General features: G+C 64.9%; 1 protein-coding gene and 2 long non-coding RNA genes across 3 annotated transcripts in view; 1 reads left to right on the forward strand and 2 right to left on the reverse strand.

Moving 5' to 3' along the window:
• Positions 1-14,578, reverse strand: part of LOC123806188 — a 20,729-nt gene extending 6,151 nt beyond the window's left edge. Inside the window, exons 1-2 of the long non-coding RNA XR_006783439.1 lie at positions 14,457-14,578; positions 1,953-2,100 (exon numbers count right to left, since the gene is read on the reverse strand). This is a non-coding gene — a long non-coding RNA (uncharacterized LOC123806188). The remainder of the gene's footprint in view (positions 1-1,952; positions 2,101-14,456) is intronic.
• A 40,898-nt stretch (positions 14,579-55,476) lies between these two features.
• On the reverse strand, positions 55,477-105,646 carry TSHZ3 (teashirt zinc finger homeobox 3). Its single transcript, XM_045819231.1, has 2 exons — positions 105,460-105,646; positions 55,477-58,817 (listed from the first exon to the last, which is right to left on the reverse strand). The coding sequence occupies exons 1-2, from the start codon at positions 105,497-105,499 to the stop codon at positions 55,612-55,614; spliced, it is 3,246 nt and encodes a 1,081-aa protein (XP_045675187.1). The 5' UTR covers positions 105,500-105,646; the 3' UTR covers positions 55,477-55,611.
• Positions 105,647-107,591: 1,945 nt separating this feature from the next.
• LOC123805941 lies at positions 107,592-116,870 on the forward strand. The gene is made up of 4 exons (XR_006783397.1): positions 107,592-107,743; positions 114,030-114,175; positions 114,321-115,034; positions 115,259-116,870. It is a non-coding gene; the product is annotated as an uncharacterized LOC123805941 (long non-coding RNA).
• The last annotated feature ends 21,690 nt before the right edge of the window (positions 116,871-138,560 follow it).

Raw genomic sequence — 138,560 nt, forward strand, 5'->3', positions numbered from 1 at the left:
TAAAGGCTGCTTATGCACACTTTGCAAAACCATCAGTTTAGAAGTTGGAAAAAAAAATCTGCATATGGCTGCAGCTTGCTGGCTGGAACGCGCACACTAAATCTTCCGAGTTAAAGTTTTACTGGTGTGTTATGAGTAAAAGTGCCTGGTCAGCCGTCTGCCAGTTTCCCTGCGAACATCCATATTTCCAGCCTCGCTAAACACTGGGGGCAGCGGCCGCCAGAGGCCACCTCCGCAATTAAACAGCCGCGCGCGGCAGCACCAGCAAGGGCAGGTCACGGGGGGACCGTCTCGGATTAATTTGAAAAGTCCATAAAGACTGGACGTGCCCCGTCCGGGATGACAGACAGGCGGTTAAGTGTCTGAGAAACGGCTGAGCCCCGGGGACCGAGGCCGGGGAAGGGGGAGAGGAGACCAGAAGGAGAAGGGACAGAAGGACAGGGTGTCGGCGTCCGACGCCTCGGCACGTGCCGATCCTGGCGGGTGGGTCTGCCTCCCCTCTGCTGACCCGGCAGGCCCCCGGGTCAGTCCTGGGGGGTCGGCTCCTTGTCCAGGGTCCCCCAAGCCTGGGGCAGTGCACTGGCCTCTCTTGCCGATGCTTAGGAAGAGTCCGGTTCATTGGCCCTTGAGCGTGAAGTCAGAACGGGGGGGACGCTGCATCTTCTCGCTGAGAGTCGCACTTGGAACAAGCAGCTCTGCTTCCACGAACACCGAACACGTCCAGGTCAGACTGCACGGCGTCAACTACTGAAAACCTCCCATCTGGGCGGAGAAGGAAGGGGTGGGAGGACCCGCCTTCCCAGGCCCTGCGGTTCCCTGTGGGGTCCCTCCATTCTCCTCAGAAATGTGGCATCTTCGGGGCCGAAGTGCCGCTTCGCAGGGCAAAGGAGGGGCGAGGGAGCGGGTGCGAACTTGCCCAGAGTCGCATCTGCGGGGCCCAGCAGCCCCGGCACCCTGGGAGCCCCTGGGGGCAGGGAGAGACCCCACCGTGCACGCAGGAGCTGTCTGGGGACGCACCTGTGCCACCTGCCTCTGGAAACCTTGAGACCCACCCGAGAGGGGCAGGCACGGCGGTGCCATGGGGGGGGTGGTGCTGGCCGGGCCTCCCCGGGGAAGGCGGGACCCACGGGGCGCAGAGGGAGCGCCTCCCCGTGTCCACAGGCACGCTCGCCCGCGAGCTGCGGGGCGCACAGCGGAGACCCCGTCTCTGCGGCTCTCCGACATCGGGGCTGGACCGGCCGCAGGACCGGCCCCCAAACCCCTGGTCCCGGGACGGACGGGCGGGTCCACCGAAGGGGCGGGGTGTGAACGGAGCACAGAGTCAGCGCGGGAGGAAGCTGTCACAGGGGAACTCAGACCAGGACCCAGATCTCGCGAGCCAACTGCCGCCTGAGCACTGGGGGCCAGGGCCACCTTGGCCGGTCCCCACCCCCCCCACCCCCCCGCAGTCAGCGGAGCCCTGACTGGGAGCCGGGAGCCGCCTGCACTGTTGGTGCCAGCGTCCAAACACACCCATCCTGCTCCCCGGGGACACCCACTTTCCGGGGAAGCGACAGCAGCTCAAGTCAGCGCGAACGACCCCAGGGGGCGGCCCCCAAGTCCAGTCCCGCTGTGTGCCAGCCGCCTGGCGCGAGCGTCCAGGCGAGGCCTGGCGGCACTGCGGGCGGGGTTCCCCCAGGGACGGGGAGGCCGCCCCTGTCCCGTGGTGTTTTTACCTGCCCCCTTCCTGACGCACTCCGCGGCAGGGCAGCTGGGGAGGGCGGCAGCGCGTGCCTCCAGCAGGTGCGCCCGGCCGGGGGCCCTAGATCCAGCCCCAAGTCCCCGCAGCTCCCGCTTGAAGCAACACCCGGGGGCCCTGGCTGAACCTGCCGCCCAGGCACCTGCCCGGGGATGAACCCCAGCCTCCGGCGGAGGGGCCGTGCGCGGAGGCAGTGCCCTTGGGTCTCATGTACCTCTCTTCCTCGGGGCAGGCGCTCCTTCTGGGCGCAGGGAGGGCGCAGGGAGGGCACACGCGCCCTTGGAGGGAGACAGAACTCCGTGGACGGCAGGAGCTGCATTCTCTGACGTCTCCAGAGTGGCGACACCCGCCTGCACGGCAACCTGTGAGCGCACAGAAAAAGACAAAAGGAAAAAGGTGGAGATTACGAGATGTACTTCCCGCAATATTTAATAATCACATTGAAACACTGACATAAATTGCTCTGCATTTACAAATCTCGGTCTCCTTTGAAAATTACACCCTAGCATTTAATTCACCAAAATAACTCATGTTGTACAGCACAACAATGTAGTGAAATAACTCATCTCGAATATGTGGATGGGAATAGATTTAACACGTCTGCACGGAGCGAAATGAATTCATCTCGAAGCTGAGAAGCGGCTGCTCTCTTCCGAGAGCCGCCCATTACTTTGCTGTTCCCTTCAGGTTCCTCGTTTGGTTTTGTGGATTACTTCAGGAATTAGGGGGTGAGAACAGCAGCAATACTGGGTAGGTTTTTCTCTCCTCGAAGCAGGGGGGAGAGGCGTGAGTAATCGCGCGTGTGTATCAGACCGCGTCTCGCTGAGAATTAGGCCCACGACGGTGCGGAGGCCGTGGAGAGCCGCGTCCGCCGTAGGCGGGTTGGTTCGCTCGGGAAACGCTGTCTCCGTTGCGACGTCCCCCCCACAGAACTCCACAGGTTGGAATTATTTTGGAAGTTGCGTGTAAATCGCCGAGAAGAACCCAGCGTCCACGTGCACGCGGCCGCACCGCAGCCCCCGGAGGAATCCCTCCGCCGGCGGGGGCCTCCCCTGAGGACGCGGAGGACGCGTTCGCGGTGTCTCGTTTTCCCGAGAGGCTGCCCAGGGCTCCGGGGCCGGGCTGTGAGTCCGGGTCGGGTCCGGGCTGGGGGCACCGGCGCCCCCGGGGGCAGAGGTGGTGGGGACTGAGGACGGGGGCCGGCGTGGGGAGCTGAGACCACGGCTGGAGGGAGGGAGCACGCGCCCTGAGTTGGGGGGGGCGGCGGGAGGCAGCCCCCGGGGTCGGACTGCGTGGGACCCCGGAGTTGCCGGGGAAGGGTGGGGGAGGCCGAGACCCCACGCAGGCGCCCTGACGGGACCCCACCCCAGGAGCTCCCGGGGCGACGGGGAGCGAGCGGCGGCTGCTGCCGGAGGGAGAAGGGGGCCACCGTCGGCATCAGCCTCGGGGGATCCCCCTCGTCCTGGTGAGGGACGGTGACCGTGACCAGCTGGGTGGTCTCCCACTCCTCCTCCGTCCCTGAGGGGACTCTCTGTCCCCGGCTTCTGCGAGGTGTCTTTGTGACGCCCTCAGCCTCAGGACACGGCCCCGTGGTCGCTTTGTCCGATGACCACTGACCAGACGTGGTGTGACCGCAGGGGGCGTCGACGTGCAGGGTCTGACTGCCCTCGGCCACTCCCACGTCCACCGGGACCGAACACCCCCCCCCCGGGCAGCCCCGTCCCTGCGGCCCGGGCCCTGGAGTGAAGGACGGGGGGAGCCGACCCCAGTCCCACCTGCTGCCCGGAGCAGAGCCGCCCCGTCCACCCAGCGGGCCCGGCCGGAGAAACACCCGCCCCCGGGGCGGAGGGCTGTGTGCCCCGCGGCGTGGCTGCAACGGTGACGCTGCAGGGCGAGGTGGGAGTGGGGACGCGGGAGCCCCCGCTCCGCCTCACCTGGTGGGGGGGGGCCCTCGGCCATCCCCCCCTTCCTGGGCCCGTGTCCTCGTGGGCAAGGTGGGGCTTCCCAGTAGCCGGTCCAGAGCCCCGGAGCCCCCTGGGGAGGGGAGGGAGCAGAGGAGGAGGCACCTGTCACCTGTGGGAGGCTGGCGTCCCTACCTGCACCTGCACCGCACCCGGTGACGCGCTGGACCCACACGCCCTGCGCACCCCCCTGCCACCAGCCTGGAGCTGGGGTCCCAGCGCCCCCAGAGACAGTGCCAGGGTCTCCGGGCCGGGACGGCGCGCAGCGGCCTCAGGGTGGGGGGTCCTCCCGGGAGGGGGGCTCTGACAGAGTCCGTGAAGAGGAGGGACAGCTCCCGCGAGCGGAGGTGGGGGGCTGGGGGGGGGCAGGCAGCCCGCAGTCACTTCAAGGCAGTTGTCCTCCGCCACGCCAGGGCCGCTGTCAGAACGGCGACCGCGCCGAGCTAATTAGCAGGGCTCGCCACTTTACAAATCTGCGCGGCTCTCCTGGCACCGAGCAGCTGCTCCGGCGGAGAGCGGCGGGAACCCATTAAAGACCCCAGGCCTGCAGGGGGCGGGCAGGGGGGCCCACGGGGGGAGGGGACTGCTCTGCAGCCGTGGGCCGGCCAGGCAGTGGGGCGGGGGGCGCGGCCGGACTGCGCCCCCGGAGCCGGAGCAGGCTCACGGCTCGCCCCCTTCCCCTCTGGAGCCGCTCGCTCTGGGCGTTCGGCGGCTTTGGAGGGAGCCCCCCGAGCGCGGCAACCTGTCACGGCGCCCTGTCAGCCGCCGTAATCACAGTGTGACTGATTTACTGACTGGCACCGACCGTCCTGGCTCGGGGGTCCACCGCGCCCGTCTCCAAGGCTGCCTCCACGCGCGGGAGGAGGCTGCTGGCTCCCCGGCCCGGCTGTCACTCAGCGGCGGGGGAGCCACGGCGACAGCTCCCGCAGCCCTCGCCAGCCATCTCGCTGCATTTTGCTCCGATATTTACGGCCGCCGACAAACGGACAGAATGTGGGCAGTTGGAGGAGCCGCACAGACGGGGCCAGGGCCGGGGAGGGTGACCGGGGACGGGCGCCCAGCAGGGCTGTGGCCGGTGGGACGCTGAGGCGCCCAGCAGGGCTGTGGCCGGTGGGACGCTGAGGCGCCCAGTGGGGCTGTGCGGGGCAGGCTCGGGGCTCCTGCCCGGGGAGGACGGTGCAGGGCTGTTGGCTCTGGGCGCAGGGTCCGCGTTCCCTGGACCCCTGCAGCCTTGGGGGGTGCACCACCCCCTCCCCTCCCGACACCCAGCTGTCCTCTCCTCATCCTGGCTCTGCCGCCACAGCCCCGGGACACAGCCCCCCGGACCTTCCTGGAGAAGGGGTCACGGGGCGCCTCCCCCGAGGGCCTGGAGCCCACATCCCCGGGGCTGGCCCCTCGGCGGCCTCTGCTCCCCCAGCCACACGTTCTGGGGCATCTGCGTGGGTGCACAGGCAGGCAGGCCAGCGTGCAGGACAGGACAGGACAGGCCACACCAGCCTGGGCTGCCCGGGCCCAGGGCAGTGGGAAGCCACAAAGAAGCCACGTGGCTGCCTGGGTTGGTGCTACGAGGGGGTGGGGGCAGAGACCGGACCGGCTCTGAGGTTTGGCGTCACCAGGAGAGCCCGCCAGGCACCCGGGGCAGAGCCGGGAGCCCTGGCCCTCGGGGTCACGTAAGTGCCGGGTCACGACGGATGGTGGCCGAGCAGCCCTCTCCCGTCTCTCCCTGAGGCCCGTCCCACCTGGCACTGCCCCCGCGTCTTTGCTGTGGCGACAGCTGGAGTCCCCACTTCCCAGGTGCTGTGCCCCCAACCTTCAGAGCCACGAGCCCTCGTCACCCCTAAGCCCCAGGAAACAGAGACACGCCCCACGCAGCTCCCAGGCCGGCAGGGAGTAATGCTTGCAGCCAGAGATAATGTAACAGTTTATATATAGATACATTTTTAAACGGAAACCGTGTAACAATGCACACAGGCTTTTAAAACAAACACAGCGGCTGTCTCCTCAAGCAGCGACAGGGGAGTGCAGGGAGGGGCGGCAGACCCTCCACGACAGAAGGAGCTCGCTCTCCAGGTGTTTGTCCCTCTGCCCGTCTGCTGGGGGCGCCTGCCCTCATCCTCTGGGACAAGCGGTGTTTGGGGGCAGGACGCCTGGAGGACAAGCTGGCCAGAGCCTGGCTGCGGCCATGCGGTCTAAGCCACAGAGATGCCCGGGAGGCCGGGGACGGACAGGAGCTGGGCCCCCAGGCCTGTCCCCGAGCCCCCCGACCCCCACGGGTGAGGGTTCGGCCGTCTCCGTGGCCCCTGTGTCGGAGCGGGGACCCAGAACCCAGTGGCCCCTGCCCGTCAGGGCTCACAAACGAGAGACCGGCCAGGAGGACGCCTGAAAGATTCAGACGGAGGGACTCCCGCGGCCACAGACTCTCCCGTCTGTCACAGGCAGGCCCACCCCCCAACGCCTGCGCACCCAAGGCGTCCGCCCCCACCCGGCTCTGAGCACCTGCGGCCTCCTGCACGCCGAGTCTGCTCCCTGCAGCTCAGGAGCACGACGCACCTGCTGGGCAGAAGCCACGCTCTCAGGAGGAGGAGGGGCAGCCACACAGGCCCCGCCCACTGTTACCTCCCAGCCGGAGGCTGAGCACCCAGAGGGCACGGCCCCTGGGCAGCAAAGCACATGTTATGGGGTAGGGGGCCCGAGGGAGGAGGCGGGCCAGCGCCCACACCCACCTGCTCTGCTCCCGCAGACGCTGGGAAGGGAGGAGAGGGAGAGAAGTTCATGGTTTTTTGGGGTGAACCCCTGGGTCACCGGGTGGGGCTTTCCTGTGGGAACCGCAGGGGTGAGAGCGGAAGACCCCACGGTTCGAACCGTCCCCTTCACCGCGGCCCCGCCTGTGGGCAACACCCAGTGCCGTGTGCCGGCGCAGTGGGCCCCCACGAGCACGGCCAGGGCCAGGACCAGAACCAGAACCAGCGCGCTTCAGAGCAGATGAGCCTCCTTCATGCCCGGGGGTCTCTCTTTCCTCCCCGCAGGGGACCCCGCTGCACGGCAGAGCTCCTCCCCCTCCCTCCTCCTTCGCACCCGACCCCTGACGCTGGCTCGGTCCCGGGCCGTCCGGCCGCCCCAGGCTGGCCGCGCTCAGCTGGGCCCAGGCTGTAGGGGACTTCTGAGAGGCACCCCTCCCGCCCACGGGACGCTCCCCACCCCGGCCCCAGGCGGAGGTGAGGAGGTCGCCGGAGACGGTGGGAGTGAGAACGCTGCCGGGCGTCCTGGGGAAGGCGGGCGCCCGAGGACAAGGGCGGGCTGCGTTTGTGGCCACCTCGGCGGCCCACGCCGTGGGCGGGCTCCCAGCACGAGGCCCCTCCACTCAGGCTCGTGGCCACGAGGCTGAGATTGGCGCCCTGGCGTGGGTGCCTGCTGGCAGCCGAGGGCGGGGCCGCTGATGAGCTCGCCCGCCTGGGGGCTCGGCCACCGACCGACCACCTGCAGCCCAGGGGGGCGGAACAGGTGAGCCACCCCGCCCCCACGGAAACGGTGCTGTCTGGGCCACAGGCGAGAACTCGCTCCCTCGAAAACAGGCCACCAGCCACTCCCACGGAACAGGCTGCGGGCGGGCCCGCCCCGCCGTGCGGGGAGAAGGGTCGCCTGGCTTTAGCGCCCGGCCTCGCTGCGCCGTGACAGCCGTCTCGCCGCCTTGACGCGAGCCGCCGTGAGGAGCCTTGACAGGCGACCGGCTTCCCCTGCCGCCCTTCAGGCAGCTGACAGGTGCTGCCCCCCCAGCACGCACGCACCGCGTGGGGGACGGCTCCCCGGAAAGGCCCCTGGGAGGCCGGCGCCCGGACAGAAGCCAGTCCCCAGGGCCCTGGCGGCCGCGCGCCGGGACGGAAGCCAGTCCCCAGGGCCCTGGCGGCCGCGTGCTGGGACGCGAGGGGGCGGGGTGCTGGGCGGGGGCGCCCTGCGCCCGGGAGGCCGGGGTGGGCCATGTGCTCTGCGCCGCGCGCCTCTCTCTCTGTCTCTCGTCTCCCACGCGCAGCGCACGCCCGCCTCCTGTCACTGCCTCGTCAAGGCCGCTCCGGCCCCGACCCACAGACCTTGCCTGGTGACAGCCCGTGACAACTCGGTGCCCCTCCACTGCCTGCTCCGGGACACGGCGCCCCGGCGTGGCCTCCGGGCGGCCACAGGCTTCTGGCCGGACTCTGCCCCCCCGCCCGCCTCCCACTGCTGCCCCCCCCATGCCCCAGGACCGGCCACCCGTGCCCCTCCAGGCCCGCGAGGGCAGCAGGCCTGGCCACACACGCCCGTGGGCACCGTGATGGGCCGGCGGGGCCCGGGAGAGCTTCTCCCCCTTACTGACCTCGGTCTCCCTGCCCACGGAGTCAAGGTCAGGCTGGACCGGGAGGGGGCAACTGTGGCTAAAGGCTACCCTGCCCCGCCCGTGTTTGTCAATAAAGCTTTATTGATCCCAGCCCTGCACGTTCAGTGACGCGTCTTCCTCGGCAGACGGTGGTGGCGGCTCAGCCGCTGTGAGCGAGGGGACTCGGGGGCCAGGGTGCTCTCTCCCTCGCACGTGGCTCAGGAGCCGCTGCCACCGGAGGGTCCCCGGTCTCCTGCGATGTTGGGGAGACGGGCACATCCGAAAGTCAGAGGACCACTAGCTGCCAGCTGCCTGTCCCCTCTCACCCCAGCACCCAGCGCCTGCCCCGCACTCGGAAATCCCTGGGGGGCCACGTCCTCCAGGGGGAGGGGTCTCAGCGCCCCGTGACCAGGCAGGGGCTGACCCAGCGAGGAGGCAGCCTGGGCCGGGCCGGGTCAGGTCTCCCCGCCACCCTGTCCCCACCCGGACCCTGCTGCGGGCCGGCGGGCGCCTGCACTTCTCCAGCGTTCTGGCGGCAGGCAGCCCCCCAGGGCTGGCGCACCCGTGTGAGCGGCCCGGGGCCCATCGGAACGCGCCGGAAGAGAGAAACGTGCAGCCGACCTTCCCAGGCGAACGGGCTCCTTCCGTCCTGACCCGGAGCGGCCACCACATGGGGCCTCCGCTGGCACGTTACACGCGCGTACGTGATACGGCGCCCGCCCACGCCGCCTCGGCGTTCCCGCAGCAACGTGCCCGTGCGCAGGCGCAGTGACCAGGCGTCAGCCCCCGCCTGGCCCACCGCAGTCGGAACAGAGCCCGGTGGGAGCGTGCGCGCCCCGCCCCGGGCGTGGGGCGCCCACCCGGGATGGGAACGGCCGGGCGTCAGGCTGAGCCCTGGGCACGGAGGTCAGCGGTGTGACGCACAGGCGACCCCGTTTCATCACAGCTCCCGCCGAGACCCCGGGTGGCAGGCACCCCACTGGCGCTGGCTCTCTGATCGCAGACGCCGCCGGCGGGCGGGCCCCACGCGGCCACCTCCTCTCGCCCCCGGGAGCCCCTCTGCCCGGGCCCGGCTCCGCACGCCGGTCTAATCGCACATTGTTCTCCGAGCACCAGCCCTTTACAAATCATGTGACATAAAAAGAAAAATAAGTAACATTGTAAAGACAGTAATGAGAACTGTTGAGCTAAAGTGGCTCTTAAAGAAATCCTAATAAATTCCAGAATTTCTGGTCTCCTGGCAAGCTTTCTATTTAGGAGAAAATCCGTGATCAATGGCTGCGGCGCGCGGCATTAGGTCCGCCCGCCTCCGGAGCAGGGAGCGCCCGCGGAGGAAAGATGGCATTTCAGGGAAGAAAGCTGACATTGAGTCCATCACTGTCATCGCTTCTGCCATAAAGCAGCTTCAAATATTAAAACATTCTTCATCTGCGCTCCGTTATTGGCACCAGAAATTGTTTTCTCTCTGTCTGGTGCGCACTTGAACTGCCGCGCGCTCCCCCGAGACTCGGGCTGCTACCCAGGCCTCGCAGCGTGCTGGCAGCTGACGCGGCGCTGCTCCTGTGTGCTTGCCACTCACGCCCCCGCCCCCGCCCCGGCCGCGGCCGCAGGCGCGCTCCCGGACGGCTGTCAGCCTCGGCAGACGGACGCCCGCCCGCCCGCCCGCCCCCGCCCTCCTCGGGCCTCAGCCCTGCCCTGGTGGTCCCTAGCCGGTGCCCGGGCAGCCCGGTCCCGGCAGATGCCGCAGCCCCGTGCAGACGCCGGCCGGCTGCGGGAGGCACAGAGGCAGCCGGAGCTGCCTCCGCGTCCACCCCAGGGTCTCTGGGAGACGCAGGGAAACCCTCACTTTCACACGGCAACAGGTACGCCCACCTGCAGGCCACGCCCCCTCCTGTGGCTGGAGGGCCCCCTGGGGTCCAGACCTCGGCCACGCCCTGGCGTCTCTGGGCTGCACCCCTGGGCAAGGGTGGGGGCGCCCCGCCCGCGGTCAGGGCGGAGGGAGGCCCAGTCTCACCCGGACATCCGGGCCCACAGCTCTCTCAGGCATCCTTTGAAAAAGTTCTAATTCCAATTAAAATCAGAAAGAAACACAACCTTGCAGGGTCTGAGAGTCCCTGCATCAGCGCAGTGGAGTGCCCAGGGCCAGGCCCGCGGGGTGGGGGAGGGGACCCCAGCCCACAGGAGGCCGCAGGGCCGCTGACGGCAACGTGCCACCCACTCCGGTCTCCGAGTCCAGGCCATTCTGGGTCCTGAGCTGGGCCTCGGGTGGCTGGAGGGCCGGGCGCCCGCCTTCCCAGACCCTGTACTGCGGTGCCCACACCGCCAAGATGCAGGGAGAGCCGCCTGTCCCGGGGCCCAGGAAGGAGGGGGTGCAGCACAGCAGCTGGGCAGTGGGGCGCTGGCGGGGCCCTGGACGTGACCGGCAGGGACGGCCCCCGGGAGAGACCCTCCGACCCCTGACCGCAGGAGACGCCAGGCAACCGGGTGTCCCCGCCCCCCCCCCCCACGGCAGTCGCCAGCTGTGCCCTCCTTTTTGCCTCGCCCCTGCTCAGGGCACCCCGCGCCCTGGGCAGGATGAGTCCCGAGGACCCTGCCCCCGGCACGCCGGGCACCTCGGGCACCGTCGGCCCCACTGAGGCCCGCTGGCCCCTCGGCCCGGTGGGGCTCAGCGTCCCAAGTTGCTGGCACACGGTGGGCGCTTCACACGCAGCCTCACACAGATTCGAGGGCAGCGAGCAGCCTCCCCAGGGGGCCGCCCCTGCCTCGCTCTGCAGGCCCCATCCGGCCTCCGGCTCTGTGAAGAGGCGGGCCTCTCCGCCAGCCCGGGCCACCTGACACTTCATGCCCCCAGCGACCACACCTTCGGCGACCCCCCAGCCCCTGGTTCTCCCGGAGTGCAGCCCCCACCGACCACAGGAGCTGTCGGGGTGTCGGGACCGCTCCCTCCCCCAGGGGTGCTGCTGGCCTGGGCAGGGCTGGGAGCCGGGGAGAGGTCTGAGGCCCAGGAGCAGGGCAGAGCCCCAGTGGGTGTGGGGTTGAGATGGGGCAGCCGGCTGGGCTGGGCCGGGCCAGGGCAGGGCACAGCACGTGACAGACGCTGGCCTCTGGGCCCCAGCAGGCTGCCCTGCTGCCCGGCCGGGGTCACCACCCCCAGCAGACACGGCACGTGGCTTGGGCGGGCGGAGCGGAGGGTGGACCACGGGCCTCTGGGAGGGAGGGTGGGCAGGAGGAGAGCGGGGAGACGGGACCACACAGGGAGGCCGTGGGGGGAGCCTGCAGCCATCTGCCGCCGCTCGGAGCTGACAGACACTCCTTCCGCAAGGCCCGCGCCCGTCAGATGAGTCAATCAATCAAAAAATTCTTATGAAACTTAATCATGGAGGGTCGTGTTAGGGAGTGGGGAACAGATTAAATTACCACGGTATTAGATACGGGAAATGATTTCTGTCAAAACCATCTTTACTGCAATTATAATATGTTAATTATGTATTTCATTAAGTAAGTGGATCAGAGTCTGCACAGACGCAGTCACGTGCAGGCCGGGTCCTCCGCTGCGCGTGGCGGGAGGGCTCCCGCGAGCGCGCCCGCCTGTGACTGCCGCTCCCCGTGTGCGCCGCGGCCCGGGCGGTGGGGGAGGCGTCCCGGCCCCGGGCTGCCGGAAGGGCCCGGGCCACAGCCCGCCTTGCTTCTCCAGGCGTCCTCCAGCGGACAAGGCGCTGCCGAGGGGCGGACACCGCTGTGTCCCGCCCATCTGCCGGTAACGTCTACCCGAGACCCCACGAGGGTCACGGCCCACGGGCCCTCGGCGCAGAGAGGCCAGCCGTGGGAAAGCCACGCGTGGCACCTGGGTGCGGACGCTCCTGCCCCCCCCCCCGTGGGTGGCGGCTGCCCCTCCAGGGCGGAGCCTGCAGCAGCCTCGCGGCCACGGATAGGACCACCCTCGCGCCCGTGACCCGCTGCTCTGCACACCCAGCGGCCTGCCAAGCCCCGGCGCCAGGCCCCGCCGTCCGCAGGGCTGAAGTGGGAAGCGGGACGAGGGCGGACCTGCACCGCCAGAGCCGGCTCGGACCCCATGCCCTGTCTGCCCCCCGCAGGGGACCCTGCCCGAGCTCGACTCCGGCCCAGGGCACCGAGCCCACCGCGGGGCAAACCCTGCATTCCCCCGGCAGCGACCCCCGCCGTCCGCTGGCTCCGAGGCCCCTGCTGCAGGGTGCGAGGGGTGGGTGAGCCACGGAGCAAAGGAAAGAGGAGCGAATCAGTACTTTTCAGGAGGGGGAGGCTCCCGAGGCCCGTGCGGGCCCGGGGCCCGGTCCCGAGAACGTGGTTGTCAGTGGGAGGAGGCCCCACAAGGGGGGACGGCGGGCGAGGCGGCGGCCCGGAGCGCGGGCGTGCAAGAGCCGGGGAAGGGGGCTGGTCTGATGAAAGCCCCGCCAGCCTCCCCGGGGAGACGTTACTTTCCTCATTATCCCGCTGATGGGCCTTATTTCTCCTGCGCCGCGCCGCGCGCCCCTCCCAGCCCCGCGGGCCGCGGCGGCAGCGCCGGAAGAAACCCGTCACCTCCGTCCAAACGGCGAGGAAAGGAGCCGGGCGTCCTCCTCCTCCTTGGGGGCCGCCGAGAGCCCCCCCCCAGCCCACCCTCCTCTGGGCCCGCCGCCCACTCGTGAACCCCAGTCACCTTGGCGGCGGCGGCGGTTCCGTGCCGCTCCCGGGTCGCGCCGCACACCCGGCGAGGAGAGCAAAGGCCCAAGTGGGGGAGGGGCCCACGGGGGGCTGGCGCCCACCCTGCACCGCAGCGCGTCCTCCTGCGACCGGACCACGGGGGAGAGCGTGCGCACGCAGGGCGCCGTGACGTCACCAGGCCCCACGTGAGGACGCAGCGGGGTGGGGGGCGGGGAGTGCTCTGGAGGCGCAGGCTGCGACCACCTTACCAGCGGCTGGAGCTCGCAGCAACTGTTAATTAAGTGCATTTCTCATTACTCTTCAGTAAAGAGGTAGATTTCATGATGGAACCTAACAATGGATGGTAATTTAAAGTGGTGACAATAGTTTAATTACTCGCACACACACAAAAGTTAACTTCATAACTTATTTCTTTGTAAGAACAAGTTCATTTAAAATATTTTGAACTGTGCATACAATTATCACTTTGACTGTTTCCTTCGTGACTTCTTGGAGACAAAGAGTCAATTCTGCCCGTAAATTTCTCACTAGACAGTTCTTCAGACTGAGAATCCTGTCTCACAAAAATACAAAGAAAGGAAAAAAAGGGGGGGAAAGTCCCACCACGGGTTGGGACCTCCCGAGGGCTCGGGAGCCGGGTGGGCGGATCCACGTCCCTGCCTTCCTGCCCTCGGGCGCCCCTCCGGCGGGCACAGCACACAGGGGACGCCGGGGCGGCACCGTGGGGGCCAGGGGGTCGCCGGCCCATCTGCCCTGTGCCAGGCTGCCCGGACGGGTGGCCGCATGAGAGGGGCCCTCCCTCGGAGCCCGGCACGGCTGTGACTCGCGCTCGACGGCACGAGCCTCTGCGCCCCGGGCCTCACCCCTCTCTCCTCGCCCGAGGGACTTCTCCTGAGAGTCCACCGCGGGGACCTGCACTGGAGCCCGTGTGAGCAGAGGAGCGCCCTGTGTCTCAGCCAAACCCCCAGCCGTGGGCTGGGGCCTGGGGTTGGCCCCACGCCGACCTGGGCTTCGATTCCCGGAAACCTGCAGGCGGTCCTCCCGGGCATCTGCTCGACGGGCCGCCTCGCGTGTGGGGCCCGGAAGAAGGGGACACGCCGGTGGCCGCGCTCAGCCGTCCCAGAGCCCCTGACGCGGCTCACAGTGTCCCGTGTGGCCCGATGCTGTTCCGGGGCCGGCGAGCGCCTGGAGACAGCCCTTGACCCCTGCACCCACCGCTCCCAGCCCCACCCAGGCCTGGCACCCAGTAAGTACGCGCAGTAGGTACTCAGTGACGATGACGGAGACTAAACAGCATGTCAAAGACCCAATTACGGAGCTTTCTGTCAAGATGGCGGCACAGGCACACATGAGTCACCTCCTCACTCAACCACATCAGAATTACAGCTAAAGTGTAGAACCACCATCACTCGGAACCGAGAGAAATTGACTTGAATGGGAGTCTGACAACTACAGACTTAGTGAAACCACGTCCATCCAGACTTAGGCAGGAGGGGCGCAGACACGGAATGGGCTGGTCCCTCGCCCACGTGTAGTGGATAACAATTCAGGGGAGACATCTCAGGAGCGAGGAGTCCCAGCCCCACACCAGGCCCCCAGCCCAGGGCTCCAGTGCCAGGAAGACAGGTCCCCACAACGTCTGGCTGCAAAAACCTACAGGGACTGAGTCACTGGAAGAAACTTCTGGAGCCCAAACAGTTCCTCTTACAGAACCCACACAGGGACTCACCTACTCAGAATCACTCCTCCGAGCTCCAGCACCGGGGTGGCTGCTTGAAAGGCACCAGTGGCACACAGGGAGGAGCTGAAGTGTCTGGTGTCAGGGTGAGCAGACGCCATTGTCCCTTTTCTAATGTTCCCCCACGGAGCTGGCAGGCTGGTTCCATTTCTGAGACTCCATTGACCTGGTGAAAACTGTCTGAACTGCCTTGGAGATCCGCAGAGGCTCCGCCCCTCCCAAGCTGCTTTCCCATAGGATTGGCTGGTCTTGGTTCCTGCTTCACAGCTTCCGGAATCCTCTCCAACAAGCAACAGCTGGTCTCAGTGAGCCCTGGGCTGGGAACTAGCAGCCTAGACTCACAGCTTGGCTTTGCCTGGGAATCCCCAAGCCCAGCACAAGTAGCAGCCATCTCAGGTTGCTTTACGGCTCAGAAAGGGCTGCCCCAGCAAAACACAGGTGGGGGCTGACCTTGGCCTGCACCACCCAGGAAACCCCAGGCCCAGTGCACCCACTGGACAGCTACAGACCGCGTGGGAGCACCACCACCCTGCCCCTGCACAGCTGGTCCTCCATGGAGGGCGGAGGTTGGTGGTCCGTGGTCACAGCCAGTCCTTGCAGCTGACCGGTTCTGGGTAAATTCCTCCCATCGACCTGCCACAGCAACCAAGGCTCAACTACAAGAGGAGGGTGTGCCCAGCCCACATGAAGGGTGCACCCTGAGGACCCAGCTTGGGTGGTAGGGAGGCTGTGCCACTGGTCCCTACAGGACACCTACTGCATGAGGCCACACTACCAAGACAGGGGGTCACAGCAGCTCTACCTAAGACACAGAAACAAACACAGGGAGGCTGCCAAAGTGAGGAGACAAAGGAACACGGCCCAAATGAAGAGACAGATGAAAACTCCAGAAAAAGAGCTAAGCAAAATGGAGACAAGCGATCCATCAGATGCAGAGTTCAAGGCACTGGAGACCAGGGTGCTCAAGGAGCTCAGTGAGGACGTGAGCCGCACACAGAAGACCCGGTCGGAAACCAAGGACACACCAACTGAAATAGAGGACAGTTTACAGGGAAACACAGTAGAGTGGATGGAGCCGGGATTCTCATCAATGATTTGGAACATAAGGAAGAAAAAACAACCAATCAGAACAACAGCAAGAAAAAAGTTTCCAAAAAAAAATGAGCACAGTGTAAGCAGCCTCTGGACAACATCGAGAGGTCCAACATTCACCTCATTCACCCGGGGGTGCCGGGGAGAGAAGAGGAAGAGCAAGAAGTTGGAAATCTATTTGAAAAAATAATGAAAGAAAACTTCCCTAATTTGGTGAAGGAGATAGACATGAAAGTTCAGGAAACACAGAGAGTCCCAAACAAGTTGGATGCAAAGAGGCCCCCTCCAAGACACATAATTAAAATGCCAAAGGTTAAGGAGAAGGAGAGAGTCTTAAAAGCAGCAAGAGAGAAGGAGACAGTTACCTCCAAAGGAGTTCCCATCAGACTGTCAGCTGATTTCTCAAAAGAGACCTTGCAGGCAAGAAGGGGCTGGAAAGAAGTATTCCAAGTCATGAAAGACAAGGATCTACATCCAAGATGACTCTATCCAGCAAAGCTTTCATTTAGAATGGAAGGGCAGATAAAGTGCTTCCCAGATAAGGTCAAGTTAAAGGAGTTCATCATCACCAAGCCCTTATTATATGAAATGTTAAAGGGACTTATCTAAGAAAAAGAAGATCAAAACTATGAACATTAAAATGACAAACTCACGACTATCAACTGAATTGAAAAAATAAAAAAACCAACTAAGCAAACGACTAGAACAGGAGCAGAATCACAGAACCGGAGATCGCGTGGAGGGTTGTCAGCGGGGAGGGCAGGGGAAGGAGTGGGAAAAGGGCACAGGGAGTGGGCAGCGTGGCCGGCAGGTACAGACCAGCCGGGGAGGGGAGGGACAGTGTGGGGAAGGGGGAAGCCCTGAGAACGGACACGCACAACCCACGGACAGGACCTGCGGGGAGGGCTGGCGGAGGGAAAGGGGGGACTGGGCAGAGGGGGGCAGAGGGAAAAACTTGAAGAAATGTAATAGCATGATCAATAAAATATACTTGAAAAACAATTTTAAAGATGCTATTAAGATTGGATAGCACTGGGCGTTCTCAGGAAACGGTGACGTTTCTGGACGCGAGATGCGCGTCCGAGCTGGTGGCGGGCGAGGCCGACAGCCGCCCCTGGGCGGTGGGGTCAGCTGTCCGCCGAGGCCCAGCGCGCGAAGGCGGCGGAGGGAGGAAGCGGCCCCTTCCTGCCTCGTCTCCCCTCCTCCTGCGCTCCGGCCGGTTCAGGCCACGGGCCCCCGAGTCTCAGGCTGAAGGACGCCGCCGGCCCCCTCCCCGGGGGACCAGCTTGCGGGTGGCAGATCCCGGGACCCCACAGCCTCTGTCACCTCGTGAGCCTCTTCCCGACGACCAGCCGGTCGGCCAGCCAACCCCGCCGCCTCTCTGTGTCTCAGACAGACGCCGCCTTAGAGACGGGGATGGGGACGCGGCTGGGGTTCTGCCGTGTCCTGGGGACTGCACCCCCGCCCCTGCCCCCAGGGCCTGCTAGAGGGGCCGGGTGTGCGTCTGGGTGTCCCTTTCCGCAGTCATCAAGGTGGTGAGCAAGTGAGTGAGTTCAGGGATCCTCGGCCCCGCCGGCCTCTGGCTGCATCCCGCGGCCGGCTTCGGGCTTGCGGGTGGCCCTCTGCCCCCAAGCCCTCCTGTTCCCCCCCCCGCCCTGCACAGTAAGGCGCCCTCTGCCCAACAGGACACCACACCACCCGCCGGCTCCCACCAGCTGTGATCACGGAGCGGACGCCTGGGTCCCGACGCCCAGCACAGAGCGCGTCCCCCTCGCTGGGGTGACGGGGCTGGGGACCCAGAGAGCGGTCGCTCTGCGCTGGAAGGCGCCACAGCCGGGGCCTGCGCCTGGGTCTGGGCTGCGTGGGAGAGCCCGCCCTGACGGGCCCGTCCGTCCGTCCGTCCGGGACGTGCGGAGACAGAGGCGGCGGCTTTGTCGCCCAGCCCCGGGACCTCTGCGGGCACCCTCGGCCCGCCCTGCCCCGTCCCCACCTTTCCACGGCGGCCCACCTGTCAGGCCTCGGCCGCCGCTGCGCGCCGACACGTTCGCGGCCGGGGAGGAGGCGGCTCTGGGCAGGGCCGTGATTCATCCCGGCCTGAACTTCGGGTGACCTCTCCCGGGCGCCGAGGCGCGGCTGAGCGCGGGGCCTGGGAGCTTCTGGCCCGTTCTCCTCCAACAAACACACCTTCCTTCCTCTGGAAAGGTGTACCCCCCCCCCCCCGCGAGGTCCCCGGGCGGTGCGGAGCCGCGGCAGCAGGTTCTACAACGTGACAGTCACAGGCACAGGAGCACGGCGACAGCTCGGCGCGGGCCCCCCCCCCACGGCCTCCTTTCGCTGGGCCGCCCGCTCTGCCGCGGGGGCGGCGGCCGGGGGGGGGGCGCGGTGCGGGCCGCTGGGGGGCGCTCACGTGCGGCCCGAGCCCGGGCGCGGCGGGCCCCCGCGCGGTCGGGGCGAGGCGGGGGCTCCCCGTGTGAACGTAAAGCGACCCGAGGGACATAAATACATAAACCTCATCACAGGACAATATACTTTTTATTTGCCTGAATCGTGTTTGTATCGGCCGAACCGACCGCGGCCCGGCACACGTTTATTAGAAAAAGGGCTCCCCGAGAGCGGGGGGCTGCCCTCGCCCCGAAGATGGATGGGCCGCCTTCCAGTCCGATTAGGGGCCCGGGTAACTCACTCACGCCCGCGCGGAGCCGGGTAACGAGGGGCTCGCGGCGACCCCGAGGAGGGCGGGGGCGGCTGCCTGTCCATTAAGCGCTTTATTACAGCGCCGGCAGCCTCTCCCTAACTCGGTTAGTCCCGGCCGCGCTCCGCGCCCCGCCCGCCCAGCAGACAGCGCCCGGGGCTGCGCGCGGGCTGCGTGCGGGGTGGGCGGCCGTCCCAGGGGCCACCGAGAAGAGGGGGCGCCCGGGCCTGGCCAAGGGTGAGCTGCAGCGTGTGCGTGCGGTCAGGTCACACCACCGCTCAGGACTCTCACAGTCCGTGTCTGAGAACAGGAGACAGTTTCTTAAAGGGCCTCTTCCCAGGAGCTCAGCGGCCTGGCGGGGTGCGGTTCCAAGCCGTGTGGCCGAGAGCCCGGAGGGACGAGGCCTGTGGGGACGGACAGAGGGGGTGCGGCCCGCACGAGCCCACTCTGCCCCTCCGTTTGGGGTGGGAGCCAGGACCTGGGGCCCTTTGCAGAAGGAAGCAGAGGGAGAGGTGCCATCTGGGACCCACCTGCCCTGCCCCCCTGCTCCTGGCACCCTGGAGCTCAGCTCGCCCTGGGGGTGGTGAGGATGACACGCCCACCTCCAGCACGCTTCCCGCCCCTGCCCCCCCACCCCCACCATCACAGGCTCCTTCCCAGACCAGCACGACGTGCCCCCGTCCCGTGCCAGCGGCAGCGTGCCTGGCACATTGGGGGCCCGTCCCGCAGGGGCCCTCCGTCCGGCCGCTGAGCAGGCCACGCACTCCCCAGCACACTGTGTCCCCGACGGCCCACCTGGAACCCACAACGGGCCCCGCAAAGGTGAGCACTGTCGGGAGGAGGCTGGACACACTGGGGCGCTGGGGACGGGTCTGTTCCCGGGTGCAGATGGGGGCCGGGCGCCCAGAGAGAGGCGGGCTGCCCCCAGCGCCCCAGGGAGACGCCGGCAGGTGGGGCTGGGAGCAGATCCCCCCGCCCAACTCCCGGACCAACCCACTCCAGTGAGGCAGGGAGGGCCACGCAGCGGGGCCCCGGGCCCAGCTGGACCGGAGCTACGGCCTGTCCCTCGTACCCCTGCGTTTTGAGAAAAGCGAACCACGACCCCGTGCTTCTGCTGCTGAAGTAATTTAACATCTGCCTGCACCTGAGTCTAATTGAAACAATTCATTATCAAATTTACTGATCTGCTTAATGATTTTGTATTTCTCTTTCAGAATCACCTTCCATCTCAGCCGATCGGGGTAAAATACCTCCCCTCAAAGCCGAGAGCTGGAAGGGGCCTGGGAGGCGGCTAACTCCAGCCCCTCACTTCAGAGGTGGGGTGACGGGTGGGGCCTGGAGCTGGCTGGAGGTCAGGGTCGCGGCCTGGGCCCCCGCTGCTCCTCAGCTGCGTCTGTGTGGGAAGGGCGAGGGCTCCTGGAGGCAGGGAGTGGAGGGCGTGGCAGCCAGAGTGTCAGTCTGTTGAAGGGATACCTTGTTGTCACTGAGATGGAGATGTGCACCCTTTTACTGGACCGGGGCTCAGACAGCCACTCTGCTGGTGGCTCTCCGGGGCCGGGGCACTGCTGCTCCAAAGTGAGACCCTTCCGGTGTGGCCCCTCCCCCGGCTCAGAGGCGGCGCCCGGGCTGTCAGGGGAGTCGCACGTGCTCAGCGGCACGCTGCCATCCGCGGTGAGCTTCCAAGAGACCGCGTCTTCGTGCCACCGCGAGGGGCGAGGGCCCAAACGAGTGTGTGACGGATGAGAAGGGGGAGAGCCGCCGCCCCTGTCCGCCGGAGCTGCGGGGACAGGGCTGCGCCTAACTGACGTAACTGATCTAGCAGCTTCCCCTTTGCTGCAGTGATTTTTATCCGCGCCATTGCTGCCGCTATTATCCAGGACGCGCTCTCGGGAGGCGGGCGATCCCGGCCACGGAGCAGCGCGGCGCGCCAGCCAATCACGGAGCCACGGCGTCTATTTCTGCACCGCCAGGTGCTCTCTCCTGGGAAATATCCCCTTTTTGGCAGGCGCGCGGAGCTCCGCATCATCTGTCATCCTCATTAGAGCCGAGCCACAGCCAAGCCAAAACGCCCTCGTTCCAGCATATGTGCTCCGCGCGGCCGGGCTGCGCCGGTCCGAACCCGCCCCCTCGGGGTCTCACCGCCCACGGCGGGGCCGGGCCGGGCCCCGGGGTGAGCAGGGCCCCGGCCTCCACCGGGGGCCACCGGCGGGGTCAGCTCCCAACACCGGGCTCCCTGCCATGTTCCCCTCAGAGGCGCCAAGACTGCGGCCCCGCCAGCCCGCCGCCTCAGTGGTCTCCGGCCCACCCCGCGCGGGAAGGACAGCTCGGTCAGCCCGGGCTCCGAGGCTACCGCCGGCCTCCCCAGTGGCTCACCCCTCCGTGCTGCCCAGGGCGCCCGGGCCTTCGGGGACACTCTGGGCTCTGTCCCAGGCCTGGCCCCGGGCCAGCGACCCCGACCCCCCACGGATGCTGCCCGCTGACGGGTGTGTGGCTGCCCAGTCTGGGCGGCGGTGGCTGTCCCTGCGGGAACCCTGACGGGCGAGGTGACCCCACCACGGGGAAGCCCGGTTCTCACGTGCCTCCAGCCACTTCACGGATGCAGCCCGAGCTCTGCGCACGTGGGAAGAACGCACCGCCCCACTGAACCCAGCCCAAAAGGCTGCGGCGGGGGGGGGGGGGACACCACGGGCTGGGGGGGGCACCGCCCTGGCAGGCCCGCAGTGTCTTCAGCGGCCGCTGGGAGAGAGGGCCGGCGCCGTCGGAGCAGAGAGCCGCCTGGAAGCCCAGAGGCCAGCGGGGGTGAAATGGCGCAGAAAACCGTCCGCAGTCCCGCGACGCGCTAAACAGAATGACCCGCCGACCCAGCGATTCTAATGCTGGGTGGGGACCCGAGAGCACCCAGGGCAGGACCCCGAGGAGACAGCCTCGTGCCCACGGCAACGCGGGTGCCCACGGCAACGTGGCCCAGCACGGCCAGAGGCGGAGGCAGCTTCACAGAAGGACAGGCCCCATGACCCCGCCTGTTCGAGGTCCCTGGCACCCTCGGGGCCACGGAGACAGGCAGGGGGCCGGCGGTGCGGGGGGCGGGGCGTGGGGGCTGTGTAGGAGGGACCGGGCGGCAGCGTGGGGCGGAGAGGCTCCGGAGGGGGTGGGGCGGCCGCACAGCCACGGGACACACCTTCTGCCCCCCCCGCCCCGCGCCCTCGAGCGGTCAGGGCGGCAAACACCCCCCCCCACCCCGTGCGCTTCCCCACAGTGAAGACACGGAAAAATGCGTAGCATGGTGATTTTTGTTACGCATGTGGTGTCATTATTGGAAACATATATGGTTGTGTCCAGCTCCTAGAGCGCAGGCGGCAGACACGAGGCCCGTGGGCCGAACCCGGCCTCCACCTGTTCTGTCCGGCCCGCCCACACCTTGTCTCCACCCGGCGGCGGCGCCGAGCTCCTGGCCCTGGTTGAGCAGTAGTTACAGTCACACAGTCCTACAGTCACATTCGGCCCTTTGGAGGCCACCAGGAGGCTGGTGTGGCCCCCGGTGATGATGAGTGTGACCCCCCTGTCCTAGGTCATCCTCGCTGTCCAGCTGGCTTGCGGCCGAAGGTGCAGCTGGGTGTCGCCGCACCGGCAGGCGTGGCCTGGTCCCCTCTGGGCCCGGGTCTGGGTTCTCCCGCGCAGTCTGCTGTCTGGTGGCAGCCCGTGTTTCGACACAATGTGACTTTGCATGGGAAGACCTGGCCTCTCCCGTTTCCTGCCGGCCCCGCATGCTGCTGGGAGTGAGGTCGGCCGATCTGAAGTCGGCAGAGCGGGAGAAACCCACAAACTTCCAAACCGTCTCAGCAAGTGAGGCTCCCGTCATCGAACATGCAAATTGACTTATTAAAAGAAGAATGATGTCTTTTTCAGCAATAAGTTTAATTACACAGCAACCCTTCAACAGGGACATCAGCTCCTCAGGATGGAAACTCTCCGGAAGGGAGATGCAGGTAACGCAGACCGAAACGGGGAAGCTCGCACCGGACAGAGGCCGGCCGGAAAGAGCGCCCGGGAGAGACACAGGGGCCCCGGAGCCCAGCCGCCCGCCCGGGCCGGCCCAGCCTGTCGGCCCCCTCCTCCTCCGCAGGAGCCCGCGGAAGGCGCTCACACTCACGGTGTGGGGCCCGGGCACCCTGGGCGGGAGGCGCGGACGGGGCGCCCACTCTCGCCCCGGGACCAGACAAGAGACTTTCCAGGAGAACTCTGTCCCCGGCCAAGGCCCCCTCCGCCCCAGAGACCTCCACGCTGCCTGCCCCGTGGCCCCTGCCCCCAGAACCCACCCCAGATGCAGGGGCCGCTCCCACGGGGCCCCTGGGGGCTGTGGGCTGCCCACCAGAGAGCACCAGTGCAGCTCACAGACACCTCAGGGCGGTCTCTCCTCGGAGCGTCGGGACACGCCCGCACCCCACACGCCCGCACCCCACACGCTGCCCCTGCGTCTGGTTCCGGAACCGCACGGGCCAGGGCCTGGGGCGGGGGTTTGGAGCCAGGCCAGTTCGGGCGGAGCTGGGCTGCAGGACACATTAAGGCAGCGACTGCACACCCGACGCCTGTCCCCGGTCACCTCGTCTGCAAAATGGGACGTGACGCTGCGTCTCTCGGGGGGGGGGGGTTGAAGTTTAAGGAGGAAGACCAGGTGACAGCCTGCTGGGGCCCCGGCACCGGCGTGGGGCGGCTCAAGCCAGCCCTCAGCAGACTCCACACCCGACTCGGGTGTCCACGCTGACCGCCCCCCCCTGCTCAGCTCGCGCCCAAGGCCGGACCGCACGCCTGAGACCCACAGGAACGCCCAGACGACGGTCCCCCGGGAACTGCGCGGTCCGAGGCGCTGCCCGGACGCCGGCAGCGGACACCCGGGAGAGACCTCTGGCCTTTCACGCTCGAGGGAAGGACGGGACCCCGACGGGGCAGAACGGACGCGTCAATGACGCTGCTCCCGCAGCTCCTCCGCGGAGCCAGGGACAGAGCCCGGGAGCGCGGCCGGGGGGCCTGCGGGGAGGAGACCCCGGGCTGCAGCTCTCGGGCCAGGACGCGGGGCCCCCGGTTGGACGCTGAGGTGGAGACTGGCCGGGAGAGGGCGGGTCGAAGCCACGTCCGAGTTCTTGAAGATCCCGGCAGAGCAGCCGTGCCTCCCTCCCCGCGTCCTCGTGGGTCGCCCACGCGCAGGGGCCAGCTCTGAGGACGAGCGAGGTCGCGACGCGGAGGGGTGTCCCACACCGGACACCCGCCGGGCACTCTGCCCTCCCCGCGCGGGAGACAGCAGGTGGCCGTGGGTGTGGGGCCCCTCCCGGGGAAACAGGAGGCGGAGGGCCAGGCAGCCCTGGGCCCGGGGCCGCCGGGCCCATGCAACGTGCGCCCCGTCGTCTCCAGGACGCGGCCGAGGCGCCGTCGTGGGGGGCCGCCCAGGTGGGCACCTGCCACTGCAGGGAACCCCGCGGGTGTCCCGGCAGCCGGGCCACTGGCACCGCCAGCGCCCCACAACCCCGGCGCACCTTCAGGCCCGCCTGCGGGACCCGCGAGGGGACGGCCCTGGGCCAGGCGCCGGGCTCGCTGGGAACCAGCCCCGCACGCGGTGCGTGAACCCGTGACCGGGGAGCGGAGGCCGCCGCTGGAGAGCAGAGGCCAGCACGGGCCTCCGACCTGGCGGCAGAGTCACCTTTCAGAACCGGGCTTTAATTTCTTTGTGGAAGGGATTGCGGGAAAAGCTCTGTCCCTTGACTTCTGTGGTGTTCGTTCCGTCCACAGCCCGCGTCAGCTCTGCGGGACCCCCAGCGCTGCTGCGGACGCCGCAGCCGAAGGGGGGACTGCGTTCCTCCCGGCCAAACACCTTCCGGCCCAACACCCGTCCGCCCTCGCGTCCCGTGTGCAGCGTCGGTGCAGAGGGAGCGCACGGCCGGGGTGCGGGGCCCACACCCCAGCTGGCTCCTTCCCCGCCTCGCCCACCCCCCGCCCAGTCGGCTGAGTGGCCTCACGAGATCTATTTCCATCTCCAGCCAACGCGTGTATTTTTACTCGTGTGAACAATCGGAATGAGATTAAGTTTTCTTACTTTGCTAATGAAGCCGCCTCCCTCCCCAGTGGGCTGAGGCGGGGGGCGTGGGACTCGCAAGGGCTCTGGGGCGTCTGCTCTCCCTGGGGAGACGGGGCTGGACACTGACCCAGGCGACCGCCCCGCTGCCCGGCGGGGACGCACGCTGCCCCTGGTCCGTCACCGCGGGGGCGTCGGCGTCATGAGGCCGTCCTCCCCGCCGCCGTGGGCCCCGGCCCAGAGGCGCAGGGGCGTCGGCCTCACGCTGGGCAAGAGGTGAGCGGAGCCGAGGACGCCGGCCCTGCGCAGCTGAGACCGGAACCGGCGGCTGCCCCGACAGCCACGCCTCTGGGCCTCTGGAGTTTAAGGGCCAAAAATCTTAAATTAAAGAAAAACTGGGGAGACAGTGGCACCTCCCTCCCGCCCCCGCACCCTGCAGTCCTGGGGGCGCGGTCCAGCTCCCAGCTCGCGTCCAGGCGGCGGGGGCCAAACTCGGGAGCAGGCCGCAGCCGCTCCCACTCACCCCCCCCACCCCTAGGCCCTCGGAAGAGGCCACTGAGTGGGGGCGGGAGCCACGGAAACGGGGGTCAGGGCGGAGGGGCTTCCCCCCCCCCCAGGATGAGCGGGTGAGACCCCGCGGGGACCAGGATGGGAGCTGGGGGGAGGGGCGGCCGCGCTCGGGCCCAGACGAGGCCCCCACCCGGCCGGGGCCCGGCTCCCGTCCCTCCCGCAGGCCCGCGGGACCAGCTCCCCCGCGGCGTGCGGCCAGCCGAAGCGGGAGGCCCGCGCGCTCCGAGGGCTGAGCTCCGGACCGGCACCCCCGGCACCCGCGCCCCGCGGCTGCCCCAGCACCGCTGTCCCCGCGTCCCTCCCCGCGGGTCGGTGTCGCCTGTTCTAGACCCTCTGCGCGCAGGAACCTGCCTGACCGACGCCCCCGGGGTGGGCCGCGGTCACTCCGCACCACACCTCCGCCGCCTGCTCGCCCGGGCGTCCGCAGCTTTCCCGGGGCCCGCGCGGAGCTGCGCCCTGCGGCGGGGACCCGCCCCGGTCTCACTCGCCGCGCTCTGCGGGGGCGTCGGGGGGCTCCGGTCGGGGCCGCTGGGAGCGGGGCTGCCGGACCGAGTCCTCGGGAGGCGCGGGCTCTGAGTCCCCGGGAAGCGGGCGCCGAGGCTCGGAGGTGCTGCGCCACGTGGTGCGGGGGTGGGGGGTGCGGGCTAACGTGGGAGAAACCACCCGACCCTTTCCCAGGGCGGCCGCGCGCGCCGAGTCCGCGAGGCCGACAGAGAACCCGCCCGCTCGGCCGAAGCCACGCCCCCCCGCCCCCCCCGCCCCCCCCCGCCGGGCTGCGCGGCCTCGCCCCGGTTGTGCCTCTCGGGGGCTGGTCCGGGACTCGGTCCCGCTCTCCAGGGGGGCTTCCATCCGCATTTCCCTGAGAACGACGGAAGTCGGTCACTTTTCCGTGTGCTTCGTGGTCATTCTGCTATCTTCCTGCGCGAAGGATTTGTTCACAATTTTTGCCCATTTTGATCGAGTCCTGTAAGTTCCACATGTTCCCCGAACTCCAGGTGTGCGGGTTGCAAGACCTTCCTCCGCGGAGTCCGCGGTTTCCTGCAGAGACGGGCCCGCAGCGGCCCGGCCACTGACCTCGGGAAGCCAGGACTCGAGGGTGGCAACTACACACACATTTAAGGACGTACAAGGGATTTTGTAAGCCGGAAATGTCCACGTGGGAAAAGGCAGAAAAATAAAACCCGCCGGGAGCGAACCAAGCGGGACCCTCGGGAGACAAGAGGGCGTGTCCCGCGTGCAGTCAAGGTCTGCCGGGACCGGGGCGACCGCGCGCCGAGCGGCGCGGAGGACACGCCCGCGAGGCTGAAGGCGGTCCGCGGAGACTCGCCGCTGGGGCGAGGAGGGCGGGGCGACCGGGACCTTCGCGGGGACGCGGAGACCTCGGCGGGGTCGCCGGGCGGCCGACCGTGCATGCGGGCAGCGGGGGAGACGAAGGCGAGCGAGATGGGGACGGAAAACACGAAAACAGCGCGACTGAAACGTCGCCCAGTTCGACGAGCAGCGCCGGCACAGAGGGCCCCAGAGCCTGCACACGCCGCAACCCGGACGGCACCCAGGGGACCGCGCACCCAGGGGACCGCGCACCCAGGGGGCCGCCCCGGCACGACGCGGACCTCGAACGGGCTTACAGAGGAAGGGGGCTCCGGAGACAGCCGAAGGTCAAGGACCCCTTGACACGCGAGAACAAAGAGAAGAGAAACTCCACCACGCGTGTTTACAATATTTTATTCAGGAAAAATTAGCGCGTTTTGCTCTTTAAGTTGTGCTAGTGTGCTACCGTATTTTCGAAATAAAATGTATTTCCAGATACGCGATATGTTATCGTCATAAACAGATGACGTAGATACGTTGTATGAACATGCACCTTCATCGGAATTGCCACGCGAGCACACTGTATACATGCACAACTGAAAACGCGCAGAACCGCACACACGCGCGTGAGCCGCTTCCGGTTTCCGCCGTGCAGCCGGTTCTGCCCGCTCCCTCCCCCTCCCCCTGCGCCGCGGTGTCCGCCGCCCACGGCACCCACGGCCGCCGGCCCTCGCACGGCGGCGGCCGCCAGCGACACTGCAGTGCAACCCCGTGGCCTCCGTCCGCGGGCCGTGCCGTCCCCGACGGCGGCACCCAGTAGGGCGACGTGGCGGCTTCAGGAGCCGGATGGGAAGGCAGCGGTGGACGCCACGCACAGCGAAGCCCCCCAGCCCTGCACGGGAGGGGGGAGGGGCTGCTCGTCCGCCCACAAGACCGCCCCCCTCCCGGGCCGTGGCGGGCGCCCCCCGCGTGGGCCCCTCGCACAGGGCCCGGCGGCCTCGGGGCCGGTGACACGCCCTTCCCCCCCTCACGGCCCGGCCTGCCTGCCGGCCGGCCTTCCCAGGGTTCACGCGGAGACTGACCCGCGCCTCTCGGGAAAGCACCTCGCCAACGGGCTCTCTGGCGACCGCAGACGGGACTCAGCACCAGGACGGGTCTCCCTCCCCCGTTCACTCGTGCAAAGCCTCCAGTGCCCACAAGCCCTTCCTGTGCACAGACGGCACGGCCGCATCCGCCCGGGGAGGGGACGCCGCTGGCCCCAGGGGCATTTGTAAAGGGAGAGACCCGCTCATGTCTCCAGGGCCTGGGGGCCGGGAGTCCCCAGGGCTGCCGCTGGGCCGTGTCCGCCCGCCGGGGCTGGGAAGGAAGAGGACTGGGCGGGTGGCCTGGGTTTTGTCTCACGGCTTTTAGAAAATCTTTGAAACACCGATCAACGCCAGTTTCCTCCCGACTCACCGGCGTTTCCTGGAAGACAGGCAGGCGGCAGCAGAAAGCAAGCCCCATCAGAGAAGCTCCGGGCGATCGCCGGAGCGGCAGGTGCCTGTCCCTGCCGCCGTCCCCGCCCGCCGCGCCCTGGACGAGCCGGCGAGCGGAGCGGCCGCCGCGAAGGCGGAAACCCGCTGGCCTCGCAGGCCGTGGGCGACGACGCTGATGGAAAGAGCAGAAACTTCCAGCTTGCCCAGCTAAACGTTGTATTTCTGAATCCATTTCCACTTGTTTCCCTTCAATCCGAACAAATTTTGAGCAATGTTATTGCTATTCATACCTGCTTGGGTTTTTTTATTAGAGATTACACACTTTTTTCTTTTATCAGTGTTGGCGGCGCTGCAAAGCTTAACGCTTCCCTGCCGCCGCTCGGACTCCCCGAGCCGCGCGGAGCGGCGGCTCCTCCCCCTCACCCCGCGCCCCCCGGGCGGACGGACGTGCGGCGGCGCCGAGCGGCAGCGCTCAGCGGTGCCGGGGCCGCCTCTCGGCTTCCGAAGAGACACCGGGACTCACGGGAGAGACTGAATTCGTCCAGTATCGCGAAGGAATTCTGCCCCAAACCCACAGATTGAGCCAAGTCTCCCGATTCGTCACTGGGGTTTCGTCGGACCCCAAACACCCCACTGCAAAGTCCCCGGGAAGCGTGGGCTGGCCACGGTGCCGCGGACTCTCTGCGGACGTGGCTGCGTGGTCGGTGCCGCGTGGATGCGGAGCCCGCTCGCGCCCCCGAGCAGTGTGGCCGGAACCGCCCCTGCCGCGGTGCGCACCACGCCGAGGGCATGGGGGGCGTTCCTGTGCTGCCCCCTCACAGGTTCTGTGGTCTGAAGCCCGCACGGCTGAGGGTTGAGTGGAAACCCCTCCGTGCCGTGCGGTTCGTGGGCTCCGAGGAGCCGAAACCACGCCCGGCTCACCTGCGGGGGATCGGGCTCCCTGGGCGAAGCCAAGTCCCGCGGGTGAAGGGCCTTGGGAAGGGTGGGGGCTGGGCAGCCCCGGGGCCCCGGTCGCAGGGGCCAACGATGCGTGCCCCGCCCTCCGGCCGTCTCCCTCCTCTCAATGCTCCGAGTCCCGGGGAGCGGCCTCCAGCGGGTGCCACGTGGCGTGTCCCTTGGCAGGGCAGGTCCGGCCTGCAGTCTGCTGAGGCCGCACGGGGGGAGGAAGGGGCACAGGCTGCCCTCGGGGACACGTGGGCTCTGGGCAGAGGAAGCCAGCCTGTGCCCACTGTGCGCTGCGCCTCCCGAGTTCCGCAGCGAGAGGGGGCCGCGTGTCAGGGGCAGGGCTGGTGACGACGGGACTTGTGCCCAGCCCACGGGGAGCGGCCTGGGTCTGCCGTGGCCGGTCTTCCGCGGGAGCAGCGGGGGCACAGCCTCCTGCAGGCCCTGGACCCCCCACTCTGCGCCCCCCGCTGTGCCCAGGCTGAGACGGGCACACCGACCCTTCCCTCCCCGACCCCGCTCCTGTGCGGCCAGCACAGGTTTGGAACGACAGGGGCTGGGACCTGGGGAGCTGAGGCCGTCGGGTGGGAAGGTTCGGCTGCCTGTCCCCAAAGCAGGAGGTGCCGGCACGACCCTGGGCTCCGAGCCTCCCCGCCTCTGGCCTCACCCAGTGAGGCGGGGGCACAGTCCAGGGACTCCCTGGGGCTCCCCCTCCCACAGGACGCGTGGGCAGGCGCCCCGGAGCCCGTGTGTCACGGGAGGAGTGTAACCAAGGATGAGGAGCATTGGCGGAGGGGCCGAGAGCCCACCATCGCCTGCCCCACACGCACCCGCGGGTCCCACCGGTGCCTTCTCCGGAGAAGATCAAGTTCCAGACACACCCGTGTGCAAGGAGACCGCCTCACTCACGTAGTGCACTGTTCTAGTTAGGCCGAAGTGCACACTTAAAATATTATCCCACTAATTAAAGCGGAATTAAATGAATGTAACGTTAACCGTGTACTGTTTAGCGTGAGAAGTCGTTCGATATATCACACCCTGTGTTTCGGGCGGCGCGGGCGCCAGCCACGCTCAGCTGTGCGGCGAGCCTCGCGCCCCTTAGCCATATAACTAGGTGGGACATAAAAATCACGATTACATGAGTTACATTCAGGAAAATATGTTAAAATAGTTTGTTTTCCGATGGTGGGATTTTTATGGACACCATAATGAAACCGAAGTACATTTTTAATTACCTAATTATTGCTATTTTCAAAGTCCATTTACACTGTGATTGTCCCGTTTTTATAGTCCAAAGAGCCTTCCGCAAGACGGGAGGACCTCGGTGCGGACGCCGGCTCCAGACGCCTCCTGCCACCCTGTCTCCAGAGCCACCCACGGGTGTGCGGCCACCCAGCCCTGGAGAGAGGGGCTGGGCCGGCGGGGCGGGCCGGAGAAGGCCCGGAGAACCGGTCAGAGGCGGCAGCCCCGAGGGCTCGAGTGCCGAGTCAGTGGAACGGAGCCTTGCGACGCCCGGAGCCTCAGCGGCAACCTCTGCAGGAGCGCACAGGGGCCCAGAAACCTGCACCGGAAAGACCACGGTGGCCGAGGCCGAGGCTGGTGGCCGGTGGGCAGTGGGCGGGACCTGGGCCCAGAGCCCAGAGTGGGCTGCCCCGAGGGTGGTATCCCGGGCGCAGCCCCCCACACCCCCACTGCCCTGTGCCTGTGCGTCTCAGGGCCCGGGCCCCACCGGGCCCCACCGGGCCCTTCTTCTTCCCTGCCATTGCTCTGAGGAAGGGCAGCAGTCAGGAGGAGGAGGCGCCGAGATATTTCGTCCCACCTCGTTTCTTCCGTTTTCATCCGTTCCCGCGTAAACAGTCACGTGTTCCTCGGCTCCGTCTCCGCCCAGCCGGCCAATGAGGACGGGAGGAGGACGGCCACGTGGGGGTGATGGGCCGTCCTGGGATTGAGGGCTGCACTTCCTCTGCCCTCCCACTGGCTGAGCTCCGTCCCGAGGCCACCCCGCGTCACCCAGGGCCCTGGGAATCGCAGTCCAGCCCGAGCCCTGGAAGCTGAGGGACTGGGCTTGGAGGGGGGTGGGGGAGGGCGCTCTCAGCAGCGCCTGCGACCCTGGGACCGGAAGCTCGACAGCGGCGGCACACATGCACCCCGGCCTGGGGGGCAACTGCGGAAACCCAGAGGTCCCCGTCCCAGGGCGTCAACGCCAGGAGGCTAGGACCCTGGGCGGCCCCGTTCCTGTCCCCGGCGAGTCCACCCCCCACCCCGCCCCTGTCCTGAGTGTGTGTCCCTGCGTGCACGTGGGACCCCCTTCCCGGGCGGGCCCGGCCGCTCTGAGCAGAGGCCCGCTCCACCCAGGGAGCGGCGTGGACACTCGGGTGGGCCCGCCGTGACTTCCCACTGGAGGCGCCTTCACTCCGCCCCTGGGACGGACAGAGGGAGGCGGGCTCGAACGGGCCGCACCCCGTGGCCTCTCCACACCGGACAGGCGGGGCCAGGCTCGGGAGGAATGTCCGGGCCGGTCCCCGTCCCTGCCACCGAGGCCGCCCTGTTTCAGGGCCGCTCCGCCCCACTCCCTGCCCGCCCCAACTGGGGATCCTGGGGCGGGCAGAGGACCCTCCCTGGGCTCTCGGCAGGGCCGACAGGGGACGCTGCTGTGGGGGGCGGGGGGGACACTGGCTGAACTGAGTGGCGCTGGTGCGGGTGACTGAGTGCCGGCGAGCGGCCCCGGTGAGTCCATTAGCTCTGCCCCGGGAAGCGCCGCTGCTGTCCTGCCCCATTACTGTCGGCCGCGTCAACGAGACGGGAGCGACCCGGCGTCTCCCCGCCCCTGCAGGCAGCTGGGAGGGAGCGGGGAGAACGCGGTGAGGGTGCGCGTCAGTGAGCTCCGGCGCTCACGGACCCCGCTGGACAGCCACCGGGCTCTGGGAGTGGACGTCTGCGAGGACGTGAGGGACTCGGGGCCCCTCCCGGCTCCTGGGAGCCGCACTCAGAACACCTGAGCCTGGAGGCTGCCCGTCTGCTCACGGCTCGGAGCTGGGTCTGCTCCTCATGTGGACTCGGGAGGTCCGGTCAGCGGAGGGACAAACCTCGGGCGTGCCAACTGACCAGACCTCAGCCCTGCCAGGGCCGCCTGACCCCGTGGAGTCTCTGTGCGTCTGGGGCCACCAGGGCGCCCACCCCTTCTCCCGGGATGCGCCTCGACGCTGGGCTCCAATTTCGGTTTTTACGAAGTGTGTGGGTGGGGGAGAGAACAAAACACACAGCGTACAGCTGGACAGTCACGGAAGACAAGGAGAAAGGCAGGCGTATGTTTGGCCGCGCGTCTCACGGACTGCTGCTCGTGGAAAAGACGCCGGCGCGAGCGTGCGAGCCGGGCACGAGCCCTCCGGCTGGCGGTGCACGTGCTGTGCGCGCTCCTTCGGGGGGCGGTGCGCGTGCGTCAGCGGACGCCAACGGCGCCCCCTTCGCCGTCTGCAGGGTTTGTCAGGGTCACGTGTCTGTGACGGGCCCGGGCCCCGCGCGAGAGCCTCCCGTCCCCGGCGAGTTTCTCACGGAACGTAAAATATGGGGAGGGGCCCCCTCCTGACGGCAGCCCCGGGCGCGTCTGCAGACGCGCGCTCTGGGAACAGGATGGGGGCTGCTCCACAGAGTAAGGACGGAACGACCGCGTGACCCAGCAGCCCCCTCCCGAGCCCCTCTCCGGAGCGGGCGGAGGCACCGACGGGGAAAGACAGCTGCGCCCTGGCGTTCCCGCACCGCGCACGGCGTCCAGGACTGGGGAGCGGACGGGCGGGTGGGCAGGGGTGAGCGTCGCGTGGTTTCACGCGTGCGCGGAGCAGAGCCAGCGAGCAAACAGAACGAAAACGAACGCACGGACACAGACGACAGAGCAGAGGGTGGGGGGCCCACGGGTGCAGACGGACGGGGGCAGAGGGGCCGCGGCGGCGGGCTCACCGCACGCTGTGCGCGCGGGTGCGGACCCAGAACGCTCTGCACCGGAGACCTCCGCGGCGCTGCGGACCGCGGTCGCCCCGGTGATTTGAAACGTCTTAGCTCATGGCAGAGGGGCGTTTCAGATCTCCGGCGGGAACGTTGAAGGGGCGGTGACGAAATCCTAAGAACAGACCGATTCGCCACTACTTCAAACCACTTCCTAAGTCCAACCTCAGGTGCATTAAAGGTTTGAAAGTGCGCAAAGCAACCAGAAGTAAATACAGGTGCGCGTTTGCCAGATCTTGTGCTGGGAAAATCCTTTCCATAGTATCTTGCCATAAAGTGAAAAATGGACAGAATCCATTAGTATAAATTAAAGTACAATGTTCCATAAGCAAAGGCTGAGGCAAACCACAAACTGAGGGGAAAATCGCAACAAAGCGTTAACATCCCCAACCCTCGAGCACATCGGCGCGGACGAAAGACGCGATTAGGGAGTTCACAAAAGCAGCACTAAAGCAAAACTATGAAAAATGTTTGACTTCGCAGGCTGTCAAAGATGTGCAAACTGGAACAACGGTGAAACACACGTTCTCAGCTACCGCGCCGACAGTTTCAGGCACGGCAGGAAGATCGCGCGGGGTGCGGGGTCGCGCCCACGGGCGCTGGCGCGAACACGCAGGGACACAGCTCTCCGGGGGCTCGGCGACCCTGCGCGCCAGGTGCAGTGCCCACTCACACGCCGCGCCTCTTCCGGGGATCTGTCCTCGGAAAATAACCATAAATAACGGCAGAAATTTATTTAAAAGATGTTCCCTGGAAGGTTGTTTATAACAGCAAAAAATTAAAGACAAAATAAATGTCTGACAACATGGAACTGGTTGGATAAATGGCGCTGCAGCATCGTCCACGGGCACGAAGAGCCGCACCGCGCACTCTGCAGTCACCTCAGGAGAGACGCACAGCATGCAGATAAATGGGGGAGAGTCGCAAAACCACCTTCTCGACGTGGCCTCATTTTTCGTTTCTTAGAATGTATGCGTGTAAATCTATGCGCAGGACAGGACTCCGCGAGGGGAACCGAAAAGTTGGCGGTGATTATCTCTGGGAGGCAAGGGCTGGGGTGATTTTCATTATTTTCCCAATATTCTGCGATAAAAATGCATGACTTCTGTTAACAATCTTCTTAACAACATTAGCTTGTATTTAAATTCCGCACAGAAACCAGGTCTCACAAGACGGCCTTCGGGGACCTCTGTCGCGGCCGGGGATGGGGAAGGGCCCGGGACGCAGAGCGGCCGCGCAGGCCGGGGCAGGCGGCGGGCAAGCCCCAGGCCGGGCCCCTCGCCCCGGGGACGAGGGCCGCCGCTGCCCGCTGCCCAGCGCCGCCTCCCTCTCCGGGCGTGGGGCGGAACCCGACGCAGGCTGGGAACGGTGACGACAGTGAGGACGGATGTGACGCCGTGTCACTAGGGAATCACGAAGGTTTGTGGAGGGCTCGGCGTGTTCCCGACCCTGAGCTCGCCGCCTCACAGGGGCTCTCTCAGTTCGTTGTCTCAGCACGCGGCTGGCCGGGGGTAATCGTCTGCAAGTCACGAAGGTGTGCACTGAGGCGCGGGCGGGTGGTGAGCTGCGCCCTCCCGCTCCCGGGCTGCCGTGGGGACCGAGGAGCCCACCGTGGGAGTCTGCCCCCGCGCCCCGGCCCGCCCTCGACGGCGAGGGCCCTGCGCCCCACCCCGACACCGCCACCCCGCCGGGTGCCCCCGTGACGCAGCCCCGCGCTCTGCAGCCTGACTCCAGTGTGAAAGATTTGTGGCAACTGCATGATGTATGAGGTGCCGTTTGTAAAAATATTATTTAGTGTAAAACATGGTGTTTTTTCCTCCTGATTTACAAGTTGGATTTATAAATCTGCACTTCTCACTATCTGAGTTATATATCTTGCTGCTGATTTATAAAACTTGCCTGTAAATCTTCCCAGCAAAGTTTTGATTCAGAAATCATTACTTTAAGAATTAGATTTAGTTAAAGCCCTCAACGGCCGTCCAGGGAGCCGGTGGACGTGGACGGCGCCGGTGGGAGTGTGCAGGTCCACCCCGGCCCTGCACTCGGGCCCCGGGCTCCGGAATGAAGGCCGAGGTCAGGCCCTCCCTCCACGCTTGAGCGGCAGCTGGCCGAGTGGCACCGCCGAAGCCACTGGGCACTGACCCGGCTCCTTACACTGCACACCCCACCCACCGCACACCCTGCCCACCGTACACCCCGCCCTCCTTTACCTCCAGACCCCGACCTACACGCCAGGGCCGGGCTTTCTGCGGTGCCCTGGTCACCTGCTCCTGCGCCCAGGGCTGGCCTCGGGGAGAAGACCCAGGAGTCTTCAGAGTGACCCTCCCCCTCCTCTCAGCCCCTTCCTTCTCCCAAGGGGGCCAAACCCTGGGACCCCCTCCCAAGCCCCTCGAGGCAGCTAAGCTTGGGGCAGGCTCCGTGAGACACCATGGTTTTACAGTGGAGCTGGCGTCTCATTGCAACCCTGCTCCTCGCAGGAAGAGGGGGCGGCCTCGGGGAGAAGACGGGGCCGGTCCCCGGAAACTGGGGCCCACGGACGCATGACTGGTGGCCGAATCCGTCGTGAAGACGACACAGGAGGAGAGGGGCCGAGAGATTTTGGAAAGACGCGTGTCCCCCCAACCTGGCCGCCGAGGCTCAGCTCCACCTGGCGGCGGCTGCCTGGGGTGCTTGCCTCCTATTTTCCTGGCATCCAGATTTCATGTTAAAGGCCCCAGTTTAAAAGTCAGCCTTACTCCGGTCTGACGGACACTGGTCAACACAGCACACGTTCAGTGTGCAGCCAGCCATGCTCGAGCGACGTGCACACCTGCCCAGCCACCTCCTCGGTCCGGTCGGGGGCACCTCCTCTCCCCAGGAGCGGGCGGGTGCGCTGAGTCACTCGGGGGCTGAGCGTGCGGATCGGCGTGACCGGAACGGCCGGCCTTCGGGGGTGGCTGCGCCGTTTCCACGCCCCTCCCCCCCCCACCGCCCCCAGGGACACGCGGGTCCAGGCGCTCTGCATCCCTCACAGTGTGCGGTGTTGTCAGGCTCCTTAATTTTAGTCGTTTGCTCGTTTTAGTCATGAGCTTAGTCATTCGGACAGGAAAGGGCTGTTCACTTTCATTTGAGTTTTCCTTACGGCCGAGGGTGCAGAGGGTCAGTCCGAGTGCTCACTGGTCGTCTGAGTGCCTTCTGCTGGGAGCTGTCTGTGCGAACCCTGCGCCCCTGTCCCTCAGCTGTCGTCTCCCCACCGCCGAGGGCACGACGGCCTCGTGCGATGTGGACACGAGCCGTGGTCGGAGACCCTGCTGCCCCCAGCACCTCCCGGCCCTCGCCCTCCCGCTTCCTTCGCTGGCAGCGTCTTGTAAAAGGCGGACACTCTTAACTCTAATACAGCGTCAATTGACATTTTTCTTCTGTAGGTGATGCATTCTCTGTCCTCAGAAATACTCCTACATTGGAAGGTTTTCCCCCGTGTGGCCTCGTAGAAGGCGTGTAGTTTTAGGCTCGATGCCCACACCCAGAGCCCATTTCAAACTGATCATTGGGAAGGGCGTGAGGATGGCGGGGGGAGGGGGTCCCACATGGACACTCGCACCTGTCTGTCACAGGACCGACCCCGGGACCGTGAGCCCTCCAGCTCCAAAGACGGGTTTTAATTTCCCAGAGCCTTTGTCTTTTCAGAGAAATTTTAAAATCGCTTTGTTACTTTACACAGAAAGGAAGGAGGGAAGGAAGGCAGGCCTGCTGAGATTTTGATTGAGATTTTGTTGAATCTGTAGATCCGCCAGTCGGGACAAGAAACATCTCGGCAGCACCCTGTCCTCCTGTTCATTAACTGAATGCGTCTTTCAACTTGGTTAGATCTTCCTTGATGTGTCAGCAAAGTGTTATAGTTTCCTGCTGAAATCTTGTGCAACGTGCATGAACTTTACTCCTAAATATTTTATCTTAAATTTTTATTTGCTGAATATTTGTTGCTTATACAGAGATACAATGAATTTTGTATATGCTTCTTGTATTTGGTGACTTTGCTAAATTCACTTTTAGATCTGGTAGGTTTTTGTAAATGCCTTAGAACTTTCTATGCAGACAATCGTGTCATTTGTTAAAGTTTCATCTCTTCTTTGTTCACATTTGTGTCTTTTATTTTCTTATTTTCTTGCCCTGTCGCACTGGCTAGAGCATCCAGCACCACCGGGAAGGGAAAGGACGAGGTCGGACCGCTTCTCCACGCCCCCAGTCTCAGAAGAAGGCGCTGCATTCAGCTTCCACCGTGAGGAGTGGCGGACTTACTGGGTGACCACACAGAAAGTTACAGGAACGTCGCATTGCTACATTGTACACTGGAAGCTAACATAATATTGTATGTCAACAGTGATTTTTAAAATTTTAACTTTTTCCAAAAAAAAAAAAGATTGTTGCTGTATGACTTTCATAGATTCCCACCAGCAGTTTGAGGAAGTGTCCTTCTATTTGTAATTTGCTAAGAGATTTTTATCTCTTTTTATCCCGAGAATGGGATTTGGATTTCACGGAGTTCTTTTTCTGCATCTATGGAGATTATTATATGGTTCTTCTCATTTGTTCTGTAATGTGTTCAATTACACAGACTACTTTTTCAACGTTGAAACACCTGTGCAGTCCGAGGGTGCGCCCGACACGTGGGGCCGAGGCCCATTCGCGAACGCCCCGTTGAGGGTCTGGGTTTCTGTGCCGATGGGAGACCCTGGGCTTTAGTTTCCCCTAAAGACACGTCAGTCTGACATGAGGGTTGTGTCAGGCTCGTCATGCGTGATGGGAGGCTGTCATGCTTCCTGTATTTTTGAAAAAAGTTTGTGTACTGTTGTTATTGCTTTCGTAAGTGTTTGATAGAATTCAGCCCTGGCTGGTGCGGCCCAGTGGATCGAGTGCCAGCCTGCGAACCAAAGGGTCATGGGTTCAGTTCCCAGTCAGGGCACATGTCTAGGCTGTGGGCCGGGTCCCCAGGAGGGGGCGTGCAGGAGGCAACCACACATGGATGATTCCCTCTCCTTCTCCCTCCCTTCCCCTCTCTCTAAAAATAAATAAAATCTAAAGTAAAAGAATTCAGTGGTGAACTCATGTCAATATACAATGTGCCTTGTGGAAAGCTTTGTGCTAATGAATCCTATGTGTATGTGTGTGTGTGTGTGTAATTATTCAACTGTTTCTCCTTGATTGTGTTTTTGAGGCATCTGCTTATTTCACCTAAGGTGCTAAACTTATGGGCATTAAGTTGTTCTTGATATTTTCTTACTATTCTAATATTCTTTATTATTCCTTATGCTTACTTCTCGCCATTTTTGGGGCGTGTGTTTTTATTATTTTGGGCACGCGCTGACCCTCTGCAGGCCGTATTAAATCGCACCCGCCTTCCTGATGGTGGTGAGCCGGCTTCTGTCTTCACTCACCCACGACTCCTGCGGGACGGCTGCCGGCCGCGCCCGCCCGTCCGCAGGGCCGACCTGCGGCGGCGTCTCCATGTGTGTCCCGCCCGCGGCGTCTGCTCTTCTGCTCATTCGGTCTCTGCTCCGCCTGCTTTGGCGAGTTCCCCTCTTTGTCTATCTCTCAGGGCGGCACGGTTGGCTCCTACGTTTTCCCCAGTCAAAACTCTGCCTTCTAACCGAGGCGCCTGGCATGTGCGCAGGCGAGGTCCCTGCGGACCCGCTGAGACCGGACTCTGCAGTCCGACCCCTGACTGCTGTCCTCCCACTGCCCTGCCCCACCCGCCTCCCCTCAGGCTGGTCGCGGTGTCGGGGCTCTGCTTGTTTTCTCTGCCGGCGTTTCAGCCACACCTTGCACGGTTCTGGCTTTGGTGCTCGGCTGGTCGGAGCCACTGTCACCTGCGGCCTCGGGTGCAGCTGGGCGGCTGTTCACAGGAGCGCGGAGAAGTCTGCACTGTGTGCTGGTCGCTCCCGGTGTCCCGGCTGCGCTGACCTGAGGAGGCGCGGCCCGAGCCTGGCCTGGCCGTCTGGTTTTAGCACCATTCCAGTCTCGGCACCCAGCGTATTCCCCCCCACACCGTGACCTGGATCCATGGCTACGCTGCCGCCGTTCACGACTGTCACTTCCAACCAGGCATTTCGGCCTCAGTGACCCACGTTGTGCGTGCAGCTCCCTGGGACGGGCCGTGGGGCCCGGGGCCCCTTGCGTCACCGCACTCGGCCTCCCAGGCCTCAGGCGCCCGATCGTGTAGCTCCCTGAACTTGGCCGGTCATGGGGAGGACGCACTGGAGGCGGGGTCCCAGGGGTGACTGGCCAGCTGCCTGTGTGTGGGGTGAGTCATCTCAGACGGCAGGAGGGGCACAAGCAGGCCCGGCCGACACAGGACACCCCCTCGGGGCCCAGGCTCCCTCGCCGTGGCCGGGCCCGTGCAGCGGATGGCGGGGAGCAGCCGACTGCGTCCATCCAGCAGTGGGGACGGGAGCCGAGTCCCCTGTCCATGACCCTGGGAAGTGAACCGCGCCTGCTGACTCAGTTTCCCTCGTCCGACGGGGAGACTCGACATGTCTGCATTTCTGTGTTCGGCGCCAGTGCAGGCGCGACGGGCACCGGAACCGACACCCGGGCAGGACTGTGGCGCGTCATGCCCTCCCCACTCGGGGACACGGTGAGACAGCCGCACGCAGGGACTCCCTGGGAGCCGCGTGTGACGACGACAACATAGAATTAGCCCGAATGACGGCCCCGCCACACGGAGGGGCTCTGCACAGGCGCCTGACGTCTCACAAGGACCAGTCGGCCGCACCAGGAGAGGCTCACACTGCACCAAGTAAATGCCCCGTGTGGTTTTCTGAGCAGCCCCCGGGCCACCTGATTTGAAGGGACAGCCGCCCCAACCAGTGCCAGAATTCCACCGGACGGTCCAGGCCGGGGCCTCAGGTCTGAGCTGGGAAACCGAGAAACGCACTGGGGGCAGGCGATGGGCTCCCCGCCCCGTCCCCACCGTCGGCGTCGCGGGACCCTGGTCCAGAGCACAGGGCAGCAGCTTTCACCTGTGACGCACACCCACCCTGCTCTCTACACGGTGCACCCTCGCATACACACGTGCACCGCAGTGGGTGCGCACACCCCTCCAGGGAGCCTCAATGCACAGACACACACAGAACACACGGAATCACAGCAGATGGGATTGCCTCGGGCAGCTTAACTCTCTCCTTCCCGGCCGGGGGGATTTCCACTGTTTGCAGAACCCGTGCGACGCGGCCCCGAGAGCTCGCCCCGGCCAGCTGGAGCGCCCAGGCCGGGCCGGAGGGAGGCCCAGGGGCGGGGGGGCTCTCGCTGAGCTGTCCCTGTCCCCGATCCGGGTGCCCCGGCTGCCTGCGCCAGGCACAGGGCCCGCGCTCACCACGCGCTTGCTGAGCGGGTGCGTGAACGAGCACACCACGTCTTTCTGAAGTCTCAGGGACGCTGGAGAAAATTCTCGTAAATTTTCTTAAACATCTTTTTCCAAAGAGACACAAGAGTGTGGCTGTGGGCCGCACCTGCAGCCGACACGTCTCACCCCGGAGTTGAAGGGGCCCCTTCCTGCCGCCTTGCAGACCGCCCCCCACGGCCAGCGCAGCCGGCTCCGCCTGCCGGTGGGCCCCCTCTCTCGGCGCCGGCGGGCCTCCCCACCTCCACCCCTCACCTGCTCGTCCGTCCCTTCGTCAGCTCTCGGGGTGGCTGTCTGGTCTGGACGACTGTGGTCTGTCCCACAGCGAGCTCTCCATCCAAGCAGAGGCCCGGCTCCGCACTTGAAGGTAAATCTCCGCCGGCTGCCGGGAGAACAGCGCCCCCCGTGGGCCGTCACAGCGCGCGGGCTCAGCACGGGGCATGAGGCGGGTGGACTCGGAGTGCCTGCGGCTCTGAGGGGGCGCGCCGGGCGGTTCTGAAGTGACCAACCCCCTGGGGAGCGGGGGGTGCCGCCCAGAGCGCTGCCCCTGTGCGGGCCCAGCCGGCACCATGGTCTCCTCCGTGCTGGGGACAGTCAGCACATCCCTCACCGGGCAGAGGTGTTGCAGGCACAGCGCTGAGTCGGGCACATAGTAGGTGCTCAGCAGCGGCCTGGCCGCTGGATCTGAGGAGCACCGGACCCCCCCACACCCGGCCTCCTTCCCCCACCGCCCACCCGGTCCAGCACCTCCCCTCCTGCAGGCACTTGTAGGCAGGGCCTGTTTTGCCGCCAAACACGGTGGAAGGCCCGGGAGGTGCCTGGACAGCGGGGGGGGTGGGGGGGGGCTGGGAGAGGACGGGGGGGGCAGTTCTAGATTTAGGGTGCAGGCCCGAGGGCACACGTGTTCTCTGCCACTGCTCGCGCACGGTCCTGGCCCCCCCGCTCCGTCCCGAGGCCCTGTTCCCCCTCTGTGAGGCCCGGCTCCAGGTGCCGCGCGGACCCCCAGGATCGCTGTGGGAGGGAAGGTTCCTGCGCGAGGAGGGACCCGCCCAGGGCCTGGCTCCGAGGCTCCGACCCCCGTCTCGGGGCTGCCCCCAGGCGCCCTGCCCAGAGAAGAGCCCAGCTGGCTGCGACTCCTCCCCGCCAGGCCTCTCGCCAGGTGCCAGGGAGAGAGGCTGGGCCCAGGTGCTGCGGGCGGGGCGGGGACTCACCTGCACACAGACTGCAGCGCTGAGTGAGTGACAGATGTCTACCCAGGGGCCGGGAGCCAGCGCCGCGCATGGGGGTCCCCCGGGCTCAGGAGGCAGACGCGCTGCTGTGTGACAGACGCCGCACACAGGCCCGAGTGCCTGCGTTCCTTCTGACTGCACCCCCTTCGGCCCCACCATCCCCACGTCCTGGTTCTCCCCCCCCGCCCCCCCGTGCGCTCATACAGAGGGGGCCCCAGGAGGAGAGGGCCCGCCATCTGGAGGGAGCGCCCCCCTTCCCGGTCCTCACGGCCCTGGGCAGCCCCCTGGACTGAGGCTGCCCTCCACAGGCCTCTGCCCGGCCCCTCGCACCCAGCACAGCCGGGACGCACAGTAGGTCTTCAGTAGGGCACGTGTTGAAGGCTGCAGGAGGTGAGCGTGGCAGGACCGAGGGCAGGCAGGTGCCTGGTGTGGGGAGGGCCCCAGGGAGGGTGCTCCCCGGCCTCTGCCACACCGCCCAGAGGGCCAGGACGGGACACCGGGTGTCCCTCAGGGCTGCCTCGGGGCCTGGCTCGGGGCCCGGTGCACGGAAGACACCCATGGTCGCAGGTGGAATGGAGGCGAGAAGGACCGGTGAGCGTCCGTGCCCCCAGCCCTCCGCCAGCTCGCTCCCCCGGGACGGAGGCAGGCCCCGCCTCCGGTGAGAACAGGCATCTCCTCCCTGGACGCACGCTGGGGCTGGGCCCGGGCCCCGGCGGTGGGTGCCCGTCATGAGCAGGGGCCCCCGGGTGCCCTCTGCAGGGTCCGGTTGGGTCCCGGGCGGCTGCCCCCTCTGCCCGCCGGGCCCTGGGCCCTCCTCGCCGGGGCTCACTGGGCGGGAAGTCACGGCAGTGCTCAAAAGGTTAAAGCAGAGTGAACTGTTAATTTTAATGCTTTCTCTGAGCTTCAGTTTTAATAAGCGAAAATGATGTTCTTATTTGCAGTAAAGTGGTGTTATAAAATTCTGTCTGTCAAGCCCGTTTTAAAACCATGGAAATAAATGATCTGACAAAATCAGGCTATTAGACAGTGAGGAAGAGTGATTTCCATAAAAGTAGAGGGACTGCTCCTTAATTTCACACTTGGTAGTCTTTTGGGTCGACTAAATTTTTAAATAAGTGATAAAATTATATTAGCGCAATTGCATTTTTATAGATTTTTTTGGTCATTGTACTCTTTTTCAATCCCTTTATTTTAACTCAAACCGTTCTGCTGAAAGGTGACTCTCGCCTTCTGTTACCTCATAGCAGTCTCGGCCCACAGCGCGGCCCAGGGTCTCAAAGGCTCAGACAGCCGGCAGGCGTGCTCAGAGCGCAGGGCACACGGCCACACGCTGGCACAAGCCGGCACACGCAGCCACTCCTGCAGACCTGTGCAGGGCGCTCACTGGTCCCTGGGCTAGGGAGGGAACCCCCCAGGGCCAGAAGCGCACCTGTTCCCGGCCCCTGAGCCCACCGGATATCTCGCTCAGAACGAGAGAAACAGGACCTGTTCTCCAGAAACCTCATCTCGCCCTCTGAAAGATGGGGGTGCACGGCCTGTGAGTGCCGTGCAGAGGCTGGAAACGGGGGTGGCTGGTGGGAGGGTGCCCCCAGCCCTGGGAGACACAGAGAATCACAGACAGCCCAGCCCTGGGAGGCCCCCGGGGGGACGCCCAGAGCCCGGGGCCCCCGTGCCCCCGGGATATCCCTGGTCGGCCCGACACAGGCCTGGCTGCGGGGAGACGGGCTCCTCCGGCCGGAGTTTAAATGGCTGCAGCCGCATCCAGCGCGTCCTCTGCCCGGCGCCTGGGTCAGGTTCTCGGTCCCGAGCTCAGACCTGGCCGCCTGCAGGCGCGGCTGTGCCCCCCCGTGCTCGCGGCGCGGGACTGACCTCTTCTCTGGGCCACTAGCGCCAGGGGCCAATCCTGACTCCTCGCCAGCAGCTCCCACTCGCGAGGCCTGGGTCCTCTCTCCCTCCGCCCGGGCTGACCACTCCCCACCGGTCACCCTCACTCACTGCCTGGTCCATGCCCCGGCCTCTCCGCACCCGGAGGCCCTGAGTGCAGGCGACGGGACACCACGTCCAGTCTGGATGCAGGGCCAGGACCTGGCACCGCGACCACGCAGGGCCCTCGAGCTCGGCCTCGGTGCCGGCTGGCCTGGGAGCGCCCTCCCGGGACCTCTGCGGGGCTCTGGCCCGGACCCCGGTCCCCGCCGCTCTCCAGGGCAGACGCGGGTAGGAACGCGGGTGCGTCTCCCGGCAGCTTCCCCCGGAGGGAGGTGGGCACGGCTGTGCCCGTGGGCGGAGCGGTCACCTGGGAGGCCTGGCTCTCAGAGGGAGTGGCCTCCGGTCTGGCCAGCCAGAGTCTGAGAAAGGGAGGCGCTGGGAGGGGCATCGGCATGGGGGGCACTGGCCTGGCAGTCCGGGGAGTCAGCTCACCTAAGCGTTTCTTCGCCAGTTCAGCCAATGTCACCCCAGCACGTCCTGTGGGCGGAGCACCGCTGAGCCTCCACAGCAGGGGGCCGCGTGGGATGTGGGGAGGGGAGCAGGGTGCCTGGGTCCCCCGGGGCATCTCCTGGAGGAGGGGCCTGGGGACTTCCGGCTCTCTGCGGCACCTTGGCCTCTCTGTGCAGTGACACTCAGGGACGTGGCGCTGTATGGGCAGAGGGCCTCTGCAGGCCGTCACCCGGCGGCCACCCGGGGGTGCCCTCCGACAGCCACGGAACCCTCCTCTGACACCTGGGAGAGCGTCGTCTGAGCACAGCCGGCCCAGCTGCACCCCCGCCCGGCCGGGAGCCAGCGCGGGAGCAGCCCGGGCCCCGCGAGGGGGGCGGCCGGGCCGGCGGGGTGGCCTCAGGCGGCCGGCTGCCTCTCTCCAGGAAGGAGGAAGAGGTCCAGATCAGCCGTGGCGTATTACTGCTTTTTATGGCGATGCTTTGAGAGTCTGCAAATGTCAGCATGGTAGCGTGCTGTCACTCAGCGATGCGATTGCATCCTTTCAAAAATGTGTTTCTTGCATCCTCAGTGGCGTGCTCCAAGCTCGCGCTGCTATAGATAGTGCGGCTCCTTTCACTCTGCCCGCCGCCAAGACGCAGCCGCCCGCCGCCGCCGCGTGTGCGTGTGCTGCTGGGCCTGGGGCCTCGGTCCCCGCACGCGGCGCCCCGACAGGTCTGGTCTCTCCGCTCCCCTGCTCCCCTGCCCCCCCGCCCCCCGCCCCGAGGTACTCTGGGGCTCCTCTCCGGGAATCCTCTTCCGGGGACGAGCAGAGACACAGGTAACAGAGAAGTTTCGGCGAGTCGGTCCCGGCCGCGTCTGAGCGTGCAGCCCGAGCCGGCCTGTCTCCGGACCGGGCCGCCCCCACCTCGGGCCTCTCCCGGGGTGGCAAACTTACTTCAGAAATTCTGATGAAACACTTTGTAAATTCTGTTATTCTGTGATGATAATAAATCATTATAGCCTTAAACACTCCTCTAGCTCGGAGCCTCAGCCACAAATTATCTTGTCATTCTGACCAAAACATTCTCCAAAAAAGCTTGACAAGTGCTAAAACCCAGAACATGAAACCATGTGTTGTTGTGAAAGCAACATTCAGAAATGTCAATTAATTAGATTAAGAGGCTACTTTTAGCTCCGCTCGTGTTGCCAAATAACCCTTAAAATATGCACAGCAGCGGGATCTACCTCCGCGAGCAGCCCTTCCGCGCAGAGCAAGACAATGGGTCGGACTGACGGGCGTGGGGACCGGCCCTGGCGGCGGCCGGAGAGGACCGCCGGGAAGCCCAGACCCGCTCCGTCCGCGCCGCGGGCCCTCAGGAGCCGGGCGAGCGCGAGCGGGGGCCCCTCCCGCCCTGGGGGCTGCGTGCAGCCCGAGCAGGGGAGTCCGGCCCTTCTCCTGAGTCTTCGGTGCCGAGATGGATTTTTAACGGCTTTCTGTGTTTTTTTTTTTAATTTCAATTTGCATTTTGAAGTTCACTTTGTAAAAAAAAAAAAAAGATCATGGAGAAATTATTTAAATGTTTTTATGCCTGTTTCTTGAAAATCTTATCTTTAAATAATCTATAGCCTCCGTTTTATTTACGCCGTAAACTGTTCCTATATTTTAATGGTCTGTTTGCTTTAAAAGGGGTTGTTGGTTTTAATAGCTCAGTTACTATCTTTGTAAACTCAGCTCCTTCTGACGAAACTCAAGCACATCACCCCTGCCTGTGTGCGCGACGCACATTCCAGCCCCTGGAAAGGAGATTTAAGCCAAATAAACGTTCTGCCCAAGTTAAAATACGTAAAATGAACAGTTAACTTGGGCAGGAGGGGGCGGGCCAGGCGGCTGGGCTGCGGACACATGGGGGCCCGGGAGGCGGGGGCAAGCAGAACCGGGCGGGGCGGTGGCGTCATGAAGGGTCCCGTGAGGCCAGTCCCTGGGGGGGGGGGTCGGTGTTTGAGAACCACAGCCCCTGCACCCTGGCCAGGACCCCGGGGCCCCCACCAGCTCTCCCAGGGGGACAGGGACTGGAGACTCGCCCCAGGTTCCCACGGCAGCCGTGCGCACGCTGACTCCATCACGTGCCCCATGGAGTCGGGCGCCTCCTTGGTAGCAGCGCACCTCCATGGGGGAGGGGTGCGTCTGCACCCACACAGAGCCGGGGGGCTGGGGGGGATGGGGAGTGCACAGGACGGAAGGCGTTGAAGCCGTGCGAGGTGGCGTGCAGGTGTGGGGGACGTCCCTGCCCTCTTGGCCTTCGTAGCCCAGCCACCGGCGGCCCAGAGCTGCCTGATGGGATCGCGGCCGCGGGCGTGAGGGTCCCAGAGAGGCAGGGAGACCTGCCACCCGCCCAGCGTGCTCCCCAGACCACAGCGTCCGTCCTGCTGGCCGGGGCAAGTGTGCCCTGGGCCTGGGGACGGACTGCCCGGGGCGGCCATTTCCTGCGTGACGTCCTTTCGTGTGGGGCCCAGCGAGGCACAGAGTGGGGGCTGTGCGGCCAGGGCGGGGTCCCCAATCCCCCCGTCCGCACCTCCCCCTGCACGTTTCATCCCGCCCTCTCAGCCGGCCCCACTGTTGGTAGCAATGAGGCAGTCAATGAGCCTCACAGAAGCCTGACGCTACCTCTGCAAGCGGAGGAGCAGTAAGCACACAAGTAAGTGGTTAAATAAGGAGAACCGCCCGCGGGAGGGCGGCTCCCGGGCTCCCGTCTCCCTGGCCTCAGCAGCGGCACAGGGCAGTCGGAGCACCCCAGGGCCAGCCCTGCTGGGGACCTGGGTGGCCGCGTGGCCGCGTCACGCCCCTCGCCGTGAATGCTCCCGCGGGGCCCCGAGCGCCCCCGCTGGAGTGACGGCCGCAGAGGGCAGCGGGAGTCGGGCCGTGGCTGCCGGGGCAGGCTCTGCCCGCACCCCCCACGCCCCTCACCTTCCCTGCGACCGAACCTGCCACAGGCGTCCCCAGTGCGCACAGCTCTCTGGCCTGTTGGAGACGGGCAGCGGGGTCCAGCCAGGAACGGGAGGACTCCCGGGTGTCCCGCTGCCCGGCCCCTGGACGGGTCGCCTGGGCCGCCTCCCTGCTCGGTGCCACAGGGGCTCCCAGGAGGCTGCCCGTGGAGGCGCCCTCCTGTTTCGCCGCCACCCGTCCGCACTTCCTGGGGTCGCCATTCCGTGAGCCACCTGCCGCTGGCCCCTCACGCTGCACCACCCCTGGTGGAGCCCAGCCTGCGGGACCCTGGGGAGCCGCCGAGATGGCCCCCGAGCGCCACTGCCCCACCTGTAACGGCCGGTCGCCTGCAGTCACACGGGACGCGGTCCCCAAGGCGCCAGAAGTCTCAGGCGAGTCTCCTGGCTCCCCAAGTCTGGCAAGGAATCAACAGTGTCTCTTTCCCCGGAGTGTGGCCCAAACCGCACACTCCACAGGCTACACTCAGCCCAGAGGCCACTGCCGGCCAGGAGAACGCCCCCTGTTCGCGTCAGGTGCCAGAGAGGCCGGGACAGGGGACGGGGGCTCCTCCCTCTAGTCAGCTCTGGCCTGCGGCCGTCCCGGGGTCTAGGGGGCGACCGCACCTTGGGCCTGCGGCTTCCAGGCAGACACCCCACTTCGTCCCTGGGTCCCGGGCCCCCAGAGGTGCCTCCGGAGAGTGGGGGCAGGGGGTTCCCAAGGCCAGCGGGTCACTCCAGGGCCCTTCTGGCCCGGGGGGGGGGGCAGTGCCTGCAGGAGCCCCGGCGTCCAGCTCCTGGTCGGCTTATCCCTGTCGCTCCCGGAAGACTGAGGCCCTTGTTCGGTGGTGCGCCCCGGCCCGTGAGGGGCCGCGTGGGGGCCTGCCACCCCAGGCACAGCCCGGGCGGGAGGGGGCCACCTTCCCGAGGCCTCGGACGAGGAGAGGCTGCGTCCTCCAGGGCCCTCCCCCCACGTCTGCCCCCACCCCTCCCTCTGGGCCCAGCCCTGGCCGGCCTCGCCCATGACCGCACTCTGTGCCACCCGCCCAGCCCCGTTCTCCACTGGACCTTGTCATGGCCTTGTCACTGTTGTCTGCCTCCTTCCTCCGGCGGAACCACCAGCTCCTTCCTGGCCAGGACCGGCCTCGGGCCGCCCTCGGGCTGACACCGGGTGGGCAGGGCTCTGCCCCCTCCGAGGCCCGTGCTGCGGTGGGACCCGGCAGGCCTGCGGGGCGGGATGACGTGGGACGGGGCCCACTGCCCCGGGCCGGGGCTGCGTCTGAGGAGGCCTTGCCAGTGTGCCCCCCAGAAGTCTTGGGCCCACAGACGTGCCCCTGGCTTCTCTCAGGACAGGACCGCAGGCCCCACGTGTCATGGGGCGTCCCCCAGACTCTGCAGTGACGAGTCTCTGGGCACCCGGACACCCCACCCCTGCCACCACCTGCTCCCGGAGCCTCAGTGGCCGTCTCCACTCCAGCACCCCCGCCCCGTCCTACGCCTCGTCCCCCGATGGCAGAGAGAGGGGCGGACTTTGGTGGACGCCTCCCCAGCACAGCCTGCGGCGGGGGAGGGGGGCCAGGCCCCAGGCCCACGCTCCTCCTGGACCTCGTGCTCAGGTCCCCGCCCCCTCGTTGAGGCCACGCACACGGATGTGATGGCATGCACACGGACAGCCTGCAGGCAGGCGGGTCTGCATTATGGTCAGAGGAGCCCAGCGAAGGCGGAGACTGGGCTCTGGTCCTCAGCTCCCCCTCCCCCCCCCGGCCCCGCTCACCCCCTCAGGAGAGGCTGGGGCGTCAGGGAACCCGCGAGACGGGCGAACAGCAGGACCCCCGTCAGACCCCTTCCAGAACAGCGGCCCCTTTGGAGGCAGGGACCGAGAGTGGGGTCCGCAGGTGCTGGGGTTCACACTCACCCCGTGTTTACACGGCCTCTGGAAACAGCAGCCTGGCTGACCCCTGAGAGCGGCGGCGGTTCCCCGGAGCCCCGCCTGCCTCCCCCCACGATCACAAGGAGACTCGGGGTCCACGTGGGTCCCTGCCGGGAGCCGAGGGTGACGCCCTCGGATGGGAACCAGGTGGGTAAGGCCGGCCTCTCCGGCTGTCCAACTACGAGGGTCCCCCGTGATCCCGCCTGTGGCCCGGGCCACATCCCCGGTTTGGGAGGTGGGGTCTGCGTCTCCCCTTCAGGGCTGCCCATCCCAGCAAAGCCACTGATGTGCCACTTAACCACAAGGGCGGTTCCCGGGACCCCGACTCCACGGGCCCAGGGCAGCTGAGCTGAGAGGGGATGAGTGTGCCGACGCCAGAGGCGCCCTGTGGGAAAGTGTGCTCGCGCTCTCTCTCTCTCTCTCTCTCTGTCTCTCTCTCGAGAGCACCCTCGCTTGCTCGCAGCCGGAGCACCGCAGCCCTTCACGCCGGCCGGCTGGGTTGCAGACTGGGTTGCAGCTCACCGCGCTGTCGCCGACTCGGTTTCATTAGGCGGCTGCTTCCCTGTCAGCCCAGCCAAGCAGAAGGACTCAAACACGTGCACAAATTAAATCGACATCCAAACTCCACCGACACACAAAGCAATTTAAATGATATTCATTAGAGCGATGACAGGCCCTGATGAGGCTCGGGTCCCGGCCCTCGGCGCTCACCCACCGGCTCCCCGGGCACCGAGGCGGAACCCCGAGACCGCACCCCCGCGTGCTGCCCGGGGACGGCCCTTCCCGACACACCTGCCTCGCTCCCCCCACGCCCCCCGCCCCGCCCCTCGGCCCGGTCCACCCAGCCGCGGTTCCCAGCCCCGGGTGCGGCCAGGAACGGAGAGTCACAGGAAGGAAAAGCGGCCACTCTGGCTCCTTTCGTCCACAAATGCTCCAGTCCAAACAGACCCCGGCTTCTCGGGGCTTCACTCCGCCGGCCTGGGAGGGCGTCACTCACAGTCCCGACGGCCGCGCGCGCGCCCACACCCTGCCGCGGGAAAGACGCGGTGCAGGCGGAGTGCTGAACTGCAGCGATCTTTAAAACTCAAAGCCGGGCCCACAGTCCTGTCTACACATCTAAATCTTTAAACAAAGAGGGACACGCCCCCCCCCAGCTGCCACGGGAGCTGCACGGGGGCCACGAGGGAGGCCCTGGGCCCGAGGGGGCAGGGGACCCTCAGGCCTCGCGCGCAGCGAGGAGCCACGCCAGCCGCCACCCTGCCTGAGCCCCCCAGTCCCGGGAAGGGTTCAAGTCCACGCGGGCCCAGGGGCTGTCGCCGAGGTCAGAGCAAGGTCGGGGCCGCGCCCGCGGGGCCTCTGGGTGCTGGCACTGGCAGCCGCGCGGTCGGCCCCTGCGGCCCCGGGCGCCGCCTGCGCCGCCGCCCGTGATGCGCGCCCCAGGCCAACCGTGCGTGCCCGAGCCCCGGGCCAGAGACCGCAGCACGGGGGGCGCCGCCAGTGCCTGCGCGGGGGAAGGGGGGCTGCGGCCCGGACGCGCCTCTGCTGCTGCGGCCGCGCGGGCTCTGACTCGGGGGGCCTTGCGCAGCAGCACACGCAGCGCGACCCGTCGGCGCCCCGCCGCCCCGGGAGCCCCCACGGCGCTGCCCCGAGGAGCAGCCGCCGGCCCCACGCAGCCCCGGAGCACCCGGGACGCGGCCAGGGCGGCCGAGGAGCCAGCGCCGCGCTTTACGTGACCGTGCGCGTCCGCGTGACTTCATGTGACCGTGCGCGTCCGCGTGACCTCATGTGACCGTGCGCGTCCGCGTGACCTCATGTGACCGTGCGCGTCCGCGTGACCTCATGTGACCGTGCGCGTCCACGTGCGGGCTGGGCTGCCCCGCTGGACAGCTCGGGTCGGACGGAGGACGCAGGGCGCCCCGGGTCCCGCGCAGCTAATTGTGGGCGCTAATTGCCGGGAAGAGGTCCCCTTGCTTATCATCGTCATTGTCGGCGGTGATTTATTGAGAGCGTCCCCGGCCAGGACGCGATGCAAAGGTGGCGGAGCGGCCCCTCTGGTCTCCCGCCGTCAGAACTCAGCTCTGAAGACCCCGGCTCCTCGGAGCGGGGGCGGGGAGCTGCTGACCCCAGGGAGCCGGGCCTCCAGAAGCCGCCAACTCTTACTCCGGCCCCACCCGAGTCACCGCCGCTCTGCCCGGCCGTGTGCCGACGCCAGACCCTCGGGCCGGGGACCGGCACTGTGGCAAGTCCACCCGCGGAGGGCTGATGGCCTTGACCCCCTCCCGGGGCTGGCCCCGGGCGCGTCCCTCCGCCTCAGGATCCTCGGTGCAGTGCAGGGAGGGCCCGCCCCCGGGAACTGAAGCCGGCGCCCAGTCTCCAAGCCACGCGGCTGCAGCCCTCGCGGGGGTGAGCCGCCGCGCCGCCCAGGGAGGGCCAGGAGCTCTCTGCTGACAGGCGGGGCGGAGCCTCCGCGAGGAGTGAGGCCGCCCGAGTCGGCGGCAGCGCGTTCTGCAAAGGGCGGGCGCCGGGGGTGGCGCGGGAGTGGGAGGGTGCCGCCCCCTGCGTCCCAAGGTCACTCCGGACTGAGAGGCGCTGGCCGGCCCGCCCCGAGGAGACGCAGTGCACGCGCGCACCAATCAGACCCCCGGGGAGGGAGAGGGCTCGCGTCTCCAGCGCCGAGAGAACGACTCTCCAGCAGAGTGAAGATGGTGATTTCTCCATTAGCTAATAGGATAATGCCTATTATTTTTAAGTTAAAGTATTTATTATTAAGGAGTGGTGTTGGGTTGGCGTTTTCATTTTTATGATTGCTCCCTAGAATACAAAGCATGTTATTTTTGTGCTAAATAATCAACAGAATACGAGGCGACTGCAATTTTCCGATTTCAAAAGAGCCGTGCAGATGAATTCAGAAAAACATCACTTGATTTTCTCCCCGAGGTGCCTGAGCATCTGCGGGGACGGCTCTCGCACCCTGACTCCAGCCCGCTCCCCGGGAGGCGCTGTCCTGCCGGCCACTGCGCCCCGGGCCCGGCCTCTCCTCCTTGCAAACACGTGGCCTCAGCAGGTCTGAGGAGCAGGCGGCAGCCGGTCGAGCGCGGCGCTGACGCCCGCCCAGCATCCCAGCACCGCGGTCGCCCAGGGCCCTGAGCCCGCCCGGGCGCCCCAGGAACCGCCCCGCAGCGGAGCCCAGCTCCGCAGTGGCCGCCCGCCGGCGTCTCCTCCCTCCGCAGAAGGAAGACAGCCGAGGTGCCAGGGAGAGGGGCCCTCGTCGCAGCCAGCCCGCGCCCACGACGGAAGATCTCGGTTAATTATAGAACCCTGGCTGCCTGAACCTTAGAGACGCGTCCCCGGTACTCTCGCTGCGCGCCGACTGCGGTGAGCAGCCGGGATGCGGCGTATTGATTTCTCGTTGTGAAGTGAGCTGCTCAAGCTCCATTGAAGGTTTTCATCTTGCACGTAGCCCTGAGCACATCAGAGCGCCATAAACTAGTTAAATTGCACATTTATCACAAACGCTCCTTTAAGACACTGTGTGAATGTGAGGGCTGGGAGGGATGCGGGAGGGATGCGGCAGGACTGCGACAAGCCGGCCCCGGCGGGGTGAGGTCCGCCCCGCGCCTGTGACCAGACCCCCTTCCCTCGGCGCCGCCCCGCCCTCCCGGCACCCAGGGGAAGCCTGACACGGTGGCTCAGGCCGTCCCGCGCTCACCCCGCGCCTGCGCCAGGCCGGGAGCGGCCGCCTGCGTCCGGTTTGCTGCAGGAGCTGCAGGCCCCGAGCGCAGGGTCGTCTGCGCGGCTGCTGGCCTGTGACCTCGGGGTGCTCTGGCCCGCCCCGCCCCACCCCGCCCTGCCCCATGCTGCGGGCCGGAGGTGGGGGGCTGTCATGGTGCCGGGCGAGGTGTGCACCCCTCACGGGGCCCGCGGCTGCCCGGCGCCCACGTCATCGCCTGGCCGTGATTCGGAGCAGCCCCCTCCCGAGTCTGAGACCCGGCAGCCATCCCCCCGGGAGGAGCGCTGGCTTCCACACCCAGAGACAAAAGTCCGGGAATCCACCCGGGCAGGGGCAGGGAGGGGACAGGCCGAGGGACAGGCTCTCCCCCAAACTGTAGAGGGGGTTCCGCCAGCCCCACAAATCCTGTCTCTCTTCAAGCCACGTGGACCCCGGCGGTGGGAGTGCTGTCAGTCTAATCTGGTCGCCGCAGGACTTGGGCTTCCATCTAAGAAACCGAGGCCTCATTCAGCCTGCGGAAAATCAAGCGGGGAAACCTGGGCTCCAGGAGGAGAGAATGCGGAGGCACAGGAGGGAGAGCGTCTCTGTGCCCGGGGCCTGGTGCGGGCCCCACAGCTCCACCCGGGAGAGGGCTCGTGGGGCTCAGAGGGGCCGGGCCACCGCGACGGGGAAGGGGCAGGCTCCGACCGCGGGGCAGCCCGCCCTGCCGTCCTACTGCGCAAACCGCCTGGGGCACAGCCCGCCGGCGCGGCCGCCCCCGGCAGCCAGGGCGCAGCCAGCCCGGAACCCCTGTTCGCCGAAAGCCCGTCTCAAACCGCAGAGCGTTTCTCTCCAGACGCCGGAGAGATGATCCGCTGACAGGCACTGGAGCAGACAGAGATTTTGGACTCCTCCTGACAGGAAGGGGGGGGATGAGCAGGGGAAAGCAGGCGTGTTGCCAAACATCTCTGAAAGGGCTTAATTTAAATATTTAATACAAGTGTGTTTTCAAGGTGAGGGGTTTCACGCATCACAGGGCTGGGGTGCATCTCTCACTTGTATAATTCTAGGTTGGGAGCTACGATTCCGCGTAGCTGCGGGAGTGGTTTGAATACAGTAATAAAGGTATTTTACAGTTTCACAGCGTTTTGTTGGCATGATTTGCCAGGACTAATAAAAGCTTGTGATTATCACATAAACGCTCTCCCCACGCCGCCTCCCGTGTGTGGTTCAGTCACCCCGCGCCATCCTGCGCCTCGTCACCTGTGGGTGCCTTCGCGCGGGAGAGGAAGCCCTGACTCAGACGCCACCGGCCGGCCGGGCCGGGCTGTTCTCGGCTGCCGGAAAACCCCGGAGCAGCGGGCAGGCGCGGCCCTGCCTGGACGCCTCCCGAGACCTGGCCGCCCCTCCGCCGCCCGCGGGGCGCGCACTCGCCGCTTCCAAAGGGAGCCCTCGGCCCAGCCCCTGGCCACTGGCCCGGTGCCACCGGACACCGGGCTGCCCTGCCTGAAACATCACTCCCCGGGAGGATCTGGCCTCACCCAAACAGCTTCCTCTCTTGAAAAATTTAGCTCTTGGGGGGCATTCTGTCCCCGCCATCTCCAAGCCAGTGCCCCCTGCTCCCCAAACACCAAAGTTCACTAAAACTCCCCTGATTTACGGCCGCTTCCGCCTGCCGGCACCTGGCAGGCACGGCGCCACCTCGTCACGAACAGATCGCACACGATTTCATTTTAATGTGCTCGTTAGTCGGAGCACACTGCAGACATAATTGTGAACGCAACACAAGATTATAGCAAAAAGACGGTTTTAATGCTGCCGTAGAAAAAGGGGCTATATGAAGAGTCACAGAACGGGGGTCCGTTGTCGACGAGGAAGCGGGGCGCACAGTGTCTCGGGGCGTCGGTGCGGGGCACATGCCGGCGTCCCCACACAGCTTCTCCGCGGCGGCAGCTGCCAGTCACTCCCGCAAATTAACCGCCCGAACCGGGGCGGAGCGGGCTCGCTCGGCGCGCGGTAACCACGGGTTACCTTTCATAGGCCTAGAGATAAAGCTGCAGTGGGGGATCTTGGGAGAATAATTAGGAGCAGAAAACAGAAAGTTACCGTTTGGAACAAAAAGGCATCCCGAGAACGGACTAGCAGCTGGGGGGGCCGACGGCGGGGGGAGAGGGGGCGCAGGTGCCGCGGGACTCCGAAGCAAAGTATTACAGTACAAACGTTTTAAAGGCTTTGTCAATGTTTAGGAAATACAGTACAAGTTCTCTCTTTTTTTGTTGTTCTTTTTTTTTCATTTTCAAATAGACTTAACCCTTTGAGCACTGAGCTTATTTTGAGCATTCTTTGACTTCTAATAAATACCTTTAAAAACGATGTGCAAAATAGTTACGATGCTGCCTGCCGCGGTGTCGTGCCTGGCCTCATTTATTCAGACTGCTCAAAACAAATGATAATGCGGTGCTAATAAATATGTATAATTTAAACGTGAACCTCTATCAACATAGGTGTACTGTGTAGCAAAACAAACAATCATACTTTGCTTTCAGATAATGTTTCTGTATACTTTATAAATGCTATCTGTGGTATCTTCTGTATAATTTACAATGTTTGCATGTAAAAAACAAAACCCATAGACCTTAAAAAAGGGGGAAAGAAGGAGACACTATACACAGGCATGGCCGGTGCCCGGAGCATAGCAGGGACAGAAAACACTGTTGCTACAAATGCAGGAACAAAGGTCCTCGAACCACAATCACGTTTTCCATAAGAGAGTCTGAAATCTATACAATATATACATCTATGTTTCAATGTGAAAATAATATTCTTTTAAATTTCAAGGCGTGTTATACCCCTGCAGACCTGCATAAGTGGAGGTTCATATTAGTAATTATAACGAAGCTGGTAAGGAGTTTAAAAAACAGAGCTTCCTACATTATTATAATTTTATTTTATTTTTTAACCAAATGAATGCAAAAGTGCTTCAAAGTACTCGGAGGGCTACAGATGAGAGGGTGAGGAGCCCCGGCGCGCCGCAGGCGCGGGGCGGGCGGCGCCGGGCCGTTACCGACGCGGGGTCAGACGGTCCGTGAAAGCATGCAGCGCGGAGCGCCGGGCGCCCCCGACGAAACCCCACGCACACGAAGTCCCCGACGCTCAGCACTGCGTCTCCACCTCCATGTTCGCCAGTGACGGCAGCCGGTCACGCGCCTCCACCGGCCACTTGACAACCACACAGCACGGTCCAGCCCGGAGCGGCGCTCTGCCGGGAAGGGGGGCCCGTGCCACGGCCGGACAGGGGCCTTCAGGTGCCTGCCGCCGTTTCCCTCAGAGCAAACCACAGCCGCCTCGCCGGCAGCCAACGCTACTGCTTCTCCAGCTCGGACACATACAGGAGGTGGTCCTCCGGGGACTTGCCGTGCGTCTTGCTCAGGTGAAGTTTCACCGCGTGCTTGCTCGCAAAGGTCCGGTTGCACAGCTTGCACTGGTAGGAGGTGCCCAGGTCCTCCTCGGGGGAGGACGTCATCAGCTTCTCCGAGGGCGACTTGGTTTGTGCTATCTGGCCGCTGAGCTGTTCGGCGGACAGTTTGGACAGGTCCCGGAGCCGGAAGCCCAGGTGAGACTCCAGGTGGCTGATGTACGTGGAGGGAGTCCTGATCTGCGACGCGCAGTCATTGCAAAAGAACACGGGGTGGCCCGTGTCCAGGTTTTTGAGGAACTTGGTCCCGCCTGTCCTTCGGAGCTGGTACTTCACGTTGGCGAGCCAGTGGCTGATGGTGGTCATGGAGAGCCCCGTGAACCTGGAGATGTGCATGCGCTCCTGCGGGCTCAGGTCCGACATGATGAACTTGCCCTCCGTGGTCTGCCGCAGGCTGGCGGCGAACTGGGCCTGCAGGATCAGCAGGTGCTGGGGGTTCCAGTTGGACTGGCGGCCCTTCCTCTTCTGCGCGGGCGTCGCCTCCTCCGCCTCCTCCAGCGTCGCCCCGTCGAGGTCGGACTTCTCCGAGACGCTGGAGGGGGTGGAGGACTTGGACGTGTGGCTCTCGGTCAGGTTCTTCAGCATGTCGGATATGTCCGACAGGGCGTTCTCGCGGAGCGGCGAGCTCGACAGGAAGGACGCGACGGCGGACGTCTTCGCCGTGGTCCCCGTGGACGAGGAGGTGGCCGGGGACGTGGACGTGGCCGACAGCAGCACCGACCCCGCCGAGCAGCCTTTGTCGCCCTTGCCCTTCGTCAGGTCTATGGGCTGGTCGTGGCTGGCGTGGTAGAGGTAGCGGTCCAGGGGGTCCGCCTTCCGGGGCGGCAGGGCGGGCGGCGTGGCCAGGGCCGCCTTCTCGGCCAGGCTGTTGCTCATCTTGAAGAGCATGCTCATGGGGTCCAGGGCGGGCAGGGAGGGCTTGGCAGCCTTGCCCAGGTGGATGTTCATGACCGACTGGAGGGCGCTCAGCGGGTTCACGAACGGCTGCTCGGGGGGGTGGTCTGTGATGATGGCGGTGCTGCTGCTCAGGCTGCTGCCCGCGGGCTGGCCCAGCTCCTGGCCATTCTCCACGGGCTCCGCCGGGGGGCTGCCCTCCTTGCCCCCGTCCCGCGCGGGGCTGGGGCTGTGCTCCTGGCTCTGGGAGCCCCCGTCGCCGGACGCCTCCATCTTGATGGGCTCGCTGCCATCGCTGCTGCAGGGGGACGGGGTGGCCCGCTTGGGTGGAGAGAGCTTGCCCTCCGGCTCCTTCATCTTCTCCTCGACCTTGGCCACTTTCTCCGTGACCTTCTTCACCAGCTCCTCCATGGCATGGAAGTTGGTCTTGGGCACGGGCGAGGTCTGGCTGCCGGGCGAGGAGACCAGGGTCTGGCTTTTCGTGGGGGACAGGATCTCGCTGGCGCTGAACACGGGCTTCAGGGGCGCGCCCTTCCCGGCCGAGCCCAAGGACAGCTTCATCATATTGGGGAGCTGGTAGGCGGCGTGGATGCTGGGGTAGCCCCCCCAGCTGGGGGTGCCGTTCTGGGCCTTGTTGATGGCAGACGTCACGGTGTTCTCCAGGGACTTGAGGATGTCCAGCCCCCCCTTGGGACTCTCCTCTAAGTCATTTTCCGTCAAATAGTGGTACTTGGAGGGGACGTCGTACTTGCCTTCCTCCTCACAGGGCTTCTCCTTGTCCTTGGGCTTCTCGTCAGGCACTGCTCTCTCCTTGTCCACTTCCTTCTTGACCTCCACGCTCAGCTTGGGGGACACGCTGGCCGGCGTGTGGGAGGGGGACGTGAAGGTGGTGGCCGCCAGGGGCACCGACTGCACCTTCTCATCCAGCAGGGTGGTGACGGTGGGCGTGACGGGCGTCTCCAGGATGGGCTTCCCCTTCTTCATGGCCGAGTTCGTGACCTTGATGAAGTGGCCGGTGACCATCATGTGGGCGGTGAGCTCCTGCAGGGAGTCGTGGGAGCTGCCGCACTCCATGCACTTGAGGATCTGGGACTTGCGGGCCTCGAAGTGCCAGGCATAGCTGGCGCCGTTCTGGTGGCCGTAGCGGTTGTTGGGCGTGATGTAGGGGTTGGCGTTCTTCTGGAGCGCGTCGTGCGCGTCGGCCGGCGCGGCCCTGGGCGTCCCGCCCGTGGAGTCCGGGGAGCTGGGCGGCTCCAGCTCCAGGGGCGCTTTCTTCCGGGCGGCGGGGAGGATTTTGGCCGCGACGGGCGTGACGGGCTCCTTCAGAGGCACTTTCTGGTAGTGTTTCGTCTTGATCATGTGCACGCTCAGGTCCTGCAGGGACTCGAAGGAGTGGCCGCAGTACATGCACTTGAGCACCTTCTGCGCGTCCTCCTTGCCCTCCATCTCCAGCAGCGAGCGCTTGCGCGGCTTGGACCAGCGCTTGGGGTTGTTGTTGTCCGCCTCGTGGTTGTCGTCGCGGTAGTGGCCCGTCTCATTCATGTGCACCGTCAGCTCCACCAGCGTGTCGTAGGCGGCGCTGCAGTCCCTGCAGCGGAACTTGCTGGCGCCCGTGAAGATGGAGCCGTAGAGCTTGCTGCTCTGGCGGTACAGCTGCACCGTGCTGAACAGGCTGGGCTCGGGCAGGGCGCGGCTCGGTGGCGCCTGCTGCAGCGTCTTGGCCACGGCGCTCTGGTGCCAGTCAAAGCTGCCGCTCCCGCAGCTGCTACCGCTGCTGCTGCTGCTGCTGCTGCTGCCGGGGTGCTTCTCCGAGGACGGCTGGTGCAGGTTGAGGCTGAGGTTGGACCAGTAGGAGTTGGACAGGAAGTTGTTGTACACGGCCTTCATCTGCTCCAGGCTGTCCGACACGGTCGTGTCCTCCAGCGCCACCGCCGCCTCCTTGGTCTCCTCCTCGTTCTTGATGGAGCCGCTCTCGAAGTCAGCCATGCGGTCACTGGCCTCGCTGATGTGCGACTCGCTGTCCAGGTCGTGGCTGGAGAACTCGGCAGCGGGCGAGTTCTGGTAGCTGGGGCAGGTCTTGCTGAGCTCCTTCTCGGGGCACGCGTACTTGGCCGAGGGCTCCCCATCTGCCGCGCTCTCTTCCGGGTCCAGGTCTTCCTCCACCAGGGCGGCAGCCTTTAGCTCGTCGGAAACATAGGCTGCCGTGGTGACAGGTGAGAAGGTGGGGCAGGTGCGACAGAAAGAAGAGAGACCGGGGGAAGAAGAGAGAGAAAAGAAAGCGTTAGTGGGTGTCGGTCTTACCTGAAATATTTTCTCAGCTCCCAGGAAAATGCAGCAAAGCCGATGGGCACATTTATTTGAAAAATTAAATAGTTACAATGTGGTGTTTCTTTGGAGTACAAAAAAATATCTGCTCTTCAAACATAATTTGCCACCTTATTCTTCTCAAGGGGCAACAGCTTGAAATTAAAACTAAATTTGAAATTAATGAAGCACATTCTGGAGGTGGCATTCATTTCTAAAGTAATAAATTACTTGTATCAACCTCAGAGACAGCAGTTCCTGTCTGTCAATTAATATGTCTTATGCTTCTCCTACCCCTAATGCATTTCTTAACAGACAGATTCACAATTTAAATTAAGCAAGCATTTTTTACTCATTACATTTTTGAGGCTCAATCTTTAATAAATATAAAGGACAAAAACATCAATAAAATTTTTACGAAGTAAAAAGAAAGTATACCAATTGAAGTAAATTAAAAATGAGATTTTGTGGGTTTTTCTCCCCCTTCCATCTGGAAAAGCAGGTCTCCTCAAGGCTTGGCCCGCGTGTCCTGTCAGGAGACAGGTGCTCGCTGTCCCCCGTGGGAGGGAGACTCCGACCACCGTTGCCCCCAGCACGGCCCCGCGCCCGCACCCGCTCAGCCGCGCCCAGCGGCCGCAGCACGCCGCCCGAGCGGACGGTGTCGGGGCGGGTGCGGGACGATTGGTATGCACCACTCACTCGCGCTGTATAAACACATACAAGACCTTCCAGTGGACCTTACAAATGTCAGAGTGTTTGCTCTTTAGACTACTTTGTCAATATTGACTCAGCGTCAGCTCCACGGGCATCCAACAGGGCCTGCCTTCCGGAAGCGGGAGGCCGGGGTGCTCGCCTGGCGAGCACGTGCCGGGCAGGCGGGGGGCAGGGCCGAACGGCTGCAGGCCCCCGAGCCGTCGCCCAGGGACACGGGCCCCGGGGGCACTTGTGTTGGCAGAACGACGCGACCTCCTTCTCATTTTCTTGCATCCCGTGACTTCGGTCACTCCTTCGTGGGGCTCGCCCGGCACCGACCACTGAGCCGGGCCCGTGAGGACAGGACACGGTGGCACCACCCGTGCATGGGCCCTGGACGCAGAGCTGACCCCACGGCAGCGGCCTGGTGCTGAGCCACCGTTTCACCTTGAAGCCAGAGGAGGAGGGAGAGCCGTGCGTCTGCCCCCTGCCCCCCCCCCCTCCAGCTGCAAGTGTCAGAGGGCCGGGCGGGGGGAAGGGAGCCGCGGGCTGCACGGGGGTCGGAACCCAACACGGACTCTTAGAGAAGAAAAAGCAGCTTTGTTTGCGGGACTCTCACCCCCAACAAATGTCCTACCAGCAGACACGGTGACACTGACTCGGACCAACGGAGACCCACAGACACGCTTCCGCTGGCCCAGGCGGGCGCCCCTGCCCTCCCAACGCCCTCCCTGGGTGCCAAGCCTCCCACGTTGACATGGTGGTGACATCCCAACATGGGGGGACAGTGGCCCAGGGACACTCTGCCCCCACGCGAGTGAGAGCAGGAGCCACAAGTGTCCGTTAGGGGTGACAGGCAGCGCCCGGCCCGGGCGTCACAGGCGTGGCGTGCTGCGTGGGGCCACACGTGTGGGGCCACGCACTGAGAGACGGCAAGTTCAAGTGGCCGACGAGCTCCTTCCCCCGGGCCAGGGCCCACGGGGTCAGGGGACAGGGGACACGGTGCCGGCCCAGGGCTGCCCGGCTGGCTGCGTCGGGGCAGGGACTGTGCCCCGGGAAAGGAGAGGAGGAGGAGCATGCAGGGCGTCTCGCGGTCCCCTTCCGCAGCCCGCAGTGCGGTCTGGGCACCCGGCTCGCACCCCCAAGGGGCTGGCCGGCGCATCAGGACGGAGGGTGGCCCGAGGTGCGGTTTGCCTGGATCTGCCTCAGCCTGAGCCCGAGAGTCCGGCACCCCGGGACTCCTCTCCATCCTGGCAAACTGGGGACACAGAGCAGATGGTTTCCAGTGTCCAGCGGGGCTTCGCTCCCTCTGGAGCCTGGCCTGCAAATGGAGGGGGGTCCTCAGCGTCCTTCCCCTGGAGGTGCCCACGACACAGGTGCAGCCCCAGAACAAGTCAGGGGGAGGCAGGAGTCCAGACACGGCCCCCCAACGGCCGCTACAGGGGACACCACACAGCCAGAAGCAGCAGGCCATGGGTGGACATGAAAGAGCCCACTGGGCACGAAGGCCACCAGCTGAGGGAAAACCTAGTGGCTTCGCCGGCCCACCTCCCACCCAGGAGCACATGGCTCCCAGGTCCCACGGACCGGGGGCCAGCCCACGGCAAGGCCCTTCAGGGGGCGGGGCCGGGAAGAGGAGGCTCGGCTCGCAGCACCCCGGAGACGCCCAGGCCTTCCCTCACAGTGCAGGGCACCAGCCTGGAGGCCACCTGGGCCAGGGTCCCTGCCCAAGGCCCACAGCCCTGCCGGCGGCCGCCGGGGTCTGACCCGCCCACACCCAGGATGCACCCACTCGGGCCTGCCGGTCCCCATGCAAGGCCGGCCTGAACGGCCAGGTCACGCTCAGGAGAGGGAGCGGGTCTTCCCAGATAGTTTAAGGAAATGAAGTTCAAACGTTTCATAACTTTGGCTGGTGTATAACAATACCCACTGCTCTCAACTTCCTTTCTATCAAAACAGGCGTCCCCAAACCCACCCACGAACAAGGCCTGTCGGCTGGATGGCGTCGCACACGCCACAGTCTCCCTGCCGAACGCCAGCCTCGCTGCCCCACGCCGACACTCGGATGCCCGGGCTGGGGGTGTCCTGTCCAGACCCAAGGACCCGCGGGCCTCACCGTTTTGAGCGACGGTGGGGAGGGGAAAGCGAATGTTAAAACGGCGAAGAATGAGGGTGGCACTGTCACCCGGCGGTCAGTGCGGCACTTGTCACGGTCACCTTGGGGAGGGCGGTGAGGAGCCCGCGGCCAAAGGGAAACCGTGCGCACTGCCGGCCCGAGGGGGGGTCCGCACGGCAGAGAAACACCCACACGCGCAGACACTTCCACGTTTGAGGGGGTTTCCGGCCTCCCGTCTCCCAGCTCCACAGCGGAGGATGAACACCCGCAGGTGCACCCGCAGGTGCTGGGGAGTAACTAACGCGCAGCCACTTACAGGGAATCCCAGAGGGCAGCGCCCGTGCCGGCGGAGGCGCGGGGCCACAGAAACACGCCCTCTCGCTGCGGCGTGAGCCACACAGCCCCTGCGAGACCTGTCCGGAAGGCTGGCCGAGGCTGCCCCAGCGCACGTCCCGCAACACAGCCATTCCCCACCCCACCCCCCGCCGCCCCGCGCATCTGCCAGCGACAACGCCCCCGCCTCCCACCGGAGACCCGCACGCCCTCCGGCACGTCACTCCTGCCGGCCAGGGGCTGGGGCCGGCCCCACGGCCGCGATGGGGCCCACGGTGTGCCGGGAGGCGAACAAACCGTTGCCCCACCCACTGGAGGAGCCTCACGAGCAAACGTAGTGGGAACGACGCCGCAGAGAGAACACACAGACTGCTGGGACCCCTGCAAGTAAACGCGCAAGCTGGGCAAAGCCAGACCGTGGCGTCCCAGAGGCTGGGGGCCGGGAGGCGGCTCCGGGGACCCCTGGGCGCCGGTCCCCTTCTGGGTTGGGGCCCTGGCCTCACGCACGTGTCCACCTGGGGAAGATCCATCCGCCTGCCCACTTCCTTCTGCAGGCTGGCCCTTCGTGTCTTCTGCTGAAGGGACTGCTCCCTTTAGGAGGACGAGGTAAACCCACGAGTGCCAACGTGGGAAGGCCTGCCAGACCGTTGTCATGTGGGGGTACAACCCCGGAGCCGGCCTGGGCACGCCTGGAGCCTGGCGGAGCTGCGTGTGAGGCTGTGTGACGGGCGCCCCGGAGGAGGACCCTGGCCTGGGTGTGGGTGCTGTTCTGGGGGTGCAGGAGGGGACGCCCTGGCCGGGAGGGAGGGCTCTCCCCAGGCGGCTCCCGCACCGCAGCACAGGGTGTGAGTGCACGGGGATGGGGGGCGGGGGGGGGGCGGGGGGGTTGCTCAAAAGCATTGCGGGGACGGTGTTTCTACGAAGCGAGGCCCCTGCCGTGCGTCAGGGGCCCGTCTGCCGAGGCGCTTGCCGGGGACAGCGTGCGTGAGAACCAGGGGCGCTCCTGCGTCCCCCGGGAGCTGGTGGTGGGAGCCCCGGCCTCTCCCCTCCTCGGCCAGGACAGACAGTGTCTGCATCCGCACACTCAGGCGGCGGGCTGCCCTCCGGAAGCCCCAGGGTCCTGCGGCGCCGCCTCGGGCAGCGGCCGGCCTGTGCACCGAGCGCACAGCAGGAGGCGCACTCGCCGCCCTGTGGCCACCTGCCTCCTGCCCAAAACCCGGGGAGCCTCCGACGGACCCGGCCCGCCCGCGCCCCCCCAGCCCTCCGCCCGCTGCCCCCGCAGGGGCAGTCTGGAGGTCGGCGGCCACCACGGAGGAGCCGGAATGTCACATGAGCAGAGACACTTGCCAAATGCCTCTCCCTTACAGGCACCCTCGTCATGACCTGCGTTAATGAAGTTAATTGAATTTAAGATCAATGATGGTTAATTATTGCAATTTGGCATTCAGAGACAAATGGCTCTAAGACAGAGAAGTGGGTGCGTGTGTGTGCGTGTGCGTGTGTGCGTGCGTGCCGGCTCGCTCCTGAGAGGGCGAGCACCTCACGCCCTGAGAGGGGTCCCGCCGGCCTCCTTCGGCCCCAGTGGGACCGGGTCGCCCCTGCCGCTGATGAACGGGGGCTCCTCAAGCTGCAAGCACACGTTCTGCGAGACGCCCCGACCCTTGCTGCCGGCGCCCCCGCGGGGCCGCACAGGGCGGCCAGCCGGGACGGCTGGGGGGGCACACGCAAACCGGAGCCCCTGGAGAAGGTGGGGGCCCGGGGCACGGCCTCCTCAGTGCCGGCGCCGCGTGGGCGTGGGGGAGCAGGGTCGGAGCGGCTCCACGGGGCGGCCGCCTGTGATCACAATCGAACACCGGTATTTTTTACATCAAAGATGAACTCGATTCAACGTTACAAAGACAGAAGCCCAGCTCAGAAAGTAGGTCACGGCCAGCTTCCCAGGGGACGGCCTCCTGCCGCCCGGCCCCGGCCCTCGGCCAGTCGCAGCCCCAGGCCCGGCCGACCCCGGCGGCCTGCGTGTGGGGAGGGCGCTCTTTGGGGGTCTCCGGGGGGAGAGTCACGTGCCCGGCAGCGCCTGGATCGACTCCCCGGCGCAGAGCCTGTGCGCGGGGCACTGAGGGGACTCCGGAGGCCACAGGGGCGTGGCCGGGAGGAAGGCGCCCCGGCCCACCACGCGGCACCGGCGGGGCGCGGGGAGCCCGAGATCATGCAGAGCCGCCTCGCGTGTGGCTCCCTCGACAGCCCTCCGCGAGCGTGTTTACACTGAACACGTGTCGGTCGGAGCCGCGCCTCCCCGCTCTCAGAGCAGCCCCCGCCGTCAGCACGTCCTCGAGGCTCTCTCCTCCCGGCCGCCCCAGGGCGCTGGGGCCCGGCTGGGTGGGGCTGGGGGGGCGGCACGGGCCCGGCTGGGAGGACACAGGTGACCGGGAAGCCAGGCGCGAGGGACCCCAGTCCTGTGCTCCCCCTGCGTCCCTGAAAGCTGCTGCCCCAGTGAAGACAGCATCCTCTTCCCCCGGCCCGGGGTGGCCGGCCCACGTGTGTGAGGTCACCTCCCGTGACCAGGCAGAAGGCGGGTGCGCGGGGACAGCTGCAGGGCCGAGAACCATAACGGCAGCCGCCGGGACCCTGCCCCTGCTTGGAGTCTGCATCCTGGGCACACCGCGCTGTCCGCGGCCGGGGGGGACAGGGAAGTGACCCACAGGAGTGGCCGGGGCTGGGGAGGCCCAGCTGAGCCCCATGCGTCCAAGAAGGGCCCTGGCCCCGTGCTGGGCGTTGTCCCGGAGCAGGGCCACCACAGCCAGAGGCCGGCAAGGCCTGCCGGGTCGCGGGAGGCAATGGAGGGGGCTGGGGGGAGCCCCAGGCACCCCAGGGTGCCCGGGCAGGACCACCCGCCTCGCCCAGCCCGACAGAGAGGAGGATGGTGAGGACGGCGCGGCGGCAGGGGTCTGGGCATCTCTTTGCTCTCGTTTTCAGCACTTGGCGGGGTCGTATTTCCACTGCCCCCGCCCTCCTCACGCTCACCCCGTTCCTCAGGTGAGGTTGCTTAGAGCCCAGCTGGTGGGTCAGAGAGCCGGGGTGTGAGCCGGGCCCCACTCCTGCCGCCCCCCGCACCGCCCCCTCCCCCCGCAGGGCCTCCCCGCCCCACCCCTGGAGGTGGTGAAGGGCCCATAGAGCCACCAGCACAAAGGCCCGAAACCACTCGATCTCAGCACGCGAGTCTGCACCAGAGCCACAGGCGGGGCCCAGGCAGCCGCCCGCAGGGCTCCCCGAGGTCCGAAGGCGGCCGGGTCCCTGAGCCTCAGCCTGTGCCCCGGGTGTGCTGGGCCAGCGTCAGGAAGCCAGTGAGAACGAGGCGCAGGACCGCTCATCCCCCCCCACCAACCCCAGGGCCAGAGACACAGAACGTGCAGACAGCCAGGGGCCAGTGTTTGCGATTGTTTCAGAAGCTGGTGTTGTTACGTTTAAACCAAAATCAACTCTCTTCAGGCGATTCTACATTCCGAATGTTTTATTATGCAATGCTGTCTTCTTCCCATTCCCAACCATACAGCCAGTCCCCTAATGGGCCTTACACGTGTGTATTCGCTTTTGCCCTCAAACACCACACACGCCTGTCACTTTTCTCTTCCAAGCGTGCAGGGTACACAGGGACCGGAGCTCGGCCACCTCCGTCCCGACGCCGCGCCCCAGGCCCGCAGCGAGGCCCTGCCCGGCGGGTTCCGAGTGCCCGCTGCTCACGGACAAGTCGGGTGACGAGGCTCACGCTCCTGTCTGTACGTGGCTTACACCTGCACGCACGGGTAAATGACTCCACGCACAAGTGCACACAACGGACACACGGGCACATGCCCGCCCACGTGTGCACAAGTGGAGGCCTGCACAGGCCTGACTGCCCCACGAGGCCGTGTTCCACGTGGCCTGGAGCAAACCGCCCCCGACAAACCCACCCGAACGCATGCCCTGGGCAGGAGAGCGGCGCCTGCTTCCTGGCCAACCCACGTCCGTTCCCCGCGGCCCTGCAGCCCCTGCAGCCCCCGGGCAAGGGACCCGGGAGCGGGGGGCCAGCAGGCACTGCCCCCGACCCTCGTAAACTGCCCCTTCTCCACAGCACCCCACAGAGGGCGCAGGCCACGCCCTCTCTCTGGAGGGCAGTGCGGGCTGGGCTGGACGGGGCCAGCAGCCTCCCCCACAGCCGGCGTCACCGGGCCGCAGGGGGACTCTGTTTGGATGCAGCACCGCGGGTTGCTGAGTAGCCGGAACCGACCCAGGGGTGAGGCCTGCCCTTTGGGTGCCGGAGCAGCGTTCACCCACCCTCCCACCTCCCCGTCTCCCCGGCCGGGCCCGCGCGCCCAGCACCGCCCGAAGGCTTGCTGGGCCAGATTTCTGAAACCCCCCAGACCAGGCCGAGTGTGGGCGCTGGCCAGGGGACAGTCCAGGGCCCTCCGAGCCGACAGAGCTGTGACGATGGCCCGGGCCAGCGAAAGTAAGCCGGTTCCAGAAAAACGCAGCTCTGGTGAGGGTCCTGGTGTGACACTCTCGCTGGAACGATGGTCAGCCCCGGGGCCCCCAGGCCCGCCGCGCCCAGGTGCGGCCCCAAGTCGCCGCCCACACGCTGTCCGCCCGTACAGACCACCCCAATGGGGCCGAGAGACCTGCCCACGGGGACTGGCGGCCGTGTGGCACCGGGGTTCGGGCACGGCCTGTGCCTGCGGCTCCCTGCCCACCTTTCTGGGCAGCCCAGCACCACAGGCCTCCTCGGCTGTTTACAGAGAGAACGGGCAAACTGGGACCGCACCCCCCAAAATTAATCTCGAGTCCTTTAAATATCAAAACCTTCACTTGTATAATTAAATTAATCACCACAGATCACTTTTTCGCGCTGAGCGTCGGGTTTGTGATATCACTCTCGACCCTCTCTGCGAGACCCAAACGTTTCACGGCGTCGGTGGGCGGGCGGGAGAGGGTCTGAGGGCTGGCCTGCCGCCGCCGCCGCGGAGAAGCCGACTTTGACAAAAACCGCAGCACGCCTGTTTCGGAGGTAGTTTGTAAGAATTATTTATTTCCATACCAGTTAATTACGATGGGAGTCTTTGTTGGATGCACACGCGCTAAAAAAGTGCTGATATTTTATGCATCTTTAACTGGAGTGCGGCTCCCCGCAGTGCGCGGGTGGCTCCGTGACATTTAGCATTCACTCACAGCAACTGTAATAAGAGGTTTGATTGCTTCCTTTGCAGACGTAGTAATTTAATAACTGTGATCAGTTGCATAAATTTACTATACAACCATCTTAAGTTAGCCGCATTAAAATTAAGCAAAATTGTAATCTGTTGACAGATTATTGCTGCTGAACAATTCCAGTGAAAGCGTTTCAGATCGGCTTGTGAAAAACAGGGCCATCTCCTGCCCGCCCCGCCCCACCTCCGCGCACCCCAGCCCGCACCCCGGCGACCCAACCGGGACCCCCGTGCCGGCGTCCCGGGCTCTCCGCGCCGCCTCCGAACCGCCGGCCGTGTCCTCCGAAAGGCCGTGTGGGGGACCGTGCCCTCCGGACCGGGAGAAAGGCCGCGCGTCCCTCTCTGCTTCCCTCCTTCCGGCAGCCTCTCTGACGCCGCGCCGCACCCCCGGCACCCGAAGGAGCCCTCCCGCCGCGCGCCCTCGCGGGGAGCAGGACCGCGTCCCCCGAGAGAAGGTGGCCGGAGCACGGCACGCATGCGCGGCCTCCTGAGCGAGGCCTCGCGGCCGGCACCCCGAGCGGGGAGGGCGCCCCGAAGCTGTCTTGCTCAGCGGCGGAAGGCCCCCTCGGCGAGCTGGCGGCCAGAAAGAGCAGAGGGCGCGGGGCCCACGGGCAGGCTCCGCTGCGGCCCCGGGACGAGGAGACCGGTGTCCTTCCGCGGCGCCCGGGAGCCGGACCCCCGCCCGAGGCCCCGGGAGCCGGCTTCTCAGAGGGGTGCTCAGCCCAGCAGGCGAGTCAGGAACGACTGTCTCTGATACTTCCCAGCAAATATCTTTAACCATCTGTTTACGCTTACCAAATATGCTTCCACGTTTCCAATTTTATCAGTATATAAAAAGAATATCTGTTTTTTTAATCGTAAATATCTTGTGATGCATCTTTACATAATTCAAGAGAAATTTTTTAAAAAATTCCCACTCGAAAGCCAGCACGAGCACAGATTTGTCTGAACTTCTATTGACACAGAGGTCTGGGGTGGGATCCGCTCAAGGGGGTGGGGGCTTTCTGTAGGGCAAGGTCAAATGTCAAAGGGGACTGGCTGCCCCTCAGGGAAGTGGTGTGTCCTCCGCGAGCAAATGACCAGAAGCGCGGAGGCCTCCTTCAGGTCGGCCCTGCGTACGCAGCCTGTCACTTCGGGCGGGGCCGGGGTGCCCCCAGAACGGTGGTGTCCGGGGCCAGGCCGCAGGCTTCCCGTGGAGCCCCGGCCACGGCCGTGCGTGACAAACTGGAAGGGACTTCTTGACCAAATCCCCCGCCAAGAGGCCTAGCAGTCAAACGTCTGCCTTCCCCCCATCGCCGCGGACCGGTGCGGCCGCTGCGACACGGAGTCCCCGCTGCTTCAAGGCAGCGCTCACGGGCAACGACCGAGAGACCGGGGTGGGGGGGGGGCTGCGGGGCTGCGGCGAGCCGCGCAGAAGTGACTCCCGCTGCTGGCTCCTTGGTCCTGGGAGGCGCGCGGGCCTGCACACGCATGGGTGTGCGCGCCCGTGCGCACACGTGTGGCCGGCCGTCACTTGGTAAGGCAGCAGGGAGCGTGACGCCTGCTGCCGCCACCGTTACCTGCGGTTCCATGAGACAAATCGGAGCCACCCTGGGCCAGGTTTGTTTGCTTCTAATTATAACTAATTATGTTTCTAAATATATTCTTTAGGGTTACCACGTGCACACAGACAGAGGGAGCAAAGAAAGAAAATGCGCCGGGATTATTAAAAGAAAGAGAAACATACTAATTAGCTAACTCGTACACTCGTTTCAATGTTTAATAATATTTGTACCGTTGCGGCACGCGCCGCGGAATGGAAATCACCCACCGCGCCACCTGCACGCCCCCGGGCACGGGGTTCGCTCCTGCAGCCTCGCTGCCTCCCGTTTCCGGGGGGTTCTCCTCTCATGCCACCCCCGCAATCTGCGCGAACTGGTAACTGCTACTCCCGCCTGAGCCTCCTAAACCCCGCGTCTACGAAGCGCAGCTTCCCTGCGTGACTCACGTGCCGGAGGAGAAGACCCCCCCGCCCCCCGCCCCCGGTGCCACCGGGAGCTGCCTCAGCCCGGCTGCCCCGCACGGGCTGCGAGCGTGGGGCGGGCGCCGTCTTTCCCTCCTCCTCCTCCATCTGCTCGGGCCGCCCCCACCCTGTGCTCTGGAAGGTTCCAGGTTCCCTGGGGCTCGTGATAGGCCAACCGGATGGCGGAGCAGACTGGAGAAGAGGGAGTGATGCGGCCGCGCGGAGACACACGAGGGTGGGGCCTGGGGCACCACGCCGGCCCCGGCGCAGGGCGCAGGGCGCAGGGCCGGGTGGCGGGCCGCCGGGCCCGGAGGTTAGACCAGGGGACGGCCCAGACCGCAGGGCCCCCCCCCTCCCGTCCGCGGGGCTCGCCTCCGTCCGACTCCGCTCCCGACTGTGGGTTAGCCCGGCACAAACAAAGCCTTAACAGAAATGTTACCGAGGAAATAATAGCCATTTCCAATGATAATACACAATTTTAGCGCTGACGCTCGGCTGATTTAGGTGTTCGGCCAACGTGTCAGGCCGCCTGCCTGCCTCCGGCGCGCCCCTAATGGGTAACTGGCAGGCCCTGGCAGCCCCATTTCTGCTCTCGATTTGGTGTGTCGCCGGGTATCCATTACCTGCCACTCATCTTTGATCTCTTCGGACAGCCCTGATCAAGAGACGTCATTCGAGCCACTCCACTTGGCAGCGACTTGCATGACTCTCATGAAGGGGCCACCCCGGCTATAAATAAAATGACATTATTATTTTTCTGTCCTATCATGTGGAGGAGACAATTATGATAATGCAGTGTCTGTCATCGGGCCGGCAAATTGCTAGCTCTCACGCAACTGTTTAGCTTTCTTATTTGTTTTTTGTCTGTTTTCCTCCATTTCAAGTTGAGAATAAAGCGGAATTGAAATCCCTCATGCTCTGGCTCCCACTCTCGGCCTCGGCTCCTCCCCGGGCGCTGCCAGGCGGGTGCGGCCGGCTCCTCGCGAGTCAGCCGTGGGCGGTCGTGGCAGGAGCCGGCAACGGGGGTGCCGACGGGACCCGGCTCATCCCGCACCTAGTGGTTTTGGACACATGCTCGTCTCCGGAATTAGAGCCCCGAGATGTTACTGCGGAAGGATAAAAGTCAGGGCCCCGGGCCCGGGTCTGCTGGGTCCTCGGGGAAGTCGGGCCAGGGCAAGTGCCTCGGAGACAGAGACCGAGCCCACAGCCCCGGACGCGCTGCCCCCGTGGGGGCCGACCCCACGGCTCCGCTGCGGTGAGCCTGGCCCGCAGGCCTCTCCCGGCGTGGAGGCTGGGGCCCACAGGGCGGGCTTCCTGCCGGGGCGAGAGCTCCGCGGTGCGCAGGGTGGCGGAGACACAGCTGGCGCAGTGGCCACCAGGGAGCGGCCCACGTGCCCACGTGCCCCTGAGGCAGCCGCTCCCCGCCCGCCCTGTGCCGGGAACCGGCCCACTCCGCGGGGCCCACCAGGCCAGCGCTCTTGCCGGGCAAGAGAGACACACCGCCCAGGAGGCCTGCGGGAGTCCTGCCGTGGGGACCCACTCAGGTCACCCCAGAGCCCGGGAGGCGGCAGCGACCTTTCCAGCAGGCGCGGAGCCCCCCGCGTCCTTCAGTGAAGGAGGAAATGAGGCCCCCGGGAGGGGGAGGACCACCGGCACCAGGAACCAGCCCCTGCTTCCGCGGGCGGGGCCACCCCCACGACGCCCCGCCTGACGTCCCCTCTGGGGCCAGCGCGGAAGCTCGCCCTCTGTGGGTCCTCGGCCACCGGCAGCCCCGGAGTGCGGGCGGACCGGCACAAGACGCAGAGAGGCGCTGCCCGCCGCCCCCGCAGACAGCAGGTCGGGGCAGCCCCTCGCGCCGTGCCCCGGGGACAGCACTCCGGCGTTCAAGGTCGGGGCTGGGGTACGGAGTGACCTCCAAACAGGACGAGGCCGGAGGGAAAAGAATGCAGACCGGAAGGGGCGGGGCGGGTTGGAGGCCTCCGGGTGGGCGTCGGTGGGCGTCCCTGGGCCAGGCTGCGGCTGCTGCGCCCAGGCGGACAGTGTCTGCAGGCACCGGAGCCGCGGGGGTCCGCCCCGCCCCCTGGTGCGGGCCCCGGAGCTGAGACTCACTGCACACAGGGCGCTCACTCGAGGGAGCCACGCCCGAGCTGCTTCCCGGCCCCGGAGCCGCCCCGGGTCCGCGGACGAGCCCCGGAACCCGCGGTGGGAGCGTCAGGGAGGCCGGGAGCAGCCCCGGGGGCGGGGCCTGGCGGGAAAGGACGCACCCTCGGTCCCGAGAGCTCGACCCGTCCTCGTCCTCGAGGCCTCAAGGCCTCGCCGGAGCCCCAGACGGCACCCCCCGCAGAGCGAAGACGGCTCCAAGGACAGCCCTGGGCGCGCGCTCCCTTGAGATGCGGCCGCACCCCACTGTTGGGTCTGCACCCCACAGCCGGCAGCCACCCACCCCAGAGTCCCTGGGGTGAGTAAGGCGTCCTTCCCGCACGAGCCCCCCTCTCAACGGCCCCTCCATCAGGGCGCCCCCACGAGGAAGACCCACTTCTGTCACGTCCCCTGCGCTCGGGTCACCTTGAGGACGCCTGTCTCGGTGTCCCCGTACCTGCGGGCTCAGGCCTGCGCAGCTGCCCCACGCCCACCCCGTGACCCGGGACACCTGAGCCTCGGCGCCCCCGTGCCCTGGGGGCGGGGACTGGGGCCACAGGGAACACCCAGGCAATACCCCCTTCCCTGCCCCCAGGGCCCCGGGCGGCACCTGGCTAAGCCTCTGCTGCCCTTCGCCCCCCGGCCCCCCCCTCCCATGGGACGACCTCTTTCCTGCCCCTTCCAGACGCCCGCGGGTGGGGCGCCGAAGACAGAGAGTCCGGAGAGCCAAGGCCGAGCGTGAGGGGCGGCGACCAGAGGGAGGAGACAGCCCCCCCACCGTCTCCCTCCCGAGGGGCGAGCCCACCCCCCTCCTTTTGCCCTGCGGCGCTGCTCTGGCCCAGGAGCTGCCACGCGGGGGGTCTGCCCACGCCTGCCGTGCGGGGGCCGACGGACGGACGGTGCTCAGGGCCAGAGGAGAGCGGACACGGGGAGAAGGCGGCGAGGCGCTGGCCGTGCGGGGAGCGCGCAGTGCGAGGCCGCTGGGCCGGAATGCAGGGTCTCGGGCCCTCCCGCTCGGCCCGAGCAGCTGGGGGCTCGGGTGGACGCCAAGGCCTTCCGAGTCTCCCAGCGAAAACGAGGGTGAACGCGCGCTCTCCACGTGCGCACGGCACTGCGCACAGGCAGCGCGGAGCGCGGTGCCCGGCACCAGGTCCGCACGGGACAGCGGCGCTCGGGCACAGGGAGCTCGCTGCCCCGCCAGCCCCGAAGGTGCCCGCGGGGACCGGGAAGGGCAGGGCCCGCCCCAGGCCCCGCCCCGCAGCCAGGAGGGTCGGTCCCCGTCCGCAGGGGAACGCCCCGCCTGTGCGGCCGACCCTGTCCTGCGGCCCAGAAGCAGCGTGGGGGCTCGCAATCCCTTCTCCACCCAAAGGCTGCCCTCCTCTCCCGCCCGGAGCCCCAGGGGCAGCGCCCGGGGCGGAGCCTGGGCTCTGCAGCCCGGTGGGGGCTGCTCTCACCACAGCGGGAAACCTGGGGCCGGCTGGCCGGGAGCGTGGGGGCAGGGGCGGGGCTTGCACATTGGCCCCTGGAGAGCCTGGCAGTGGGCTCATCTGTCAGGTAACGCCCTTCCCCCCCAACTCCCAGGGCGGAGGGGAACACACACGTGGGGGTGGGGGAGACAGGCAGAGACAGCCAGAGGCCACCGAGGCGCCCCAGCCCTGCTGCCACGCCCGGCCGCCCCCCAAAGCCACCGCGTCCTGGGCGAGAGGCAGGGAAGGGTGCGCGTCCACAGCCTCTGACCACACGGGCGCGCTCCCTGCCGGACGGGAGGGCCTGGCCCGCTGGGCCGTGGCGGGGGCAGGCGTGGAGGGGAGCAGCCCCACCCCCACCCCGGGATGTACACGGGCACTGGGGTCCCCGGCTGAGCAGGAGCACAGGGCGCCAGGGGCCCTGTTTGAGGTCCATGCGGGCAAAGAGGCACGGACTCTTCCCAGACGGCATGGGGGGGGGGGGCGCTGCGTACGCCACCCCCTCTGCACGCTGGGCTCCCCGTCTCAGGGCCTCCGGGCCTCGGTTTCCTCGTCCGCACATGGCGGCCGCAACTTGGGCGCTGCCTGGGGCTGCTGTGGACGAGGACAGCGCCCTGCTCACCGCTGGGCTCTGCACACACCCCCGCTGGTGGGGGGGGCCTCGTTTCCCCCGCGGCTGGCGACCGGGGCGGCCAGCACCAGGTCAGGGCGACAGGCAGGAGACACACAAGATCTACAGCTGTGCCACGCAGGTGACGGTTTAAGAGCAAACCAATTAGTGCAGAACTCAGCTCTTCAGCGACACCCCCAGTGGCCACACGCGGCAGGTGCCTGCACCCTGGACAGCAAGAGAGGACGCGGTCCCCGGGGTCAGCAGGCCCCCGGGCTGGCTGGGGGTCTGCTACTGTGGCTCCCCCCTCGGTCCCGAGGGCGGGGGGACCCCTGTGAGGAGCGGGCAGCCACTGCCACCCCTGAGATCAAGACGGTCTCGGCAGCGGACACACTCCGCCAGTGGGGCCGGGAAACACCCGGTGGTTCACCTCGGCTCCCGCGGCCGTACGTCACGCCCGGTCAGCCCTGCCACTTCTCCTTCCGAGGGCTTCTCGGGGAAGCACCCGGCTGGTGCAAACACCCCTCACGCCGGCACACCTCCTCTTTCGAAGAAGAGGCGAGGCGTCGGGCGAGGCCACAGGCGGGTGAGGCCAGGAGAACCCAGCCCGAAGTGAGTGACCTTGTTTGGTTTCGCTGCGTTTATTTTTGGGGCTATTTTCTCTTTATGGCGAGTGATTCCGGGTCTTCGCTTACGAAGGTGACACACTTTCCTTTAAAAACTGAGTGCCATCGACTGGAGAACGGAGGGGACAGCGCTGGCTGGCGACGCACGTGGTGCACAGTCCTGCCGAATCACACGACAGGTCTGCACCCAGGATGCCACGCTGCTCGGGGGCCCGTGGCAGCCACGGAAGGTTCCAGAGAGAGCTCTGCAAGAAGCCCCCTCACATGCCCGGCCCCACCCACGGCGAGGGCCTGGCTGTCCCGGTGCGGAGTGGCCAGCACCGGGAGCCCAGCGCTGGAGGGGACACGGGGGCTCCTCCGTGGGAGACCTCAGCTTCCCCTGGGGGGGCGGTCCAGGAATCGAGCCTCCATACTAACAGACATGCTAACAGCAATGTAGAGTTCGCCACGAATCACATCATGCGTCACGTCGGATTCTCGGCTCCCAGGCCTGGCCGTGACCGGAGCCTGGCCCGGGTCCTGGTGCTGGGAGCCTTGCCCCAGGGTCTGAATTCTCGCGTGCGGTCAGTCCGAGGGCCCCGGGCCTGGCGAGGACGCTGCAGGGATGCTCCTGGCTGGCGTCCCATTTGGCTGCCCTGGACCGTGCGAAGGCCTCCTGTTCCCACACACTGGTGTGGGGGGAGGCACATCTGTGGGGGTGAAAGTTCTATCTCTTCCAGACACCCCACAACTCGGCAGCGACAGGTGAGCCGGCCCCGACTGAGGGCGGGGCCTCAGGTCCCACAGGGAGGGGCAGGAGTGGACGGACCCCGCCTGAGCCGAGCACCTCGGCCGGGCTCCCCCAGGAGCAGCCCTTCCGGGGAGGGTCTCGGGCTCCGAGGCCAGGCCGTGGTCTGGGGGCAGCTCGCTCGCCCGCCAAGGTGTCCCAGGTGGGCAACTCCGGGGGCCTGGGGCTCCCTGCGCTCCAGGCTGCAGGTGTGTCCTGGGTGGGGGGACGGGACTGTTGCAACTCTGCACAGCCCGGAGGGCGATTCTCTCGGCCTTTCTCGGACCCCCGCTCAGGGCACACGCTCCCCTGCCTTCAGGCCTGTCCGTGGGTGGCAGTCAGCCCCAGGGCCCGGGGGAGGGTGCCCTGCACCTGAGACTGGACACCTGGGCCCTCAGACCAGGGAGCCTGCCTCTGCCGCTGCCACCCCGCCCTGGGCGGGACCGCAGCCTGCCGCCCCACCTAAGGTCCGCGGAGGCCTGAGCCAGCGGAGACTGCAGGAGCGGGGCTGACCACCCCCACGCAGGCCGCAGCTGCCCCCGTGAGAACCCACCCAGCAGTGCGGGGACCCCCCCCCCCCCGATGCTGCGCTGCTCACCTCCGGCCGCCTGGCCGCCTCTGGGCCCGCGGCTGGCGGCTCTGAATCATTTCTAATGAGAGGGTTTCTCAGCCCCTTGTGATACCACGTCCTTGTGCAGAACTTGTAATTTGAGTGATTGTGAATTGTTCTGAGTGCCAGATTTGTATTTTGCAAAATATCAGGATTTTATTCATATCTGAGTGCATAGTTTTGCCTCAAGATGTGTTAGATTACATTAATTAACTTTGCAGCAGAAAGGGAGGAATTAACCATTTGGATGAACCTTGCTCTGTAATCACCGCGGCTCCCGCCCGCACCCAGGCCCCTCTGGCCCCGGGACGCGGGTGGGGAAGAGGGAGAGGGTGCTCCAGGGGGAGGGGCCGCACTCCTGGGCCTGGGGAGACACCGGCCTGGGAAGAAAGGGAGCTGGATCCCGCCCACTCTGAACACTGCAGATGAGGCTGGAAGGGCAGACGGACGGCTCTGACAGGACACTTCTGCCCTATGCACGCGCTGGGGAGGAGGTCGGTGCTGCCCAGACGTTTCCGGCACCCGAGCCCCCGCCTCGCGCCGGCAGGAGTGCCTGCCCTGCCTCAGGCAAGCGACCGGCTGCAAGGGATGCTGGGAGACACGACTCGGAACACTGCCTGCCGACCAATCCAGCTCTGCTCCGAACCCCCAGGTTCAACGTGATGGTGGTTTCTTGTCTCTGCCCTTCTCCCTCCTCCTCTGAGATAAACGCCTGGGCCCAGTCCACCCCCCCCCTTCCGGCCAGCATCGGCCGGCCCTCTGACTGGAGCCCGGCGTGGCCCCGGCTGCAACCTGGAACTGACAGTGAGTCCACTTCCCCTCCCGGGAGCAGGCCCCGGGCTCCTCCCGAGACCCGGCCTGGGGGAGGGGTCCTCACCACCGGGGACACCGCAGGGCAGCCCCGGCCGATGCCGGGTGCTGGGCGCCTCCGTCCTGGAGCGGCCCCTCGCCACCCCGCCTGCTGGCCACAGCACTGAAAGGTAAATATGAGAAATACAATCGGAATGATGACAAACAGAAATAAAAAGGGGCTAAAATCAGAAAGGTTTTGTGAAAAGAAAAACGGCTGGCAATAAAGCTGGAAACAGCAGTGCTCCGAGGCAATTTAGACTGCAAAACACAAACCATTAAGTTTGTGCATTATCTTTTAATTTAATCTTGAATGATTTATAATCCATCACGCAAGGCTTCAACCATATCCAATTATTCTCTGCTGCTTGATTGACAAGAAAGGTGATTTATTAAGCTAATAAAAAGTGATGTGAGCTGAGCTCATATAAAAAATAACCAGCCGGACAAAGACTTTAAAGAGACACGGACCATTTTTTTTTTCCTGCAGAGAAGGGTTTTGTCACTTTTACCCGTTCAGCACTAATCAAGTGGCAACTTAGGAGAGAGTGCCAAGGTGTAACAATCACTGCACCGCACAATCGGGCTCCCCCTCACGTGGGCCGGTGAGAAGAAGAAAATAAACATCGAGGCAAGCAGAGAGGGGCCGAGGCCCCGGAGAGGCCGAGGCCCGGGAAGGTCCCCAAGTCCCAGGGGAAGGCGGCGGCCCAGCCCGAGGAAGCTCTGCCTTCTGGCGGAGGCAGGGGCTCCCTGCGACTCCACGGGGGAGACCTGCCCAAATCTGCCCGCGCCCGCTGGTGGGCGCGCGGCGGCGTTCCCTGCAGCAGAGCCGGGGGCGGGCGCCGTGTGTGAGCACTGCGGGGACGCGGCGGTGCCGCCCCCCGGAGCCCCTCCTGGGGCTGTTCACCCAGCGCTGCCCCGAGGCCCGGGGAGCGCGCGGGAGCCTCTGCACGCACACAACAGGGAGCCACTTGAAGGGCCAAGATGCCGGCCTGTCTCCGAGAGCGCGGCACTCCAGGACTAATGATGCAATCAAGCCGCGTGCAGTCGCACAGCCGGGGCTGGGGGGACGGTGCTATCCGCAGCAGCCGCTGCGGCGGGCACTAGCGTCTCTGGAACAGAGGAAGTGAGTGAAGATGCGGAATTCTAAATTTCCGTGGGGGAGAGGAGGGGCAGGGCCACGGCGGCTGTTCCCTCGTGTGGGAAGCAGGCGAGGGGGAAGCCAGGCCCCGCCCCAGCTCGGACGCCGCGCTCGGTGTCACTGCGGAGTCTTTCTGGGCGCCTCCTCGTTCTGTTTCTCAATCACCTGAGGCACATATGTTCCAGCCAAGTGTTCTCTGCCTGCTTTTATTCTCCACCGCAGCCAATATTACCTGCAGCGCATTGAGCAATCTGTAAGGGCCTGGCACCTCCCATCGCGCTGCCGGAAGACGTGCCCGCGGTCCGCAGAGGAACTGCAACAAAGACAGGACCACAGGAGTCTGCCTTTCCTCTCGGGGACCTTCAGTCCAGGCACACAATGCTGTCCTCAGGGTTTTCTTCACTTGTCAACAGAGCCCAACCTGCTTTCCTTTCCATCAGCCCCCCTCCACCTCCCGGGCAAGCCCCCTGCCCCGGCCAGAGCCGGCGGCGGCCAGCTGCCCAGGTGGGGAGACGTGCGCGGCGACCCGACCCGCAGCCTTTCCGGGGCGGCTGCTGCAGCCCGCCCTCACGGGCCCAGGGCGCGGCCCGCCTCTGCCCCTCCGATGACCGGGCCCGTGACAGCGGGTGCTACGGAGAGAGGGAGGCGCGAAGGGCCGGGGGCACTGGCCTCCCCCCCTGCCTGGGGCCTGCTGGCGGCTCAGACCTGCCTGCCATGTGTCCCGGCCGCACTGACCCTGTTGGTCAAGCTTGGCAAGGATCATGGAGGCCTGGGGAGCTCCCTGCTGAAAATGCAGACAGAGGACGTCAACAGGATGCGTCATGAAGACGCACGAGCCAGGCGTGGGCACCCAGGGCGCAGGGCCCGGCCTCAGGGGTGGCAGCCTCTCCTCCGCCGGCCCAGGGCCCACGGTGGCGTGACCTGGGGCCTGGCTGCCACCCCTGCCGCCTGCCCGTCATTGCCGACGAGAGTGGCCTGTCACCCGCGGCTCTTTGGTTTTTGTGTTGATTAACTTTCCTTCCGGAAATCAGACCTGAGCATCTGGGTTAGGAAGATCTCTGAGTCCCACTTCGTGTATAAACTCCCCCCCCACCTCTTTCGTGTCTGGGTCCCAGGGGGCGCCCCCCCCCCCCCCCGCCCAGCCAGGGGCCCAGCCACGCTGCTGTGCTTGCGCAGGACTGTTCAGCCGCAGGACTGGGAGGGCCCCCGTCACCAAAATCAGTTCAGAGATTCAGAACAATCTATTGAAGAGTTTTGCAGTTAGCTTTTAAACCACTTATAAAAGACAACACACAGGAAAAATTAACCCCTGTGGCTCTATTAGGAACAGTATAATAAATGTACATTTAAAAGATCTATAAACACATATTTATCTGCAAAATGTTCTTGCATAAAACTGTTATTGAAAAGGCTTTCATTTTATCTTTGTGTTATTGTAATTTTATTGAATTGCTTATTCATTCTTTGATATTGTATTTTAATGGTATTATAAATCTGTTTTATGTCTGATAGGAGCCTCATTGTAAACTGATATAACAGATAATATGGCAATTCACCATAAAAATTCTAAACCAAAAATGCAGATCAGAACGCAAAGAAGCACTTTAATTCATTCTCGGTTTCTTTTCATTTTATTTTTTAATTATTTTTCATGTGCTGGTTGCCATCTGTTGATAAAGGACGGCTGTGTGAAACTCACTGTACGACACAATGGGAACTTTCCGTGTGAGTCTGGTCGTAAAACACGGCAACAGTAGGAGCGTTGCACGCCTCTAGTCTGAGGATCATTAGCAAGTTCATTGTATGAACTGTTTAAATTAGTCACTTTTGTAACAAAATCCTTTTTTGCAAAGTATCTATTTTGGGTAATTTTTAGAATCATGAATAAGAGAACAAAAACCCACTTTCTAAAATGTCTTCTATTATTTGTATCCCTTTATTAAAAACAATGGAAAACAATTCTGATAAAAGACGGCATCAACACGGAGAGCAATTATGTCATAAACCCCGCGACGGCTCGGAAACTTAGCAGGAAGCTCATTCAACAAAAGTATCTTGACTCGCCTCCTCTCAAAGATGAGACCTCCATTATCAGGAGGAAGCGATCTGGTCACCGCAGCAAACGCCAGGTCGGGGGGGGGGGGCTTTCCAGCAGCTCCGTGCCCGCGTGGGGCCCCTCCCCGCAGCCCGGTGCCCAGGCCACACGCACCTCCCTCCTTCCAGCACAGCTCCTCCGTGGCCACGGGAGCTGGGTCCTGGGGACCCACGGAGCCGCTTCCCTGGGTGAGCAGACCTCCGCACAAGAGCACGCGTCAAAGCCGCCCCGTCCAGAGTCGCAGGGCCCGCTCGCTGCCCCCGGAACAGGACCGCGGCGGCCGAGGACGCTGAGGGCGGGCGGGTGGGCGGGCGAGAGTGCCCAGCGGCAGCCCGGCCTCTCGGCGGGGCAGCTGAGCCGCGGAGACCCCCCCACCCCGGCTCGGAGCAGCCCCGGAATGCTGTGCACACAGAGGGCCCCATCGCGCAAACACAGAAAACTGTTTTTATTCCTTAAGAATTTCACACACGAGTCTTGTTTCCAATAAACTTCTCGGAGACTTCGTTAGGGGTTGGAAATACACGCAAAGGTGAAGACCACTCCGGGGCGAATCGCCAGGCGGCACCGAGCGGGGCGACGGCGGAAGGCAGCGGGAGCCCCGGGCCGGCGCAGTCACCCGCCTCGCCGCCCGAGCCCCCCCCCCCCGCCCCCCACGTGCGCTCCCGGCCCGCCAGGCAGCCCCCCGCCGACGAGGAACAGGAGTGCGGCCCTCCCCACCCTGACAACAGCATCAACAAGACACTTTTCCTCACCCCGAAACTCGACCGCCCCTGGAAGGGGCCCCACGGGACACAGGGTCGGCGTGGGGGGGGGCAGGTGGGGGCTGTCCCCAGACCCAGCAGTGGCAGGCCCTTCGATTCATAATTCTTTCCAAAATCATCGGCCGATCGAAGTGACAGTTTCTTACCGAACCTCCCTAAGCTAAAAGGCAGCTGGGACCCTGTGGCTCAGAAATCGGAGCTTCGAGCCGGAAGCGTCGGCAAGGCCACACCCAGAGACGCTTCTCGTCCGAAGTGCCCGGGAGGGGCCGCGCAGTGACACACAGGGCCCCGTGGGCGGGGGCGGGCCTGCGCGTGACAAGGTCGCGGCTGCCCCTGCCCTCAGGCAGGTCCCCTGGACACACACGCAGGGACCCGGGCGACACCAGGCGCACGCCCACTGCTGCGCCTGGACTTGCTCCCTCCCCCGACCACGACCCCGACGCCCACCCTGCCGTGCGAGCGTGCGCTCTGAGTCCCTTCCTCGTTGCTGCTCGTGTGAACACTATGAACCCTAGAAGAAGTCAGACGGGCCAGGCAAAAATGTCGTTCTGAGCACCAACGGTTGGCGTGACAGGCCCGCTCTGCGCGTGGGTCCCCAGCCAAGGGCACGGCCTGCAGCGGCGGGAGCCCTTCCGCCCGCGCCGGCTCCGGCTCAGGGCGCCCGCAGTGGCCGACCCGCCCCCGCCCGAGGCCTCTGCAGCGCGCTGTGACGGAGACACCGGCAGCTGTGCCCAGGAGACGGTCCTCTGGCCGCCTGTCTGCGGGGAGGCGGGGGGCCGAGGCCGAGGCCACCCTGGCTCCTGGGGCTCCGGCCCGGCAAGAACGGGTCTGCCGAAGGCCTGGGAGGCCTGGGGGTTCGCGGGGCTCTGGGGAACGTTTCCGCTTCGGGTTGCAGGACCAGGCCGAGTCCCGAGCACCGCTGAGCTCAGCCAAGTGAGGGGGAGGAGAAGGCAGGGCTCGCCCCCACCCAAGGGCTGTGGGAGGGGTCAGCGCCCCCCCCCCCCGCGACAAGGACGCCTCGGGCCGCACCCTCCCCGAGGCGAGCATCTGCCTCAGGACCTCAGAAGCGTAGCTCAGCAGGTGAAGGTCAGCGCAGCGCCTCATGCCCCCGACGCACACACAGCGGGCCGAGGCACCTGCGCGGAGAGGCGGCATCGAAACCGCAGGAGCAGGACGCGGCGCCCGCCCGCTCTCCCCGCAACCTCTACCCCCTCCCCCAACCCCTCCCCCCCCCAGCTCCTCGTGTCCTAAGGTGACCCTCTGACCCCGTCCATCGCTGCGACACAGAGACAGGTGACGACGGGCAGGGCTGGACCCCGCTCCCAGGTTCTACGGCCTCGCTCCGCCTCGTCACCTCGCCGCGACCCTCGGACTCGCTCCCCACCGCGGCGCCCCAAGGACGCCCAAGTTCTTATTTTTAAACGGCCCCCCTAGTGAGTGCACATCTGGCGACCTGTCCTCGGCTCGGCCCGGAGCCCCAGGCTCTGCGTGGAGCTGCAGGGACACCCACTAGTGCCCGGATGCTGCATGAAACGGGCTCCAGCCCCACCAAACCCGGACCCCCGGTGGACCCTCCGGGGGGCCGCAGCCGCCGGGGGTGGGAGTGCTGCCGACCCCCAGGTGCGTGCGGGCGTGCGGGCGGGGGGGGGGGAGAGGGGGCGGGGCAGAGGGGAGTCCAGGCCAGGAAAGAAGAGCTGAGAAGGACGTAACCGCGAGGGGGCGAACGGACGCGTCCGAGCCCTCGCTGCCGTCGGCCCAGCCGAGGCCTCCGACGCGCGACAGCACCTGCCGCCCCCACCGGACACGAGGGCCAGTGATGCCGCGTGCTGCCCCCCCAGACACGGGGGCGGGGGACGCCGCGTGCTGCCGGACAGGCACGCGGAAGAGGGCGCCAGGAAGAAGAAACACGACGCGGAGCCCGGGGCACGACATTCCCTCTCCTGGCACAGCGCGTGCGCGCGCAAGCACGGGTGCGCGCTGCGTCTCTGCCCCCTCCGTCCGCACCGCGCTCGGCGGAGGGCGCCTCTCCCGGGGAAGCTGCTTCAGACGCGCCGGCGCCGGGCGGCCCGGGGCGGGGACCGCCCGCCGCCCGCAGGGAGCGCGCGGCCCCAGGACCCAGCACTGCGCGGGTCTGTCCGGCGCGCGGCCCCAGGGAGGCGGGCTGCGGCCTTCACTGCTCAGCGAGTGGGGTGCCTGACAAATCAGGAAAACCCGCTGCGGTTCGATGACGAGCTCCGGTGAGTAAGCGTGACCATCAAACACTGAATTTATCCCAGACATCGAGACACGGGAGCTTGGCGTGTCAGTGAGGAGAGAAAGCACGGTTCTGTCGTGCAGCTTCCCCTGTCCGCTCCTCGGCCGTTTCCGTTCGGGCTTCTGTGTCCACCTCCACGAGGACCGAGTGTCAAAGGGCGCCACCACCACGCGGGAGCACCGGACCCCCGGACCCCGGCCGGTCGCGGTGGTGTACAGCCGCCTTGCGGACCCCAGGGGCCCCGCGCCGGCGGACCCGCAGTGAGCCCTCGGGAAGGGACCCCCCAGGCCGTGCGAAGGGCCTGGCCTCTGCCCGCCTCGCCGGCGGGCAGCTGCACCGTGGCTCCCGGGGGCTCGGGGGCTCGGCCGGTCGCCTGCCCCCGCTGCCACGTGCTGGAAAGCCATTTCTCCCAGTGAACGGGGCTCTCCCCAAAACTGCCACCCGCCCCCCCACCCTCCCACCCCCCTGCCACAGGCTCCCCGGGGGCTGCAGAGTCTCCCAGGGGCGCCATCTCTGCAGACTGCAGGAGCGGCCGCCCCCACTGCGGGGACCCACGGGCGAGGACTGGAGGCCCCGGGGGGCACCAGAGCAGGCTCAGGAGGGCAGCGCCGCTGAAGCCACACTGAGGCTGCTGCCCGACCCGCCTGGCGCCTGTGCACACGCCACACGCCTGCGGCCCGCGTGCCCGGCACACCGGGTCCAAGCCACGAGGAAGGCAGCCAGTGGCACGTTTAAAACACTACCGTTGTTTTCTAGTTCAGTAGACCTGCGAGTTTTCCACAATTAGGAAGCAACTGTTTCAATTTTTGATGTTCACAATTTGACTCTTCAGAATAAAATCTCAAACTAGGAAGATTTGAAGCCAAAATTAATTCTTACTGTCGACTGAAATGGCAGCCCCCCCCCCTCCCCATAAGACAATGGTGCAAAAGACCAGGAAAACTAACATACTTTATTTAAAGGCCCTGACTCCTCTGATGCCGACGTACATTTAGGAGGGCCTCAAACTCACACCCAGCTTCTGGGAAGGGAAGCTGTTCCGGCACCTTCCAGCCCGAGGCGGCTGCAGAGACGGAGCCCGAGGAGGAGGGGCTGCAGGGGTGCCCGCTGGGACGTTCAGGGCCTCCTCCCCCCGCCCCTGCGCAGCCCACCGGCGCGGACCGGCGCTGCCACAAAACCGGCCCAGGCAGCGCTCTGCCCGGACTCCCTGCACACCGGCCCTCCCCGCCCTGCACCGCCGCGGAAGCCGGGCAGCCCGGCGGCCCACGGCAGGCGGCCTGGGGCTCCTATTGAGGAGTCCGGGGTGGGGGGGCACCTTAAAACCGGAGCGTCCCTGGGCACCGCGGCTCCACAGAGGCACCGCGACTCCGTTTTCAGTTCCGTGAGTGGGAAGGGAAGGAGCCATTTTCATACGAGCACACTTCTCTCCCAGGAACAGTTAGAAAAGTGCTGATGTGGTGTCTCAACGCATTTTACTAGAACGCCATCAATTACATAAAAACACAATTAAGTCACTGTTTCAAAATCCTTAAATATTATTCAGCCAAAACCCAAAAGGACGTTTTCAGTCTTCTGCAGTCATTATCTATGGAGCCGTGCTGCGCGCCGGCCACCGCTGCCCACGCCGCGGGAGCTGGACACAGAGCACGGGGGGGGGGGCCTCTGGGCCCCGCCCCGGGGCCGCATGAGCTCCCCGGGCACCGTGGCGCCCACGGCACAGTCCCCCGCGGCCGAGCACAGAGCCAGGTCCCAGACGCCGGGCCTCAGGTGGCCGCGCTCGGCCAGGAAGTGACTGCAGAGCGGGGGCTCTTCTGGTCCCAACTCCAGGCCTTGGTCCTCCTGTCTGTCCACCCAGCAAGGCCGTCTGTCCCGCTGAGTCTGAAGGTGTCTGTCCTAGAAACGTCAGCTTTGCCATCCAGGGATTTAAATAACAAAGGCAAGCGGTCTGAGATTAGCAGAGGACTCCCACGCTTCCTCACGTCCTGGTCCCCACACTCAGCGGGAGGGGCGACCGCCCCTCGGTGCCGAGGCTGCGGGCCAGGACGCCATGGGAAGGGATCTGCCGCTGTGGCCTGGATGTACCCGCTGGGCTGGCGGTTCCGCCGCGGGCACTGTCCCCACGGAGACGCGTGTGGACGGTGGCACTGCAGGGAGACCCGTGTCGAAGGTGTGGCGTCGCCGGAGAAGGCACCCTGGGGGGAACGCACGTGCCCCTCTGGAGAGAACGCCGTGCACGGTGGGGTGGGGGGGCACGGCCCCTCGGAAAGCACAGGCCGCTCCGCCCAGCTCAGCGTGTGGCACCGGAGAACCTGGGCGAGAGGACACAGCGTGACACGGGCCGGCCGCCGAGACACACGCTCTGGGGCCACGTCCCCGTGAGACTGGAGCACAGAGTCTGAAGGACTTCCCCCGCGCTCCCCCACCCCGCGGTTCCCACCTCCGCCACCATGCAGGTGTCTGTCCCTCCGGCCACGCTCCGCGGTCTCCGGACGCACCTGGCAGCGCGCTGACGGCCTCTACGGCGCCCCTGACCGCACACGGAGAGGCAGCGTGAGTGTGTGTCTGTGAGAGTGAGTGTGCGCGAGGACACACCACAAAACGGGGACAGTGTTTGCCCACAGGAGGGGACTTGCTCTCCACAGCTTGCCCTTTGATTCGCTTGGGTTCTGTGCCACGCGCATTATTTCTTTAATAAAAAATTAAGATGCATTTTGTCTCACAAAGGGAAGCCGCTGTCGAGCTCTTTGGGGCTCTGCATCTCCGGCGTCTGTGGCGCAGCCCTGTGTACACAGAAGCCTCGTGCATGCACACACGTGTGCGAGGGCATGTGTGTGCACACATGCTCGCGTGTGCACACGTCTGGACGCTGTGAGCCTTCAGTGAGGGTGGCGCCTACCTCTCGTGATAACCCCCCCAAGCCCTTTCTCACGCGAGAGCGTCTCAGGCCGTGGGCAAGCGCCTGACGGAGACTCGCCGCGCGGCTTCAAGGAGGCAGCCCCGGGGGGCAGCGCGCCTGCTGCTGCGGGGACTCGACAGCGGAGGGGGGGGGCGGGGGGCACGCTGGGGACAGGCGGCCCTCTGCGCGAGGTCCACTGCGCGCTCCGAGGCCGCGCCTCGGTCTCCCTCCGCACACACCTGTGAGAACTGCGGACACACACCCTCCCGCAGCCTCGGGTTCCGACAGAAACCGCCCCCCCAACACGGGCCAGGAGCCCCAAGGCCCTGGAAGGGAGCGCAGCCCCGCCCCAGGAGCGCCGCGGGGGAAGGGACCCCCGGCGACCGACCAGGAAGCCTCCCCCCACCCCCTCCTCTGGGCGCTCAGGCCGCTGGAAGGCGCGGGCGTCCTGCCTCTCAAAGGTCAGCGGCCGAGGAGCAGCCGCACGAGCGCCTCGGCAGCAGGTGAGTGACCGCGGCGAGCGGCGCTGCGGGCCGGACGCTCCCCTCGACCCCGCGGGTCTGCACCGCGCGGGCCCGCTGCGCGCGGACGTTTTCCAGCGAACAGGGGCCGCGCCGCGCGTGCGCCGTCCTGCTCAGACTTCCGGAGAGGCGCCGGCGTCCCTCCGCCTCGCTCCGCGGCGAGAGCACGGCTCGTCACGTGTGACACACGCGCTGCACGCTCGCCGGCTGTGCCCGCTGTCCTGAGGCCTCCGGTGGACGGCCAGCGCTCGAGCCTGGGGCGGTCGCAGCTCAACGGTGCGCACGCTTTCGACGGCGCGGGGCTGCCCCCCCACCCCGCTGTCCGCGCCAACCAGGCGACGGCCCGGAAGGCGCGTCTGAGCGGTCCCTTCTCCTCCGAGCCCTGGACCTGAGCCCCCGGACTCTGGGCCCAGCGGCCGCTGGTGCCCGTCTGCCGTGGGCCAGGGGTTTCCATTTCTGTTTTAAACCCTGGGGACCGCCCTGGCTGGTGTGGCGCAGTGGATTGAGTGCCAGCCTGCGAACCAAAGAGTTGCTGGTTCGATTCCCAGTCGGGGCACAGGCCTGGAATGCGCGCCAGTTCCCCAGTAGGGGGCGCAGGAGAGACAACCACACACTGATATTTCTCTCTTTCTGCCTCCCTTCCCCTCTCTCTGAAACTAAATTAAATCTAAAAACAAAAAACCCCTGGGAACCACACTCCCCATCTTAAAACCGAGACGCTGAGACCACTGAAAACGCGACGAGCCGGAGCTGCACGTCGGGTGGACCCCGAGGCCCTCCCTCTCCTGCACGGGGAGCGGGCCGGGCGACGAGCGACGGGGAGACGTGGCCTGTTGGCTTCCCCCTCCCTCCGTCTGGGGACGCCCAGGAGGCTTGTCGGAGGACACCCCTCTGGTGAGAGCCAGGCTGTGGGAGCGCTGCTTCCGGCCGGGCTGCACACCCAGGCACTGTGCTCGCACGCACGCACGCACCCGAGCACGCAAACACAGCGTGTGTGCGAGTGCCCGAGCCAGGCGCTCTGCTCCGAGGCGGTGACAAGCCGGCAGCGGCTGCCTCCCCACACAGGGGCCCCGCTCACCCCCGGCCTCCACGCCCCGTGTGCACGGGAGACGGGCTCTTCCCGAGGCAGACGGCGGGGGGGCAGCGGCTGCCGCGGTCTCCGACCTGGCTCCCGCTCCCCCCGCAGGCTCACCTGGCGGCGTCTGAGCCCGGCCGGCCCGCCGTCAGACCACGAGGCACCGACAGGCCACTGCGGAACCTTTGGTTCCTGAGATGTCAATAATTAAACGCCTTCAGTTCACTCTTTGTTCCTGAGGGTGCCGGCTCTTCATCTCCGCCCCTGAAGAAGCTAACAGTGTGCCGGGCAAACCCTCAGGAATGACTGGAGGAAGCGCGGCTGTCACCTCTGTCAGGGGCAGCAGAACTTGCACCCGGACCCCAGGTGGGAGCGTCCCTGCCGGCTCCCCCGGTGCCCACGCGTCTCGCGGGAGGTGAAGCGGTGACCGCAGCGAGCGGGCCGCGTGCTCGGCCTGCACGCCCCAGAGAGACGCCGGCGCTCTGGCCGCCCGTCTGCCCGAGCCGGAGAGCCCCGGGCGTGCGGACGCTGCCGGCCATGGGACGCGCAGGCCCTGCTGGCCACGCCCGCACCTCGGCCCGGCTGGCCCAGGGGCAGCCTGCGCCGGACGGAGAGGTTCGGGTCCACCCCGCCCGGCCGCCCTGCCTCAGCCGCGGGCGAATCCGCCGAGACAGAAGGCTGGGCGCATCTTCCTCCAGAAAGGCCGGTCAGACGGCAAGTGCCAGGTCCACTTCCTTCAGCAGAGAGCGACTTTCTCCTTTTCAAGTGCTCAGTGCTCGGTGGGAAGGGAGAGAGAATTCTTGTGCTGTTCTGAGTGAGGCACAGGCCGACGTGGCACCTAAGCCTCTGGTAAGGAGGTTTATTGTGAATCAGCAACAATCGTAACACCATGCATGTGTGCAGGTCTCACAGTTTCGGAATAAAGAATTATCTGGAACCGCAGCCTCGGGAGGTGGTTTCCAAGACGCAGCGTCTCCGATGAGCCCGCCACAGACCTGCACGTCCTCTCGAAACCTCCGCTTCTGCCGTCCCCTGCTCGGGAGCAGCTCGCCCTCGCGGCTCAGCAGCCGCGCCTGGGCGTGACGCGCCGGTCGGGTCCCTGGGGGCCGCGCCAGCTCCCCGGGCGTCTGCTCGTGGACGGCAGAGTGCCGCAGCTACAGCCACCAGCGCTCCCGTCCCCCAGCCCACGAGACGAGGCTGCCCGTCTCCGAGGGCCAACGCGTGGCCCTGGACACGGCGACCCGCCGTCCGTGGTGGCACAGACACGGCGACAGCCAGTTGAGGCACGCTGCCCAGATGTCAGGGGCGGGAACGTCACGGGAGCTGCTTTCCTGACCCTGAGCGTGTGACCACTTCTGGGCGCGGCCGCCTAAGCTCGGAGCAAGAAGGGAGACAGAGGCGGTCCCCCCTCCCGTGGACACGGGAGTGCGGAGCTGCCCGGCGGGCTCCGTGTGCAGAGGGAGAGTCCACCTGGCGGGCGCGGCGGGGGACCGGGGGCCGGAGTCGCCACAGGAAAGGCACACGCAAGTCTGTGTCCCGAGCGTGCACTCCGTTCAGCCCCCGGCGCGGGTGAGGCACCGCGGCTGCGAGTCGGCCTCCGCCCTTGTGCGCACGGTGAGCCCGGGGGCAGCTCCCACCCGGGGCTGGGCGCGGCTGACAGGGGCGGGCCGGGCGTGCACTAGGGTCAAGGAGCGGGGCAGGGCCCAGCCCCCTCACCCGGCCCCACGGCACCTCCCAGCCTCGGAATTAACTGCAAGACCACAGCTCCCGCCCTCGGTCCCCCAGCCCTCGGCCGGCAAGAGTCAGGCCTGTGTGCACAGCATGGTGCTGCTTCACCCCACGTGCAAACCTCTCCTCCCCGCCGCAGAGAAAGGGCAGAGACACCGCTCGGAAGGGAAAAATGAAATCCCATTATAACTGGCTTCCTCTGGCCCCGGCCTAGGATGTGAGTAATCACAAAAACTGTAATATCAGCTTTTTTTGTTTTCCTTGCACTGGGTTCCTCCTTTATTTCCTTTCAAAGAGGGCCGAGGTTTTTCCTAATTCAGGGAAGCTGCTGTGACCGCCGAGGGGCTGGCTCCCCGCCGCCGCAGCACCGCCTCCCTGCCAGTCTTGAGTGTGGGGACAACAGTGACACCCGCGGAGACCTCCCGGCAGCTGGTTCGAGCGGACCTGACGTGCCCTGCCCGCCGGCCCGTGGGCCGCCAGAGCCATCTGTGGGGCTGGGCCTGGGGAGGCGAGGGCCGCAGCGGCAGGCTGGGCCTGCCTGTCTCGGGCACCCAGTCCCCCAGCGACACCCACACACACCTTCTCCAGTCCACGTCCACCCCCAACCACCCCCCGCCCTCGGGGGCGGCAGGGGTGGGGAGGGACACAAATGCAGGAGCTGGCGTGCTGGGTGGTCCCGTCCCTCTGCACTCGGACCACCACCGAGCTGTGCTGCAGGCCGCGGGTTCCGCTGACGCACAGACAACACCTCCGGCCAGCCCGAAGCAGCCTAGGTGGGCGGGTGGCCGGGACACAGGCCGGGCGCAGGGACGCGCTGTCCCAGGGGCTCCTGTTGGTGGCATGGAAGGACACGGCCTGCACAGGGGCGGGCCTCCTGAGGCCTCCTGAGGCCCTGGGCTGCCCCGCCCAACAGGGAAGCCCAGAACCGCCGAAGGGTCTCCCCCTCTGTCTGAGGACATGGGGACAGAAACCTGGGCGTGTCCCCACCTGCCCCCCAGACTCTCCTGCGGAACCAAAGCCTGCGACACAGGAAGCACCTGGGAAAGGAAACGCGTCTGTGAGGGAATTCCACAGCCGGCAGCTCACTACCTGTGCTGGTGCTGGTGAATTACGAAGGATTAGAAAGGGGCACTGATTTTCTCCCACAGCTTGCAATAGCCGATTTATCATGTTTTTGTCTTTGTCACGGACACTCCACGTCTGCCGTGAGTGGTCTTTTTAAACGAGTCTGCATGCACACGGGCACCAAACCCTCCAGGGGTCCCGGGTCCCAGGGTCCCGAGGAGCGAGGACGCCCCGCGGAGTGCAGGGAGGCGGCCGCGGTGTCTGCGGCCGCGGCGTCTGCGTCCGCCCGCCGCCAGCACCGGCGCAGCGAAGCCGTTCAGTCCGGCGGTGGCTGAAAATCCACTGATTTTAACAGAACGTCCATCTCAGATTCCCAGCGCAGAGCACCCCGCGTCTCTGCCCAGCCTCCTGGCCCCTCCGTCATCGGCGCAGTGCCGGGCCGGGGCCCCCCGACAGCGCGCTCACTGCGCACTCTCCCGCTCCGCGTGGGGTAGTCCCAGGGGTGCTCAGGGTGGGTCAGAGGGGCGCAGGCCAGTCCGGGGGCCCCACCCTCCTCACGCCCGGGACGGGGACAGTGCGGGCCGCCCGTCCCGCGGAAGCGGCACAGTCAGGTCTCACTCAGCGGTCGCCGCCCTTGCAGGGTGCTCACTGGGCCCACGTTCGGGGGCGATGACGGCGGGTCGCCCAGACTCGGGAGTGGCCTGGGGGCTGCCCCGCGGAGGCCATCGGCTCTGCTGGGCGATGCGGCCAGTGACGAGGCTTGCGCAGAGTTGTCACCTGCCAGCGCCCGCTCGCCCCGCGGTGCGGACGCCAGTGCGGAGGGCTGGCTCCTGGGACCCTGCGCCCACGCCACGGCGCTCCGTTTCCAAGGTCATGGGCACCAGGACACGGGTGGGAGGTGGCGCCGGAAAAGGCCCCCGTGGCGCGCCAACCCAACAGGGGCAGAGGCGGTCAAAACAAACGCCCTGCGGCCCCACCCGGGGTCCCTGGGTGCGGGGCCACAGGGAAGGGCTCAGCCCAGGGCTCATCTGCGCACCCAGGAGGTCACTGCAGCCGCCCTGCACCCCCTGGGCGCAGGAGGGTGCGGGGGAGCTGGGGGCGAGGAGAGGCGGCCCCCCGGCGAGCACAGCTCTGCCTCCCTCATCACCTGTCACTCACAGAGCCCACTTAACCAGCAAACCCTCCCAGCTCCCTGCAGGAAGAGCCGGCGCCCCCTCTCCAGAAAAAGCCGCGCTGCACCCCCAGGGGGTGCCACACAACACTCTGTGCGACAGAGACCTGAGCCCAGGGGCCACAGGAACGGGCTCAGCCCACGGAGCGTGTGTGTCCTGGGGAGGGCGACCCACAGAGTCCCTTCCACCTGGGCCAGCACGGCCCTGCCGTCCACCTGAGCCAGGTGCCCGCACGCAGGCTGATGAGTCCTTGTCCGTCGAACTGAAAGACCACTGCCACAGAACACACCGAGTAATGCAGGGTGTCTTCCCCGGGGAAACGCACGCACAGGTTTCCAAACGACGTCCTCTCCATCCCCCCGACGCCACGAGGAAGCCTGCGCCCAGAACCCAGCGAGGGCACAGCCCGCACCTCGAATCCGCCGGTGTCTCAGCGCCCCCCTGCCCTGGCAGGACCCACGGTGCGTGGCGGCACCCATGGGGCCCCGCTGCTCCGCACAGAGACCCCGGGCGGGCAGCGCCCCCGCAGCCTCGTCCCGCACAGCTCGGTCCGCCGCCGCCCGCACGCGGCGGTGCCGGTCCCCTGCAGCCCCAGCGCACGCAGAGGCAGCCAGTGGGGCGTCCAGGAGGCGGCCGCCGCACCCCGTGGAAACCGCCGGGAACGGTCCTCACCCCTCCCAAATGAGCACCCTGGCTGTGAGGCTCCCTCAAAGCTTTGCTCAGGCAGAGGGGGCCTCACAGCCAGGTCTGAGGTCTTGTTTCAGAATGTCTCTTCCGACAGGGAGTGGCGCCGGATCATTTGGGTTGTTTGTATCTATGGCGGCTGGTTTGTGTTCTTTGTATCTGTCTGTGGTTAATTTGTGCTTTCATCGTATCCATCTCGTCCGGGCTCCAGGCAAAGCTGCCGCGCAGGGGCCACACCTGCTTTGAGTCCATCCTGGCTGAAACAGGCAAATGACTTCCCGGAAACCTGGTCGTGCGGAACTGCAGAAGGGGATGCAGACCACTTTACCGACCACGAACACCGGGTCTCGGGCAGGCTCTCCTGCGGCACGCTCCCGGGGACGCTCGAGATCCGTGCTCACTGCCCCCCCGTGCCGCGGGAACAACAGTCCAGGGACAGAGATGCTGGGGTTCTGGCCGCACCGTGCCCTTGCGGAGCCAAGCCTCCTGCAAGGGGGGCCGGCCCACCCTCCCTCCACTCGCCCCTTCTCCCGTTTGTCGTGGAGTCACCTGAACCGACGCCTGGGTCTCCTGGGAGGACAGGGGGCAGCAGACACAAACACAGCTCCAGGAAAATGACCCGGGGGAGCTTCTCGAACCCTGAAGGCCGTGCCTTTCTCCCTCGATTTGGTTGTCCTTCTGCAAGAGGAAGAACATCCAGGCTGCTTGTACCAGCACCGCCTTCTCTGAGGGGCTGCCACGTGTTGGAACTGCGGTGGCCACGCCGGGTGCGCACTTTCTTGGGGATCATCTGGGAGGCAGAGGAACTGCCGTTGCTGCTGGCTCTCGGCAGCCTGCTCTCACGGAGCGGGCAGGGGGAGGGGGGAGGCCCCCTGACCCGCACGCCCCCGCGGTCTTGCCGAAGCTCTCCAGGCCCCACCAGGCCCCACCAGGCCTCCGCGGCCTCCTGGGCACCCAGCTGCAGGCCCCCCGCAGGTCAAGAACAGGCGCTGCCCAAGAGAACGTGGAACCTCGGTAGTAACCACTACGCGGTCAGGAAACCCCCAGCTGGACTCCACAGCTCAGAAGGGGAGACTCGAGGCCCCAGGGGCCACGCGGAGTCCGGCCGGCCTGCTCTCTGGAGGCCGAGTTCTGGGCGAGAACGCCTCCCAGCCACCTGGCCAGCGGGACCTCCGCGGGGGCTCCGGTGGGCCAGGCAGGGACTTTCCCTCCTCTGAGTCCCCCTCTATCTTCCTCTCCCGCTCACCCGCAGTGGGACTCCCAGTGCACCGTGGGGACGGGGGACGTCACACCCGAATGCCACCCCAGGGCTCTCCTGGGTGCCCAGAGAGTCCCTGGCACGTCCCTGCGCGGGGACCGGAGAGCAGGGATCCCCGCATCCCAGTCCGGCGCACCCTGAGGACGGGGTCCCAACCCAAGAAAGTGCTGCTTTCTGCCTCCTCCCGGATTCTAATATCCAGGCCTTTTCTCCTCCTGCTAATTTTAGAAGTCCTGCTATTCTTTGGGAAGAGAATGGTGTGAAAATCAAGCATAGTATCCAAAAATAAAAGAGTGGATCTGTTTCAGCGCTTGTAGCATATTTAACGGAAAAGCAACTCCAGATATGCCACTTTCCATCTAGTCTTTAATATGTTTTCCAATTTCTCCAGAACACGTTCGCTTCAGAAAAGGCAAGGATGAACTCCCTAATCCATGAGTGTTTTCGAGACGGGAACGGGCACCCAGAGTCACCTCTCGGCTGGGGCGGGGGTCCGCTCAGCCAGCAAGGCCGGGTCGGCAGTCAGGGCGGGAGCCCCTGGTGGTCCTCCTGGGGTCACACCCACACGGGTGACGAATCTCCCCTTGGGGCCTGGGGCGAGGCCCGCCCGAGCACACTCTGGAGAGGCGCAGGGACGGTGCGGCGCTCTCTCTGCGGACCCTGCCGGTAGACTTCAGGGCGTGCTTCCCGAGCCTCCCACCTTTATTTAAAGAAAAACAAGTTCTTGTCACAGGAGGGATTCAGCCGTCCCCCACCCCCCACACGTGGACGGGCACGGGGTCCGGTGAGCTGGGCCCCTCCGGGTCCTCGGGTCTCGGGCTGTCCTGAGGGAGCCCGCACGGCGGCCAGGGCAGTCGGAGCCCACCTGAGGACCCCGCCAGGGGGGCTGCAGGTTTCTGACGGGAAGTTGGAGCTCTGTGTCAAGCCCTCTGCGCAAACAATAAATATTACTTCAGCTCATAATCGGACTTTTCTCCAGCATCGTCTTTGAATGTTGAACCTTTTTCAATTAATTAAGAACTACGCACTGCAGAGTGCATATTTTATCAGCCCTCAGCTGCTTAAGTGTCTAGAAAAGACCAGGCAGTTTTTCTTTCTTTCTTTCTTTCTTCCTTTTTTTTTTCCAGGCAACCCAGAGCAAGTACTTGCAAGGGTCATATCTTTTTAATTATCTTTTCTCCCTCTGATTAATTATTCCGTCTGACAATAGCGTGTTTCTAATGCTATTCACCTGCCTTTGATGATTGACAACTTTTCTGTCTGATTCAGAGCAAACAGCTGCTGCCACAATCTCCTAGCAACCGGGGTGTGATGGATGAGCCCCCGAGATGGATGGCTGCAATAAATCATGTCTCCAGCCACAAAACTGAGGAGAGGGGATAAGGAGGAAAGCGGACAAAAACAAAACAAGGCTTCTTCCCACGAGTGCACTCAGTTCCTCACCAATTATACCTGGGATGGACTTCGGCCCTATTAATAGCAAACTTTCCCTAATCAGTGAAAACGGGGCAGTGCCGTCCGTCCCTATCAGAGGTGTTTACAGCTGCCCCCGCACCCGGGGGCTTGTCCTCCAATTACCTCCCACGCAGCCCAAGTGCAAGGGCAGGGGTCAAAGTTTTACTTTCTTCCCCGAAGTCTCAGGGAGGCGCCGGGCCGGCTTTCTGCAGCCGGATGTCACTGCGGGCCCCAACACAGGACACGGGCCAGGCTTGGCCTGGTCTGGGGGAGCAGCTGGGCCACCACCCTCCCATTCAGCCCCGAGGCGTCCCTGCAGGAAAAGCGCCGGGCTGCGGACCCCCCAGAACAGACGCACGCGCGCAAACTGCCCGGGCGGCGAGTGAGCGCCCGGGAAAAGTTTGTGCGAGAGGCAGCGAGATGCGAGTGTGCGGCCACTCCACAAATTCTAGATTCTCATTTCTTTAGATAAAAGAAAAAAACACCAGGTCTACCTCTCTGCCCCATCATTTTTAAAATTAATGTCCGCACTATAACTCATACGAGAAGCCCTAAATTTAATTAGCAGGCCCAGATAAAGTCCCATACTTAATAGAATGCCTGACAATCACATTTGCACTGTGGGGGCTCCTAGTGGAGAGCATGCGGCGGGAAGGCCGGGCTCCCCGCCCGTCTCTCCCAGGGACGCGGGCGGCCAGGCCTCCTCGGCGGGAGAGGGGCAGCCCTCCGGCAGCGGCAGGCCCCCGGCGTGGGGGCGCCCGCCAGCCTGCCGCCCTGAGCACCTCCAGTAGGTGGGGTGTCCCGGGGCAGAGCCCGGGGCCGGAAACAGCTGTCCACATTAGTCCTGGCGGGGGTCCACTGGGGCCTCCGAGGGGCCAGAGCGCGGACGCCGAGGGGGAGGCGGCGGCCGAGAGCAGGGGGGGAAGCCGCGAGGGACCGTTTTTTATCTGAAGTGTTCCTGAGACGCGGAGGTCGACGCCTCTCCTTCCTCACACTGCTACCCAAGCCGGTGCTTTCTGAATAGTCATGTTGTGCTAAGCTTTTCAGATACAGATTTTCTTTAGCATGTCACAGAGTTTTTAAAAATCAGACAAGGGTCCTGGCTTTGGAAGCTGCAGCTCTGTTTATATTTTAACGCTTCCTCCGAGCCTGCCTCTGTTGGGGGGAGAGGGAGAGGGAGAGGGACAGGCACATGGGGGAGAAGTTGGCTGCCTGTGAGCTCTCGAGTGAATCACCGCCACTTCATGTTTCCCCGTGTCCTTGGAAATTAGTCGGGCTAGCCCCCCCCCCCCGTAGGGGCTCTCCCGTGTCGCGAAGGGGAGGCCCGTGTCCGGGCAGCAGCAATGAGAGCCCAAGGCCAATCGATGGGAGTGCGCGCGGGCCCGGCCCTGCCCAGCGCGTCCGGCCCTCGTGCGCAGGTTTGCACGGCCGGTCTGAGTGATATCCAGAATGACAGATGGCACCCCGAGCCCGGCACCCTCCATCCATCTCCTTTTAAGGGACATCCGTCTTCAGCACGCACGCGTCCTGTGGGGCCGGGCGCCCTGGGACTCGCGGGCAGCCCTGGCAGCCGGGGCTTGGGGGACGCCTGTCAGCCCTGGGGTATGGCGGCGGTGGTGGTGCTCCCCAGCCGCTGAAGGAGAGAAGGGGGACGGGGACAGGGACACGGGGCTCGGAGAAGAGTCCGAGGCTGAACAGCGTGCGTGAGCAGACACCGCAGCCTCTCCACGCCTCTGCGGGCCGCGGCCCACGGGCCCGCACACCTGGCTGCGGCCGCCCGGCCCTGCCCTCCGCACCCTCCCCAGGCCGGCAGTGCTCCCTGCCAGCCCGCGGAGCGGCATGGGGAGGGGACAGCAGGCCCCGGGCTTCCCTCCCTCCCGCTGTCTGGCCGGGGCCCACATGATAAATGACATGTGTCATTCTGTCAGGAGGGAAGGGTGGGTCAGTGATGTATGGCTCCGCTGAAAAGGAAATCGACTGTTTGGCACAGTGCAGCTCTTCCCCGCCAGGATCCGCTCCCAACTCTGAAATGAATCCTGCGCCGTTCCCAGTGCACGCTCAGGGCAGCTGACGGGCGGCCCGGGGAAGCCACGCTTTATCCCCCTCGCCCTTCCCACGGCAGAGCGGGGAGGGCCCTGCCGCCGGGCCCCGGCCCCAGGCCACGCGCGTGTCGGCGTCCCCAGCGGACACACACCGTGGGCTACTAAAAATGGGGCTTGGGAAAAAAAATTAAGTGGAGGAAGGTTAGTCCTTTTATTTATTTATTTTTTAATGGCAAAGGGCTGACACAAAAGCAAGATAAAAATTAGCATGTTTGAAGTAATCATCCCGCAGCTTGACATCTGCATAGTAAATTTTAAAGGAAAAAAATGTGTCAGACAGCCACGAGCCGCCCCCTCCCCCTTTCATTAGCTCACTGCCAGGGTGGCACCGCTGAACCTCATTACGGCGGGAGGATTTATGGAGCTGAACCCAATGGCAAAGAAAAGGCATCTGTCAATAATTGTAGGGAGCTGCACTCACAGCTTTGAAATCTCATTAAGTATGCAGTTATCAGGCATAAAGATCAAAAACATTACTCAACTCCGACAGAATCTTATGCAGGAACATTAATTAGCAACAGGCCTACAGTACAAAAAAAAAAAAAAAACAGACTTCCTCTCACACCTGCCCAACCCACAAACCTAAAGCAACACTCCCCCTCCCGCCCGAAAAAAAATAATTCCCAGCATCTGAGGCTGATCAAGAACATGAAACAAGAGAGACTCACAGAAAGAAGGAGCAGGAGGGAAGGGTGGGCGGCCGCGGGAGGGGGGGGGCGGGGGGGAGGGCGGGGAAACTCAGTTGAGAAAGGCTTGGCGGTGAGGAGAGAAAAGGAAGAAGCTGTCAAACTTGAGAAGGATGTCAGCGCTGGTCCTGATTACAGGGGCCTACGGAGTTCTCAGACCTTTTATCATCCTCGCCATCAAAACCCGCCAGGGAGACAGTCCGGGCAGCTGGTGGCTGCCGGCTGCAGCCCAGGCCCGGGGCCCGGACCAGGGACCGTGGGGGCCGGCCCTGCTCACCTGGCGGCAGGGAGCCGGAGCCCCCGCGCCCAGGAGGCGGGTCCTGCCGGGCCCCGTGCCCAGCGCCTGCCCGCCCTGCCTGCCCTGGCCGCCTCGGGCCCACCGGTCCCTGCAGCGCCGCCCCCGTCCGCCCCTCCCGGCGCACTCCCCCTCCTGCACGGAGCCGACGGCGGCCCCTTCTCACACCTACACTGTCTCCTCTTTTATTTCTGTGTGTGACTGATTTACATACTTGGTCACTTAAAATACACTGAAAAATAAAACACGAATGCGTGCAGAATTCACACCCGAACTATCAGGCCGACTCTGGGCCGCGGGCCCGTGACCTCGGCAGCGCGAGGGACAGGGCACCGCTGACGGCGGCCCGCACACGCAGCCCCGTGCCCGGCCGAGTCCGGTGCGCTCGGGGAGCGGCCGGGGGACAGTCTCCTTCCCAGCACAGCCTCCCCGCCTGCCGGCCGCACTGGCCGGGGGGGCACTGCTCGCCTGTGCTCGGACACACCCACAGGGCTGTGGGGCCGCAGTCTCGCGCAAACTCCCCCACGCCCTGCGGTGGGGGCCTGGGCCCCGGGGAGGAGCAGGGTTGGGGGAGGGGCGTCTGCCACACACTCAGGTTCCTAACAGGCAGCGCCGGCCAACCCCGGCGCGCTGTGTCAGAACGACGGGGTCACAAAGCACACGTTCTGTGCTGCCCCCCCTGACCGCACTGTCACAGAAAGGTGGCTTCCTCTGCTTCCCCACAAGCACACACCAGCACACGCGCGCACACACACACACGCGCGGCCCTTCCCATAATGCACAGCAGGCCTGGAGCCCTGCGGTCACCCTCTCCGGGCTCCGCTGCCCCCCCACACCATGCTCTCACCTCGTGCCACGCCCACGGCTGAGGCGTCCACTCCCCCCTCCGCAGGAGAGGACGCTGGCCTTCTCTCCCTCAGCCACGTCCTCAAGGAAAAGGCCATTAGGATTCCCGCGCAGCCAGCTCGGAGAGCCCTCCAAGCCAAGGCCCGCCTTGAGCCAATGGCCCCTCTGGAGTGTCCGTGGACGGGGCCCGAGGAAGTGGCCGCCTGTGGCCGGCGCCGCTGAAGAGCACCTGTCCACACGCCAGGCCCGACGGGAAGCAACCTCAGCAGCAGAGTTACAATAAGGTGTTTATATTTTTATGTGCTTACCATATTACCTTTATTATGTGTAACATCCAAGTGATTATAGCAATTACATCTACCAGAATTAATTACAGAACTCCCCGTCACCCCAGGAGACAGAGCGCATCAGAGCTACGCCAGGCAGGCGGGCCTCCGATGAGGGGACGGCTGCCGGCCCGCCTCCCCAGCGGCCACGCCGGGCCCTCGGCAGCGTGGCTTGCAGGACGAGCGGCGCCGGGCACCGGGAGGGTGAGCCGGGGACGAGGTGTGTGTTCTTCGCACGAAGCAACACTTCTGCCTAGTAACGTGCTGGCACTGTCGGACACGTAAAATCAATTTAATTTTTAAGTGTGAGCCTCTAGAAGGGGCTGGTTAATCCCCACAACACTGCTACCACATAAAGGGGAGGGCACGTGGTGAAAGACTCCCAAGCCTTTACGTATGCAAAATAAATTCACTCAAGGCTTCATTAATATTAATTTAAATTCAAAACCCATTTACATTAAATTGTTCATTAAAAATTGCCTATTCTATGCAACATGCATTTCCCGGAGAACTCAGAGGAAGCTGAGCGCGCAGGACCAGGTTTAACGACGGGCAGGGAAGCCAGCAGGAAGAGTGTCGGAGTCGCTGCTCGCGTGCTACCCAGCAGCCCTCGGGCCTCCATGGAGGGTGGGCTCCGGCGTGGGGACGACACGCGCATTCGGAGTGTCCTGCTTCCCACTGCTGGCGAGCAGGGCCGCCCGGTCCAGCGCAGACAGGGCGGAACCCAGACGCGTGCGGAGGGGCAGAGGGGCGGCGGGCTGCGGAGACTGGGCTGGGCTCGGGGACGAGGCAGGTCCCACCTGCGAGCCACGAGCCACGGCGGGGCCTGGGGCGCTGCGAGTCAGGCCTCTGCCCCGCCCGTCTGGGCCCAGAGGGCACAGTTCCCTCTCCCCTTCTTCGCGGCAGCCCCGCCACCCTTCCTTCCCCAAGCACAGGGACCGGGGGCGTGAGGACGCGGGCCGGGAGGCGTCTTGCGTTGGTGCCTCCCCCTCGAAGACAATCTGAACTTGCCCTGCTTCCCCAACAGCTGTTCTGGACGACGAAAACACGGTCATAATTGATAACATGTGTCCTGACAGTATGAATTAACAATTTATCATCACGCCCAAACAAATCTAAAATACTCCTCACCTTTGCACACCTGAGAGCTAAGGTGGGGAGGCGGCCGGGAGGTCCAGGTGACGTGACCTCCGGAGAAACGCTTTCCCCTCCACACGCCTCTTTGGCCGCTCTTACTGAAATACTAAAATAATTTACAGAATTGCAAGTAATTAAACCCAAGAATCTAAGTGCTGATTAAATCAAGTGGATGTGCTCGGGATGTCTCCTTTTTTAAACGGGGCTGATAAAGCCGTGCTGTTTGGTCCAGGGCACCGTGTCGTCTTCCCGGTGACGACCCCAGAACCTGGAGCAGGAGAGGCCCGTGGGCACGGCTGGTTGTGTTCTGTTCCTGTCTTTTTTTTTTTTTTCCACTTCCTAGGATGCACAGTGTTATCCTAGTCACAAACAGCAACCAGAATTTCAGCGTCCATATTTAACGTGGATGATGTCTGCAAATGTTGAAAAATCAGAGAAAGCTACCAGGTCTATGTATCCATTTCTTACCATTCAGGTAAAAATTCCTTAAGGCAGGGGGGGAACCGCATTCATAGCCATTGTTTAGTATGATTTAAAAATTAATTTAATGACTAGCTGCAGATACTGGAAACTAGAATTAATCTGTCTGGATTTTTTTAAAGGCTTACAGACATTTAAATGCATGTATCGGGACACTTTATCAACCTAACATAAAATTGTCATCTTATCTTATTATATGACTATTTTATGCATGTGTCAAAGAATTTAAAAATGACTGCCTGTCTATTGAGTCTAATTACAACTGCACATTATCTGTCTGGGTGTGCTGGTCCACATCATTGTTGCCAAATACAATATACTGTATCCACCTTGCGTTTTTAACTTCAGACAGAGAAACCACAATTTGGAGGCTAAGTAACACACACACGCACACACACACGCACGCACACACGCACACACATGCACACAGACACCTGCGAGGCCCGGGCAGTGGCGCCGCGGCCCTGTGCTGCGCGGCTGCACGGCTGCGGGTGGGTGCTCCCAGGAGCCACACAGCAGCTCGAGGGAAGCTGGGCCGTCTCCCGGCACGAGCGCAGATGGGGAGACGCACACCCTACTTTCTCTCTGAACGCAGCACCACGGCTATTTTTACAGTGTGTCCAGGCACAGGCAGCGATCAGGGCGGGCTGGCAGGAGAGCTGCCCGGCCTGCCCGGGGACGGGCAGGGACCTGCTCATGGTCCGGAATCGGCCGTGGCTGTGCACGCCAGGGCCGGGGACGCCAGCGCTCCCCTGCCGCCTCCCGAGCCGCAGCCCTGGCTTCCCCCGCCGGCACAGACGCACGGGGAAGGGGAGGCAGGCGGCGAGGGGCTGGCCCTCCTCCTCCCGGAGCCCAAAGTGGAGGGCTGGAAGGAAGGGTTTGGCTCGGGGGTCTCACCTGCGTTTCCCGGCCCTGAGCAGTCGCCTCTCATTCTCATCACTTTGCAAAGCCATCTTTAGTAAAAAGAGGGAGAATGCAGACCAGTGAGGCGGTTTCGGGAGCAACTGCTGATCCATCAGTTATTGACTGTCTCGCTGCCGTTTACGAGCGCGCTCAAGGCAAAACCGAGAACAAAATGACAACATCAACCGCTCGCCATCAAGTGTGGCCCTGGAGAGCACTGGAGCCCTCACTGACAGTTGTCAGCATGACGGGGGCACAGCAGCCGGTTCTGGAAGACTCTCTCCCCGCGTGCACGTCCAGGGAATACCCCTGCCTCCTGCCCTCTTTGTTTTCCCCTCCCTCTCCCTGACTCCCTCCGTAAAGCCGGCACCGGTGCTCTCGCTCTGCAGGAAGGGGGAACCACAGCGCAGGCACCTGGGGCAGCTGTCCTGGCGTCTGGCTGCCGGGTGCAGCACCTGTCCGGCGGAGAGCCGTGAGCAGGTTTCAGAGGGCACGTGCCCCCGGGGCTGGAGCCGCAGTGCCCTCCCGCCGGCACCCTGAGCTCCAGGGAAGAGGAGAGCCCTTCTCCGGAGCTGCCCGGCGCGAGGACGGGGCTCAGGAAGGCCAGGACGTGGTGCTGGGCCACCCACACGCCGTGTCTGCCAGCACCGTGACCCCCCGGGCAGTGCCACCGCAGCCATCCTGTGCCCTGGAGACACACGGCCATGTCTCTGTCACACCGGCAGGTTCTAAGGGGTCTGGGCGCCTTCACAGAAGTCAAGGTGCTCGGAGGCTCACACCCTGGGCACGTGGCCACCAAAGGGCCCCACGGAAGGCTTTTTCCTTCCAACAAATAAGGCTCCGAAGCCCAGTAGCAAATTATGTAGCAAATTGAGGATTTTTTGAAAGTTTAGGCAATGGCCTTTTAGGATTTTACATTCCCTCCCAGAAAATGAATGTGAATGGGTAGAATGTTATCTGCTATTAAGTATTGCTCTAATATTTTTTTCTGGCATTTTTTTAAATGCCCGTTTGAAAACAAACACTGGACACGGGAGAGAATCCTGCTCGAGCAAGGGACACCAGCCTCCCTGCCTCGCTCCTCCGAGCTCCCGCCGGCAGCCGCCTCTCCCTGTCCAGCCGGAAGCGTGGCCCTGGGGAGCCACACGCCTGGAGGGAGGAAGGGCCCTCCTGCCAGACCCTGCTCGGCTGGTGAAGCAGTCCCTCTCCCCTTGAGAACAGACGCGGAGCCGTGCGTGGTCTCTCCCGGGGAGAGAGGACAGGAAGGGTGGACACCTGTCCTCTGGGGCCTCCCGGGGCCCGCCTGGGCCTGGCACAGAGGGGCTGCCCTCGCCCGGATAGATGGCCCGCACCGGGGCGCCCCGGCCGCGCTCTGCCCGCGCTCGCTCGGGCCTTTGTGGTTGTTATTCTGCCCCAGACCATCGCGAGGGCCCTAATTCCTATGACATGATTATCCAGGTACCAAAGCCCATTTGTCACCTGCAGCAGAAAATTGAGTTAATGCACAACTAAAGGCAGCCAGGACTGTGTAATATCAACTTGATTACATCAAACTAGCTGCAAACCTAATTCTGCTGGATGACACTGCGTCGAGCTTGTCATCTCCAATCATTACAGCTGTCAGGGATCCATCAGGTTTACAGCTAATTAGGGGAACACTAATGAAGCTGGCAAAACAACTTTTCTTTTTTTATGGCTGAGCGGACCTTTCAGTTTGGAGGGGGAACATTCTCGAGGATTCTCAAGGTTGCTGGGGACTGGATCTCCAGTCGCCAATCAGCAGACACCTCCCCAATCCCCGCGCCCCCGGCGACCAGCACAAAGCACCCAGCCTGTCCGCGCCCCCAGGACGCCGTAGGAGCAGCAGGGGCCTCACACCTTGCGGCTGCAGAAAGAGGGGAAACAATGGGAACTTTCTTGTCCACTTAAGTCCACACGCAAACAAACCCCAAAGAACTCGCACAGCTCACGTACTGGCCTGCGCACACTCATCGCCGGCCTAAAAGTGGAGGGTTTCCCTCCTCTCGTCTCCAGTCGGTGACCCCTCGGCCCCCCCTTCTCCCCGCGTCCATTAGCAGAGGCACTCTGATAACGCAGACCCAAAACCAGGGGATGGGAGAGAAAGAAAGCGCGTACACTGCCAACTTCTGATTGACCATTAAGCTATTGATGAATGTGCCTGTCAGGAGGGAGACAATTAAATCAAATATGAAACAAAGTCGTTCTGACGGGTCATTTTGATAGAGCAAAGCCATTCTCCCATCTCCTATTAGTCCCGCAGTCAAGTTTTTACATGATGAATATTTCCTAACTAACCTGAGATTTCCTGGCTGGCTTTTTAAAAGGTGCAGAAAGATTAGTGAACAGGTTGCTTTAAAAAATGTACATTTCTTCCTTATCTAATATTTTTATCAGGAAGTTATCAAATAAGAATGTCAAATTGGCAAGGCGGGAGAGAGGAGAGGGAGCACCCGTGGCGAGGATTCTAAAGCCAACGCGAGTTGTGACCGCATGCGGCTCGTCTGACTGAGCACACGGACCCCGTGAAACGTGCGTCCACAGAGAGAGGAGGAGACCCGGGCCTGGGAGGAGCCCCAGAGGCCCCTGCCGCCCTGCTCTGGAAAGGAATCCTCCAAACTTTCGGAGTTCATCTGGGGTAGATAAGCTCTTTCTTGAGCTTAGAATTCGGAGTCGAGGTGGCACGGTCAAGAAGCAGCAGCCAGGAGGTGACCGGAGCGGCAGGACCCCGCCAGCTGCTGCTGGGGTCCAGCCCCCTAAGGGTGGGCACACTGCGCGCAGACAGCAGGGCCTGCACCCACGTCCCAGCCCAAATCTGTTTCATTCTAGCGTTTTCCTGGGACGCTCACAGGAAAACACATTTCCGGGAGAAGAAAGAGGAGCACCCCCTCCCTGTTCCCCTCGGGGAGGAGGTCAGAGTGCGGCCGGCGTGGGCCCCACGGCCGCACGTGGACATGACCGTGAACGCCGCCCGCCCCCCGGCCGCATGTGCGACACCCGCATCCCGGAAGGGCACCGGCCGATGCCCCGACCCTCCTGCCTGCCCGCCCTCCACGAAGGAGAAGAACAGAAAAGAAGAGAAAGCGAAAGGAACAACCCTCCGCCAGGCCCTAGCCCACGGCCTCCGAACCTCAGCACATCTGAGTGCGGCTCACGTCAGGACACACCCGTCCCTGTGCCGGCGGTCCCCTCCACAGCTGGCCCCGGACCCCGAGGTGGCACTGACAGGGCCCTGGTGACGTCACAGAGCTCGCCCTCACCCTCGCCGGTGATTTATTGATGTTTATTGGGAATGAATAGATCAAAGGCAGCAGCATGACAGGCGATCAATCAGTCATCAAATCAAGGGTGGCAAGGGGCCAGCACCCCTTCTTCCAGTCAACATGCCCCCGACTGACATTACTGCAAAATAATGTTGTGTGTGTGTGGGTTTGGTTTAGTTTTCAATGATGCTTTTTCCAGAAAAGAAAAAAAAAAAGGCTTAGCCTTAACAGGAGTTGACACTCCTGGCCATAAAAAAAAAAAAGTATTCAGACACGTCCCAGAACTAAGTGCTCGGCGCGGCGAGGGTGGGAGCAGCGGGCCGGGAGGGTGGGGTGAGGGAGAGCCAGCAGGGAGAGGGGAGCCCGGCGTCCAGCGCCGACTTGACAGTCATCTGACAATACCCAGACCCTGTGCGCTCTGGCTTCTCCGCGGTGCCCGCTTTAGGCCCAATAATCGCAGGCTCGACCACGTTAGCAGCGCGGCGGCCGAACGGGGCTCCTCTCTCCCCGGCTCACAGTTCGGCCGGGCGGACACCACGCGGTCCCCCGCAGTCCGGCCGAGCCTGGGCACAGGAGGTGTCCCGGGGAACTCGGGTGACCCCGCCTGCCCCCCACGGCGAGACGCAGAGGACGGCTCCTTCCCGTTCCCCCCGCGGCCGCAGAGCTGAGGAGTCAGGCACCGGCCCGGATCCCGCCGTGCCCGAAGTGGGTGCGAGCGAGACGAGGGCGGATCGCGGCGGGTGTCCGGGGCGCCGGGTCCGAGAGGCGGGCGCACGCACCCGGAGGGGGAGCAGCGACGAGCCCGTGCCCAGAGTTACTCTGCGCCGGCAGAGGAGCCAGGAGCCCGCGCGAGAGGGGTCGCCGCCGGCTGGAGACCGGGCGAGCGGAGGAAGAGGAGGAGGAGAGGAGGAAGGGAAGCGGCTCGTACCTGCTGCGCGCCGGGGCGCCTGCTGCTTCCTCCTCGGCATGATGCTCCTCCGGCGACTGCCGCCGCCGCCGCCGCGCCGCCGCTGCCGGGCTGAGAAGCGGGAGGGAGGGGCGGCGGGCCGCGGGGGGGCGAGGCGGGCGGCTCTCAGCCTCCCCCCCGGAGAGCGGCCGCCCGCAGGATGCTGCTGCGCCCCGGCTCTCCGAGTCCCCCCCTCTCCGCGCTCCGCCGCGATCCCGAACGTGCGGAGGGAAGGAGGCGGGTGGCGCGGGAGGCGCGGGAGGGAGGAGCGCGCTGGGGGGGGGGGGGGGGGGGCCGCTCCGCTGGCGGAATGGGAAGTTTGACAAATCGCTCCAGAGGCCGGAGGAGGAGGGGGCGGGGAGGAGCGGCGGCCCTGCCCCCCCCCAGCCCGGTCCCCAGACGAGGTGCGCGGGGTTCGGGACCGGGGGGCGGGGAGAGGGGGAGGCGGGCCCCCGGGTGGGAGGAGGCGCGCGGGACCCGCCCCGGCGGGTCGTGCCCGGCCCCCGCCCCCGGGCAGGGGGTCAAGGCATGGGGGGCGCGCCGCCGCCGCCACGGCCTGGGGCTCAGCGGTCCGGTCTTCTGCCCGCGGCGCGACTGGAGCGGCGGCGTCGGCAACAGGCAAGCTTAAAGGAAAAGGAGATGATCGTGTCACTAGCCGCCCGCGGGGACGCCGCGCCCCCGCACCCAGCCCGGGGCCTCTCCAGGACCCCCTCCCAGTCCGGGAAGGGGGTGCCGCCCCTCTGCCTCCGCCCCGTGCGCGCAAGCAGGGGCGCGGCGCCCGCCCGGCCGACTCCGTCCCAGGGCGCTAGCTCCCCGCCCGCCCCCTCCCGACCGGGTCTCGCCCCCTGGCCGCCCCTGCAGCTCTGCCCGGGCCGCGCGGCTCTCCAGCCGCCGCGCCCAAAGCCCCCCGCTCCGTCTCGGGCTGGTCCCGCGCCCCTGGGGATGCCAAGGCCGAGGGCCCGGGCGGGCGCCCTTGAGAGAGGAGGCGGCCGCAGGCTGGAGTGGGTGGGGGCGGCTCTCAGGCCCCGCGCCACCCGGCTCCTCCCCCGGGACCCGCCGCCGCCACTTCCCCCCATTTTTTTTCCCGGGCAAACTTTCCCGGGCCCGTCCCGGGGGTCGCAGTGGGAGGGGTGCCTGCAAGTTTCCTCTGCAGACCGGGAAGATCCCGGTCCCCTACCGCGCCCCCCGCCCCGGGCGCCCGCAGACCTGAGGACGGCACGGGGGCGGGGAAAGGTGCTGGGGCTCCCCAGCCCACCACCCGCCCCGGGGCGCCCCGGAGTGGGGGGCCGCCGCACCCAGCGTCCGGCCTGCCCGCGGTGCTGAGTGAAAGAAATTGATTATTGATTGGGCGATCGGGGTCGCCCGGGCGCCAAGCGGGCCGGGTCGGCGGGCCCCGCACAGAAGCGCCGGCAGAGCCGCGGCGCGGGCTCACTCACGGGCGGCCGCGGGGGTGCGGGGGAGCCCCGGCTCCCGGGGACGACGCCCGGGCGGCGGCGGCGGCGGAGTGGGAGCCGGAGCCGGAGCGGCGCATCGATGCGCTGCGGGCTCGATTGCGTCTCCCTGGGCAGCTCGCGGGCCGGGAATGGGGCGGCCGCGCGGGGCCGGCTCCGGGCGCTGCCGGTCGGCGGTGGGGGCGCGGGCGCGGCCGCCGGGCTCCGGTCCGAGAGCCGCCGCCGCCCCCGGGCGCGTGGGCTGGGCCGCGGGGCTCCTCGGGGCCGCGTCCGGTGGGCGGGGAAGGCCGGAGCCCGCGCCCTGGGACCGGCCGCCCGAGCGCCCCGGGGCCGCGAGCCTGGCCTCGCCCGTCCTCCCTCCCTTTCTCCTTCCTCCTTCTATCTCTCACGTTTCTTTTCCAGTGACCCCCCCTTTTTGTCCCCTCTCCCCCTCATTTTCCCTTTGTGACTGTTTCCGCAAGTTTGTTTCCAAAGTTCGCCGGCGTGCCGTCCGTCCTTGGAGACCGGAGCCCGCGGGCTCACCTGGCGGTAAGACCGACCCCGCTCGCCCCGGCCCGCGCGCAGCGGGGCCGCCGCCGTCCCCCGGCTCTGGAGCCGCCTCCGCGCCTCGGCGGGCAGGAGCGCTCGGCGCCTCGGGGCGGGCGCCCAGGCCGGTGGCGGGCGGTCCGAGGGCGGCGGCCCGGAGCTGGCCGCGCGGGGCGGGCTCCAGGCAGGCGCGGCGAGCGGGGGGCGCCTGAGGAGGCCGGAGCCACTGACCCACCAGGCCCGGGGACGCGGCCGTGGGGCGTGAAACGCTTCTTGCGAACGATGGAACGGTGAGTTGGCATCCGCCGCCCGCGGCCTCCCGGGTCTGCTCTCGCCGCCAGGGCCTCTGCCTGGCGGAGCGCGGGCTCCGCGCAGGGTCCGCTCCCCACCCCGGCTCACCTTCCCGGCGCGCCGGCGGTGGCGGGTGCGATGCGTCGGGCGCCACGCGGGGAAGGCAGAGAGTTCCCCGGAATTCGTGTTTCCACCTCCTCCTCGTCTTCCCGGAGCCAAACCCTGGTTCCTTCCGCCCCCTCCCCCTGCCGGCCGCGGCCGAGCGCAGGTCTCGGTGCCGCCCGCGGCCCTCGCTGGATCCGGGCCTCGCCCACCCAGCTCCGGCGCTAGCGACCCGCCCTAACATCTGTCCGTCCGGCCCCGGCGCATCCGTCAGCGTCGGGGAGCTGCACGTCGCTGCGACAGCCCGGCCCGCACCGCGGGCTCTGCGGGGGCACGCTGAGGCCCTGCCGCCTGGTCCGCCTGCTCGGAGCGGACCGAACCCCCTTCTCCGCGGCGCCCCCTCACCACAGCACCCCCTTTCACATCGGGACCTCCACGCACGACGAGTTCTGCACGCCGCTCTCGGGATGGGGCGGGAGAGGGAGCGGCGTCCTCGCGGCCCTCCTCGCCGCCCGCCGAGGCCTGCGTCCTCCTCGGCGGGCCGGGTGTGGCTCCGGAGAGCGGGAAGGACGCAGGCTCCCCGGACCCAAGAGCGCAGCAGAGACCCCGGGGGGGCTACCTGAAGGCGGGGGCTTAAACCCCCAGAGCCGGGCCGAGCCTGGGGCTGTGGGAGTCGCCAGGCGGGTCTCAGCCAGGTCTCAAGCTAAAGCTTTGCCAGGCTCTGCCTGGCTGCTGAGTAACGAGGCCTCAAGTGGGGGGTGGGGGTGGGGGGCTCCGTTTCCGGGGGCTGTGCACCCGCGGCTCGCGTCATTCAGAGGAACGGGGCAGGCCCCGAGGGGAAGGCCCCAGGGCCCCTCTCTGCAGTGCTCACCTGGGCTGCCGCGGGCACCCCTGCCCTTGCTTCCGGCCTCCCCTGCCCCGCCCCCTGCCTCCCCGGCGCCATCCCCGGTGCAAGTATCTTCTTCACCCCTGCCCCTGACCAGCCACCCCAGGCCAAGGGCATTTCTGTCCCTTTCCTAAGAACTTGGGAGGTCAGGCGCAGGCGGAACCTCACAGGTCTGCTGGGTGGCCGTACCTGGTGTCCTACCCGACTCTGTTCCTACCGCAGACACTGTGCTCTGGGGGCTTGGTGAGCTCTGCCCCTCGGAGCGGCCACACCAGCAGGTGGACACCTGTGTGTCTGCTGGTCCCACGATTCCAGAGTTATGAGGAGTACAGGAAGGGGTCTCAGAGGTTCCAGCGCGGAGGTCTCGGAGGTTCCAGAGACCAAAGGCAGCGCCTGCTGGGCTCCTCCCCCCAGGGAAGCAGAGACCGGCCGCTCCGGTGCCGGTGCCGGCTGAGCACGCCCCACCCCAGGGCCTCACCGCTCTCAGGCTAGACCGGAGGACGGAGCAGCCCGCGCCCGGGGAGGCGCGGCAACTCTGCAGGAGATGCCGGCACAGAGACGCTCCTGCCCCACCGCGAGGCATCACGGGCACCTGCGAACAGCTCCGCGGCTGCCGAGCCCCGCGCCCAAGCACTTGCTAACTTCTTAGTGTGCCAGGCACGCACAAAGGAGCCCCCCAAGGCCAGTCAGATGTTCCCACCTCTGGGAGGTGCCCTGTTTCTGGGAGTAATTTTTAAACCCCAGGAAAAAAGCTGGGAAGGTGAGCTGAGGGGGCAGTGGACCGACACAACTGACCGCAGGGTGGCCGCTGTCTGTAGCTGCCTGCCCTGCGGCCAGGTGCTCCACCCCTCATCTGGCTGGTGGTGTGCAGAGCCCAGAGAACTCCCAGAGGCCGAGGAGGCAACTCCGGAGCCCCGAGAGTGCACCCTGGGCCCAGTGGAAGCCCTCTGCTCCTCCGCAGTGGGGCGCCGGGCGCCACGCGGTCCCTGTGCTGCTGCCTCAGACCCGGGGCTCCAGACTGGACCCCAGCACCGTGAGCCCAAGGTGCCGGGTGCGGAGCCCCAGGACCAGGAGCCCCGGGAGAGCCCTGCCCGCGGCCCACCGGAGCCCCGCCCGGAGGAGGAGAGCAGAATGGGGAGAGTCAGAGGCAGGCGTGGCTGGGCACTCACACCCAATGCCCGGAGGGGTCTGCCGGAGACCCACCCCACGCGGTGCCGGGAGGAGCAGCCCTGCCACCGCCGGGAGGCGGCCCAGGTTGGGTGTGAGGCAGGACTGAGGGCTGTCGGTGACGGTCGCCTGACCCGAACCGGGCCGGACTGGCTGGTGAGGGGAGACTTCAGGGGAGAAGGCATGCGCCAGGTTCAAGGCCGCGGGTCTCAGAGAGGCAGCCAGGGCCCCCGGGCCCTGGGGCCTCCGCCCACACCTTTCAGGGGCGTCCGCTATGCCCTGAGGGTGGCACAGGCCACCTTGAAGGACAGGTCACACTGGGTAGTACTCTTGGGGAGCCTGCACCCCACTTCAAGGTAGGAGGGTAGGAGGGCACTGGCCTGCCTGGGAGCCTTTGGGGAGCCCAGTGTCTGCGGGCGGGACCGCGTGCTGGCCGTCGGTCCGCCCACTGCACTCTCCCGGCCCCGCGCACAGTCTGGGCTGGGGAGGGGGAGCCCGCCTCGGCCCAGGCACTCAGGGCTTGAGCCCTCGCTGAGCCTCTGCCAGAGGTGAACTTAAAAGTGCATTCACGCAGTAGGGAGGTTTGTTTCTCTTTTTCTGGTAGTTTTGTTTTAACAAACCAGCTACCTTGTCTGTAAGTTCTCCCAAGAACTTTTACAGCTTCACATAAAATAAACCTTTGAAAAATCAGTCGCATGTTAGTGTCACTTCTGTAGGGTCCCCTGGGGGCTGCACCCCGGGAGTGCCAGGTCGTGCGCTGGGGACCGGAGGCAACCTTCCAGGACAGCAGGGGGCCCTGGGCCCTGGGCCGAGAACTGGTGCAGGGACGGCAGCACCTTCCCGCTTCCCCAACGCGCGGGCACACGCACCCCCCCCTCCCCCTGCCTTCCAGGGGGCAGCTTCCTCCTGTGTAAAGGTTTTGTTGTCTGGGGCACAGAGGTTGGCCCACCTCTGCCCACAAGCTCCCTGTGCGTTGGCCCTTCCCTCTACAACCACTTGACTCTGAGAAAGGGATCCTCCTGGCCAGCCCTGATGCCTGGGGGGGAGGTGGGGGGCGGGGCGGCCTGGCTGGCCCTGAACTGGAAGCTGACTCTGTCAACCCCCCTAGGAAGCCGGGACCGTAGGTCCTCCTCCCCCACATTTCTTTTTTTCAGGCTCGGGCTTTCTAAGAGGTTATACACATCTTAAAAACTATACACCTGGCAGGGAGGGGGAGCCACGGGTGCTCTCGGGGTCCTCTTCTCCCCCGCGCCCCTCTCCTGGACCGGTCTTCCCCGCTGGGGTTCCCCCCCAGCCCCCGGTTTCCGGTTCTCTCATTCCTGCGTTTGCAGGTTTGGGAGCCTGGTGTAGTCTCCACTCTTCCTTCAGTCATTGTCTCCCAAGCTCAGTCATTTACCAAACTTCCAAAACAATGTTTAAGGAGACCGAAGGTTAGACAGAGAAAACAGAAGTCTCGGTGTTGCCACCGACGGCGCACAGATGCACAGTGAGTGTGTTTGGGAGTGCGCAGTTCCTGGCAAACACGCTTCTGTCAAACCCCTCGCGTCAACCTGAGTTGCGGGCTGAGTTTCTGGAATTACTTGCTGCAGCAAGGTGTGTGTTTCTCCCACGCTGAGTGAAATGGGTTTTTGGAAACCATTTGGGCAGAACTATAACACAAAGCCCCAAACCAGAAGCTGAACCGAGACGGCGGCGGAGGGTGGGGCTCTGCCTGGCGGCAGCGAGCAACACCGAAAGGCAGCAGGGGCGTCCGTCCCGGGCTGGGGCCAGGCTGGTGGCGCTGGCTTGCGTGTGAAGGGGTGCGCGGGCAGCCGGACGAGGGGCCGGCTGCTCGGACACAGGGACCTGGGGAAGCGTGAGGTCCTTGCAGAGCAGGCAGCCCAGCTCTGCTGGCCGGTGACCTCGGGGACGCGCCGGGGAGTGTGCGAGACAAGGGAGAAGCGGGGAGAACCGCTTGTCGTTCCTCTTTCCCCTACACCACTCTCCTTTTCCACCTGACACATCACGGTTTTGGGTTTGTCCCCGAAATTCCAAACGGGGAGACCATGCACCGTTCCCAGCTGGGCAGGGACGACAGAGAAGGACTCTGGGCGAGGACCTCGTCCCTTCTCTCTGATGCCTGGAAACTGGGTGCCCACCCCAGTACTTCCAGGCCAGGCGAGCCAGGTGCTGGGGGAGGCGGCGGTCAGAGGGTCGCGTCCTTTGCATGCAGACAGACAGTCTCTGATCTCCCGGTTCCGGTCGCCGAGGTTTCCCTCCTGCACAGAACAGCTCCGAATTCTTCCTCCTCTCTCCCTCTCCTCTTTCTACCACTTCTTCCTTCCTTCCTTCCTCCTCCTCCTCACTTTCCGGTTCCTCGTGTTTTCTCTCACCCCCTCTCCAATCCCCACACGAGCTCACAAAGGTTCTTCATTTCACGGGGAGCCAAGCGCTCACCCCAAAGAGGTCGAGTCCTCCCTGGACCACGCAGGACGCCAAACCGGCCCTGATGGGAGGGGAACGAGTCGTTTCAGTTGCTCTCGCTTTTTGGGGGTGGGGGTGGGGGGTGGGGTCAAAAACAGGTTGACACTTGGTTTAAAATAAAGGGACCTGTGAAGAAGTTTCGAAGCTGCCAGTAAAGCCCTTTAAGTGGCCTGTGATGCAGTGCCTGGAGTTGCGGCGATGGCATTGGTAAATGACTCTAATGTCCAAAGAAAAATATTACAAATGCCGGTGTCTCGGCCACCAATCGGGCGCCGCTCTCCGCGCGGGCGCCGGCTCCTCTCTGGCGCGAGGGCACGCGCATTTGCATGATAAATTGACCAGACCGGTGGCGGCCAATGAAATATTCAAATGAGCCCGCGGGGTAGGGGTGGAGTCCCTGGGGCTCCGCTCCGGGCCGGGAGGGAGCCGGCCGCACCACCTCCCTCCCGCGCCCTCTAGAGGCGGGACAGCAGGGCGGCTGCCCGGGGGACGAGGGGGAGGGGGAGGGCGAGGCTGGGGGGGGCGGGGCGGTGGGCCGCGGAGCCGAGTCCCAGTGCGTCCCCCGGCGGGAAGTGTTGACGGACGGCGGAGGCAGGTGGTGACACCGAGGAAGGGTTTGAGGAGGGCTCTGTCTCTCCGCCGGCTCCCGTCCTCGGGCCCCACCGCTCCGTGAAAGCAGAGTGCTCCCTCGCCCTAACCCTAGACCCCGCCCACCCTCCCCAGAGCCCCGCGACACTGAAGCTCTGGAGCGGGCCGACTCAGCGCACCCTGCGCAGAGGACTGGGCACCCTGGCGGGCCACGGGCGAGGGAGCTGGGAGCTAGGGCTGGGCTGGGGCACCCCGGGGCCTGCACCCTGCCTGAGCTGCCACGCTTGGCCAGGCTGTGGGAGCCCGGCCTCTGGAACAGCCTCGCCGGAGCGCCTCCCCTGGGAGCAGAGAGAGAGGGGGGAAGCGCCCCGCCCTCAAGGAGCGGCGGGCCGAGGCGCGCACGGAGGGGTGTGCGTGCGGCAGCTGTCGGGCTGCGGACGCCCAGCCCGGAGAGGTGAGGAAATAAAGCCCTGGGAAGGGGCTGACCTCTGGCCTCCCCAGAAAGGGGGGTCCACCGGCACCTGGTGAGCTGGCCTCCTGGCTTGGCTCCTGCCGCAGCTCGGGACTCAGCGAGGCCGTCTGCACAGGACACTGGGTGGGACCCATGGACGCCTCTTGTCTACTAAGCACCCCCCCACCCCCATTCAGCGCCAGTCCCCGGGGCCCCCCTGGCCCTGTGGGCTTATCTGCAAGTGCTCTGAGCCGTCGGAGGTGCAGCCGCCCTTCTCCTCGGGGCGTGGGGCGCGCCTCCGTCTCCCCTTTCCTGGACTCGGACTCAGGTCTCAGCGCCCACCGCCCTGGAGCGCTCGGGCCCCGCCCCCGCCCGCCCCCCGCAGGGTCTGCGGGGTGGTCCTGCGGCGGGCTAGTTCCGGCTGCAGCGCAAGGGCCCTCTGGGCACCGCTGTCCTCTGCAGCCCGCTCCCCCGGGCTCTGTCACCTGGTGGGGGGCGGGGGCGGGGGCGGCTCTCTCCGAGCAATGCCCAGGCGCCCAAGGAACTGTCTGGACGGCCAGAAAAGGAGTGGCAGGCAGTGGATGCAGATTCGACCGAGAGTGAATTTTGACTTTTGATCACCTGACAGATACTATCAACGCCTTCTTAATATGCCGCCAGATAGGGGAATTAATTCCTCAGAAGTCTTTCGTATCACAAGGTGTTCCAGAATGTTTCGTTGGCCGAAGAGAAGGGGCCCTGGCCTGGCCTGCACTCGGGAATCGGCTGGTGACGGTCAGTCCCCTGGGTGAGAGCCGGGGGACCGGGCTCCCCGCCCCACCCCCAGAGCAGGCCTGCAGGCGGCAGCCCCACGGGCGGGGGGGGGGGGGGGCCTGCCTGGCGGGGAGGCGGCCCATAAGCCCTCCTTCCTCTTCCTCAGGCCTCACCTGTCGGCCAGGAAAAATGAGGCTTGAAAATGGGCCAGAGTCATCCTCTGCCGATGAAATTTGTCAAGGAGTCACCGCCATCTCAAATGTCCAGAAACGCAAGCTGCTCCCGCGAGGACGGTCCTATCTGGGGCACGTCAGACGGGGAGACGGGGAAGGTGAGGACGCAGAGGGCGGACCGCCCGCCCTGCCGCGGGGCCAGGCCCTGGGCGCGGGGACGGCAGCTGGTCCCTGTCCCTCAGGAGAGCAGTGCCCACCAGCCGCCCGGAAGGGCCGGGCGCACGGGGGCTGCTGCAGGCGCATGCGGGTTCTGACCACGCCGTGACTCCCCGCGCCGTCTGGAGCTGACTGCCCTGCCCTTGGGGCCTCGTCTCCACCTCGAAGGGCATGGCTCGCCCCTCTTGAACCCTGCGCAGGGACCCTGGAAGAAGACACTGGATCGAAGTTAGAGACGCTCTGGCAGCCTCCGCTGCTTTGTGCTCCAGGCCGGGGTCCTCAGCCTCAGACCGCGCTGGGCAGAGCAGCCGTGTGTGCTCAGGCAGGTCGCCGTGGAGTCGAGCTGCGGGGACAGGCGAGGCTCACCGGAGACAGCGGGTGTCGGTGCTTCGGCGAAGAGCGTCACACCCAGCACACGGCTGTCCAGTCCAGGGTGACCTCTCCTCCAGCCGCAGGGTCAGAGCCCCTGAAGACAAAGGCTCACAAAGGGGGTGAGGCTGGACGCACCCGAGGACGCAGGCAGGTGCTGGAGCAGGGAGAGGGGAGGGGCGAGCGGGGAAAGGCGGGGCAGGGCACAGGCCTGTGTGCCTGGGGGGAGGGGAAGTGTGGGTGTCTGCAGGGCCGGTCAGGAACACCCTCCAGGCCTCTCTGGGAGCTAATTAGGGGGAGGGGCGCAGTGGACAGGCCCCCCCGATGGTCCTATCTCTCCCGTTAGCAGAGACTGGGGTGTGCGCCGTCCGGGTCGGACGGAGAGTGGAAGCCTGGAAATGTGACACTCTCATTGATCCGCCCTCGTCGCCGTCGCCGTCACCGCGGAGCAGAGGCAGAAACGTGACTTCGAAATCGCAATTAGGAGCCAGCCTGCTAAGGGCGCCTCACTCCGGCGCAGGGCTGGGCGGACGGCGGGCCGCCTGCCTGTCTGGTTCCCGCCGAGGCCGGACCCCACGGGACGGCCACACACCGGGCGTCCACACTGCCCTCGAGTGTCGGTCGGGTCTTTGAGAAGATGGCAGTTTCCTCAATGTTTTAAAAGTACTAACTTCCTTTCAAACATTCTCTAACCTTTAATGTTTTGTAACTTGATGAAAAGGTCATTTTGTTCTGAGAACGCTGCTCTCTCGTAATTGTTCAGCTACTGGGGTGAGTTCCATCCAAATCCCGGATCTCTGAGGGGGCCCAACCCAGTCCATGCCCACGTGGACACACGGGCACACGTGGACACACGGGCACACGTGGACACACGGGCACACGTGCGACCTAGTTGAGTGTTTCCTGGCATGTGCCTGTGTGCCTGCAGGGCGAGGCAGGAGCAGACATGCAGCCGCGGGAAAGCGGAGCCGTAACCCACACACACGACGAGAGCGGACCCCGGGTCCCACGGACTCAGGACGGCAAACCTACTTCCGTCCCGCCCTCGGCACACAGCTCTGTGCACACGTGTGGGTGTCTGTGTGTGTGTGTGCGTGACGGCAGTGGCACTGGCATCCTCACAGCGTCACCCCCTCCAGGACGGCGCCTCGGGAACTCACCTCCCTCGACAGTCAGGTTTGCTGAGAGTTGGATGGCAACCACTCACAATGCGCTGCACGTGTTCCTGACTTTCTTACGTTTACTCAGTTCCTGGTTCGCCGTTTCACTGCTGTCCCTGCAGTGCCTGGCCCCAGCGGCCTCGGGGGTCCAGAGGCCGGTCTGTCTGTCTGTCTGCGTCCACGGCGCCGGCCTCTCGACTGTGGGGGGACACGTCAGGGCCGCACGTCGAACAGAGAGAGTGCGGGCTCAGGGGAGAGCGCCGGGGAACCGTCTGCAGGGAAACTCGGCAGAACGCCCGCCGGCCCCCAGCGTGGCCTCCCTTCCCGGGAGGCATGGACGGGGTCTGTGGCTTCGGGCTCTGGGGGCTGCGGGGGCTGCGTGCCTGCAACGGAGGCCCTCGGCCGTGAGGAGCAGCTGTGCGGTGCAGCCCACCTCACCCCCGTCAGACGTACGTGAGGGGCACGGCTGGTCTGAACGGAACGAGTCGGCGTGAGAGCTCTCGGTGACACTAACACTCACCTCGAACCTCAGAGACGAGCTGATACTTCGCAAGGATACAACTTTCACTCAAACACGTGCACTTTAGAGAGCCTGTGGCTGCAATGAATGGCAATAAAGGGAACCAAGGCTGGCGACTATCTGGGTGGTCTCCCCGGGGCCCTGAGCCCAGCTCAGGCCTCACCCCTGGACGTGATGCAGGGCAGGGCAGGGCAGGGCAGGGCGGCACAGGGTCCCTCCCACCCCACCCCTGTGAACGGCCTGGTGGCTGTGCCCTCAGGGACAGCAGCAAGGCCACCGGCCCCGCTCTCCCCCCCATGTGCCCCAGCCTGCTCCGCCTCTGAGGTCCCGCCTCAGAGGCCACAGCTGAGGCTCCTTCACATCTCAGCCACTCTGAGGGCACGCTGGACTGGACCTTGGCCAGAAAGCCCTGACAGCGAGACAGAAGGGCCCCCTCCCTCCTGGGAGCACAGCCACGCCCCTTCTTCTCCCGCAGGCGTGCATCTCCTGAGCTCTCGGGGTCCCCAGGAGACCTGCAGCCTGGGAGCCATGGGCAGCGGCAGCTCGTCCCGGGCTCACCCCCGACCCTGTCTCTAGGGCCCCCTCTCCTCTCTGGCTTCTCACGGAGCCAACAGCAGCCCCACGACGGCTCCCTCTGTCACTGCGACTTTCACTTCCCAGGGAGCCAGGCAGCAGCCCAGCCGGGGCTCTTGTCGTTTCTTCTCTCCTGAGCCCTTCCTTGTTTCCCCGTCCCCCACTGTAACGGATGCACGGAAGGAAGAAGGAAGGAAGGAGGGAAGGAAGGAAGGAGGGAGGGAGGGAAGGAAGGAAGGTAAATATATCATTCAGCATTCCGTGGCAAACATGTATCTTTAATAAAACGCCCTCCTAACCGGAGTAACCCCTGGTGGTGCGAACCCTCATTTATGAGAAACCCCCCAACGGGGTGAACGCAGAGAGGAGGCCTCATGAAGAGGAGACAACAAAGACTAGGGATGTGTTCCCAAAAACCTCACACCAGATACTTATTCTGAGGTTGATACAGATATTTTAAAGACACAAATCTTTATTTCAAATGTCTTGTACTTCTTTCCTGCATTTTTGGTAATTTACACCCCCCCGGATTGCCACAAGTGGCATGCTTCTCAATCTGGTGTTTTTCATGCGCACAACGTGGAAATGAGCGAGTGAGGCTCCCCCACCCCCCGCTGGCCCTCCCTCCTCTGCGTTGTGCCGGACCCTCCCACCACGACTGCGGCGGCAGCGGCAGCGGCCGTGCAGGGCCGCGTGAGGGCCCGGTGTGGTGGGCCCGAGCCGCAGAGGGCCGGCCTCTGGAAGTGGCGGTCGGCTCAGAGTGGCCCCCCTCGAGCTGCGGCCCAGCGTCCGCCACGGCACAGCAGTGAAGTCCTTGGCAGGCGGTTGTGGATGGCCGCGTGACAGTCCACCGTGCAGGTGTAGCCGAGTTAACATCACCGTGCTACTATTTAGATGTTTAGGTTAGTTTCTGTTTTTCCTTCATGTTAGAGAACACTACCATTAGTAACTGTTATGTAAAGAATTTTTTCACATTTCAGGATGACATAGAAAAAATGAGTTGACGAGGTCCAAGGTGGAACCCTCTGTCTAACTCGGCGGCAGAGTTCCTGGCACAGAGCCTCACCGAACACGCGGCCTCGGCCGCGCCCGTGGGGAGTGCCCTGCGGGGGCTCCGGGCAGCGAGCCCTCTGAGGACCGCCCCCCAGGACCGTGTTAGGATCAGCACGGCCATGCGGGCAAGTCTGAATCTTATGGTAGCCACGATTTTTAAAAGAAAAAAAAAGATGAAATTAGATCTAATATTTAACGAGTTATATCCAAAAATTATCATTTCAACAGGTAATCAATAGAAAGGTGATTAATGACATACTCTGCATTCTTTATCCACCTGAACCTTTGGGAGCCGGGGTGTGGTTGACTCACCCAGCACCCCCAGTTCAGACCGGCCGCGCCCCAGGTGCTCAGTAGCTGTAAGTGTGGACCGTGAGGGCCCAGGGCAGGGTCTGCCGGAGACGTCTGCCACCCGGCCCCGTCCCCAGGCCCCGCCCGGCGGCTGCGGTGCCTCCTCGCCCCACGCTGGCCTGGGAGGTGGGTCAGGGTCCGCGTGGCGTGACGTCCGTGCCCGGGCATTTAGCCCCTCGCCCTCACCCCTGCCCTGCTGCTGACGCACCGCAGCCACGCCCCCCGCTGACCCCGCCGGCCCGGCCCCGCCCTGCTGCTGTCGGACTCATTCAGCCACAGAGACTCATTGAGCACTTCCCAGAGGGGAGGCCCCGTGCCCGAGCCCAGGGGTGCAGGCGAGCGAGCGGACTTTTCTCGTGAATTAACTACCGACCGAGTCAGTGTCCTTAGGGTCCAGTGGGGAGACCGCCTGTGATCGGCAAGTCTGTCATTTCAGACTGTGGTAGGTGCCGTGAAGGAAATGCACATTTAAAAAAGGCCAACCCGTGGGTCACGGCCGCAGGGACATGGCCCTGGAGGGCCGGCGGAGGCTGTGCAGCCCCCGGCCAGGCTGCCCGGGCGAACCCTGACGTGGCGACCGGCGCCGCACGAGGAGACTGCGGGGCCCCCTCTGGCCCCAGGGCCCATCAGCTACTGCGTCCAGAGTTTCCGGGGTGGCAGCAGGGGGCCGGTTCCTACACCAGCGACCCAGTTCGTGCACCGATAGTCGTTGTGTCCTCTCCCAAACCAGTGAGGCCGGGGGACGCGGACGGCAGTGGAGAAGCGAAAGCAGCTCGTCCCTTTATTCCCAGGGCAGCCCTGGTCGGGCCGCCCCCAACGCCCGGAGGAGCGGGGCAGCGTCCTCTGGCCGGACGGTGCCGCTGACCGGGCGCACGTCCCCAGAGCAGGTGGCAGCGTCCAGAGGAGGAGAACCAACGCTAACACGACTCCTTTCCCGGTTCCCAACGTGACGCTGGCTGCCTGCGGCCGAGGCCTGGTGCTGGCGGCTGGCTGTGCTGGGGAGGGGGCGCCCTGATGGACGCGGCCCCTGAGCTCTCAGGCCTGGTCGGTCCAACCGCGGGGAGGGGGGGGCAGCAACGAGCCCGCCGGGTGCGGGGGCTGGGCCCGAGGGGCCGAGCGGGAGTCCTCGTCCACCCTGGGCCGGGAAGGGACCCTCCCTCTGGTCCGGAGCCTCGGGGGACGGGGCAATTCCAGCCGTGCCTGATGGAACCTATGCATCACTGTCTTCCCCACCAGCTCTCAAATTAAACTCTGATGTATAAAGTTAAACAAAAATGAGATAAAAATTGGCAGGGGTTGAAGAGGGTCAAAGTAGTCAAAACACAAGGTGGACTCTTGCTCCCTTTGATTTATGTTATTCTGCACGCATAGAAAAAAATAAAATTACAAATCTCCCTGAGATGTTTTCACTGAGCATGAGGCATCGCTGGTGCGTCTGCGATAGACCCCCACCCCAGGCTTCTCGCCTGGGGAGGGGCTGCTGGAGCTGACAACAGGACCTCAAAAGTGCGCTGAGATTACAAGCAGGCATTCGTGAAATTAGCACCCTTAGGTGGCAGCAGCTCTGATGAGGCTCCCCGGGGATTTCCGACGTCACAGCCCGAGGGGTCTCATTTCATCCTCACGAGCCCTCAAGGGGTGCAGCGCTCAGCACGCATCCCCCCGCCCCCGACCGCTGAGAAAACTGAGGCTCAGGGAAAGGGGCGTTTCAGTGGGTACCACCGGGCCCAGCGAGAGCCAGGACACGGGCCCGAGGAGGACAGAGGCCCCACCGCAGACCGCACCTCGGGGAGAGAGGGGACCGTCCGGCGGGACGACCGCGAGTAAAGCGTGGCGAGGGCAGTGCGGGCCGCAGCGGAGGGAAGGGGCAGGCCTGGGGACTGGCGGGTGGGGCTCCAGGGCAGCGCGTGCCCAGGCACCCGTGCCTAGAAGCTCACAGGGGCAGCTCTGTGGAGAGCTCACTTAGGGGCAAAGGCGAGGGCAGGAGGCCAGTGAGTGGGCAGTGATGACTGCCCAGGCCTGGGCCAGGGTGGTGGGCAGCAGGGGGAGGAGCCAAGGCCTGTTTTGAGGGTGAAGAGCCTGAGAGGACCCCCGGCTTCTCTGGGGCCCTGCGCACAGCGGCACCTACAGCTACACCCAGAGGTCTCGCACCCAAGTCCCAGAGGGGCTGGGACAGCACCGCCAGGAAGGGGGTGTTCTGGAAGGGGGGGCACCTGGTCTAGGAGTGTGTGTGTATGTGTGTGTGTGTGTGTGTGTGTGAGAGAGAGAGAGAGAGCGGGGGAGGGGGAGGGGGAGGGAGAGCGCTGTGGCACACGTTACTATCTCTGGCCTTATTTTTTTCCAGTTAACTGGAGAAGCCCACTCCCAGCCAGCCTACCCCGAGGCCTCCAGTCCGGCTCTGTCTCTGCCGCTCTGTGGCGACCACCCCCCGCCCCCCCGGCGAGGCCCTCCCCACCGTCCTCGCTACCCAGCCTGTGGCTCTCAGTCAGAGCTGTCCCAGGAGAGAGGGGCCAGACGTCCGAGCTTTCTGACGCAGTGGCATCTCGGCGGGTGCCGGGTGCCCCGCTGCCCGGCACACTGGGGTGGATTTCTGCTCGTGTGCGACCTCTGTGAGCAGAGGCCAGGGTGAGGTTTGTGGGCCGTGAAGAGCAGCCTTCGATCTGTGTCCCGGTGTGGCTGCAGCTCCCACACAGCGCCCCCGCCCCCCCCCCCCCGCCCCGCTGCTGGCACACAAGCCCAGCAGCTTTCGAACCGTGGGCTTGTGACGGGATCACGCCCCTCGCACGGACGAACGACGGCAGCGACAGCAAAGGGCGAAGGAAGGGTGCGGGCAGACGCCGGACCCCACAACGGGACCTGCACGGAGGGGGGAGGGGTCGGAGGGAGCGGGAGACCTGCGCTGCCGGCCGGTCAGCCAGCCAGGTGGAGCCACAGAGGACTCCCGGGGACACCACGCGGATGGGGGGAGTCGCTGGGGGGGACACGTGGGCCCCGCCCACAGGCCTGTGACTTCCTGCTCCAGGCTTTTGGAAGGTAGGAAGGTGGCCCAGCCGAGGGCTGTGTGAACGCAGACCTAAACTGGGGGGTTTGAGGAAAGTGTTTCATTAAACATACACCCCAACTTCCTCTCCTGCCTGGCTCACAGAGCAGAGCAGGTCAGGAGGTCACCTTTCTTTACGCTGTCCAAACCCCACATAGCTCCGGGTACCCGCCGGCACAGCCAGGACGCGGCACAGCCAGGATTCGGCACAGCCATCGCCCTCCCCAACGCACTGCCTCGAGTTCCCCTTCACACACACGCCCCCTCCCCCTGCCCCCCCCCCACTCCGGGACACCGAGCAGCCCTCCAGCACTGTGCGTGCCTCTTCCCGAGAGCCCCCGAAGTGCAGCCCTGCAGTGTGGGACCTTCTGGGACTGGCTCCCTCCGCCTGGCGGGAAGCCTGCAGGGGTCATCCAGATTGTTACATGTATTGATATTTCTCTCTCTCTCGGTTGCTGAGTGCTACTCCGTTGAATGGATATACCACAGTGCCTTTACCCATTCATCCTTTGAGGGACGTTTGGCAATTATGAATAATGCCACAGCAAACATCTGTACACCGGTTTCTGTGTGAAGATAGACTTTTACTTCTCCTGCGTAAACACTCCCGGCCCATCGCCCCAGCTCCCGTGCAGGAATGTTCGGAGAAGCAGGCGGCGCCCTGCCTCCTGCTCCGGGCGGCACCTGGTCTGCCCGAGGATCCGTCCAGTCGGAGACCAGAGAACGGGCAGCTTCCTTCTGCGGCCCCAGACTGCAGGTCCCCTTGTCAGCACCACGTCCCTGCCCGGGTTTCTAAACAACGTTGGCTCACTCTGTTCTACGTGTATAAAGGAATACGTATTTGTGACAGAGAACTTAGAAAATAAAAAATGTAAGTAATTTCACCTCGCTTTCCTGGACTTCCAGCCAAGATGGAGGCATAGATAAATATACTGTGCCTCCTCACACAACCAAAAGAAGGACAACAACAAATTTAAAACAAAAAAATAACCAGAATTGATAGAAAACCAAACTGTATGGCAGTCCCACACCCAAAGAAGAAACGTCCATCTGGACCTGCAGGAGAGCGGAGACGCTCAGGCAGGGTGGGGAGGACTCAGGCGGCGAGGCGGTGGCTGGTGCAGAAGGCGGTCCCACACTTGCATGCAGATGAACCAGGAGGAACAACTGGGGAGTGAGACAGACAGTGCAACCCAGGGTTCCAGCGGGGAAATAAAGCCTCAGAACCTCTGACTGTAAAAATCTGTGGGGGTTGCAGCAGCAGGAGAAATGCCCAGCCTCACAGGAGAGCTTGTTGGAGAGGCCCACAGGGTCCTAGAATTTACACAGACCCACCCACCTGAGAATCAGCACCGGAAGGGCGCAGTTAGTTTGTGGGTGGTGGGGGAAGTGACTGAAACCAGTTAACAGCTGAGCGGGCAGCACTGTTCCCTCTCGGACCCCTCCCCCACACACAGTGCCATGACGCAGCCACGTGGATTGTCCCGCCCTGGCAAATAGCTGAGGCTCTGCCTCTTACTACATAACAGGCAGGCAAAGACAAAAAAAATATGGCCCAAATGAAAGAATAGATCAAAGCTGCAAAAATAGAACTAAGCGATGAAGAGACAGCCAACCTATCAAATGCAAAGTTCAAAACACCAGTAATCAGGATGCTCACAGAAATGGTTGAGTATGGTCACAAAATAGAGGAAAATGTGAAGGCTGTGCAAAAGGAAATAAGGGAAAATGTACAGGGAACCAACAATGATGGAAAGGAAACCGGGACTCAGATCAATGGAGTGGACCAGAAGGAAGAAATAAACATTCAACCAGCACAGAATGAAGAAACAAGAATTCAAAAAAATGAGGAGAGGCTTAGGAACCTCCAGAACATCTTTAAACGTTCCAACATCTGACTCATAGGGTGCCAGAAGGAGAAGAGGAAGAGCAAAAAATTGAACACTTATCTGAAAACATAATGAAGGAGAACTTCCCCAATCTGGCAAAGGAAATAGACTTCCAGGAAGTCCAGGAAGCTCAGAGAGGCCCAAAAAAGTTGGAACCAAGGAGGAACACACCAAGGCACATCATAATTACATTATCCAAGATTAAAGGAAAGAAGAGAATCTTAAAAGCAGCAAGAGAAAAGGAGACAGTTACCTACAAAGGAGTTCCCATAAGACGTTCAGCTGATTTCTCAAAAGAGACCATGCAGGAAAGAAGAGCTGGAAAGAAGTATTCCAAGTCATGAAAGGCAAGGACCTACATCCAAGATGACTCTATCCAGCAAAGCTTTCATTTAGAATGGAAGGGCAGATCAAGTGCTTCCCAGATAAGGTCAAGTTAAAGGAGTTCATCATCACCAAGCCCTTATTTTATGAAATGTTAAAGGGACTTGTCTAAGAAAAAGAAGAAGATCAAAAATACGAACAGTAAAGTGACAACAAACTCACAACCATCAACGACTGAACCTGAAACAAAGACAAACTCAACAACTAGAACAGCAACAGAACCACAGACATGGAGGTCTCATGGGGGGGTTACCAGCGGGGAGGGGGAGGGGGAGGGGGGGGAAAGGCACAGGGAGTGGGAAGCATGACTGGCAGGCACAAAACAGACGGGGGCGGGGGGGAGGTGAGAACAGCACAGGAAATGGAGCAGCCAAAGAGCTCATGCATGCCACCCGCGGACATGCACTGAGAGGAGGGGCAGGGGACGGGAGGGAAAAGGGGGAAAGAATTGGGGCAACCGTAATAGCATAATCAGTAACACATATTTAGAAAATAATTTCATCTGTAATTCTCCCACTCAGAGAAAATACATTGATACATTTGTATCCTATTTTTATTGATTTTATGTATTCTGTAACAAACCATGACCTTAGTATGTGTTCATTCCAATGTTTGCAGAACAACGTGCCAGTGATGTCTGCGTGTCACTGCTATTCTCAGGAAGCGGTTTCTGCTGGCTGCGCAGTGCTCCCAGGTTCACTCGCCCTGGCCCGCTGTCACGGGACATGGGAGGTGTTCCGGTCACCTTGCAATGGGAAGGAGACCCATGTACACGCTCTCGTACCTCTGACTGTTTCCTCAGGAAAACCTCGGGACCCCAGCTGGGCCGGCTGGGAATGCTCCTCCTCCTGCTTGGGCGGCCTGGCTGGGGGGCTGTCAGCCCGGCAGCTGCAGCCCCCGTGCTGACTCTCTGAGAGGGAGGTCCCGGGGGAGCGGGGAGGAGGCGGGGAGAGATGCTGTTTGATGTCGTCCAGACACACAGGGTCAGCCGTGCCTGGATGTCTGGCCCCTCTGGCCACCAGTACCTGCCACTCGTCCAGTCTGAGTGGGGTGTCTCTCACCTGCCACCAGAACTTGCGGGGGAGGGGAAGGGGTGCAGGGTGCGGCCCCAGAGGTGGAAGCATGTACCTTCCCTGGCAGTGGCGGCCTCCGAACCTCCGGTGAGAGCCCTCCGGCAGTGCCTGGGGAGCCGTGACCTTGAAGTCTGCCCACTTCCGTGCTGAAGACTCTGAGCACTAGAAAGTTCCCTCCTGTTAGCGAGCCACGTATTTTCTTGTAACTTTTATTTGCGGACGAAGGTAGAGAATGAAAGCATTTCTACCGAGGGCGGCCAGCGCCAGCCATCCCCCCTGCCACCCTGCCAGTGACAGCAACACGCCCCCGGGACGGCAGCTGCCACGCCGGCCCTCGCGCACCGCCAGCACCGGCGCGCCGCGGTGGGGGGTCTGCAGCAGCCGCCGCGGCGTCCGGCCCTCTGGCCCTCGGTCTCCCCCCCTGCACGGTGGACTGCGCGAGGGGGCTCATTCAGCACGAAGCTGTCTCATCCACCGATTAGCAAATGTCTGCGGAGTCTTTAAAGCAGTTTCTATCATAATAAAAATAATTTAACTTATAACCTCAGAAAGAGATAGGCATGGGAGTCTTTATAAAGCACAGAAATCCAGATGAGCATAATTTGAAAGCAATTTGAATTATAATGAGTATTTTTAATGTAAACAGGCAGGAGGAAGAACTTGCTGGGCCCCGTGCGGCGCACACGCCCGGACGCGTCTTCTGGTGGAAACACTCGGCTCCACTCGAGGGGCCTCGAGCGCCTGCAGACGCCGGCGCGGCGGCGAGCACGGAAGAGGGGGGCGTCGCAGCAGGAAGAGAAAGGGGACCCCCGTGCTGTGCGGCCCGGGCCACTGCGGGTCTAGCCCCGAAAGGGAAACCAGGGACAAGATGTGGCCGGCTGGGGACAGTGAGAGGTTCTTCTTCTACGGCCTCACAGGAAGGGGGCTGCCAGGGTCCTTAGGGGTAGGCAGGGACGGGCAGCCCCGGACGCTGGGCACCTGGTGCCGCCGCCGCCCCACGCCCGCACTCACGCTTGCCCCGCGCACCTGTGCGGGGGCCCGCTCTTCGCACTCGCGCCCTCACTTGAAGGGAGCCTTTCCATCATACCCACAGATGCAAGACCACGGCCACCTGCCTCACACAATGTGAGAACAAGACACTGTTAAATGCTCGCTAGATACCTGTGCTCGCCTAGAGCTCAGAGCCATAGATCTGTTCCCTCTCAGTGTGGGAAACCTGCTAAAGGTGTCTAGGCACCGAACGTCGTCTTCGACCTTGATGAAACCAGGAGAGAGAGAGGGAGAGAGAGAGAACTACGGCATGGGCCAACTTCTCAACACGGTGTCCACGCCACTGGGTGGCCCAGGTGCTGCTGCTTCAAACCCTTGCAACTCCCCGGCCGTCACCAAGCACCCACGCCCCTCCTCGAGACCACGGGAGTGCCGGGGCCTGCGGGACAGAGGCCCTCCTGCTGCACCGACCGCCTTCCCACTGCTCGTCCACACAGGTCCTCTGCTGGCCACTGTCACCAGTGCCCGCACCCGCCAGCTCTCAGGTGAATGCCGGGGGACCACAGTGTGGCCGGGGCAGGCGTGTGCCTCTCCTGGGGGCACACAGCACGGGGGTGGTCTCTGTGCACGGGACACAGGCCAGGCCCCGGCAGTGCCAGGCTGGCTGCCGAGGGCCCACGGCTCATCTCAAACACAAACGTGCTCAGCTCGAAGCACAGTGTTTCCTGGCTTAGAATTGGGCTTCTAGAGTGGCAGCCGATTCTCCCAAAGAAAATGCTGAAAGTCCACAATTTTCTGAATCATCTCCAACCCTCAGGAAAAGACGCGCTCACACCGAAACCTCCGTGTGCTTGCCCGGCATTCACTGCGGGCCCTGGGGCAGCACCCCTGCACTGCTGGTCCCCTCCCCTGCCCCCGCAGCTGTCTCCTCAGGGGGCACCGCTGACGGGCCCGTGGCCTTGTGCTGCCCCCACCCCCGCACTTTAAGCCACTCCCCTGCTTAAGCAGAGCCAGGTCTGAGCCCAGCTGCAGGCCACGGGGAGCTGAAGGCTTCCTCAGTCCGGTCCCCCCGAGGCCAGCGGGCAGGTGCGCTTGCTGGGCGAACACCCGTTCTCCGCTGGGACATCCTGGGTGAGTGGCCGGCGTCCCCTCCCAGCCCTGGGCCCGTGCACTTCACCCTCTGTTTGTCACAGGTCGTGCCGGCAGGTCGAACGACACCTAGTTCCAAAGACCCCAAGTCCAGGCGCAGCTGGAGCCAAGCGTTCACCGATCACCAGCCGACTGCCCGCGGGTCTTCACCGAGCACCTGCTGAGGGCTGCGTCCTGTGCAGGTCTCCCCTGCGAGTGGGGCGGGGCGGTCCTTGCCCTCAGGAGGGGCCTTTGAGACGGGCTGGGAGCCGGCGTGTTGTAAGAGGCCCATCAAGGGCAAGACAAACAGTGACACACGAGGATGCTGCGAGACATCTGCTCATTTACCAACGGACTCGCTTTCCGCTAGCTGCTCACTCACTTGTGCTGGCAAGTCAGAAACACTTCTTTGCATACACTCTTCTGCACATAAGGAGCGTTGGGGTGGCTGGGGGGCACCCAGAGGGTCACGGCCTTGGATCTCCAGGAGTTCACATCCTACGGGGCAGAAGGACTCCGGGGAGAGAGACCCAGGGGACGAGCCGGGTCCCCGCGTGAGCCTGGGGACGCAGGGCCTGCAGGGACTCTGGAGGCCGGAGCTCCGGGCAGCGCCTCCACCACGGCCCCTGGTGCCGAGACCTGTCTCACGCGGCGGGCTGGTTTCCTGTGGCTGCCGTCACCAATCGCCACAAACGGTGACTTACAGCAAGACATTTATTCTCTCACAGTTTCAGAGGTAGAAGTTCAGAACCAGTATCACCAGGCCCAAATCAAGGCACCGGCAGGGCCGAGCTCCCTGAGGACGCCCTGGGGCGGGGGTGCCTCTGCAGGTCCCAGTGGCAGCTGACGCCCTTCAGCTCGCGGCGGCGTTTCTCCAGGACCCAGTCCTGGCGTCTCCGAAGCCCCTCTGCCTCCCTCTCGCCGGCACTTGGGGTTCGCCCAGAGAAGACAACCTCCTCTCGTGGCAGAGCCTCAACTGAGTCACATCTGCAAAAACCTCTTTTCCTCCTGGGGAGACGTTCGCAGCCCCAGGGGCCCGAACCCGCTGCGGCCCAGCAGATGCGCCCTCTCTGCAGGTCCCTCCGCTGCAGGCGCGCCCCGCAGAGACGACGCTTTGAGGGGTGGGGCCTGGGGGCTGCTTAGGTCTCGAAGAGGGAACCCGTAGGCATGGGGTCAGTGCCCCACACGACAGGCACCTTCTGTCACTCGTGCGAGGCCCTCGCCCGGCGTGAGCCCCAGAGAACCTGGGCTCCAACTTCGGGGAGAAGGAAATCTGACCTACCCGTCCCCTCTGTGCCCAGGCCTGACTCTCGGGGCCACGCTGCGCTGCACGGCCTTCCCACCGCGATCCCTGTGCAGTGGGCCCAAGCTGGACGCGGGGTCCGCACTGTGCCGGCCACCTCCTGCCGGGGTCCTGGAGACAGTAACCAGGGCCCGCGGACCTGAACCTCCCGTTCCAGAGAAGCCATGAGGGCTGCTCTGCGGAGGGAGACGGAGGGACGTGCGGACTGGACGGCAGAGGGGCCCCCTGGCCTGGCGGTGTCCTCGGGTCCAGGCTGCACTTCCGGAAGGCAGGGCTGTCCTTCCCGCTCTGGGTCCCTCCACAGTCCCTGCTTCTTCCCAGCCCAGTAACAGTTCACTTGGCTGCTTCTGCTTCTTGCAGCCGCAGGACCGGGGACCCTGCGGTGGCTGTGGGGACCTCGGGAGCCACATGGCCCATGCGGAGACAGGACTTAGCTGGGGGGACTGCTGCTCTTCTGGTGCCCCAAGACCCAGCAGGGGCTCCGGCTGAGTCCCGCTGACCCTGAGGTCGAGCCCCACCCCCCACTGGGAGGGGTGCTCTCCGTGGATGTCCTGAATGGCACAGCAGGACCTTTGCAGGTGGGGCCTGGCTCCTGCAGGAGAGAAGGTCCGAGGCCACGAAAGTTGCCCCAGAGCATGTGGGTATTGGACAGAGCACACTGGGACCGGGGGGTGGGGTTACATCATGAGGGTCAGCCCTCTGCCAGCCAGTGCGGGGGCCCTGGCGTTCCCTGCACCCCTTTGTACCTTTCCTCCCACTAATGTTTCCACCTGAACCCCGGTTTGCCCTCTTGGGAGACACCTAGCAGATCCCAGCATCATCTTGCTGGCGGCACGGACAGGTGCCAGCATCGTGAGCACTGGAAGTGGCCCCGGAGTAAAGGTGATGGCTGGTCCAGGCGAAGGAGCAGGAGCGGTGGGGGCACTGGGACAGGCCGGGCTCAGGGAAGGGTGCCACCAGGGCCGACTGCCGGCCGAGCCCGAGGGACAGTGGGCCGGCAGCTGGGAAAGGAAGGGGGTGCCAGAAGCCCTGTGCCCCCCGCAGGCCCATCGCCCCGGAGTGGGACGCCCCATCGGAGGGTGTGTGCAGTGCCTCGGCGGCCAGGCACCCGACCCCTCCACGGAGCAAAGCCGAGACCTGCACCGGACTGTCCCCCAACCCCTTCTCTCCCCCGGCAGAGCCCAGTACGTGGGAGAAGGCCTGCAGGCCCCGCCCTTCACCCCACCCCTGGCCCCTCCCTCAGGCTCCACCCCCCCTTGGTGCACCCCTCTCAGGCAAAGGCACTCTCCTACCCCCCAACTCCAGCGAAGCATTTAGTGACAGAGAAAGTTAAGTTCAACACTCGGGAAAATTGAATTTATCTTGGAAGTGTTTTATTCTTCCAAAAGTTCACTTTGGCAAAGTCTAATGCGCGGAAAAGCATGAAATACTACGGCTGTAGACGGCGCTGGTGCTGCTGCGCATTAGCCGCGGGGTCCGAGCCGGCCGCGCGCCCATCAGCCGCTCTCTCTAACTCAAACGCCCATCAATGTCCCTGCTGAATGGGAGCCTTCCGCACATCGCATCTTATCATAATGTCACAAAACCCATAGAATTACAAATCAGGTTTAAGGCAGACACCGTGACAGCTGAATATGAGTACACAAAAAGTCCATTAAGTATCCGTCTTCATTTAGCCTCCCCATTCCGACCGCCTCTCGGCGCGGCCCCACTCCGGGCGGCGCTCAGCTCGCGGGAGCCCGAGATCCACTTTAGAGTGGACTGAAATATAAATGACAGTGGGCACGCACACACGCACAGACAACTGTATAAAATATTTACATAAAGACAGGAAAGAACAGAGGGTTGTTGCAGAGCCTTTGGCAGACCCAGCCTTGGGGAATTTAGCAGCTTGAGATTCATTACAAATTTCATCTTTAATGTTATTTTTAGTTCAATATTTTGTAGCACTCAGAAGTAAATCTTGGTACACTGTCTCCTCTGCCCTGGCTGCTTCTCCTCCCGTGTCGGATCCTTCAGTTTTACTGAAACCTAATACGTTTTCAATAAAATTGATTTGTGACGTCGTAATGCTGTTTGCCGCTGCCTCCCGTTCCTGATGCAATGCGGAGAGAACTACAGCGCGATTCGGCAAAGTGGGGTGACGGCTCTTGATCGTGGGGTGAGTGGGAGGACTCGGAAGCCTCCCTGCTGCGGCCACCTCCCCCCCACGCCGTGCGCTGCCATCTGGACACCCGGCCGAGACGGCCGTCGGCGGCGGCAGGCGCGGAGGAGAGAAGGAACCCGGGTTTGACACACCTCCCGCCCGGCCACGCTCTCGGCACGACCTTCCACCCGGAAGCCTCCGGCCAGTGTGCCGCCTCCGCGGGCCGTCCGTCCACCCCAGGGAGGGGCGGGGGTTGCCCGAGGCCCCGTCCTCCGGCCCTTCAGTCTCCTCGGGAGATGCAGGGGGCGTCCCACGAACTCTCGTCCGCAAAAGCTAACTGGCTGTTCGACCAGCCCCTCGGCCGTAGGAGCCCGACGCCCCCGAGACAGGGACAGAAGTCGGGAAATCCCAGGTGATTCTGACCCCCCAGGGCTGAGGCTCCCACATGCTGTACCAGGGCACTCTGGACCCCGTCCGAGGCAGCCGGGGGGAGGCGAGCGAGGCGCGGGTGGAGGCCTGGAGCAGCCGGAGCAGCGGGTTTTCCACGCCTGGCCCGGCGCGCGTGCGGACAAGACCTGCGAGCCAGCCCGCTGAGACCCGGCCGTCCACGTCGAGGGTGGGCCCACGGCCCTTCGCCTGCCGGTTTCTCGGGGTGTCTGGGGCAACGGCGTACAGGAGCTCTCAGCATTAAGGTTGTCTCCATACGTGAGAGCAGGAGGGGACAACTGGGCTGGGTGTCCGGGTGACGCACCCCCAAACTCAGCCCAGCAGTTTTACAGCAGAGTCGCAGGCAGGTTGGTGCTGGGGCTCGGAGTGCGCCCAGGGGGCTGAGGCAAGGGCTGGCGGAGCGTGTGCGCTCCTGTGACACCTGCCGGTGGGAGGGGACGGGAGGCAGCCGGGCGGAGGTGCCGCTCCAGCTCAGCCCTGCGGGGGGACACGGAGTGGCTGTGGCACTCAGGCTGTCCCACCCTGAGGGAAGGGCTCTGAGCTGTTCATTCCCGGGTCAGTCCCCCACGGGCAGGAGCCCCCTCCATGGGGAGGAAGTTCACCCCAGGTGCTCCCAGGTCAGGGGACTCCCCAGGGCTGAGCACGGTTGCCAGGAGAGGCACGCACTGGCGGCCGCCGCCCCACACGCCCCCAGGCCCGAGAGGAGCGCCGCGGCGCAGACAGGCGGGTCCAGCCGGGACGGCGTCAGGCCCGCTGCAGGCGGGCACAGCTGCCCAGCAAACCCACATCTGGCCGTGCTCCCCACGGAGCCGGACCCCCACTCCAGACCAGGAAGGTAATGGGGGTCCCCATCTTCCAGGGGTGTCTGAGCGTCTCAGGAGCTGAACAGTCCACTCGCAGCCGTTCGGATGCACAGGACACATCCGGGAGAGGAGATGGCAGAGAGACGGTCTCTGCCGCGTCCTGGGGTATGACACCATCCCGTCACTGTCACTGTCGATGAGGAAACGTGTGTGAAGCGTTTTACACCATGTCTGGTTCTACTCAATCAATGTCTGCTTGTCATTGTCACTGTTTGTCTAAATGGGGCAGTCAGGCCAATTAGCTGGTTTTCTTTCCTCGTGACAACTCAGATGAGAGAACTGTGGTGGGGGCGAGAGGCCTCGACTCCCCAGCGAGCGGGGGATGGCGACCACGCACTTGCCCGCGCTGGGGCGGTGACGCACATGGGTTTCCTTGCAGGCCACCTGGCCCCAGCGCGGCAGCCGCTGAGGCAAGGCAGGGCCCTAGGCCGGGACCGAGGCTGGGAGGGGGGCTCCGTGCTGAAGGAGCCGGGGCACCATGCACGCCCGGGCAGAGGCCGGGCAGCTGCCCGTCCCCAGGCGGGCCCAGAGGCTGCTTCTGCACTGACTGCCCAGCCCTCAGAAGGGTGGTGTCCGTGTCGTCTCCGGCCCTGCGCAGCGGACCCGGAGCAGCCGATGACGTTTGTCCTGACCTCCTGCTCTCCCCGTCCTGGCGCTGGGTGCTGAGTGCCATCCCCATGCCATCCTCACCACGGCATCAAGACTGGGTGACCAGTGACTGCCCAGGGGGTTTCTTCCCTGACCCCGGGGTCTTCTCAAACTCTAGGGACCCTCTGGGCAGAGAGACTTCCCACAGCCCCTTCAACACCACGGCTGGGGACTGGCCCCGGCGGGCCTCTCCGACCTCCTCACACCAGGGGGCACCGGAGACGCCGGCTGTGTCCTCTGGGCGTCACAGGCTCCCCCTCGGCAGCCCGGACCCCCTCCCTGCTGGCCGGGCCTCTCCGGGCTGTCCCCAGGCCCCGGCATGCCGACTGCTTGGAGGTGGGAGCGGGGGCCTCTACTTATGCCTGTCAGGGATGCCTTGTCTTATTTCCACTGACGAAAAACCCTCTCTCTCTCCTTCCTCGGGAACGGGGTGAGCGGTCTTGGGACCGGCGGTGCCTTCTTGAGGCCACCCTGGGAGAGCGCAGGTGGGGGCTGGACCCGCTGGTGGTGGTTTCTCAGCTGTCCCATAACCCCCCGGTGCCCCGGGTCCCTCGACTCACACCACCGTCCTGGCGGCGGCGGGGCGGAGCCCCGGAGGCACTGTCTCACCACCCGCAGCGCCCCCTTCTGCCCACGCCCTGCCCAGCAGCGGGAGCTCTGCCATCCCGGGCGAGCCGAGCCCCAGGGGCCCTTGGGCGTCCTCCGTGACGGAACACCTGCTGAAGACGTGGGGCCCGAGGGAGGCGGGACGGGCTCTGGGGCGCACACCCCTCACCTCCCGCCGCACGCGCCGGCCTCGGGAGAGAGGTCAGAGACGGAGGTGCCGGAGCCACAGGGGGGCGCTGCGGGGCCCAGGTGGCAGCTGTGGCTCAGCTTCCTGGGACCTGAGGTGACAGAGTGGACGTCTGCGGTCACTGAGCAGAGGCTGAGCCAGGCCTCCCGCTTCCTCCCATCTTTCACGGACATGGTCACGCTCTGCCCTTCCGGCCCCCGGGCCGCCTGAGGGACTGAGGGGTCCTCCTGCAGCCCCTCGCCCAGACTCACCTGCCACCCCCCCTTCGGCAGAGACGGACTGAGCACCCAGGTGGGCCGGGGTCTCTGGACTCGGGGGTGCAGAGAACACCGTCGAGCCTCTGGGCACGCCCCGTGGAGCGGGAAGAGCAGGAGCTAGACACCGGCGAGCACCCAGCGGCAGGTGCTGTCCGGAGCGCGGGGCGGTTGTTCTGGGCGGAGCGCAGGCTGTGTAGCTGGAGAGGCCGCGCCGCTGGGCCCGGCACGTGCGCAGGACGGACGTGAGAGGAGCCCGGCACCTCCCTCCTCAGGAAGACGCGTCTCAGACGGACTGAGGTCCGAGGGCCTGAGGTGCCAGGCCGTGCCGGGCAGCACGGCGGGTGCTGGGGCGTCTCCCCACCCCCGCACCACGGCGACGGCCTCCCGGCTGCTCCTTCACGGGCCGCCGGTCCCCAGGGAGAGCCCCTCCAGCCACGGAAGTCGCCAGGCCCATGGCAGGACCACCCGGAAGGCCAGGGAGGCAGCGCCCCAGGGCCGCGCCCCTCAGCCAAGAACAGCTCCCTGCCCCACGGGGGGCCACCCGTGCCCGCTGCGCACCGTGCCCCGGTCAGTCTCAGCAGCAGCCGGCCCCCCGCCTTCCCTTCCCAGGTCTCAGTTTCCCCTGGTCTCCCCTGTGGGTGCTTCCTGGGGTCCCCTTCCAGACACACTCACACTAGTACCCTGGCCTGGGACCCCAACCCGAGACACGCGCGCCCACGGGCATCTCCGCCCGTCCGTCTCCGCCCTGCCTGCCGGGGGTCCCTGGAGCAGAGGCCAGCCTCCTGGCAGCCTAGGGGCCCCGCCCCGCCCCCACCCGGCCTCCCCGCCACACCCACACCCTTGTTTACCAAACGCGCGGTTTTAGTTGTGTTACTATAAAAATCAAGCAGCTGGCAATTCCGGCTTGATTAGCAGGTCTCCAGTTTTGATTAGTAAATTACTGTGGTAATCAAGGTTAATTCTCGTTGCTCGGCAATAGGTTTTATGCTTTGCAGGGAAGCGGTTTTCCTGCCTGGGCTGGAGAAGCCGCGTGAAAGGGTCCCAAAGGGAGGAGGGGGCGCCTGCACGCCCCTCCGTCCACCCTGCCCTGATGGGCGCTGCCCCCGACTGAGGGGCCTGGACGCGGCTCCCGAGAACCGCACGTCCTGACCGCCGACGCTGGGGTCTGTGGCGGGCGTTGTCGGGCAGGGGGACACCTGCGAGCACCTCGGGGTGGGGCTGAGGAGGACGGGCTTCTGCCCCAGAGACACTCGGGCTCGAGAGGTCGCTCCCGGGAGGATGGCACCTGGCCATCCCCCCTGGCGATGCCCCCTTCTGGCCCCCCCCCACCCTGAGTCCAGAGGCTGGGCTGAGGACCCCGGACCCACCGGTCAGGCACGAGGGCGAGAGAGGGAGGTGGCCACGCAGCCCAGCCTGGGCCTCTCGGCGGGCCGCCCTCCCGCCCGCAGGCCCCGGCCCCGTGACCACTAACTGTCCGCATGGACGCTCTGCCTCAAGCGGTGACACCGGTTTCCAGTGTCTCCTGGTGGGTGGGCCTGCCCGCCCACAGGGTCACGCAGACCTGTCAGAGGAAGGCTGGGCCACAGTCGGGCTCGCGCTGGCCGGCTGGGCTGCAACTGCCCCCCTCCCCGCAGCCCGCGAGTCCGAAGGAGCTTCCTCTCCAGGCCTCGCCTCCCTGCACACGCGCGCGTGGCCGCCGCTCACACAGCGGCGGGTGGGGGTGAAGCGAGCCACCCCCCTCCGTCAGTAGGACGTGGTGGGCGCCCTGGAGCAGGCCCCGTGCTGGTGAGGGTCTCCCCGGGACCACCCGGTACTGAGAGCAGCAAATTAAAACCCAGGCCTTGCCTTTTCGACTTGGCCACCCCGAGGTCTCGGGGGGGGCCTCCTTTCCCGGAGTCCTCCCTCCCCGCAGGCCCTGCCAGTGGGCGGAGCCCCTGAAGCTCGGGGCACCTGACGAGGGAGGGCAGGGTAAGGCGGGCTCTGGGCCCGAGGGGCGGAGCACACACCCCTGCCTGGCTGTGATGGGCGGGTGTCGGTTCTCAGGTCTCCGCGCAACCCCACTCCCACGGGCAGGCGGCTGCTCTGGGGAGGGCCAAGGTGCACCCCAACCTCACTTCCATGACGCTCCACTAGGCAGAAGGTGGAAAGGTCGCCCCCCACCAACCACAAAATCTGGGTGCCCTGAGAGCCCTCAGAACTCTCGGGCAAGAGCTCTCAGGTCTTTGTCTCCGTGTCTGTGCAGCCACGTAAACCCGCCCGTCCCCAAACCTTCCTTCTGTCGCCAGGGTCCTGGCGGGTTCCAGAAGCAACGTGGACAAGGCCCCACGAAACCAGAGCGCCCTGGGGCAAGGACCAGAGCCCAGAGACACCCTTGTCCGCGCGCAGTGTGGTTTTCTCGCCTGCCTGGCGCTGGGGACCGGAGACTGCCTGGGGGGCTTGGGGGGGGGCACTCAGCTCACGTCTCGCCCTGAGCCGGCGTGGTGCCCGGCCGCGGGCCCCATCCAGCCCGGTCTGTGCGGCCCGTCGCCTGCCGCTGCAGACCTGGGCAAGGCACTCACACTTACTTCTTCGTACCTCTGTGCCTCAGTTGTCTCCTCTGTGAAATGGGCACTGTGATGACAGTGATCCACCCAGAGGGCTGCGGAAGGGTGAGGTAACACATACAAAAGGCTTCAACCACTTAAAAGAAGCAGTGCCTGTTATCCACTGTGATTATTTCACAAGCCACAGTGCCCCGGCAGGGCGTCCCGACGGCCCACCCTGTGCCTGCTTCACGCTCGCCGAAGAGCGGTTTGCCACGCACGTCACGTGGCCCGGCCCAGAGCCGTGCGGCAGAGCAGGACGCCGGGAGGGCTCCCTGCCCGGGCCACCACCAGAACCACCCCCTCACACAGGCCTCCGCTCCTCCACTCCCGATTCTGGTGCCGGCCTCCGGCCTGGGGGAGCAGAGGAGAGACTCCCCTGTGCCCCGAGGGAGGGCTTCCCCGTCTCCCTGGGCGACAGCAACGGGCCTCGGTGTCCCTCCCGCCTGTGACTCAGTCAGACGCCCCGGCTACGCCGGTGCCCGGGGGGCTCGCTCGTCCAGGTGCGTCCGTGGGCTCCCTTCGCCCCGCTTGTCAGCGGCCGGGCCCGGGTCTCCACGTGCGCTCGTCCCCCCGCCCCTCTCCTCCCCGCGCCCACGGGCCCCTTCTTTCCCTGCACCCTCTGGCTGGCCGGGAGCCCCAGCAGCACGGGCGGGGAGGGAGGGAGGGAGGGCCTCCTGGGGGAAGGCGCTCCCACGGGCAGAGGAGGAGCCCGAGGACCGCGCTGCCCTCGTGGGCCACCGAGCACCACGGGAGCCCCTCGCACCCAAGAGCGCGTCCCCAGCCCACACGGCGCAGAGCGGCTCCGCGCCGCCCTGCAGACCGTCGTCGGCGCGTCCGGCTGACGGGGAAAAGCCCCCCGGCCTGACGTCGTGTCGGAGTTGTCGCCGCACATCCTGCGGGGAGACTGGGGACCCAGAACCGTCACAGTGGCTTCTGGCATCGTCCTCCTGCTAGTGATCACAGTTTATGTCACTTTGCCAAACAAAATCATAAACAAAACGGATGTTTTGGGTCAGAGTGTGGCAAGAAATACACATGTAGCTGCGTTTCCTTCAATAAATCTGCCCCCTCCCGCCCGGACAAAGACAAACAGCCTGTGGTGATCGACGCTCTCACCACGGAATTACACTGTGTCCGCTTCTGGGAGGAACGTCTCCGTCCCAAAATTAGCTAACCATCAAGGTAACGTAAAGTAACTCGAACCCGGTGTCGTTTCACCAGATACTGATTCACTCGGACGTCCTGGATTAACGACCGGTTTCCCGTGAAAGGAGCAGTCACCACGGCCTCGGTAGACAGAACAAACGCACGCTTCAGAACCACGCGCATCGGCGCCCTGGGCCTGGCTGCTGAGCTCGAGCACACGGAGCAGATTCCAGAGGCAGCACTGCGAACGCAGAGGGCGGTGGCACCGTGCAGCCTACGAACGGGCCCGGGGTGATGGAGAGCTAATAAAAAAAGACAACCGTTTATTTATTTGGGGCCTTTTATTTTACTCTGTTGAATTACACAAAGCTCTAATTTTTCATGGAAGTCAATCTGTATAAAAGTCCCACTGATGGAAGCATATATTTAATTCCGAAATGCCTTTCCTGTCAACCTCTGCCTCCTCAGGGGAGGACAACCTCGGACGCCCCGAGTAGCGGGGGGTCTGGCTCCTGCCGCCGCGGCCACAGCGGAGGGGCACGCGCAGGCGGCAGGGGACTGACTCGTGACCACCCATCCGCCCCTTCTTCCTGGAGGACTGGTTCTGCCCATAGGTGGAGAAGATGCGTTTCTCTGCCTTTTTTAAAAACTGCACTTTCTTCAATGAAGTTCCGTGGTAATAAAGTAATTGAAATTAACCTCCGAGTTACTCATCAAATCATCCCACAGTGTTGAGCATAAAATCCCAAAGTCTAACCAGAGGTTCGGCATAATTTCACTCGCTCAGCTGGCTTTTCCACACTCCTCCCTCTCCACCCTTGTCCTTGCCGTGTGCAGTGCTGGCCTGGGTGTCCTTGACCGTGTCGTCTGGGTCTGCCGCCACGCTCTGCCCGGGCTCTTCCTCCAGCCCCTCACGTCGCCACCTCCTTCCCATCATACCTCTGCTCCTGGAGACACCTCCGCTGACCACCCACTCTTTTAGAAAGATACCCAGGACTTCATTGTCCAGTTTCATATCAGTATGGCATTTTCCCGCTGTCACCTCCCCCATGGCAGTGTGACCTTCTTGGGGACGGGCAGGGCTGTGTCCCCGAGACCTCACACAGGACGGAAACACAGAAGGTGCTCAACAATGGAATGGAAACATTCCTGGGAGAAAGCCTCAGAAACAAAAAGTTTTCATCTTGACTCGATTCCAACTTGCTGTCATGTCATTGTGGAATAATTATCTTCTTTGTCTCCTGGCATCTCGTCTTGTAAACAACAAAAGTGGTGTTCATTTGCTGCCCAGAAACGGTA

This window comes from Phyllostomus hastatus, unplaced genomic scaffold, assembly GCF_019186645.2.
Source record: "Phyllostomus hastatus isolate PE091 unplaced genomic scaffold, TTU_PhHast_1.1 phas_scaffold_345, whole genome shotgun sequence".
NCBI lineage: Eukaryota > Metazoa > Chordata > Mammalia > Chiroptera > Phyllostomidae > Phyllostomus > Phyllostomus hastatus.

What these genes read in the sequence shown, in the direction of transcription:
- TSHZ3 (XM_045819231.1), bottom strand. Translation starts at nt 105,499, where the DNA reads ATGCCGAGGAGGAAGCAGCAGGCGCCCCGGCGCGCAGCAG. An exon ending in GGCGCCCCGGCGCGCAGCAG is followed by an intron (nt 58,818 to 105,459) that starts GTACGAGCCGCT and finishes TCACCACGGCAG; the next exon opens with CCTATGTTTCCGACGAGCTA.